The sequence below is a fragment of the Bos mutus genome, chromosome 18 (assembly GCF_027580195.1).
Source record: "Bos mutus isolate GX-2022 chromosome 18, NWIPB_WYAK_1.1, whole genome shotgun sequence".
In the NCBI taxonomy this organism is placed as follows: Eukaryota; Metazoa; Chordata; class Mammalia; order Artiodactyla; family Bovidae; genus Bos; species Bos mutus.
Window position 1 is genome coordinate 43423746 of NC_091634.1, and position 144179 is coordinate 43567924.

Below are 144179 nucleotides of genomic sequence, written 5' to 3' on the forward strand. Positions count from 1 at the left end.
TTTTCCTGTGGTCATGTATGGATGTGAGAGTTGGACTGTGAAGAAGGCTGAGCACCGAAGAATTGATGATTTTGAACTGTGGTGTTGGAGAAGACTCTTGAGAGTCCCTTGGACTGCAAGGAGATCCAACCAGTCCATTCTGAAGGAGATCAGCCCTGGGATTTCTTTGGAAGGACTGATGCTAAAGCTGAAACTCCAGTACTTTGGCCACCTCATTCGAAGAGTTGACTCATTGGAAAAGACTCTGATGCTGGGAGGGATTGGGTGCAGGAGGAGAAGGGGACGATAGAGGATGAGATGGCTGGATGGCATCACTGACTTGATGGACGTGAGTCTAAGTGAACTCCGGGAGTTGGTGATGGACAGGGAGGCCTGGCGTGCTGCGATTCATGGGGTTGCAAAGAGTTGGACATGACTGAGTGACTGATCTGATCTGATCTGATGGGACTGGATGCCATGATCTTAGTTTTCTGAATGTTGAGCTTTAAGCCAACTTTTTCACTCTCTTTCACTTTCATCAAGAGACTCTAGTTCTTCTTCACTTTCTGCCATAAGGGTGGTGTCATCTGCATATCTGAGGTTATTGATATTTATCCCGGCAATCTTGATTTCAGCTTGTGCTTCCTCCAGCCCAGCGTTTCTCATGATGTACTCTGCATATAAGTTAAATAAGCAGGGTGACAATATTGACGTATTCCTTTTCCTATTTGGAACCAGTCTGTTGTTCCATGTCCAGTTCTAATTGTTGCTTCTTGACCTAGACACAAATTTCTCAGGAGGCAGGTCAGGTGGTCTGGTACTCCCATTTCTTTAAGAATTTTCCACAGTTTGTTGTGATCTACACAGTAAAAGGCTTTGGTGTAGTCAATAAAGCAGAAGTAGATGTTTTTCTGGAACTCTCTCACTTTTTCGGAGATCCAACAGATGTTAGCAATTTGATATCTGGTTCCTCTGCCTTTTCTAAATCCAGCTTGAACATTTGGAAGTTCACAGTTCACATACTGTTGAAGTGTGGCTTGGAGAATTTTGAGCATTACTTTGCCAGCATGTGCTGCTGCTGCTGCTGCTGCTAAGTCGCTTCACTCATGTCCGACTCTGTGCGACCCCATAGACAGCAGCCCACCAGGTTTCTCCATCCATGGGATTTTCCAGGCAAGAGTACTGGAGTGGGGTGCCATTGCCTTCTCTGTGCTAGCGTGTGAGATGAGTGCAATTGTGTGGTAGTTTAAGCATTCTTTGGCATTGCCTTTCTTTGGGATTATAAAGTTATTATCCTCCAATTAAAAATTAGATTAAAACAAATGAAATATAGAGATTCCAATATCAATAACCCCATCAAGGCACACTCTATGGAGCAGCCTCGCCTATCTGTCTTCAAGTGTGTAGGACACGCGGCCAAGAAACCATACATCATGGCCAAGGCCTGGCCTCATTTATTCCACAGGCTGGGGAGACTGCCTGCCTCAAAAGGGACCTCCAAGGTTTGACCTCAGAGGTCACATTCAGTGTCTCACAAGTAGGGCAAGATGGCAGAGAGGAACTCAGGAGTCCTCCCTGGGGAAGTCAGTTTCCATCCAACTCTTAAAACCTGAGTTCAACCTCAAATTGCTTTGGAAAATGCAGTATTTGAAACAAACCTGAGTCCTATTTCTAAGGGAGTGGTTTGATGCATAGAATTAAGAGTTTTCATAAACTCCTAGGCAGGGGTAAAGCAGTTGGACCCACCCTGCAAATTTCAGTGGCGCTTTTGAGATGGAGGTCACTGCTGGGTGAATTATTCTATGTTTATGATGTCCAGTTCAATATTCACACACTGAATTACTTCAGTTTGATCTCAAACTACTTCCCCCTTCCAATAAAATCCATCCCTTCAAAAGTGGCAACTCACACAGACCTGACTGTCCACAGTGTGAAGGCAGTACCCACCCCACCCCCCCAAAATAAACTGAATCCAAGAACTCAGCCTCCTACCTAGTCAGACTGGCGGGTTTTCTTTTTTATGACATTTACACTTACAGACACCTTGGAATACTTCCTGAGCAGAACGGCATCTTCCTGATGCCTCTTGAAGGATATCTTCGTTCAAGCCCTCTTCAGGTACAGTGAGGTTCACCCTGTTTCCGAATCCTTTCTCTGGCCTCCAGAATACATCCCACGTAGAGTCCCAAGGCTCTTCCTCAACAGTCTAGGAGCTTTGGAACAGATTTCCTCCTTCCTCTTTGGAGCTTGTCCACATCCATAATCCCCTTTGTCAGAGCACAGGTTTCATCAGAGAATGACAAGTGGGTTATGTTTCCTCAGAAACCTCCACTGGCCCTGACAAGTGGCTGCAGATACCAGTGTTATGTTGGACTAATGTAAGGAGCTGTGAAAAAGACCATGTGCCTGGTGGTGGTGTCACTGAATAGGATCCTGTGGAAACTTCCTGGGACAGCCCCCTCCCCATATCCTCTGCTTTAGCTCCTCTATGAAGTACCCAGATAACAGTATCTGATGCATACTTTGAGTTTTTCAGATGCTAAAACCACTGCCAAGTGAAAAAAATTAACTGCTTGATGCTCATGAGCACATAGCCCCCAGACCTTCTGGTGCCTAAGGACTGATGATGTAATCCTCCCTGTTACCTCACTGTCACCCAATCAGAGAACTGTGCATGAGCTGATCGCACACCCTGTGACCTGCCCCTCCCTTACATGGCTTTTAAAACCGCTTTGCTGAAACACTTCCAGGAGTTTGGGGTTTTGTGGGGGCACAAGCCACCCATTCTCCTTGCATGGCCCTGCAATGAACTTTTTTCTGCTCCAAACTCCTGTGTTTCGGTTTGTTTGGCCTCACTGTGCATCAGGCACAGGAACTTGGGTTCGGGAGCACCATCTGCAGATCCCAGCGGCTTGGGTGGGCACATGCTTGAGGCATCTGAAAAGCCTCCATCCATGAATGAATCCAGTGTGCAGCCAGAACCGAGAACTGCTGCTGTAGGCCACGTATCCCTTCCTCAGGAAGATGAGGGACAACTGGCCTCAGCGAGTCAGGAAAGGAGCAGGGACCAGGCCCCAGGAGAAGAGGCCTGGAGAGGCAATGTTCCTCTGCCAGCCTGTCAGCCCGCCTCCAACAAGGTCTGGTCTTGAATGCCCACATCCACAGGTGGGCACAAGTATATGAACAATTACTGTTGCACTGACACACCCACAGACAATTAGAAAGGATAGGATCTATGAAAAAGCATGCCAACCCTTGAGTTTGAACAAAGGAAAATCAGAGTGATGTTCAAATGGCCAAGTTTCATTATCACCAATACGTCATTTGGCTGTGGGTTTCTAAGTAGGAAAGTTCTTGAATGTACTGTATTAATATAAATATTGTCAGCTCGGACCATTCTAGCTTTCCTACCTTGGCATAACAAGAGACTGAAACTCTACAAGCAATAATTCCTGAAGAAAACTTATTATTATCAGTTACCTAATATAGCATCATGTAATCATTTCTCTGGATTATACAGAAAAGTAGTGTTTTTAATTGTCTCCTTGGCAGCTGTGAGGGATCAAGACACACTATTCTATAGTCAACAGCTTTGGCCCAATTTAAGAGATGAACAACTCTTGGTTGGATTAGAGACTGGCAGAACTGAGCTTTAATTAGGATCAGAGCTTTGTGGTGCCAAGTTATTTCAAAAAACTACACAAAATCATGATGCCAGGAGGGAACCCAGAGACCACTGGCACACGTCCCAGGAAAAGTCTATGTTTTCTAAAACAAGCACAGAGATGATGATGACAGAGATTTGATGAAGACACAGGTGTGCCTGGTACCGCATTTTCCTAAAGCAATCTTCCTCAATTCCAGTCTTCCCATAACCCAAAACCCTTCCCCAAAGAAATCAAAGAAAAACAACCATAAAAATTTAATTTTAATGATACAGAAATAGTATATAGTACATTTCTTTCCACAGCAGCACTTCAATCATCTCTAAAAAATTTAACAAAATTAAGGCTAAATCAGAGCAATCTGATAATAAAGGGATATTTTATGTGGTTTTACTTTTAAAGAATGTCTTCATAAATATAGAATGTTCATCAGGCCAAAAAAAAAAAAATGTTGAACAAGATACCAAATATGGGAAATGCAATATAAAATGTGCTCCTTTATACCAACTTCCTAACCACCATGACTTCCCCGGGAAGTTGCAAATGGGATTTTTTTTTTTTTTTTTAATGAATGTTTATGACAGGATACTAAGACTTTCTGGAGTACTACAGGCCATTTTTTAAAATAAAAAGAACAGTTGAGTCTCCCACACAATCTCCTGAAAAAATAAAAAGTGGAAGTGGACAGGGCTTTAAAGTGCAAGAGAATTACATCTGAGTCTGTGGAGCTCCAAAGGAGGATGCCTCTGGACCTGGCCTTTCCCCGCAACCTGTGTTATAAGAAGACTTTCAAATACAGTAAACAAAAATGGCATCGCTGACAAGACAGTCAGGAAAGCAAATGTATTTCTTGAATGATCTGCTCCAAATACTGACATTTATTGTGAGCAGGAAGAAGGAATGTCTTTCTTTTCCCTCTTTTCATTATCCTTGGCCATATGCGCTGGTTAGCTTTTTACCACCACTTTCAAACTCAAGAGAGACCCTTCAGCTGTTTGAGGATTTAGACTAAGATGAAGAGTCTTTTTTTTCCCCTCTTTTTCCTCCAATAAAGCTTCTGAAAGGAAACTAGACAATGCAATGCTGACTTGCTGCAAAGAAGCCTGGCTCTCTGAAGTCCCAGTCTCTGAGCAGTGACACAGCCTGGGAGGTAGAGGAGAACCCACTTTTACAGCCCCCAGCGGGTACCACACCTGCTGTCAGGGTGGCCTTCCATCCTCCACCCTCTCTCTCTTGCATCTTAGTATGCATCTGAATATTTCCATCTTAATATGCTCTCCTCCTTCTCCACCCTCACTTGCCTTGGGGAATTCAAGTATTATTTTCATTGAAGAATTGTGGGTGTGTTAACATCACCAACCCCCTAGAAAAGGCAGTCTTATTCTTCACTATGAACCTACAGTCCCCCTACTTGAACAAGGACATTTTACTTTATGACAAAAAATCTTCCCATATTAGGGTTAAGATTTTCATCATAAAATAGCAGCTAGTCTACTTTTTTTTCTTTAACTTTGCATAACAATTTCATTTTTCCATTTCTTTGGTTTCCAGAGCCTCAATTTCCCCTACAGAAATTAAATGAAGGGTAAATGTCCAGGTAAATAACATCCTCTTCAGTCTCAAGAGGGTTCCTAAGATGGCTAAAACCTCTAGGAAACAGTGGACTGAGGCATAGATACTAAAATGCATTTCTTATATGAATTCACATGTAAAAACAGAGAAACAATGTGATAAATATACAATTACCCACATGTATGTGGGTAATTGACACAATAACATTCTATGACCACACAACCACATAAAGAAAAGATATTTTCGAGATCTTTCAGTTCAGTGTTTTTCAAATCTGGCTGATGATCACTCTCAGGGTCACCTGTGGCGGGGTGGGGTTGGGGGTGGATGGACATTTCGGGTCTAGGAAATGGGGTCTACCATTTGTGAAGTCAGATCCAGCAGGCATGGCCGAGGACCCAGAAATTTGTCTTTCTTTCCTGTAAGATTCAATAGTCCCACCCCCTTGCTATACAGAGGAAGACACTGAGGCCCAGAGAAGTGAAGACGTTGCCCAAGACTAATAAAACAAGAAACAGAGAAAGGGCGGGACCAGCTCTTGTCCCCTAGTCTACCACTTCTGTCACATCTCACTGCCTCCCAGAGCCCCCCAACCCAGCGCCCTCACACTTAGGCTAAGAAGCCTCTAGTAGACATTCTGTTGTTAGAAGTAGGTGGTAAGCTGCTCGAGGACAGGTGCTATGTCTCATGTTCCTTTTGACACAATCTTCGGTAACAAGTGTCTAAGAAATACTTGTTGGCAGGCAGTCCCTCAGCTAAGGCCTAATTCTGTCTTCTCTCACATCTCTGTCTACAATCATCAACACAGATGCAAGGTCATCTAGCTGGATATCGAGATCCATCAGAAGACAACAGTAACATCTCTGAATTTATGAAGGTGCCATGTTCACACAACAGGAATTTGAATGACAATGCAAGTTCCTTAAGATAATTACATCTTTCCCTTGTTCCTGAATTATGTGACTTGGGTGAAAAGAAAAAAAAAAAGTGAATCCATGGGATAGAAAGAAGCTATTTACCTACAACTTTTGGCAAATATGAATTACAAAAATCCTAAACGCTTCTAAGGAAATTATCCTTAGCAACTGTAACAATTTTATATGTTATTGAGTTTTGTTTCTATCTCTCTTGGTTTGCAACGTGTATTTCCAGTTTTACAAAACATTCTTTTGTGGGTAGAGTCAAACTCCTTTGTAAAGCTGATAGCAACGGGCTGAACACATTATGAAATGGTTGCCCCCCCCCATATATATAAATTTTCACACACAAACATACACGTGTGTATTCAATGGAGGTGGGGGAACATGACTTTTCTTATAAATAAGATGATTTTACTATATTGCCATCTTGATTGTACATATGATATAGAAGAAAAGATAACAGAACCATTTAAAAGACCAATAGAAAAATATGAAAGAAAATTTAAGGCTAGAAATTAAGTAAGTCAACAGGCACAGGGGTCACTGGTGCCACACAGCCCAGCCTGCCTGTGCCCACCTGACACAGGGCTCTGCGGGAGCAGCAACAAGAAAGGACTGCTGATGGGTGGGGCGGTGCTGGAGAGGGGACACCAGGGCCTGGAAGACCCTTACCGCTAGAGGAACCATCTAGTGGGCCCTGCATCCCTTTAGTGGGTGCTCCCTCCCCAGCTAATATTAAAAGAACAGGAAGCTCTTCTTGAAGAAACTGTCCTAGAAATGGTTTATGGAAGAGGTCCCTCCCACTAGAAAGCGCCTCCACACCCTACCCATGGGGAAATAAACGTACAACCCCACAAGTCCTCTTCAAATCTTCTGCCACGAGGAGCTGAGCAGGACTAACCTTCAACTTGTGTTTTAATTTTTACAGGAAAGGAACGGTCTTCTCTTTTTTAACTGTTAAATCCAATCTTACCTAGATATAGAGTCCTAATCATTTCTCTAGAGAGCCTTTTAAAATCACATTGATAAGCTCCTACATCCATGTATTCATCCAACACGTACTGATTAAGGGGTGACTGGACTTGTGGAAAGTCGGGGCTAGAGGGAACCTTAGGCATCTTGCTCCCCAGGCTCCTCATTAACCCCAGGGTGATGGGGTGGGGCTGGTCCCAATCTCTCTGGACCTAGTATCCAGATCACCAGTCACCCAGGTACTGAGCAAAACTTCATGCAAAAGTTATGTACTTTTTTCATTTCAAAAATGAAAAAATTATGACAAAATTTTCTGTAGATTATGATTCATAATAATGAATCCTAGCTAATAAATACCAGGAAAATGGAGTGACAAAACCAAAGGGTAAATGCGACTTTAAAAAGAAAAAATTGCAGGGTTTGCAAAGATTCTTTCCCTTCTTTTGGACATTCAGTATTTTATGAAGTTATATGCTAGACACACATGACAACCTCTGCCTTTCCATGCAGTTAGGAAGTCATTCCACAGAGACACCATCGCCACGCAACACGTCCCACAGCACTGACACGGACAACCTATGCTGCTAGTCTACAACAGACACACACTACAGGTATTAGCTAGGAAAACATCCATTTTCTACTTATTGAATCAGGAGGAAGGCAAAGCTGCTACTAACAGTTCAATAAAATATCTGGTTCGTAACTGTCATTATCTCAAGGGATATCAGACTGAACTTAATGCAGGAACTGATCTAAGTTCTAGACAGTCTTATCTAAGATAGTAGAGGTTGAGACAGCCAATACATCTCTTCAGGGAAATTTCAATGAGTGATTCTCTATGACCAATTCATTTTCCTATTAACCTTATATTTGTATAGGAATATATTTATCACCCCAACTCTTTAATAAAATTTATTGTGCCCCACTGCATAAGAGAGTCTTTAAAAAAGAAAAGAAAGCTGTTAGCTGACAGTTACTACTATGAATGGAGAGCTTCAATTGCTGTATATGTGAATCCCCCAGGAAAACTACATCAAAAATGGACATTTCATGACAAAAATCACTCATTTATCTTAAAACCAGAACAAATAGAAAACACCATTGAGGAAATTTAAATACTTTTGTGACCACTACCACAGAAACACAGAAACTCAGATTGCAGACATGCAGGAATCGGCACTAGAAAGGGAAGAATTAACAAATCAAACTCAAAACAACTTTAATCACTGGATTGAAAATAGACTCAATAAAACCAAAGTATATCCTCCTCAAGGCAACAATTAGCTACAAAGGAAAAATGATTTCATAACCTTGGTCCATAAAGAAGACACATTTATTTACATTCTCAATGGACTAAAAGAGGTTTTAAACTGTCACAATTAAAATTTTATGCTTCCAAAAATATCTTATGATCAATGCACTTAACTTAAAGCTTCAGGTATTAATAACTTCATTTAGACTTCTTAAAAAACCAACACAAACATACTCTCTAGAGTGCAAAATGCTTATTAAATACTTTAGTAACACAAAAGCAATTTGTTTTTAAACGCAGGAATCCTGCGTTGAAGGATCATCACCACAAAGACATCCATTGCCGGCAATGGACGCTGAACAGAACTGCCAGCTCAAGTGAGATGCAACACGAAAACTGTGTGTTTGATTTCTGCACCCGTCCAGATGATCCTGTTTATTTGTATAGACTCATGGTTGGACTCTGGTACATGCACATGTATGCATCACAGAGAAGTCTTCGTGCACAGCCTTGGATTCTTCTGGAGTCCAAGGAATGCAGATCATCGAGAGACATTTTCAAGTACTCTCCTACTTCTGGGCATGGGGTAACTTGAGGAATGTTGAAGCCATTCTGACCACCTATGGAGAAGAGAAAGAGGCGTATTGAGGGCAGTGAAGTTATAAACACTTTTGCTGCCCTGCCCCACCAAAGTAACTTTACAATTCCGTAATTTAGTTAACATTAATTTCCAGGATCAGAAAGACCTCATTTTACTTCTGATTTCTAGAAGTCCTCTGTTTAACTCTTGACAGTCTCACTTCTTGGTTTCTGAAAGGATTCTGGGACCAACAGTGAATATAATTGGTCAAAAGATATATATCCTGAGCAAAGTCCAAAATCTACTTCCCAGGTTTCTCGGTGCATTCAGTCAAGGAATAGTGTCACCTACACGTGTGCACACACGTTCAACTCTTCACATTCCCAAACCCCTTCCTGGACACAAGCACCCCTGTTTGCTTTACCATAAGCCTGGCCAGTTTAGAGCAGATCTAGTAGCTTAAAGTAGATCTAGTAAAATGAATACTATTTTATTCCCCTAAGTTTAAAAAACATATTTGTGTAACTCTAACAAGGTTCTGTTTTACATTTCATTAGACAGCATGAAGATATAAGGCATGGTCTTAGGGACCCCAGGAAAGGTTCTTCTGCTTTAGCCTCCCCATGGCTTTTCTAAAAATATCTGGAACCCCTGTGCTTTTGAATTTCATGCTTATATGCAAATTTTAACTGGGCTAGGGACATATTTACAGATGGAGCTGTGCTATATCAAATGTCTGAATACTAAGAAAATGTTGAGAACCCATGAGGCAGACCTTGGGCATCTGATCAAGAGTCTGCCACAAGGGGGTGTCCTAGGTCACTAGGGGACCACACCAGAAGACTTGGGTCCTGGAGTGTGAGAGAGTGGCTAAAGGAAAAACGGGGTATGGAGGAACTGGAGGGATATGGAAGTCATATTCCCACAACTGTGCCTAGGGCTGATCCTAATCTGTAAACTCTATACAGGCAGGAGTACAGCTGTTTCGACAACTGCTTCATTTTTGAAACCTACTAGAGCCCTGGGCACTTCACATGCACTCATTAGGTATTTGTTAAATAATGACTAAACATCCTAGAAAGCAGCCTAGAAGGTGCAGTATATTCCCCAGTTCAGGAAGAAAGACATTATACATAGAATAAGATATTTTTCCAAAGAAGACATTTACTTCTATTCTTAGCTTTGTCATTTAGAAGACACATGGTTTAGTATATAAAAGAACATAAGCACTGAATTTAGAAAGACTGAATTAAATACAAGCTCTGAGACCTTAGGCACCTTAAATCTCAGCTTTAGTAAGACAAAAATAGGAACCACTCCCATTTTGCAAGGATTTAGGTAAATGACCTAAAGTCCCTCCCAGAAAGCTTGGCACAGAAGTACTTAAGAAATGATGACTACAGTACAGAAAATGAGAGGAGCTCAAAAGTCAAGGACAACAAAGTAGAAATAAAAACTCTCAGCCTTAAAGGAAAAAAATCTGATTCCTTTTTTTTTTTTTAAAAAGACTCTATGCATGTCAAACTATCACAACAATACTATTCCTTAGTTTCATAGCAAGGTTGTTAAAGCATCACCAAGATAATCCTGAACAGCTTTTCCCAACACTGTTTTGTTACTCAGACCAGGCTAGCCCACTACAACTATCCCACTACAAACTCAACTATAGCCACATGTGGAAGAAAGGTCTGTAAAGTACCATCCCGATCAGCCATGCTGTCGAAGAAGAGCCAGGCAGAGTCGTCTTTCCCATACTTCACAAAAGCGACATAGTGGCTTGTTTCTATGCAGAGGACAGCAAATAACTCCATCTTCTGGCAGGGGATGCAGCCGTGTCTCCAGTCCCAGTCAGGCAGATCTTTGGGAAGTGACACTGGGTTGTATTTATGATTCAGCCTCTTAGGATGAAGGTGGACCTATAACAGAACATAAAAGAAAAAGCCATTAAGGAACCAAACTCAATGTTTGAAGGGAATGGACTCCACTTACTCTAATGGAATATGTCCCTATAAATAGTAACTGAGTACCCCATGGAAATCCATCAAATAAACAGAAGAAGCATATCCCTTAATTATGAATTTTTTAAGTTAATCATGATTTTGAAAACTTTTTAAAACCTGAAATCTGGTTCAACTACAAATGATTTACTATTTATTAAGAGAATATCCATTAAGTGAAGTCAAACTTACTTGAGCATTGCAGGTTTTACAAAACTGCTTGATTTTGCCAGCTGAGATGTCAGGGTCATCATAGCATTCTCTACACTCATACATTGCAAGCCCTCCACATATCCGGCACTGCCTGGGGGCTGAAAAGGGTGGGGTGTGGGGGAGGTAAAGGGTCTTTTACAATGCATTCTTTTATTTTAAAAGATTAAAAAGAAAAATTAAGTTTTAAAAAGGATAATGCTCATGGACTCAATAAAGTCTATCCCTCCCCACCCCTCATAAAGTTTAAATTGGATTTCCTTGGATTCAGAATATTTTTAAAGACATTTTCTCTGACCAAATGACTTTAAAAAAATAATACACTCAGAGTGTTCCTCCTGATTATAAAACTTCTACTGATGAATGTGCTAAGATACAAGAGAACATACAGAAGAAAACTGAAAGCATCTACAATTTCAGTTAGCAGGAGATAACCATTCTTGTAATTTCTCTTATAACTTTATATCTGCATACTTAACATAACTCTGTGTGTGTGTGTGTGTGTGTGTGTGTGTGTGTGTGCGTAGCTCCTCTTGTAGACAATATCAACATACCTTTTCACTTAACATTACATCATGACCACTTTCATATAACACTGGTCTTCAAAAACATGAATTTGAATAGCAGTACTTATGCTGTACAGATACACTGCAATTCACTTAACTACTCTCCTCTAGTTAACATATAGAGTGCTTCTAATTTCTTATTCATAAACCTATTTGCATATGAAATCTTGATTTACATGTCTGATTTTTTCAGAACAAATTTCTAGTGTAATATTTCCAAGCTCTTCAGACAGCAAATTGTCTTTAAGAAAACTTGTATCCTGTTAGACTCTTATTCACAATTAATGTGAATGACCTGATAGACTACTGCTGAAAAACAAACTAAAAAATCTTATACTTACTGTCTTCAAGTAAATCTGTTATATTTAGTTCCAGAGAAGGAAAAATTTTTTTAAAGAGTTTGAAGTCTTTTCCAAATCGAGGCATCTGAATAATCAGACATGATGGTGCCTTAAAAAAAAAGATACATAATTTTAGAATCAAAACACTGAAAAATTTCCCTGAAATTCCCCCAAAATAGTCATGGTTGTCAAACCAAGCAGTGGTTCCACTATAACATGGATGGCCTGTAAAATGGGATCTGCATGTGAACACAGAGTATGAAGGCAGAGCACCAAAGAGCCACAAGCCTCAAGTAGTCCAAGATGTATGGACACATGGACACACAGGTCAGGCAGTTCAACCACCTGGGATCTCAAAGAATATGATGACTTTACAGAGTAACATTCCACTTTGAGTTTATATTTTTCAAAAGGTTTCAGAAAAATTGTTTTTGCAAGTATAATTAAGAAATTCATCACTGAAGGACACTATTCCTTATATTTCAATTACCAATTTATTTCATTACCAATAAATAATGGTAGCTATTAAGGTTTTATCAGAACATCTCTTTAAAAATGGATACAATGAAAATGAGCCACAGCCCATGCTACTAAGATCATGAAGATACTCAGTAAAAGAAAAGTAAACTATATCACTTGTTCATTTACAATAAGTGAGTTTTGTCTTTCATTGAAGGAGGAAAAGTAAACATTCCTTTGGATGATATGCTTGAGCAAACTATTAAATTGGATAAAATGTGAAATTGGATGAAATGACAACAGAAACCTTCACAATCTTTTTTCCTCTAAGCTACTTAAATGTTTTCAAGTTACAAATCAGATTGATATTTTTTTGGCACCAAAAATCTAAAAAGTTCAATCTTAGTATTTTCTACTAAGTTCAATTTAAAGTATTTCCTACAAGGACAAAGCTGAAGCATGGCATAATTTTTAAATTTGTGTTAACAGTTTGTGTTTATAACTGTTCTCAGTGGGTTAAAATTAATAGTTATTGAAGTTATAGTTTTCTTAAGAAGCCTAAGGACTTGAATATAAAATACAGTAATTATCACGTACCTCAGCAAATTTCAGGTTACTGTTGATAAAAGAACATTCTAATAATTGCTGAATTGTAGGAACTCCAACTTTCTCATTTTTTTCCATAAAAATTTGATAGAAGTAACAATCTTGTACTTTTTGACCTGCTGATCTAAAAATATGCAGAAAAAGCCAGATAATTTACTTATGAAATGCATCAGAAAGTGAAGTGGTTCTAGGGGCATTTGAGAACACAAAAACTATTGAGAACAGAAATCTGCAACTCTGACAGTCAGAACAACAGGGACAAAGACAATCATTTAGATAAAATAATTAAATGTACTTGTGCATAAGAACTTACAAATTATTTATTTTAGTTTTCATACTGAAAGTTTCCTTAGTGATTAGGAGAAAAATAATGCAATAACATCTGCAATCAAAAAGCATTTGTGAATAATAATAACCAGAAGCTAATATCATTGGTTCAACTTTATTGTCCAAAGCTAGAAAACAGTAAACTGCATTTAATGCCTTTAACAGGAAAGTCAGTTCATACATGGCTGAATGGGACAAACCCTTAGAGACCTTCCAGATGGTCTAAAGACCTTCTGGACCTTTAGAAATTTTTAATTTCTAAAATGAAGGCCCTGCAGGGCAAAGGATCATCCTTCCCAGCAAGTCAAAAGCAGAGCCAGGTGTAAAACCCAGGTGTCCTCTAACAACTGTTCGCTATTCTCTGCACTCAAGAATGTTCTCTTTAGATGGTCACTCGTTTATTCAACAAGCACCCAGTTAGGACCCACTGTATGCAAATATCAGTATTACCCTTACATATTTTCCCTTCTAAATATTTTACTAGAATGCATGAAAATTCAAGACTAACTGTACCAAAAGAATCAATAATCTTTAAATCTACTACTTACCCTTTTTAGCAGAATTTCTGGGCATAGAATCAGGCAATTTATAATTAGATTTATAAGTAGATTTCAAGATTTTTAGGGAAAAATATTAATACAGACACTAACCTCAGAAACCCTCAGTTTCCCAAAGCAACTTAAACCCTGAAATAAAGACAACTTATGTGGTAACAAAGCAGAAATTCTTGAGAACCCATGACGAAAAAAAAAAAAAAGATAACCAAAAAATCTGAAGGTTATGCTGTACCGATATTTTAATCTATTATTGATGACAATAAAATGCCAGCATTTTTCTGTGAAAGTCAAAAAGCATTAAAAAGAATCAACAGGTAACAGAAAAAATAAGACTGGAAACAAAGAAAACAGAAGTAGTAGAGGTGAGCAAAACTCAGAAATATTAATAGTGATAGAGAGAGATGGTGGTTGGAGGGAGCACAGAGAGGCAAACATGAGATGGGAATCAAAAATGAGGATGTAATACCAACAGCTTTGTGATATTTGGACAGAAAACAAGAGGGGGAGGGGAGCAGCAACCACTCACACCTCATAACTGAAGTTCTAGAAGGTTAATAATATCCTAGGGTGATTAGCTCCTTTGCTTTTCGCTTCTCTTCTTTACACAGCTATTTGTAAGGCCTCCCCAGATAGCCATTTTGCTTTTTTGCATTTCTTTTCCACGGGGATGGTCTTGATCTCTGTCTCCTGTACAATGTCACACGAATCTCCAACCATAGTTCATCAGGCACTCTATCAATCAGATTTAGTCCCTTAAATCTATTTCTCACTTCCACTGTATAATCATAAGGGATTTGATTTAGGTCATACCTAAATGGTTTTCCCTACTTTCTTCAATTTAAGTCTGAATTTGGCAATAAGGAGTTCATAATCTGAGCCACAGTCAGCTCCTGGTCTTGTTTTTGTTGACTGTATAGAGCTTCTCCATCTTTGGCTGCAAAGAATATATTGATTAATCTGATTTTGGTGTTGACCATCTGGTGATGTTCATGTGTAGAGTCTTCTCTTGTGTTGTCGGAAGAGGGTGTTTGCTATGACTAGTGCATTTTCTTGGCAAAACTCTATTAGTCTTTGCCCTGCTTCATTCCGTATTCCAAGGCCAAATTTGCCTGTTACTCCAGGTGTTTCTTGACTTCCTACTTTTGCATTCCAGTCTCCTATAATGAAAAGGACATCTTTTTGGGGTGTTAGTTATAAAAGGTCTTGTAGGTCTTCATAGAACTGTTCAATTTCAGCTTCTTCAGCATTACTGGTTGGGGCATAGACTTGGATTACTGTGATACTGAATGGTTTGCCTTGGAAACGAACGGAGATCATTCTGTCGTTTGAGATTGCATCCAAGTACTGCATTTCGGACTCTTTTGTTGACCATGATGGCTACTCCATTTCTTCTAAGGTACTCCTGCCCGCAGTAGTAGATATAATGGTCATCTGAGTTAAATTCACCCATTCCAGTCCATTTTAGTTAGCTGATTTCTAGAATGTCAACGTTCACTCTTGCTATCTCCTGTTTGACCACTTCCAATTTGCCTTGATTCATGGACCTGACATTCCAGGTTCCTATGCAGTACTGCTCTTTACAGCATCGGACCTTGCTTCTATCACCAGTCACATCCAAAAGCAAAGAAGAAAAGGAAAGATATAAGCATCTGAATGCAGAGTTCCAAAGAATGGCAAGAAGAGATAAGAAAGCCTTCCTCAGCCATCAATGCAAAGAAATAGAGGAAAACAACAGAATGGGAAAGACTAGAGATCTCTTCAAGAAAATTAGAGATACCAATGGAACATTTCATGCAAAGATGGGCTCAATAAAGGACAGAAATGGTATGGACCTAACAGAAGCAGAAGATATTAAGAAGAGGTGGCAGGAATACACAGAAGAACTATACAAAAAAGATCTTCACAACCAAGATAATCATGATGGTGTGATCACTCACCTAGAGCCAGACATCCTGGAATGTGAAGTCAAGTGGGCCTTAGGAAGCATCACTACAAACAAAGCTAGTGGAGGTGATGGAATTCCAGTTGAGCTACTTCAAATCCTGAAAGATGATGCTGTCAAAGTGCTGCACTCAATATGCCAGCAAATTTGGAAAACTCAGCAGTGGCCACAGGACTAGAAAAGGTCAGTTTTCATTCCAATCCCAAAGAAAGGCAATGCCAAAGAATGCTCAAACTACCACACAATTGCACTCATCTCATACACTAGTAAAGTAATGCTCAAAATTCTCCAAGCCAGTCTTCAGCAATACATGAACCGTGAACTTCCAGATGTTCAAGCTGGTTTTAGAAAAGGCAGAGAAACCAGAGATCAAATTGCCAACACCCGCTGGATCATGGAGAAACCAAGAGAGTTCCAGAAAAACATCTATTTCTGCTTTATTGACTATGCCAAAGCCTTTGACTGTGTGGATCACAATAACTGTGGAAAATTCTCAAAGAGATGGGAATACCAGACCACCTGACCTGCCTCTGGAGAAACCTATATGCAGGTCAGGAAGCAACAGTTAGAACTGGACATGGAACAACAGACTGGTTCCAAATAGGAAAAGGAATACGTCAAGGCTATATATTGTCACCCTGCTTATTTAACTTATATGCAGAGTACATCATGAGAAACGCTGGGCCGGAAGAAGCACAAGCTGGAATCAAGATTGCCGGGAGAAATATCAATAACCTCAGATATGCAAATGACACCACCTTTATGGCAGAAAGTGAAGAAGAACTAAAAAGCCTCTTGATGAAAGTGGAAGTGGAGAGTGAAAAAGTTGGCTTAAAGCTCAACATTCAGAAAACGAAGATCATGGCATCTGGTCCCATCACTTCATGGGAAATAGATGAGGAAACAGTGGAAACAGTATCAGACTTTATTTTTGGGGGGCTCCAAAATCACTGCAGATGGTGACTGCAGCCATGAAATTAAAAGACACTTACTCCTTGGAAGAAAAGTTATGACCAACCTAGATAGCATATTGAAAAGCAAAGACATTACTTTGGCAACAAAGATCCGTCTAGTCAAGGCTATGGTTTTTCCTGTGGTCATGTATGGATGTGAGAGTTGGACTGTGAAGAAAGCTAAGCGCTGAAGAATTGATGCTTTTGAACTGTGGTGTTGGAGAAGACTCTTGAGAGTCCCTTGGACTGCAAGGAGATCCAACCAGTCCATTCTGAAGGAGATCAGCCCTGGGATTTCTTTGGAAGGAATGATGCTAAAGCTGAAACTCCAATACTTTGGCCACCTCATGTGAAGAGTTGACTCATTGGAAAAGACTCTGATGCTGGGAGGGATTGGGGGCAGGAGGAGAAGGGGACGACAGAGGATGAGATGGCTGGATGGCATCACTGACTCGATGGACATGAGTCTGAGTCAACTCCGGGAGTTGGTGATGGACAGGGAGGCCTGGCGTGCTGTGATTCATGGGGTCGAAAAGAGTCAGACACGGCTGAGCGACTGAACTGAATTGAACTGAGGGTGATTAGCTCATCACTGAGAAATACATATATAAGAATTAGAGCAAAATTGATGGTATTGTACAAAACCACACACCTTACATTTCTGTTTATCACTGCCCTCCCCCCCAAAAAAAACTAAGAGCAGAAGGATACAAATGTTGTATTAACTTTAAAAGAAAACAGATGTCTAGGGAGGAAATAAAAGTATTCATGGGTTTGTAGGTCTATCTTTGTAACACATAGTGGGTAGTTGACTAAAATTTTTTACAGATTCTGGATTATCTAGTAATATGGAATATAACATATCCATGTAATAAGAATTCCCAGTTCGGAAGTTGCTGTATAATACAGGGAGCTCAACCTGATGTTCTGTGATGACTGAGAGGGGTGGGTGGTGGTGGAAAGAGTGGGAGGGAGACTCAAGGAGGGGATATATGTATACATATAGCTGATTATATAGGACGATCCCCTGGAGGAGGGCATGTCAACCCACTCCAGTATCTTGCCTGGAGAATCCCATGGACAGAAGAGACTGGTGGGCTACAGCCAATAGGATCACAAAGAGTCAGACATGACTGAGTGACTTAGGACACACACACAGTTGATTCACGTTGTATGGCAGAAACCAACACAACACTGTAAAGCAATTATACTTCAATCAAACATTTAAAAAATAAAAGAAGAATCCCCAGTTCTATGGTTCTATAGTAAGAGGTACTCAATAGTACAACCTGAATATTCCCTTATATCTGCTTCCTGATACTGATTTTTTCCATTATTTTTCCTGGAGTGCTTCACCTCCATCCACTAGATTCTCCCCTTGGTGGCTATAACTTCAGTTTCATGCTAGCACCCCCAACACAATTAGTCATTGCTACTGTTTTTAAGTATGAAAGCTTGATATACCTACATTTACCAATTTCTTGCTTGACTTCCTTGTTTCTTGCATAACATTCCCTTATTCTAAATTTGGTTTTATGTAATAAGTCTCTGACTGGTAATTTAGTCCTGGTTCTTTCTGCTCAGGAATTTTGTGCATCTTTTTTCTTATAATTTAAGTTTGTCAGAAGTTCTGTAAAATCTTCAGTTATTATCTCTCAAACTATTGCTGCTTCCCTAATCTCTAGTGATTCCTGTGAGAACTACAATTGGAATTTGTCTGTCATGTCTCTTTTCTTCCTTGTTATCCTTTATTTTTTATAACTCTGTCCCTTTGGGCTACATTCTAGGTAATTTCTTCAGATCTACCTTGTAAATGAGCAATTCTCTCCTTAGTTGTGCATACTGCATTCAGTGAGGTATCCTCTCCCAGCCATATCTATATGGCTATACTCAAGTAGGAAATGGCAACCCACTCTAGTTTTCATGCCTGGAAAATTCCATGGATAAAGGAGTCTGGTGGGCTATAGTCCATGGAGTTGCAGAGTCAGACATGACTGAACACAAACACACACACATATGTATAAACCATACATATATAAACTACACACACACACATACATATACACACATATATAAACTATATAGTTTTTTTATTCTATTTATGATAATTTCATCTTTTTTTATTTTTCTTTGTTATTAAATCTATACTTGTCCTCCATAGGTATCTAATTCCTTCTTTATTCTCTTCACCATTTAAAAATATTTCATACTAAGAATATCATTTTAGAATAGTCTCTAAGGTACTCATCTGTTGCATCAGCTGACTCTCCCTCATTCAGAAAGATGGGTCTATGGAGGTGAAGAATGACACTCGGGAGAAAACTGCCAACCTTTAAAGTATCTTTTTTCATATTTTTATAATCTTAAGTGATTCTCAATATGAAGGGGCTGCTGAAGGGGGAGGAGAGGCAGAGCTTCCCAGGGCCCTCTTGAAACTCCACAATACCTTAGACACTGAGATATATTTCTATATGTACCTGACCCCTCCTCACCCACTCTGAGAATCACTGCAGTATTCATCCTGTGTTATTACCAGGAATGTATTACCTCCCCAATGGGCTATGGGGAAAAAAAAACAAAACAAAACTGTTTTAATCATCTGAACCTTAACTCTTCAAGATGAAAAACAAAAGTGATTTTTTTTCCTCCCAAATTGCCTGCTAAATTTCCTACATTATGTATTAAATATATTTCCTTCCTAATTTGTATTTGAAGGTTGACATACTGAAATACCACATACAGTTAATTCTACATCTGGGCTTTGTCTTCAGTTCTATCTATTCAGTTTCTAATTGTGTGCCAGTATCATACTGCTTTAATGTCTGTTGTGCTATCTTTATAGCTTATAATAGAATTGTTTTTTAAAAACACTACAATGTTTTCACATCTTGTAGAGATTTCTAAAATTGTTTTACAGCATTCCAAAGTGGGGGAAAAGTTAAGATCTTGATGATGTACAAATTATTTTGTAAAAATTAACATGTTAAACTTATTTAATCTTTATACTTAAATATAATCTTTCTCATTAATTAATCAAATCACTTTTTAGCTCTGGACAACTTTTTAAAAAATCTATCTCAATAAAGTTGATTTCTTAGAATTTTATACTTTCATGAAGCATGAAATTATCCTTTCTTCATATTTGCTACTGATAAACAAATACAATTGATTTCTCCATGATTTTATTCTACATGGCCAAATTACAAATTTTTGTATTAATACTACAGTTTCTAAACAATTCTCTAGGATTTTCTAGGTATACATATGTGCAGGTTAAGTCACTTCAGTCATGTCCTACTCTTGTGACCTTATGGACTCTAGTCTGCCAGGCTCCTCTGTCCATGGGATTCTCCAGGCAAGAATACTGGAGTGGGTTGCCATGCCCCCCTCCAGGGGATCTTCCCAAGCCAGGGGTCAAACCTGCATCTCTTATATATTCTGCATTGGCAGGCAGGTTCTTTACCACTAGCACCACCTGGGAAGCCCAGGTATACATATAGTTATCACCATATTTGAAGAGATGATAAATATATCCTGTCTTATTTCATTAGCCAGAACTTCCAAAACATTATCAAATTATAACTGCAGTATTGTCCATCAACCCTTCCTTCCTTTCTTTTTCTCATTAACTAAACATTGGCATCAAAGAAAATCACTTGAGACATTGAGATGAGTAAGAATCCTTGTCTGTGTTAGCTTTTAAGGAAGTGCAACCTCAAAAATGACAGAATGATCTCAGCTCATTTCCAAGGCAAACTATTTAACATCACAGTAATCCAAGTCTATGCCCCAAGCAGTAATGCCAAAGAGGCTGAAGTCGAACGGTTCAATGAAGACCTACAAGACAGAACTAACACCAAAAAAAGATGTCCTTTTCATCATAGGCAATTGTAATGCAAAAGGAGAAAGTCAAGAGACAGCTTAGAGTTAACAGGCAAGTTTGGCATTAGGGTACAAGATGAAGCAGGGCAAAGGCTAACAGAGTTTTGTCAAGGGAACACACTAGTTACAGCAAACACCCTTTTCCAACAACACAAGAGATGACTCTACACATGGACATCATCAGATGGTCAATACTGAAATCAGACTGATTAAATTCTTTGCAGCCAAAGATGGAGAAGCTCTATGCTGTCAGCAAAAACAAGACCTGGAGCTGACTATGGCTCTGATCACCAGCTCCTTATTGCAAAATTCAGGCTTAAACTGAAGAAAAGTAGGGAAAACCACTAGGTCATTCAAGTATGACCTAAGTCAAATCCATTATGATTATATAGTGGAGGTGACGATTTAAGGGATTAGATCTGGTAAACAGAATGCCTGAAGAACTATGGACGGAGTTTGTAACACTGTACACGAAGTGGTGACCAAAACCATCCCAAAGAAGAACTATACAAAAGGTCTTAATGACCTGGACAACCAAGATGGTGTGATCACTCCAGACATCTGGAGTGTGAAATCATGTGGATCTTAGATAGTGTTTGTACAATCAAAGCTAATAGAAGTGATGGATTCCAGCTGAGCTATTTCAAATCCCAAAAGATGATGCTGTTAAAGTGCTACACTCAATATGCCAGCAAATTTGGAAAATTCAGCAGTGGCCACAGGACTGGAAAAGGTCAGTTTTCATTCCAGTCCCAAAGAAAGGCAATGCCAAAGAATGTTCAAACTACTTATAATTGCACTCATTTCACATGCTGGTAAGGTTATGCTCAAAATCCTTCAAGCAGTTTCAACAGTATGTGAATCAAGAACTTCAACATGTACAAGCTGGATTTAGAAAAGGCAGAAGAACCAGAGATCAAAATGCCAACATTTGCTGGCCCATAGAGAAAGCAAGGGAATTCCAGAAAAACATTTATGTCTGCTTCATTGACCATGCTAAAACCTGTGACTGTGTGGATCACAACAAACTGTGAAAAATTCTCAAACAGATGGATATATCAGACCACTTTACCCCTCTCCTGAGAAACCTGTATGCAGGTCAAGAAGCAATAGTTAGAACTGAATATGGAACAACAGACTGGCTTAAATAGAGAAAGGAGTACAAGGCTGTATATTGTCCCCTACTTATTTAACTTATATGCAGAGTACATTATGCAAAATACTGAGCTAGTGAATCACAAGTTGGAATCAAGATTGTCAGAAGTATCAACAACCTCAGTTCAGTTCAGTCGCTCAGTAGTGTCCAATTCTGCAACCCCAGGGACTGTAGCATGCTAGGCCTCCCTGTCCATCACCAACTCCTGGAGCTTACTCAAATTCATATCCATTGAGTCGGTGATGCCATCCAACCATCTCATCCTCTGTTGCTCCCTTTTCCTCCTGCCTCCAATCTTTCCCAGCATCAGGGTCTTTTTAAATGAATCAGTTCTCTGCATCAGGTGGCCAAAGTATTGGAGTTTCAGCTTCAGCATCAGTCCTTCCAATGAATATTCAGGGCTGATTTCCTTTAGGATGGACTGGTTGGATCTCCTTGTAGTCCAAGGGACTCTCAAGAGTCTTCTCCAACAGTTCAAAAGCATCAATCAACAACCTCAGATATGCAGGTAATACCAATCTATTGATAGAAAGTAATGAGGGACTAAAGACTCTCTTGATGACGGTGAAACAGGAGAGCGAAAAAGCTGGCTTAAAACTCAATATTCAAAAAACTAAGATCATGGCATCCGATCCCATCACTTCATAGCAAACAGAGGGGAAAATGTGGAAGCTGTTACAGATTTTCTTTTCTTGGGCTCCAAAATCACTGAAGATAGTGACTGCAACCACGAAATTAAAAGATGCTTGTTCCCTGAAGGAAAGCTATGACAAACCTAGACAGTGTAATGAAAAGCAGAGACATCACTTTACTGACAGTGGTCCATACAGTCAAAGTTATGGTTTTTCCGGTAATCATGTACAGATGTGAAATCTGAACCACAAAGAAAGCTGAGCACTGAAGAATTGATGCTTTTGAGATGATCCTGAACTGTGGTGCTGAGAAGACTCCTGAAGAGTCCCCTGGACAGCAAGGAGATCAAAACAGTCAATTCTAAAGGAAATCAACCCTGAATATTCACTGGAAGGACTAATGCTGAAGCCGAAACTCCAATATTTTGACCACCTGATGAGAAGAGTCGACTCACTGGAAAAGTCCCTGAGGCTGGGAAAGGCTGAGGCAAAAGGAGAAGAGGGCAGCAGAGAGATGGTTAGATAGCACCACCAAACTCAATGGACATGAATTTGAGCATACTCCAGGAGACAGTGGGGGACAGGGAAGTCTGGTATGCTGCAGTTATGGGGTTCCAGAGTCAGACATGACTTAGCAACTGAAATAGCATATTAGCAAGATTCTTCAACAAAATAACCCAGACTAAAATGTCAAAAGGTCCAGCATTCAACCTGGAAAATTCATCCACTTAGAATATCTCATGAAGAACTTCACTGCATGAGATTCAAGACTTTCATTCAAGATGCCAGGGAAAAGACCAAGCTATAAAACTGGGAACAAAAGAGCTGATTTGAAGCTAAATTCATTGAGTGGTGTAGCCAGAAACAGTGCTCCCATCATGTTTGACTGAATTCAAATAAGATTCTCTTTAAAGGGTTCATTAATTTAAATTACAAATATATCTATATACAGTTTTATAAGAAAATGACTTATATTACTGGGGTTAAAATTAAAAGCATAAATTTATATTGGATTTGATCTTCCAGTTAAGTATGATACTATTGAGAAGACTGATTTAAATTAATTTGCAGTGTAGGAACCTAGCATATTAGGATCATTAAACAAATACAATATTAAGTAATCACTAAGAAAATCAATTTTACTGAATGATGGCAGTGGAAATGAGGATTGTTCTTTTTTTCCAATGCTTATGTAACAATTTAAAATTACCTGATTTTTAACAATGGTTCTACTCTTAAAATATGATGAAACAGGATATTCAGGAATTCTTCAGGATCTAGTAGAAGATAAAAAATCAAATAAATCACAGACAAAATTTTTAAACCATTCTATTTTTATTTAAAACAGTTATATTCCTATATAGAATTTCATAATCAATATTATTTCAATTAAAAGAATAGTTCTCAAGTTTTCCTAACAAAAAGAAATACAAAGGATATTTAAATGTTATGAGAAAGTATTATGTGCCAAGTTTGTTATAACTTTATTGCATTTTAAATAATAATTCATATATAGGGAAATAATTATAGGGGAACTTAAGTATGATCTTATTTTTTCTGTTATTTAAATAATTATCAAGACTGTAAATATTATAGTTGGTTACAATATACTGTTAACACATTCAAAGTCAGTAGTTGAACCTCTGAGGAAATTCATTAGCTAATGAAGAGATTAAACATTGTCTCTGACCATAATCTTAAATCCTAATCAGTCATTTGTAACTCACCTAATAATAAGGAAAGCTAAGTGGGAATTGTGGGTAATTCAGCACAACTCTTCACCAACGAAAAGAAAAAAACTCCGAGTATCACTGCTGGAAGGAAACTCTCTGTATGTATTCATAATATACTAAAACCAGTCAGCTTATTAAAGGGGTTCATTATTTCACATATCACTCATTTTAGAAGAGACAAAGTATTTATAAATAGGGAAGAAAATTGTATATCACAAAGAAAAAATTATATTTTAAAATAAAACCCCCAAAACGACACAGACATAACATTTCAGCCAATAATTTAGCATTTATGCCTTCAAGTTATTTTTAAAGCAAATCCTATAAATTAAAACAGTCACCTTTTTCTTCAGAGGTAAATCCTGATGCAGCCTCAACTTTTTCAAGTATCTTCCTCAGTTTCATAATCTTTGTTGCACATACATAACCATATCTGTTAGTAAAAAACTATTAATTCTAGCATACATATTAATATAACATTTTATTGAAGTATATTGTTGGTTTACAATGGACATAACACATTTTAATAATCATGTATTTCTTATATAAACTAGTGTCACAAATCAACATGCTTATAAGTATTTTTAAAAAATACAATTATAAGCTTCTTCTTGAGGTTTAAAAATTTTTGATATAACTATTATACAGTAATAAAAGAAAAAATAATTTTAATTTATGATGACTGTTTTCTCTATGTCCTTAAAGAATTAAAATATTTATTTTACAAAATAGAATATACAATTTTGAGAGAAGGTCCTTTTAATACTAAAGGATGAAACAGCTACCAGGGGAAATGGAAAAGGGCAATGATAAGAAACTGAAATTCTAAAATCTGCAGTCAAACCAATTATCATAATTACATTTTCTCTCATCTTTGTCTGAATACAGGAAACTCACTCATTAGCTCTTTGCAGCCAACACATATTGAGCACCTACCACTTACACAGTAATCTAACCTTTTGGTCACTAAGAATACAAAAATGAGTAAGATTTAAAAAAACAGGGTATCTGCCTGTGAGAAGCTTTAAATGGAGAAGGCACAGGTTCAGTCCCAAGTAAAACTAGTCAGCTATAACCTAGATTTGACTGCTGTAGACAAAAAGAATCTTGATCAAAACAGGGCATTTGACAAGTCTCTTGCTGTGGACAGGGTGACAAAGTTTAATTAACCATGATTCTTAACGAGTTGGACAACAATATTCGAAGAATGTTTATTAATGGACTTATGGTGTTTTAGAAGGAAATAAGGAAGTGGTCACATGCCTTAATTTTGGATTTAATCTGTCTTGTTCTAGTATCAATCACTGGGGAAAGGAATAGATAGTATTTTAAAAATTTGTATTTATACAAATATAATATAAAATGATGTAAAAATCAAGACTCATAATTATCTCAAGTGAAAACTACAGTTTTTTTATCATAATAGAATTTAAGGTAAACAAAAGATACAAGTGGAAAAACTATTCACCTATAAATATACCTTCCTAGTCATGTTATATAATAGGTCTTTCTGAATGCTCATTATATTTCAGTGTTCTGCATTTTGCAATCTTATATCAAGATATTTATTAATTTCCATTGTTAAGAAAAATATGTCACAAAATTTAAGTGTAGCTTAATATGGACTTTACATAGTTTTCTCTCTGTGTTCCTGAAAGAACAGATTTATTTTGTGATCTACAGCCCTGATTCTTCATAGTTTAAATTTTATAATGTGACATCATCTCACCTTCCTCCTACCGCTTTCAAAAGCTCTTACTAGACGTCTTGTACTTCTACCACTACAAATTGCTCTTGTGGCCAAAGAAAGACATATTTTTAATTCTTAAACTAGGAAACGATCAAAAACATCACCTTTTTAAGGGAGGTGGAGGGAGATCCAAATATCTTCCTTTAACCAAGAAATATGTCAGTAAAATATATCTATTTTACATACAAAACTATTAAATATTCACTACTGCATAAATAAAATATTTCCCTTGCTGCTATTCATTCAGATAAAATTAAGTTTAAGAAGCCAGATCATACCAAGTAGTCTAATAAGTATGACTGTGCTCAGTCACTCAGTCGTGTCTGACTCTGTGCAATTCCATGGACTATAGCCCACCAGGCTCCTCTGTCAATGGGGATTCTCCAGACAAGAATATTGGAGTGGGCTGCCATGCCCTTCTTCAGGGGATCTTCCCAACCCAGAGATCAAACCCACGTCTCCTGCATTGCAGGCAGATTCTTTACCATCTGAGCCACCAGGGAAGCCCATGAATACTGGAGTGGGAAGCCTATCCCTTCAGGGGATCTTCCCAACCCAGGAATTGAACCAGGGTCTCCTACATTGCAGATAGATTCTTCACCAGCTGAGCTATCAGGGAACTTTTTAGGAATTGTGTTGGAGAAGGTAAAAGTCCCAGGTGCCTTATAGCACCTTTACTGAGTGTATACTACCAAATGGTTTCAACATTTCATGGCATGCACTATGTGCCACACTTTGGTCAGATGTTAAAGAAGGGCCAAAAGTCTTTTTAAAAGTTAATACTTCATCAAGAGAAGTAATTCTCTCCCATTTATCATTAAATGAAGGCAGAGGATAAATTAATTACTGTACCAAGAAGCAGCCAATAAGACACCATCTAAAGGGAAAAATAACTACATATCTTCTACTTACATTCTCAGAGGATTAACGATTTCTGTCCTCAGGAGTTCTTGAGTTTCACTATAGTATTCTACGTCATTCTTTTCTTTAGGTCTAAGTAACACAGTATCCAGAACGGAACTAAAAGCAAATAAGCTGCAAAATAAAAAAGAATACTTTTCCTCATGCTGGAAGTATACTCGTTTTTGAGAAACACATACTAAAAAGAAAATGAAGAGAAAAATCACAAGAGAGAACACATAACATACAAATCAGTGTTTTTCATTAATACAGGCAACCAAAACTCCTGTCAGGTTTCCTATGGCTCACTCATTAGGGCCTAGAAATCCTCCCAGGATAAGGAGAATACTAATATCAAGAAGGTAAACTATAGTGCTTCCCTGGTCCAGTAGTTAAGAATCCACCTTGCAGTGCAGGGGATGCCGGTTTGATCCGTGGTCTAGGAGGATCCCATATGCGGTGGAATAACTAAGCCACTCTGCCACAACTCTTGAGCCTGTACTCTAGAGCTCTCAAGCCAACGCTACTGAGCACACACACTGCAGCTACAGAAACCTGTGCACCTAGAGTCTGTGCTCCACAACAAGAGAAGCCACCACAATGAGAAACCCATGCACTGCAATGAGCCCCTGCTTGTCACAACTAGAGAAAGCCTGCAAGCAGCAGCAAAGACCCACCACAGCCACAATATAAAATAAATAAATAAATCCTTAAGAAAGAAATACTGCTGCTTAGTTTAAAAAAAAAAGAGAGAGAGAGGGAAGAAGAAGGTAAACTACTGATTGGCAGTGTTAAAGGATAAAAATATACCTACTGGGAAAAAGTTCTTTGCAAAAACTGAAAGAAAGCCTACAAATCTGAGTTAACAAACAGACAACAGAGAAGAAAGTCTGGAAACTAACCTCCCAGGGTAAAAACATTGCCAATACGCAACCCATTCTAGATATTATACTTCTTTCTTGTCACACCCTTTTGCAGAGACCTAAATTACTTTAAATGTCAAAATCAATTGGGACTAACAGCAGTTATATGCTAACATCAAAGAAAAAAGAAAATTTGGCTAACACAGAGTTTTATCAGAAAATCTGAAGAATATTACATCAATTCTTGCTTTTGTCAACACTTCAATGAGACTGAAAATATTCTGCCCCCAAAATGGCCCTCCACTTTTATTCTTCTTCCTGCCTTTGAAATTTTAACATCTTATTAACTTCCTACTTCTTACAACATGGCTGTACCAAGCTGGCAGGTTATTCTCAATTTAACTAGCAGTGTACTTGGTTCAATCTTCAGAGCATAAAAATTTTTGCCATGTTAAATTGTTCAACTTTGAAATAAACTACATATACAAGGGCAACTGCTTCTACTGAAAATAATTCTTTAAAGCAGATTTATGATTGCCTCTACTTAGTAAAACAAACACGCAAATCAGTCAATGACTTATGGCAAGTCCTGTTATTTAATTTGTGCACAAAGATCCTGTACTTATTCTCTTCAGTCCTTTGCTTTCCCACATACACTCAGAATATCTGCTCCACCGGTAACACCACCATTTCCTCTTACCCATCATTCACTGCATGACTTCTTGTACTCATTTTTTGGATACAGGCACATAAGACAATACTCAGTAGTTTCCCAGGAGCATATAGTGAAATGCAAATCTCCCTTTCTGTCCTGAACCCCAGAGCCCCCAGTTTCTCCACTCAGAGCCAGCTGGCAGTTCCTCCGTTTCTCTCCCTCCTTCTACCTCCCTCTCTCACATACACACATACCCGTCCCCATGGCATTATATTCCTAGTGCATTAATTTTAAACTTACCAGAATAAGGTAGAGTCTAAGTAACAAGAATTGTAATGACCCTGGATACCTTTCTTCTTTCCAATCATTATCTCTAAACCTTCTTTTTCCATTTTTGGTGGAGTATTTTCTTCTACTACTTCACTTAAGTACCCTCCAAATGCTGCAAAGATAAAAATGAAAACAACTCTTTCAAGCTAATATAGTATATATTCCCATACATATTCCCTCACTTAAAAATATCTTTTTGTATTTTGACACACAATTTATTACCCAATTTAAAACTAAGCTAAAGGTAGGTTTTGGTTAATTATTATTCAGCCTGGCTTATAAAAAATGCTAACATTCATTTTCAACCTTACTTCTTCCACCATTTAAAAAACACTTTAGAGTATCAAGCAATGTAAAAAAGCATCTTTGCCAAGCAAAATATTTTGTTTCCCAAATATTTTGTCTGAAGATGTTTCATTTTTCAAGTTGGAAAAGAAAACAAAAAATTTTAAAGTATTATTTCTACTGTAAGAAAACATGTTTTCCATAAAAATAATTTTCCTATTTTTACCTGTTTAACCCTCAAGATGCTTCACCATGATGATACAAAACTGGAAAGGGTTAGTATCAGGAAACTGTCACCTACTATAAGTGATGAGAGGATCAGCCCTTCATCAAGCAATTAAAACTACTTTTTCTAATAATGCTGACTTCTTGATAAGATATGATTATTGAGGTACTTAGACAATACACTGAGAAGAAAGTCATTCTTGATAAGATATGCTGACTAATGTACTTGAACAATAAAGAGAGATGAAAATCAGTGCCATACAAAAGGCCACATTTCCATCTCTACCTCCTGAGCTGTTGAAAATTAAATGTCTGTAATAAACAGAAAGGGAAAAATAAATCCCACTATTTCTCAATTTTTAAGGTCTCAAGCACAGTTTCCTGGCTATTACTTTTTCTTAAATGGCCCCTCTTAGAATAAATGTAACTTTCTTATAGACCAAATAATCACTTTTTTTTTTTCTGATTTAAAAGCCTGATGAACACTGGCAAGAAACAAAGAAACACTGTTACTACTATCTACTGCAAAATGACATGAGATTAGAACTAGAGTCATTTCAGATTAGTAAATAAATGAAAGGCAGGCAAATACCTAAAGAGTTACAGCGTTCGATCTGATTGGAAACTGGCTGCAGGGACGCAAACCTCGAGTCGGGTCTGCAGCTCTTCAGTTTAACAAACAGTGCCTTCTTAAGGGCACAGGTGAAATAGCGAGTGCCCCTGAATGTTCCATCTGTACAACCCGCACATTCATCTTCCTGGAAAAAAAAAGAAGCTTAGACATGCATTATTCTGCATCTTGCAAAGACATATACAAAGAACTAAGACCTATTTACCTTAGGGTTAACTAAGTTAACGTTTCCTTAGAACTCCCTTGTCACACCTGTCCTGAGAACTTTATCACAAAAAGGGGGTTGACTAGTGTTTCAGCCCTTTCAATTTGAGAAATTAATGCCTTATTCCAGCATAAAATCCTCAATGTATTTCTCTTTTGAATACATGCTTAAACCTTCCCTGGTTCACTGACTTTCCTGCACCATTTCCAAAAGCATTAAAACTAGTAGGGAGAGAAGGGCAAAAGAAGCTATTTATTTTAACCACTCAAAAAGAAAAATTAGCATTCACTAGCCTGCAAACCAACAAATTAAAAAATAAATATTTTTAAATAAAACCTAAGTGTACTCAAATTCTCTTTCCTGATTATGAAATGTCAAGCAATATTCTAATTTCCAAAATCCTTCCCACAACCAAAGATTTCAAAATGTCACTAAAAATGGTGATTAATCTTAAAGTCAATGATATAAACATTGGAACTGATTGTATAAGGAAGGTTAAGAAAAAAAAGAAAAAGAAAAACTGATTAAAATTTGCTTTCCTTACCGTATTCTGTTTAATATAATGAGCCTAAACACATTAGCCTAAAAATCTATCTTCATTCCTTGAACATACATCAAACTAACATATGGAACAAGATGATCAGATGCTTAACAGGTGGCAAAGGAAGTCAGGCAATTCGTAATAAAATTTTTCTCTAGTGATGGCTTTTTGACAAATAAAATATTTCACACAAAAAAAATATAATAAGGAAAAATCTGTACAAAACCCCAGATGGAAAAGAAATATAATTTTTAGGTCAAATTAAATTACCAGTTCCAGTCCGGCTAGTACTTCATTGAGGCCTGGTGGCTGACCAATCCAGCGGATTACCCCGTAGAAAGGAGGATTCTCCTTGACCTCAGCCAACGAGCCCACTTCCAGGCCATGTGAGTTACCAGAAGATACGGCCAAGGGTGGACTCTCCTGCACAGGGGCATTGTTCAGCTCGCCCATCACAGATTGAACTGACAGAGAGAGTGGACTGTGGCTAATACTTCCGTTGGTGTTGGGCATCTTTGTCAGACTAAACGGTAAAGAATGAAATCTGTTCTCGCTGGAGAGTGAGTTCATGGAAGGAGGTTGCAGTGGTGGTGAAGCATGCCCAAAGTCTGGAGGAATCTCTGTAAGCGATTTTGCAGGGTCTTCAGCAACTATAAAAAATTATTCTTAATTAGATAAATGTATTCAAGAATACTAAATATGCCCTACATCTTTAAATGTACATACATAAGTCCAACTGCCCACCAGACCTCTTCTAGTATGATCCTCATAAGCATTGCAAACTTACTGTCTCTAAGACAGCGCTCTTGATTCTCCTTCCCCGCCTCCAAATTTTTCTGCCTCAGTGAATGGTTCCCAATTACTCAAACCAAAAAAATATATCATTGATTGGAACTGTATAAGTTACATTCTTTGTCCAAAATATAATCAAGTTACAAAAACTAATATAAAAGACAGCAAAAAATTTAAGAAAGATGCTTCTAACTAATGAATCAGAGAAGAAAGAATAAAGTAAGTTTTTAAAATAAAGGAAAAAAGGAAGAGAAAAAATGAACACTGGTGGAATACAACTAAAGTAATACTTATAAATGAAGTGTATAAACTTAGTTCATTTTAGCAAAAAGGTAAGGTAATTTTAATAAACTCAGCACAGAACCTAGGAAGTTAGATAAACAACAGAATAACCTCGCAAAAAGTAGTCAAGGAGAAAGAATAAACACAAAAACAGAAATCAATGAATTAAAAGACCAAAGTCAAAAGCTGCTTCATTAAAATCACTAACGTAATTGCCAAGCAGGCACTGCCAATCAGTGTTGAAAGAACAAACATCTTAATAAACAGTGCTGAGATTATCAATTATCCATATTTTTAAAAAAATTAAATTGAAACTCCTCTGTCATACTCTACACAAAAACCATTTCCAAATGGCTTAAAGACATCAAAGGCAAAACTACAAACTTTGGAAGAGAATAAAGAAGAATGTTCTTTGTGACTTTAGGGTAGAGAAAAATATCTTAACCGTGAGTATACAAAATCATAAAGGGAAAGACTGACAAGTATGACCACAATAATATTGAGAGCTACCTGTTCAATAAAAAGCACTGTAGCAAGAATAAAAATAAGAGCCACAAATAAGGAGAAAATATTTGTAATCCTTATTTCTGACAAAGAATTAGTACTTGAAAAGGGTCTATAAATCAATTTTTTTAAGAAAGACCAGAAAAAATTTCTCTTTCCAAGAAAGACTCGTAAAGGCAACTCATAGAAAAAGAAACTTAAATCACCAACAAATCAATGAAAAGATTTTTGTTATTAGGAAACACAATAAAAGAAAGTCAAAACCAACACAAGGTATCATTTCAAAAGGCAAAGATCTTAGAACATTAACTGTTGGTGAGAATGACAAGTAAATGATACCCTTACACAAAGCTGATGTGAGTGTGAATTGGCATAACTATGCTGGGAAACACTTTGGCATTATTTAGTAAAGGAAAGATGTGCATATTCCATGCACATATAGTAATTCCACTCCTAGGAACATACCCTAGACATGGATAAGAATGTTAATAGCAGAGTTGTTAATATAGCAAGAAAATAAAATCAATCCAAAAGTCCATCAATGGCTGAATAGATAATTACATTGTGGTATATTTAAATATTTCATAGCAATGAAATGGAATGGAATGATATACAGCAATGAAAATTAATAAATCTTAATCACATACTACAACTTGGAAGACAATAACATGATATCCATGCAGTCTGATTCCTTGCATATAAAACTCAAAACCATGCAGAACTAACAGTATGCTATTTAGATAGACAAACTCATAAAGAGATCATGAAAACCAAGAGAATGATAAACACTAAATTAAAGATGATGGTAGCTCAGAGGAGAGTGCAAGGGGTGACACTAGGAAGAGGTGCCAAGGGGATTTCAAAGGGAATGATACTGTGTTCTTTTTCTTAAAGTGAGTAGAGACCACGAGGGTGTTTACTATACTTAACACTTTAACTCATTTAAGATTCTTTACTCATGATATTTAATCTATTTTAAAGTTATTCTTTTCTTTTCCAAACTCTCAACCCTCCAAGCCCAACACTCAGTTCCATAAAGCAAAGTCTTGTTTCTGTCTCCAAAATATATCCCCAGTGTGTCCAACACTCTTACCCTCTACCACCATCTCCATAGTCGAGGCCACCATCATCTCTCACACTGCAGCCAGTGTTACCTGGTCTCTCGGCCCTCTACTTACCAATCTAATTACCACACAACAACTACTGAGATCTTTTTAAAATTTAAAGATCTTATGTGATCTTGTGTCATTCCCCTGTTTAAAACCTTCAATGGCTTTCCAGTATTCTTTTAATAAATACTAAGCCTCTCACCAATGCTTATTAGGTTCTAGATGATCTGGCTCCTACCTCCTCTCCAGATTCGTTTCATACACCTCTTCTCCTTGCTTACCCTGCCTGCCCCTACTTCCTGTGCCCCAAATATAAAAATGTCTCACTTCAGGTCCTTTGCTATTTCCTCTGCCTAGAATGCTCCTCTCAAGCTCTTTCTCTGGTAGGTTCATTCATACCATCCAGATCTCACGTAAATATCATTTCCTCAAAGAATCTTTTCCAAACCACCCTCTGGGAGCCGGCTTCCTACCAGCCACTATCACCTTGTGTGTCTCCTTCATGGCACATGTCACAGTTGATTATTATCTTATGTGTCTATACATTTATTGTCTATCATAACTAGAATATAAGCTGCCTATAACCAGGAACTTTGTTAGTCTTTTCCATGGCTGGATTCACAGCCACTAAGAAAATACTCAGTATTTGCTTTGTTTTTTTTTTTTTTTTTTAAATAAATGAATCAAATGTTGCAGAGAATAGCTTTTAAACTATATAAGTAAAACAATGATAGAAACAATGTTCTTTTACAACTAAATTATTTCTATTTTCTAATTTAAGGATGCACCATATGCTTTTATTATGCTCATCAAAATTGAAATTCTACATCTGTTTCTGGAACACAGAAAGCATTCAACAAATATTTGTTGAACAGATGCACAACAACAACAACAACAAAAGAATAAACCAGAAGAAAGTGATGTCCTGGAACCAAGGGAACGTAGGGTTTTTTAAAAGCAGTGTTTAAGAATATCAAGACAGCAAGAAGTCTTTAAACAATTCAATTGATTCTAGAGATCTTCTACCTTAAACAGATGAGTGAAGTGAAGAAAACACGCTGCTGATACATTTTCTAAATATTGCAATAACCTTAATAGCAGTGTCATTCAAACTGTGTACAGTATTTTAATTCAGCACTATCAATAAAGAAAGTTTTATGGTCTACTCATTTTGTTTCCAAAAACTACATATATTGGTGAAAAGCTATTTTTTATCTGGTAAGTTAAAAGGACAGAATCATTAAAAAAAAAACCAAACTAAAATTATAGATTACCTTCATCAATGTACCATGAATTTTTTGATTTGGATTGTGGTTGTGAGTCAACAGAAGACCCATTTAAGGTATAAAATAATTCAGATCTGTTTCTAGTTCCAGGGTCTGAGGTAGATCCTATGGAACAAGAAAAGTTTCTTTTAAAAATAAAGCCAATATGGTGTGAAAGTTTTTCCATAAGAGAAATTAATATGCATATGGTGTCACAATTATACAACCAACAAATGTATGCAAACACAATATATCTTATTAGTGTCTTCAGCTTTGAAAAAGTTGGTAACCATTTTTGCAACATCAAAAAGATTGTTCAGTGCAGGAGACAATATAAGAGTAGACAATATAAAAGAAAAGCCTACCTTTAAAAAAAAAATTACTTAAAAAAAAAAATCACCTCATGTACTATGGCTTTTTTCCAAATGTCAAAAATCATCATTCCCCAGTTTCATCTGACAAATCTCTTCATTCACAAATATAACCTCTTATTCTAAAACAGCTGCCCTCAAAAGTTCTTCAAATGTATATAAATCAATTGCACTTATTAAGTTTAAAGATTTAAGATTTAACTATTTTGGAATTGTTAGTCAACAAATCCCTTGCTGGGTTTCTTCATGTCTCTGGAAAAGTGAAGCAGTATTATTGCTTATGCATTAGACTTACTAAATGTAAGAAAACATTAGTACAGCTATGTTACAGACAAGGCAAGACATTCCCCTGTCCTAGTACTAAGAGGACATGCTATAGTTGAGAGCAGTGGTGTCTTTAGAACCCATATAAATCTGATTTCTTTTTCAATTTAAAGCAGATAACTCTATACTTCATTCCTATAACTAAAATCTGCTGCAACAAAAGTAGCACATGTGTCTTAAAATCTTTAGACTATTTACATTTAAGTGAGAGCAGCAAGTTGAACTACCTATCTAGATTCATAAGTTAACATAAAAAATACTACAGACTATGTATTTTATTTAATTCAAAGTCTCTCAGGGTCCAATGGCACATAAAATATTTCTTAGCATAAAATTTCTTTTTATTGAACTGAAACCAAGGAAAAAATAATCTTTTCCTAATCTATATCTGGGTTTAGAACAGTTCTTGCCACCTTTTAAATGAGCTGTTTGGCTTGTATAACTATCACCTAATAAATCTATGACCTATGTGGAAGCTAAACAAAAAACAACTAAGAACTCTACATGTAAAAAAAAAAAATTAAAAAAAAAAAAAGAACTCTACATGTACTGTGAGGGAGTTTCTGGGAGAAAGACAAAGACTTTTGCTTAGCAGTTTGGAATTTAACTTGTGCCAATTCTATTAGCAAAATCCACATAATCTCTAGTATACTTTATCCTACATAACATTACCCATAAAAGATTATTTTGTACAGTGAAACTATAAACTATATATAGGGGCTTCCCTGGTGGCTCAAATAGTAAAGAATCCACCTGCAATGCAGGAGACCGGGGTTTGATCCCTGGGTCAGAAAGATCCCATGGAGAACGGAAATGTATTCTTGCCTGAAGAATTCCATGCACGGAAAAGCCTGGAGGGCTACAGTCCATAAGGGTTGCAAAGAGTCAGACATGACTAAGTGACTGAGCCACACATAAGCTATATATACAAATGTTGCAAGTAGGGAATTCCAAAAATCAGCTTATATGAACCAGAAAAAGATACAGGTCCTCACAGGAAATTTTTCATTAATTAAAAAAGGTTGGGAAGTCTTGGCTTAAGCAACCATCTATAAACTTGTTTAGTAAACTACTAAAAATATCTGAAAGAAGAAAATATACATATACATTAAGAAGTAATACTTTTCAACATTTTTTAATCTATGCCAAATCAAAAATCATATAAATAACTAAGAACTGTATTTTATTAACCCATACCTGTAGCCTTTGGTTTATTATGACTGAATGAACCTTTGTCCCCAACACCTCTTGACATAAATGCAAGTTTGGGAGGCCTCCTTTCCTGTGTCACACTCTCTGAAACAGTAAACGTATTTTTAAAAAAAGATAAAAGGAAATTCTTATAAAAGAGAAACAATCAAGCAAATAATGACAGCAATAACAACAATCCCTTTCCAACAAAAAAGCAGCATTTTCACAGTAGTCTTACAAATTCATTAAGGCCATAGAAAGTAGAAAGCCTCTTGATGAAAGTGAAAGAGAAGAGTAAAAAGCTGGCTTAAAACTCAACATTCAAAAAACTAAGATCACGGCATCCGGTCCCATCACTTCATGGCAAATGGATGGGGAAACATGGAAACAGTGACAGAATTGATTTTGGGGGGGGCTCCAAAATCACTGCAGATGGTGACTGCAGTCATGAAATTAAAAGACACTTGCTCCTTGGAAGAAAAGTTATGATCAACCTAGACAGCATATTAAAAAGCAGAGACATTACTTTGCTGACAAAGGTCCATCCAGTCAAAGCTATGGTTTTTTCAACAGTCATGTATGGATGTGAGAGTGGGGCTATAAAGACACCTGAGCACCGAAGAACTGATGCTTTTGAACAGTGGTGTTAGAGAAGACTCTTGAGAGTCTCTTGGACAGCAAGGAGATCCAACCAGTCCATCCTAAAGGAAATCAGTCCTGAATATTCGTTGGAAGGACTGATGCTGAAGCTGAAACTCCAAAACTTTGGCCATCTAATAAGAACTGACTCATTTCAAAAGACCCCGATGCTGGGAAAGATTGAAGGCAGGAGGAGAAGGGGACGACAGAGGATGAGATGGTTGGATGGCATCACTGATTCAATGACATGAGTTTGAGTAAGCTCCGGGAGTTGGTGATGGACAGGGAAGCTTGGCATGCTGCAGTCCGTGGGGTCACAAAGAGTTGGACATGACTGAGCGACTGAACTGAACTGATGCATGGATGTGAGAGTTGGACTATAAAGAAAGCTGAGTGCCAAAGAATTGATGCTTTTGAACTATGGTATTGGAGAAAACTCTTGAGAGTCCCATGGTCTGAATGAGAACAAACCAGTCAATCCCAAAGGACATCAGTCCTGAATATTCATTGGTAGGACTGATGCTGAAGCTGAACTCCAATATTCTGGTCACTTGATGCAAAGAACTTACTCATTGGAAAAGACCCTGATGCTTAGAAAGACTGAAAGCAGGAGGAGAAGGGGTAACAGAGGATGAGATGGTTGATGGCATTACTGACTCAATTGACATGAGTTTGAGCAAGCTCCAGGAGTTGGTGATGGACAGGGTAGCCTGGCATGTTGCAGTCCATGGGGTTGCAAACAGTCAGACACAACCGAGCAACTGAACAGACAGAAAGTAGAAAGATCATACCAAAACCAAATTATTGTTATATTTCAAAATGTAATTTCTGCAAAATAATACACTCTCAAATACAGTCCCACTAAGTGCTTTAAATTCTTGAAAATTTAACCACTTTTAATCATATGTCAAGAAAACTTAGTACTGAGTTTTTTTGCAGGATTTCCCAGATTGGTATCCCCGGAACACCCCTGTGTGTGGGGAAGTGTCCTAGACTTATTTACTGCATCACCCCAGAATCTTTATATGCTAATATGCAATGTGATCTCTCAAAGAGAAATACAGTAAATTTACTTGATAACATCTTTTATGTCACTCTACTTAGCATCCCAGATCAATATATTTCATGGAACACATATTGGAAAAAGTCTGGTTAGGTATATGTATCAGTTTTTAAAAACATATATATGTTCATTTAACACATATATACAAAGAAAAAAAACAGAGAAAGCTATAGACAAATGAATGATGCAGAAAGCCAGAGATAAATAGCAATAATATTAGTGAAGCAAACACTTAAAACATTTTTGAAATATAAATGCAATAATCCTGGCATACTTGTTGATACAAAGACTACTTTAAATCTTACAGTCAGTGATTTTCATAAGATATTCACAGACAATGATCAAGCAAATGTAGAATAAAGTCAGTCTGGAAAGTGTTTTGATGGGAAGTTCAATGCATCCATGGAAGCCAACAAGACACTCAGGAGTCCTACCTGATAAAGCTATGTATTAGCAGAAGCAATGTGCCCAGAGTGGATTTTTTAGAAACCAAAGTAGAAAATAAGAAAAGTTTTACATTGTATGCACAAAGAAAGGGTCCTTTTTATTTTTTAAGAAAGAAGGAAATAATACTGAATTAATTACATATAAATGATGCTTTTTAACTTTTTTTCACAGTTGGAGAGGGAGAAGACTGCATTATAAAAACTATATCTTAACTGTCTCATAATGTGATCAAATGGAATATTTTAATTCAAAATTAAACTGAATAACCGTGTGTTTAACCAAGTCATATAGTAAAAGAAAGGCTATTTACTAGTATTTTTTATTATGTTGCCATTCAAATATCTCCAAATACCACATATGAGAGCTACTGTGAAAGGTAAAACTTCTTAGTCACTCGCAAAAGTTTCCAAACTACAACACACACATCGACTACAGAAAACTAATTCTAATATTACAGTTCAGTTCAGTCACTCAATTGTGTCCGACTCTTTGTGACCCCACAGACTGCAGCACGCCAGGCCTCCCTGTCCATCACCAACTCCTGCAGTTGACTCAAACTCATGTCCATCGAGTCGGTGATGCCATCCAACCATCTCATCCTCTGTCGTCCCCTTCTCCTGCCTTCAATCTTTCCCAGCATCTGGGTCTTTTCCAATGAGTCAGTTCTTTGCATCAAGTGGCCAAAGTATTGGAGTTTCAGCTTCAACATCAGTCCTTCCAATGAATATTCCGGACTGATTTCCTTTAGGATGGACTGGTTGGATCTCCTTGCTGTCCAAGGGACTCTCAAGAGTCTTCTCCAACACCACAGTTCAAAAGTATCAATTCTTTGGCACTCAGCCTTCTTTATAGTCCAAATCTCATACTCATACATGACTACTGGAAAAACCATAGCTTTGACTAGATGGACCTTTGTCGGTAAAGTAACATCTCTGCTTTTTAATGTGCTGTCTAGGTTGGTCATAGTTTTTCTTCCAAAGAACAAGTGTCTTTTGATTTCACGGCTGCAGTCACCATCTGTAGTGATTTTGGAACTCAAGAAAATAAAGCCTGCCTCTGTTTCATTGTTTCCCCATCCATTTGCCATGAAGTGATGGGACCAGATACCGTGATCTTAATTTTTTGAATGTTGAGTTTTAAGCCAGCTTTTTTTACTCTCCTCTTTCACTTTCATCAAGAGGCTCTTTAGTTCTTCTTTGCTTTCTACCATAAGGGTGGTGTCTTCTGCATATCTGAGGTTATTGATATTTCCCCCAGCAATCTTGATTCTAGCTTGTGGTTCATCCAGCCCGGCATTCTGCATGATGTACTTGCAAATAAATTAAATAAGCAGGGTGATAATATACAGCCTTAATGTACTCCTTTCCCAATTTGGAACCAGTCTCTGTTTCTGGTTTGGTTCTAACTGTTGCTTCTTGACCTGCATACAGATTTCTCAGCAGGTAGGTAAGGTGCTCTGGTATTCCCATCTCTTGAAGAATTTCCCACAGTTTATTGTGATCCACACAGTCAAAGGCTTTGGTGTAGTCAATAAAGAAGAAGTAAATGTTTTTCTGGAACTCTCTTGTTTTTTTGATGATCCAGCAGATGTTGGCAATTTGATCTCTGGTTCCTCTTTTTCTAAAACCAGCTTGAACATCCGAAAGTTCATGGTTCATATACTGTTGAAGTCTGGCTTGGAGAATTTTCAGCATTACTTTGCTAGTGTGTGAGATGAATACAATTGTGCAGTAGTTTGAACATTGTTTGGCATTGACTTTCTTTGGGATTGGAATGAAAACTGACCTTTTCCAGTCCTGTGGCCACTATGGAGTTTTCCAAATTTGCTAGCAGATTGAGTGTAGCACTTTCACAGCATCATCTTTTAGGATTTGAAAGAGCTCAGCTGGAATTCCTTCACCTCCTCTAGCTTTGTTCATAGTGATTCTCCTAAGGCCCACTTGATTTCACAATTCCAGGATGTCTGGCTCTAGGTGAGTGATCACACCATCATGGTTATCTGGGTCATGAAGATCTTTTTTGTATGGTTCTTCTGTGTATTCTTGCCACCTCCTCTTAATATCTTCTGCTTCTGTTAGGTCCATACCTTTTCTGTCCTTTATTATGCCCATCTTTGCATGAAATGTTCCCTTGTATCTCTAATTTTTTTGAATAGATCTCTAGTCTTTCCCATTCTATTCTTTTCCTCTATTTCTTTGCACTGATCACTGAGGAAGGGTTTTTTTAATCTCTCCTTGCTACTTTTTGGAACTCTGCATTCAAATGGGTACATCTTTCCTTTTCTCCTTTGCCTTTAGCTTCTCTTCTTTCCTCAGCTATATATAAAGATATATCCATATTAACTGTAATTATTAAATAATTGCATGCAAATTCATTTTAAAAGATATTCACGTGTATACCATTATCTATCTAATCTATATACAGTTAGCAGTGATAATAACAAAAACAGAAAATGGCCTTAACTAAGGCTGCCTGGCAGTACCGAAGGGCCAAACGGAAGAGCCGCTGTGACAACTCTGCTGGTGATGCTAGGAGAGGGCTCCAAAGATTAGGAATATGCAGGGCACTGGAATTGGAAATAATGGTTATCTTCTGTCAAAGACTTTGGGGGGAGGGAGTTCAAATATCAATTTTTAGGAATAGGACAACCCTATATAATTCTATGCAGATAAAGGATACATGCCATATTTAGCAACTGACCTCCAGCAATCACATACCAACTAACATCATGCGATATGCCAGGCTAGAATCAAGATTGCCAGGAGAATATCAATAACCTCAAATACACAGATGACACCACCCTTATGGCAGAAAGTGAAGAGGAACTAAAGAGCCTCTTGATGAAGGTAAAAGAAGAGAGTGAAAAAGCAGGCTTAAAACTCAACATTCAAAAAACTAAGATCATGGCATCCAGTCCCATCACTTCATGACAAACAGATGGGGAAACAATGGATACAGTGACAGACTTTATTTCCTAGGGCTCCAAAATCACTGCATATGGTGATTGAAGCCATGAAATTAAAAGACACTTGCTCCTTGGAAGAAAAGCTATGACAAACCTAGACAGTGTATTAAAAAGCAGAGACATCACTTTGCCAACAAAGGTCCATATGGTCAAAGCTATAGGTTCTTCTAGTCGTCATGTATGAATGTGAGAGTTTGACCATAAAGAAGGCTGAGTGCTGAAGAATTGATGCCTTCGAACTGTGGTGTTGGAGAGGACTCTTGAGAGTCTCTTGGACAGCAAGGAGATCAAACCAGTCAATCCTAAAGGAACTCAACCCTGAATATTCACTGGAATATTGGATGCTAAAGCTCCAATACTTTGGCCACCTGATGTGAGGAGCTGACTCACTGAAAAAGACTCTGATGCTGGAAAAGAGTGAAGACCAGAGGAGAAGGGGGCAACAAAAGGATGAGATGGCTGGATGGCATTACCAACTCAGTGGACATGAGTTTGAGCAAACTCTGAAGGATAGTGAAGCACAAGGAAGCCTGGCATGGTGCAGTCCATGGGGTCACAAAGTGTCAGACACAACTGAGCAAGTGAACAACAAACAACAAATTCTGATTTCTTTGTCACAATTATATTCATGATCCAAAATAAAAGCCATTTACCTTAAATAAATTTTAAGAGATTATCATCTCAGGAAAAGGTAAGTATGAAAAGGTGAATAAAGTGAGGAATAAATTTGGCACACAATTTTGAGAGATTAATATAATCTTGATTAAAAGATATTAAAAGAGATAGAACAATATGTTCACCAAATGGCACGTATAAAATGTTCATAGGAGCCTTATTCATAATAACCTAAAACTGGAACAATGCATTCTACAGAAGAGATAAACTAGTCTGTTCATACAGTGGAATATTACACAGCAATAAAAAAGAATACACAACAACATGGACATTGTGTTGAGCAAAGAAATGAAGCCAAAAGTACCCATTTTATATATGTATATATGTATGTATGTGTATATGTGTGTGTGTGTGTGTGTGTATATACATGCATGTATATACACATACACACAGCAGGAGTGCATTCAGAATGATAAAATTAGTAGCCTGCCTATCACTCTTGTTGATTTATCAGAAAAAGAAAAATCCCTTGGGGGAAACTTGGGTTGACAATCATAACAATCAACTAGTGAACAATAACAACCAAAGCACAAGAAATGTCTGTGAATTTGAATGACCCACTAAATTGAGAAAAACTGCTTAACTGACGTACTGCTTAACATCAGCAGCCACAAGAGCATAATTTAAACCCAAATGAGAATTTAATATAGACAGAAAAGTCTACTGAAGAAAATTTTAATTTACTTGGGTAGAATGAAGAATTATAAAACCCAATTACCAAACATATTAATACCATACACAAGAACTACACAAAAACTTCCTTAAGGTAAGATTACTTATCAAAATACTTCCCTTATACTTTAGATAATTTTTTACAAAAAACTGTTCTTGAAATCCTGGAAGGTATATAAGATAACATCAGAGTTGCATGCTATGATCTAGTTCTTCAAAATAACCTTTCAGGCTCTAATTGTCTCGTATGAGAGGAGTCCTGCCTGTGCAGACAATATTCAGGATGATTCAGACTGACAATCTCTACAGAAGGCCACTTAGCAATAACTATCAAATGTAAAGTACATATACCCTCAGATCCAGGCAAATTTACTTCCAGGAAGTTATCTTTTTTAAAGATTTTATGAATATTTTTATGTAAATCTAAATATAACATATGCCACTTAAATACTCAGATTATTGGCAGCACACAAGCACTACAGATTACATGATACTGAGAGACAAAACACGAAAGAACAGAATTAGTATCCGAAACGATATGAAAATGTTGGAAGACTGGATAGCTCTAATGACATGAAGTCAAACAGGGACAAATGTAAAGTCCTGCCATCTATCCCCCAAATTAAACAAACAAGTATAGAATCAGAAACTGAAGTAAATGTGAACAAAATTGGGGATTTAAGTCAAGCATGAGTTCAGGAATCATTAACTCATTAGTTTATAGTACATTCATTCAGTTAAGAAATACTACCAACTCCAGGCAAGGAAGGCACTATGGTTATGTTTGAAAATATAATTCAAACTATGACAGGGCTGTCCCCAAATCTTTCCTGCATAAGTCCTGTTCTATTGCAACAGTTAGTCCACATACAGATGATGGTATTTTGTTCGCCTCTAGCTGTCCAAGTGTGAGGGAGGGTATCTTCAATTTAGGCTGGAGAACAAAAGATGTAGGTGTCAAAGACATTCATCTTTGAATATCTGAGGGTTGTTATAAGGAGAGGGAGCTGGATTTGTCCTAACTTCATCCCCAGTTAGAACTAGAATTCACCAGGGAAATTGTAGGAAGACAGACGTAGCATGTATCATACAAAGGGTGACTTTTTCACACTTAGACCTGTCTAAAATGAAAAACTCTAATTCCCTCCAGGACAAAGTGACTTCTATCAAATGAACACATAGCTTCCTAAGATGATATGGATGATGAGTTATCTTATAGCTATAGTGGATACATGCAATCTGATACATAAATGTGATATACATAGGACATTATTCACTGAAGCACTATGTATATACGCAAAAGACTGAAAACAGCATTAATGCCCATCAGGAGGGGACTGGTTTAAAAATTATGATACATTTATAAAATGAAATATAATGCAATAATTTAAGCAAAATATTAAGCATGCAATTAATGTACTAATGTGAAATAATCCCTAAATTCTACTGTTAGCTTTTTTTTTTTAAGGTGCAATTTGCTCTTCTGGAAAGATAAGTAGATGGACTTTTTTCTATTTCTCCTGATAAGTACAACTAAAAATTCTGGATGTAACATATAAAACAAAACTGAGAAGACTCTGAAAGGTGAAGAAGAGAAGGCAGATCAGTTAGGCAGCACAGGACCTAAGAAATGACATAAGATTTCCCTGGGTTTTCTTATTGTCTCATACATCTCAGACTTAGAGCTGAAGAAGCCAGCAACCTGGAAATGCCAACAGGCACAGACAAAAAAAAAACAACCAGCAAAGATGTACTCCCTTTAGTCAAAGAATGAAAAAAGACAAATCCTAGTAAGACAGAAACTTACAGACAATAATCACTGCACTGCAGCCAAATACAGTGGCCCCACCCACTCCAACAAAGGCCAAGCGGGGAATCTGGACTTCTGCCTCTACCTGACTATAAGAAGAAGACACGTGTAAACTGAAGCAGCAAAAACAAAGATTAAATATGATCTAGGCACTCAGAATATAATACCCAACTGTCCAAGTTTCGAATAAAAATCATTCAATATACCAAGAACCAGGAAGATACAAAGAAGAATTTGAAAAGAGTGTAAATAAAACCCAACACTGAGATGACAGATGATCATCTGACAAAGATCTGTAAAGCAATCATGATATAAATGCTTCAATAAGAAATTACAAACACACTTGGGAAAAAAAATGAAAAACAGAAACCTCTTATTACCATACCACTAAGCAAAGTCATCAAACCACAAAGGAAGAGAGCAAGAGAAGAAAGGAACAGGGAAGAAATTAAAATAACAGCCAGAAACACCAGACTTCACAGAAATCAAAATATTTTTGCTTTGTGAAAGACTCTACTAAGAGGATGAAAAGATAAGCTACAGACTGGGGAAAAATATGCAAACCACATATCTAACAAAGAACTAGTATCTAGAATATATAAAGTAGTCTCAAAATTCAACAGTGAAAAAGCAAAAATCCAATGAAAACATGGACAAGAGATGAAAACACAATTCACTAAAGATACATAGATGGCAATTGATACAGGAAAGTAGATAATCAACGATCATAAGCCATTCAATTAAAACCACAGTGAGATATGATTAGACACATCTCAGAATCACTAAAATAAAAAATAATGACAACACCAGACACTCATGAAAAACTGGATAACTCATAGATTGTTGGGTGTGAAATGGTACAGGCACGCTAGAAAAAAAAAAAAAAAACATGTAAATACCACAGGACCAGTAGTTGCACACCTGGACATCATATAAGAGAAATGAAGACTTTATGTTTACTTGTGTTCCCTCTACACAAATATTCATAAGCATTATTTATAACTGCTAAAAACTGGAAACAAATCAGATGTTCTTCAACAGGAAAACTGTTAAACAAACAGTGGTATAACCATAACATGGAATATAACTCAGCAATAAAAAGGAATAAGTCAGTGATACACACAACATGGCTGAATCCCTAGAAAATTATATTGAGTGAAAAAAGCCAACCTCAAAAGGTTAATACTGTACAACTCTATTTATGTAATATTCTTGGAATTGACAGAACTGTAGAAATGAAGAACAAATTAGCAGATGCCAGAATTAAGGAGAGGGTGAAAACAAGGGAGACAGAGTGACAATAAAAAAGCAATATAAAGGATCCCTGTGGTAATGGGAATGTTCTGTATCTTGACTATATCAGTGTCAACACCCTGGTTGCGATCTCTAATTCTATAAAATGTTACCTTCGGGGAAAACTGTGTAAGGGGTACACAAGATCCTTCTGTATTATGTCTTAAAACTGCATGTAAATCTGTAGTAATCTGAAATGCAGATCTATAATAATCTGAAATATTTTCAAATCATGTATCTGACAAAGGGCTTATATTCTGATTTATAAGAATTCTCAAAGCCCCAAAATTAAATAAATGAGAAACTGGTCAAAGATTTGCACAGATATTCTACTAAGGAAGATAAATAAATGACAAACAAGCACATGAAAAGAAGTTCAACATCACTCGTCATCAGAAAAATGCAAATTGAAGCTACAATTAGTGCCACTACATACCTATTAGAATAGCTAAAATTTATATTACTGGCCATACCAAGTGCTGGCAAAGACATACCAAAGCTGGAGTTCTCATACACTGCTGCTGGGCATATAAAATAGTACAACCACTTCAGAAAGAAGGTTTGGCAGGTTCCTGTTGTTTCATTTTATTTTTAAAGTTAAACAATCACCTAGGATAATACCAGCCATTTCACATCTGGATATTTACCCAAGAAAAATGTATGCCTATATCCATACAAAGAACTTATATGTGAATTTTCATAGCAGCATTATTTACAACAGCCACAAAATATAAACAAGCCAAATATTCATCAACAAGTGAATGAAGACACAAATTGGTATATCCTTATGCTATTAGGGAAAACATATCATCTTTCCCTTTGCTCTCATTCTCACAATTTTGACACTTTTGGCCACCAAATGTGTGAGGAGTTTTCTCACACTAAGCTGTGACACCAGCTAGGTGTCCTACAATTCAATTTGGTTCTGACACGATCCACCTGGTGCTTACTCAGTTGTGTCCGACTCTTTGCGACCCTATGAACTGTAGCCAGCCAGGCTCCTCTGTCCATAGGGATCCTCCAGGCAAGAATACTGGAGTGGGTTGCTATGCCCTCCTCCAGCGTGTCTTCCCAATCCAAGGATTGAACCCAGGTCTCCCACATTGCAGGCAGATTCTTTACAGTAGTAGCAAATCCCACAAGTTAAGGACTCAATACCAGAAGACTGCCCCCAATTTAGACACAAATCGCAAGTAACACATTGTCCCCAGTAATGTTGACCCACCAGCTATAAATCAGGGTTCCCATAAGCCCTTCCTTGAGTTCAACAATTTGCTAGAATGGGTCACAGAACTCAGGAAAATACATTCACCAGTTTATTAAAAAGAATCTAATGAATGATATGGCTTCCCAGGTAGCTCAGCTGGTAAAGAATCCACCTGCAATACAGGAGACCCCAGTTCGATTCCTGAGTCAGGAAGATCCCCTGGAGAAGGGATAGGCTACCCACTCCAGTAATCTTGGGCTTCCCTGGTGGCTCAGTCAGTAAAGAATCCACCTACAATGTGGGAGACCTGTGTTCGATCCCTGGGTTGGGAAACACATTCATCAGTTTATTATAAAGGGTATAATAAATGATATAGGTGAACATCCAGATGAAGATACACACAGACAAAAAATAGGGAAAAGGCAGAAAGCTGCCATGCCCTCTTTAGGCATGCCACCCTCCCAGACCTCTATGGGTTCAGTAACCTACAAGCTCTCAAAACCCCATACTATGGGGATGCTTGTAGAGACTTCATCAGATAGGCATGCCTGATTATTTACTCAGTTTCCAGCTTATCTCCCCTCTCCAGAGGATGGGGTTCTAGCTGAAAGTTCTAAACACAGCTTCACCTCTGCAGTGACCAGTCCCCCGTCTAGAAACCTACCAAAAATCACTTCATAAGAATAAAAGACACTTCTATCACCCAGGAAATTCCAAAGGATTTTAGAAGCTCTGTGTCAGACACTCCTACCACTCAGGAAATTAAAGGAGCTTTAGGAGCTCTGTGTAAGGAACCTGGGTCAAAGACCAAACATTAGCAAGAATCAGGGGCCCAGAAAAAAATATATATCCTATTTTACATCACAGAATGGAATACTTCTCAGCATCAAGAAAGACATATGGATGAGTCAATAAATAATTGCACTGAATGAAATAAGTCAGACCAAAAAAAAAAAAAAAGAGAGAGAGAGTACATCCTGAATTCTCCATCTATATAAAATTCTAGGAAATGTGACAAATGCATACCGACAGAAAACAGATCCTATGATTACATGGATTTTGGAGGAGGGAACAGGCAGAGGAGGGAGGAAGCAAAGGGGCACCTTGGGGTGATGGACATGCTCACTATCTTGATTGTGGTAAAGGTATCACAGGTCTACATATAGAGAAAAACATATCAAACTATATACTTAAAGTATGTGCACTTTATTTTATGTCAATTAAAACTCATTAAAATTGTTAAGATAATAAAAACAAGGTACCCCAAAATGCATAAAATATGCAAATACTGAACAACAAAGAAACAAATTAACCAAGAAGCATATAGAAGAAAAATAGGTAGTTGGGGAGCAATGTTAAGAGGAAAAAGTTTTATACACTCTTTGAAACTTCAGTGCAAATGTGAATGTACTACATAATCTAAAAAATAAAATTAGCCTTACATTCCCAACCCCCAAAACTAAAAAAGACAACACAGACTGGACTAGAAAAAGCAGAAATTTAGGGGAGGCTCTAATTGATATTGATTAGCACTAACTGACTAATATTCTTAGAACCAGACATGGAAAAACAGACTGGTTCCAAATTGGGAAAGGAGTACATCAAGGCTGTACACTATCACCCTGCTTATTTAACTTATATGCAGAGTACATCATGCGAAATGCCGGACTGAATGAAGCACAAGCTGGAATCAAGATTGTCAAGGGAAATATTAATAACCTCAGATATGCAGATGACACCACCATTATGGCAGAAAGCAAAGAAGAACTAAAGAGCCTCTTGATGAAAGTAAAAGAGGAGAATGAAAAAGGTGTCTTAAAACTCAACATTCAAAAAACTAAGATCATGGCATCTGATCCCATCACTTCATGGAAAATGATGGGGAAACAATGGAAACAGTGACAGACTTCATTTTGGGGGGCTCCAAAATCATGCAGAGTACATCATGAGAAATGCTGGGCTGGAAGAAGCACAAGCTGGAATCAAGATTGCCGGGAGAAATATCAATAACCTCAGATATGCAGATAACACCACCTTTATGGCAGAAAGTGAAGAGGAACTAAAAAGCCTCTTGATGAAGGTGAAAGAGGAGAGTGAAGTTGGCTTAAAGCTCAACATTCAGAAAACTAGGATCATGGCATCCGGTCCCATCACTTCATGGGAAATACATGGGGGAACAGTGGAAACAGTGTCAGACTTTATTTTGGGGGGCTCCAAAATCACTGCAGATGGTGACTGTAGCCGTGAAATTAAAAGACACTTAGTCCTTGGAAGGAAAGTTATGACCAACCTAGACAGCATATTCAAAAGCAGAGATATTACTTTGCCAACAAAGGTCCATCTAGTCAAGGCTATGGTTTTTCCAGTGGTCATCTATGGATGTGAGAGTTGGATTGTGAAGAAAGCTGAGTGCCAAAGAAGTTGATGTTTTTGAACTGTGGCATTGGAGAAGACTCTTGAGAGTCCCTTGGACTGCAAGGAGATCCAACCAGTCCATCCTAAAGGAAATCAGTCCTGAATATTCACTGGAAGGACTGATGTTGAAGCTGAAACTCCAATACTTTGGCCACCTGATATGAAGAACTGACTCACTGAAAAAGACCCTGATGCTGGGAAAGATTGAAGGCAGGAAAAGAAAGGGGATAACAGAGGATGAGATGGTTGGATGGCAGCACCAACTCTATGGACATGAGTTTCAGCAAGCTCTGGGAGTTGGTGATGGACAGGGAAGCCTGGTGTGCTGCAGTCCATGGGGTCACAAAGAGTCAGACATGACTGAGCAGCTGGACTGAACTGAACTAATTGATATGCTTAATCACAACAGATTTAAGAACCTGAATACAAAATCAAATTAGATATGTTAGAGGTTTTCAACATTTAAAACAGTAACAGAGAGAGGAAAAACTCTACAAGTTGAAGACGCCTGCATTTTTAGTCGAAGATATTTTTCAGAAGCCTACTGTAACAAGCAATTGAATTGGATGAATTCTTTCCTAATCTCATCAACTGTTAAACTGCTTGCAAAAACTTTTTTTAAGGCTGAAAATAACTTTGTCCTACAAATGAAGGTAATTGGGCAAGAAAAAAATAAGGAACTAAATGAGACATTATGACTATTTTTTTCTCTCTAAAGAAATGGGTGTTAACGATGACATGAAATACAGATGAAGACCTATTTAAATAAATGAAACTAATTCTCATTTACCCAACTTTGCTTTTTAAAGTCTATTTGCAGGCTTTATTTTGTTGGCAAAAAAGTATAATTGGTGTATTATATAATAAAAGCTGGTATCATTCTCAATTATCTTCTATTCAGGGTTCATGAAAACCAAGCTTTAAAAGGGGAAAAAAGCATTATTTTTGCCTTGCTTGTCACTGCTCTGAGAGCCAGTAACAATGACAATGATAGCCACCGATCTGTAAGATTAGAGTTTGCCTAACAAGTGATTTCCAAGAGATTCATGTAAGCAATTTTGATTATTTTAATCCTACATCACTAATTAAATAAAATATAATTGTAAATGCTTTTGAAGATAAATACTACTAAAGATTAATTCCTTGTCAGCTTATACATAATTCCATCACATGAAAAATAGAAATGGTAGCTTTTTTTCTTTTCTTCTTAAGTACTACTATAGAACCCAAGTTCATTTACATTTCAAACCAAATCAAGATATGGAAAATGTATACAGAAAGAAATACAGCTCTAGAGTTTAAAAAAGGAGGGTAGGGGCATTTCAAATCTTTATTCCACAGCAAACAGAAAAACACAATCAATTATACATAAGCCAATGTCATATTTCAGGTACTTTTTCTTTCTTAAATTATAATACTAAACTAATGATTTCCCTAGCTTCCCAACTTACTTGATTTAATGGATTATATTTAGTTGTAAAATATAAAATTCAAAGAAATTCAATAAAGTAGGTAAAAAGGATGGTTATACTAATATGATTTTGAGCTCTCAAATGTAATCTTTGGAAATTAAAGAAAAAAAGGAAGAAAGAACAAGAAAACCTATGGAGATATTTGATTTGGTAAGATAAGTTTAAATTACATTTATCCATGTGGTTCTGGAAAAACAATATTAGCACAGAATTGGTTATCCCTGTAAGAATAAACAATGAAAGAAAACTGATTTTACAAGGGATTCCCCTTAGCTATTCAGCAAGCTAACATTATAAAATTAGCATCACTCAATGAATTTCTTTAGGACAGGGTTTCTCAACCTGAGCAAAGCTGACTTTTTGGACCAGACTTTTTTTGTGAGGATCAGAGGTGCTACTCTTTGCATCGTAGGATGTTTGGCAGCGTCTCTGTCTCTACCCTCTAGATTCAAGCAGTATTCCTACTTCAGATGTGACGACCATAAATGTCTCCAGACAGAGCAAAATGTCTTCTGGAGGTGAAGGCTTTGTACTAACTCTAAAAGTAAAACAAAAAGCTTTAAAAATTACTTAACATACCGGCGGGGCGGGGGCGGTGGGGGGGTGGGGTGGGAAGGAACCCATGACAGTCTCAAAAGAAAAAAACTGCAATGGATACCAATTCATAGATGATTCTGATGTTGGAACTGGCAGAAAAGAATTTTAAAGAGGCTATTAAAACCATGCCTATTGAAGTAAAGAAAAATATGCTTACAGTGAAGGAGAAGACAGGACTATCTCATCAGAGAACTAAAACAAGGAACTAGACAGAAGAGCCTTAAAATTCTTTTAAAAACTTAAAAATACAAGTGTCTCAATAAATAATGTATTGAATATGCTGGAAAACAATGGGGATAAACGAAGGGGAACTGAATAAAACTGAAGGTAGAACAACAGAACTGTCTAAAGAACAAAGGGACTAAGATTTGAAAAAAAAAATTAACAGAAACTCAAGCATAAGGGTCAGTATGAAAAATTATGACATATATCTAACTGAAGGTACAGAAAGGAAGAGGAGTAAAAGGAACAGAAAAAAAACATTTGAAGGAAAAATGGCTAGATGTTTCCTACTTTGTTAAAAAATATAAATTTACAAATCTAAGTTTAGCAAATGCCAACCAAAATAGAGATGAATAAAACCATGCTAGGTACATCACAGTTAAATACTGTAAGCCAAACATAAAGTCTTCAGAATACCCAGAGAAAAATAACATACTATACTACATACAGAGGCACAATGATTCAAGCTAGTGATGATTTTCACCAGAAACTGTGGAGGCTAGAAAATCAAATTTAAAGCAGAATTATATATATACCCAAAATATCTTTCAATATGAAGGCAAGATAAAGATATTCTCAGACAAAAGAAAATTAAGAAAAATTCATTTCTAGAAAACTTCACTTCAACAAACACCACAAGGAAGTTCTTCAGGATGAATGAAAATGACAAACAGATACACACATCTTTTAACTCTTTAAAATATAAGTGATTATTTCAACAAAAACTGTTTCCTGTGCATTTTTAAAATACATAGTTATGATGTACAAGATGATTAGTAACACAAAGAATAAGAGGTAACTAGATTTACATGGTTACAAGGTTTCTACATCTTGTATAAGTATATATATATACTTATATATAAAAGTGACACAATATTACCTGTAACTAGACTTAAACATTAAGAATGTATATTATAATCCTTGGAGAAACCACTAAAAGCAATATGACAATGAAGTATAGCTTAAAGGCCAAGATAATTAATCTTATAATTCTTAAAATTTTTCAAATAATCTACTAAAAAGGTAGAAAATTACTATAAGAAGAATGAAAAATAGAGGGACAAATAGAAAACAGATAATAAAATATTGGATTTGAAACCCATAACAACAATAGTTACTTTAAGTTTTAATAGATTAACCACAACAACGAAAAGATAGAGATCATCAGACTGGATTTTTTAAAAAACAACACGCATAAAAACCAACCAAGTGGGATAGAGTGAGAAAGTGAAGTAAAGCAGGTGGGGTGGGGGAAACATCTTGATCCAAAAACACATGTTAGGGGTAGGGCAGACAAAGTAGGACCAACACAAAACACACAAGGCAGCAGAAATAAATCCAACTGTCATGATGATAAATATTAATAGATTAAAATCTTCCATTAAAATATAAAAACTGTCAAACTATATTAAGGAATCAACTATATGTGGTTATAAGAGACATACCAAAAAAAGGAACATATCTGGAAAATACTCACCAAAAGAAAACCTATCCATATCACACAAAACAGAATTTAAGTCAAAAGAAAAAACTTACTAGAGATGGAAATGGTCACCACATAATAAGAAATAGCTCAAATTACCTGGAATGTGTAAAACTCCTAAATTCTAGGTACCTACAAATCCTCAACTTGTATGCAGCTAATAACAATTTCAAAGCTAAAGCAAACACTCAGAATTAAGAAGAAATTAACAAATCCATCATCATATTTAGAAGTTTTAACATGCCTTGTTCTGTAATTGTCAGACTTCACAATTTAAAACTCAGTAATGATACATAAAATTTGAATGGCATAATAAATTAGCTTGACCTAAGGGACACATAAAATATGCATGAAATACATGCAACTACAATTGAAGAAAACACATTCTTTTCAAGTACACAGAGAACATTTCTGAAACTTGGGATCATGTACCAGTCCATAAAGTCAGCCTCAACAAATGTTAAAGTATCGGTATCATATTCTCTTACCATATGCAATCAAATTGAAAATGAATAACAATGAAAACAAAAAGCAAGACATATGAAAATTTTTAAAGTACATTTTAAAAGAGTTCATGAATTACATTAAAAAATCATGAAGGAAATTACAAAATACTTCAAATTTAATGGTAACAAGATAACTACATATCAAATTTTATGGAATGTAGGTAGCTGGGTACAAAGAATCTATTGCCTTAGATGCTTTATACTAAAAATTAATAAGCTAAGCATTTGAATGTAATGCTTTAGAAAAATTGAATAAATCCACAAAAAGTCAAAGAAAAAATAATTTTTAAAACTACTAAAATGGAAAATCAACATATCTAGAAAGGATTGAAAGTGAAAGTGTCAGTCGCTCAGTCACGTCCAACTCTTTGTGACCCCATCCATGTACTGTGTAGCCCACCAGGCTCTTCTGCCCATGGAATTCTTTAGGCAAGAATACTGGAGTGGGTTGCCATTTTCTTCTCCAGAGGATCTTCTCAACCCAGGGATTGAACCCAGGTCTCTTGCATTTCTGGCAGAACATTTACCATGTGAGCCACCAGGGAAGCCCCAGGGAGCCGCACTTGGCCCCAGTGCAGGGTGGGGCCAAGGAGAGGAAGAGGGGGGTTCTGCCCACGTGCTGTGGCAGTTGCCACAGTGGCCACTTGGGAGTGGCAGCGGCTGGCGTGTCTAGCAAAACACGGCTTTTTGAGTAAATGCTAGTGAGAACCCTCCGTTAAGACTTTTTTCTCTGCCTTATTTCACTTAGCATAATACCCTCAACAGTCCATTCACATTGTCCTAAATGGCAGGATTTCCTTCCTTCTTCTGACCAAATAATATTCCACAACATCTTTTTCATCCATTTATCTGCTGATGAACATTTAGGTTGTTTCCAAATCTTGGCTACTGTGAATAATGTTGTAATGAATACAGAAGTGTAGTTATCTTTTTGAGATTCTGTTTCATTTCCTTCGGATATACCTCTAGAAGTGGGCTTGCTGGATTGTATGGTAATTCTATTTTTAACTTTTTGAAGAGAAAAGCAAATACTGTATGATTTCATTTATATATGGAATCTGAAAAGGACAAACTAAGAAAAACAGAGAGCAGAGCGGTAGTTACCACAGAGTGGGAGGGTGGAGTGACCAATCATTAAAAGTCAAATACTGTATGATTCCATTTAAATGAGGGGTACTTAGAGAAGTCCAAATCATAGAGACAGAAAGAAGAAAAGCAGCTGCCAGAAGCTAAGGGTAGGGGAGAGATGGGGGTCTATTGTTTAATGGGCATAGAGTTTTACAAGATGAAAAGTGTTAAGGAGACAGATGGTGATAAATGTTACACAAAATTATGAATGCATTTAATACCACTGAACTGTACAGGTAAAAATGGTTAAGATGGTAATTTTATCAAACAATTTTTTTTAATTTAAATGTGCATTTTAAATTTTTTTTTAATTTTACCCCAACACTTTCCAAGGAACAGGTCCTTCTTGGCAAAAGCCTATTCCATGGCACCATGTAAAAAAAGTTTTAAACATGCAATGCAAATATTTTAAAAATTTTAAAGCATGCAAAAATTAGCAAACTGGAAATTAGCTGATTAAAAGAAAAGAAACATAAGACTATCTCAATAGATAAAGAAAAAAGTTTGATAAAATTTAATATCCCCTCATGATAAAACTCTTGGGGAATCATGGGTAACTTCTATAACCTGATAAATGACAGTAACAACAATAAAATCCTATGATAAGCATCATACTTCACAGTGAAATGCTGGAAGCATTCACTTTAAGATCAAGAGCAAGGTGAAGATGCCATTCAATATTGTATTGAGAGGGATACTAGAATAACAAACCACATTTAAAAAATGAAAGATATAAGGATTAAAAGGAAGAGGTAAAACAGTATTTGCAGATGACTTACTACTAAAATATTAATCTACAGATAAATTGTGAAAAAAAGATCTTGATAACACTGTTTATAACAAAACTCTGCACACAAAAGTCATCTGAGATACTACTTTACAAGCAATGGGATGGCTAGAATCAAAAGGTCAAATAATAACAAAGACATGAAGAAATCAGAATCCTCCTGTGTGCTGTGCTTAGTCGCTCAGTTGTGTCTGACTCTTTGCGACCCTACAGACTGCAGCCCACCAGGCTCCTCTGTCCATGGGGATTCTCCAGGCAAGAATATTGGAGTGGGTTTCATGCCCTCCACCAGGGGATCTTCCCAACCCAGGGATCGAACCCAGGTCTCCCACACTGCAGGCAAATTCTTTAATGACTGAGCCACCAGGGAAGCCGTCATGCAAATCTTCATACAACACTATAAATTGTAAAATGATGTGGCCACTTTGGAAAACAGTCTGGCAATTACATACATGATTAAACATGAGCTACACATGCCCCAGCAATTCCATTCCTAGATATATACCCAGGAGAAATAAAAGCATACATCCACACAAAAACCTGTATAGGAATGTGTGTAGCAACATCATACCGATACATTATAGCCAAAAGATGGAGGGAACCCAAATGTCCATGACAGATGAATGGATAAACTGTGATATATCAATACAATGGAATATTACTCAGGCATTAAGAAGAATGAAATACTGATATATGCTATAACATGGATGAACCCTGAAAATATTATGCTAAGTGAACAAAGTCACATCTTATGTTAACATAAGAGCACATCTTAAGTTATTCTGTTTATATGAAATGTCTACAATAGGCAAACATACAAAGACAGAAAGCAGACTGGCAGCTGCTTAGGACAGAGGAGGATGGAGAGATAGGGAATTATAACTAAAATGTACAAGGTTTCTTTGTAAGCTGATGAAAACGTTCCCTTATTGATTGCTATGATAACTGCACACATCTGTAAATACACTAAAATACACTGAGTTGTATGGTTAAAACTAGTGAATTATATCTCAATACAACCGTTTTTATACCTAATTTCTACATATCATCAAAAAACTATTAGAAAGTATGTTTTACTTGATAATGTATCAGCATACATGCAAGAAATGGAGAAATTTTTTACTAAAAAGATTAAATAAATGAAAGGCTATACAGTGTTCATATATCAAGTTTCAATATAACAGAAATGTCGATTTTCCTCAAATTGTTCCACAGTTTAAGTGCAACTCCAATCAAAAACCCAACAGAACTCTCTTGTAATATTTGAGAAGCTGACTGTTAAATTTACATTGAAGACTCAAGGACCAAAAACAACCAAGACACTCATTAAGAAAAGGAACAAAAAGGGAAATGTACTCTTACTGCTATTGGATTTCTTCTAAAGCTATGACACAGAAAGATTCATATATACATGATAAACTTCATTTATACTCAGCAAGCACAGTAGAGAAAATTAGGAATACAAACCTCATATCCTATACAAGATCATATCTAAGTATATTATCAACTTAAATGTGAAAAGAAAAATTATTAAACTTTTAGAAGACAATCTAGAAAACTCAGAAGAGTAATGAAAATATAAAGAATCATTAAAACAATGTGGTGCTGAAGCAGTAACAGACAGAATAGAAAGTATAGCTCAGTGGTTAGACTGAGAAAAAGCTTCACAGCACTTTGCAAAGCCAAATTGCACCCAAAAAAGGTCAAGGTCAATGTTTGGTGGTCTGCTATGGGTCTGATCCACTACAGCTTTCTGAATCCCAGCAAAACAATTACATCTGAGAAGTAGGCTCAGCAAATCAATGAGATGCACAAAAAAATACAATGTCTGCAGCCAGCACTGGTCAACAGAAAGGGCCCAGTTCTTCTCCACAACACCTGACCGCATATCACACAACCAATGCTTCAAAAGTTGAACCAATTGGGCTACGAAGTTTTGCCTCATCTGCCATATACACCTGACTTCTCGCCAACTGACTACCACTTTTTCAATCATCTCGACAACATTTTGCAGGCAAAATGCTTCCACAACCAGCAAGAGACAGAAAATGCTTTCCAAGAATTCCTCAAATCCTGAAGCTCAGATTTTTATGCTACAGGAATAAACAAACTTACTTCTTGTTGGCAAAAATGTGTTGATTGTAAAGGTTCCTACTTTGATTAATAGAGATGTGTTTGAGGCTAGTTATAATGATTTGAAATTCACAGTCTGAAATCTCAATTACTTTTGTATCAACCTAACAAATCAGAAAGAAAAAGACACCTATGATATGGTATCACTTATACACAGAATCTAAAATATGACACAAATGAATTTACTTGCAAAACAGAAACAGACCCACAGACATAGAAAACAAACTTATGGTTACCAAAGGGGAAAGAGGGTGAGAAAGGGATAAATTAGGAGTTTGGGATTAACATATACATACTACTACATAAAACAGATAAAAAACAAGGTCCTACTGTAGAGCACAGAGAACTATATTCATTATCCTGTAATAATACATAATGAAAAGAATATGAGTGTGTACACACACACATATACACACACAAACATACGTAAAACTGAATCATTCTGCTGTACTCCAGAAATACAACGCTGTAAATCAACTATTCAGTAAAAAATAAATAAATAAAAAGCAAAATAAAAAATAAATCACTCTTACACTCTGCTGGCAGGAATACAAATTGTTATACCAACTACCAAAAGCAATTTAGCAGTATCTAGAACAATACAAATGCATGCAGCTTTTCATCAAACAAACCCACTTCTGGGAATTTATCCTACATATATATTTCTACATATAGAAAATATATATGTATGAGGTTAGTGCAGCATTGTGCATAATAGTAAAAATTTAGAAACAATACAAATATCTATTAGTAAGAATCAATAAATTAGGGAACCACAATAACAATGTTAAATATGTACTATAAATAATGAGAACCTCAGATACACAAAGACTTCCAAGATAAAAAAGAGAATAAAGCACATGCAGAATAAATATTATTCTTCATGGCTAAAAAGGGAAGAAAGAATATGCACCTATACTGTATGAAGAAACTCTAAAAAGATATACAAGAAACTAATAAAAATAGCTACTGGTGGGTGGCAAGGAGTGGAGTGAGGGGGCAACTAGAGCAGAGGAGATAGAATGGAAACAAGACATCCTACTATACTGTTTCATTATTTTGATTTGAGATATGCAAATGCATTTCTTATTAAAAATTATTTTAGTAACTTGATAGTTACTAAATTCAAGGGTTTTTGCATTGGTCAAAATTCCAAAGATACAATGTATATTTTATTACCATATGCTCTTTCATCTCAAAAGGAAAAACACCTTAAATACTTATCTCTAGTTAATTATATGCATAATGAAGTATTTAGGATGAAGTGTACTGAGGTCTGTAACTTATTTTGCAATGCATTACAAAAAAAAAAAGATGGAGATGTGCATGGATAGAGGGATGCATAATATGATAAAGCAAGTATTATACAAAAATGTTAATTGTAGAAACTAGGTGGTAGGAATAGGGATGTTCAGTATAAAATTCTTCCAACTTTTCTATGTTTGAAATTGCATAATAAAATGTTGAAAATATACTTTATTAAAATTTTAAAATAAAGAACTCACAAATCAATAAACAGACAAATCAACAGAAAACTGAGGAAAGACACAACCAGGTATTTATTAGAGGACATAAATTTTCCATAAACATATGAAAATTATTCAACCCTACTTGTGATGAGGGAACTACGATTAAAACCACCCTGAGATACCGTTTCTCAAAGGTATCAGATTGGCAAAAAATTTAATGGGTACCAAGCGTTGACGAGGATATGGAAATACTCAAAACCCAAACAACCACTGACATTAGAATGGGTTATTAAACCATGAAGTATTCACACAATGAAATATACTATGAAGCAGTAAAGGTAAACTAATACCATCATTCACCAGAAAGAATCTCAAAATATACTTTAAGTAAATAATGCAATCATTAGAGAATACAATCACTATGATTCTATTTATTATAAGTTTTAAAACAGGCTAAACTAAACAAGCTATTACACACCAATCCAATTCACGCCACCATCTTCTGTCTCTCATATGGATAACTGCAACAGTCCCCCTCCTGATTTCCCTGTTTCTGCCTTCTAACTTGCAGCCAGGGCCGTCATTTTTAAACGGAAGTTACATAAGTTGTCCTTTGTGCAAAATCCACATTAGCTCCCCAACTCCCTAGAGTAAAGCCAAGAATCCATACACCAGCCATTTGGCCCTGCATGGTCCAGCTTCACTACCTCTCCTATCACTGTCCCTCACTCAAGCTACAATGAACCCCTTGCTATTCCTCAAGCTGGCCAAGCCCTCAAATCACCTTCATGTTAAGAGCTCAAATGTCAACACATTAGAGAGGCTCACTGGGACTAACCTCAGTTCAGTTCAGTTGCTCAGTCGTGTCTGACTCTTTGTGACCCATGGACTAAAACACACCAGGCCTCTCGGTCCATTACCAACTCCTGGAGTTTACCCCAACTCATGTCCATTGAGTCGGTAATGCCATCCAACCATCTCACCCTCTGTCATCCCCTTCTCCTCCTGCCTTCAATCTTTCCCAGCATCAGGGTCTTTTCAAATGAGTTAGCTCTTCACATCAGGTGGCCAAAGTATTGGAGTGTCAGCTTCAACATCAGTCCCTCCAATGAACACCCAGGACTGATCTCCTTTAGGATGGACTGGTTGGATCTCCTTGCAGTCCAAGGCACTCTCAAGAGTCTTCTCCAACACCACAGTTAAGAAGCATCAATTCTTTGGTACTCACCTTTCTTTATAGTCCAACTCTCACATCCACACATGACCACTGGAAAAACCATAGCCTTGACTAGACGGACCTTTGTTGGCAAAGTAATGTCTCTGCTTTTTAATATGCTGTCTAGGTTGGTCGTAACTTTTCTTCCAAGGAGCAAACGTCTTTTAATTTCATGGCTGCAGTCACCATCTGCAGTGATTTTGGAGCCCCGAAAAATAAAGTCAGCCACTGTTTCCACTGTTTCCCCATCCATTTGCTATGAAGTGATGGGACCGGATGCCATGATCTTAGTTTTCTGAATGTTGAGCTTTAAGCAAGCTTTTTCGCTCTCCTCTTTCACTTTCATCAAGAGGCTCTTTAGTTCTTCACTTTCTGCCATAAGGGTGGTGTCATCTGCATATCTGAGGTTATTGATATTTCTCCCGGCAATCTTGATTCCAGCTTGTGCTTCTTCCAGTCCAGTGTTTCTCATGATGTACTCTGCATATAAGTTAAATAAGCAGGGTGACAATATACAGCCTTGACTCCTTTTCCTATTTGGAACCAGTCTGTTGTTCCATGTCCAGTTCTAACTGTTGCTTCCTGACCTGCATAAATATTTCTCAAGAGGCAGGCCAGGTGGTCTGGTATTCCCATCTCTTTCAGACTTTTCCACAGTTTATTGTGATCCACACAGTCAAAGGCTTTGGCATAGTTTTTCTGGAACTCTCTTGCTTTTTCCATGATTCAGTGGATGTTGGCAATTTGATCTCTGGTTCCTCTGCCTTTTCTAAAATGAGCTCGAACATCTGGAAGTTCACGGTTCACATATTGCTGAAGCCTGGCTTGAAGAATTTTGAGCATTACTTTGCTAGTATGTGAGATGAGTGCAATTGTGCGATAGTTTGAGCATTCTTTGGCACTGCCTTTCTTTGAGACTGGAATGAAAACTGACTGAGTTTTCCACTGCTGAGTTTTCCAAATTTGCTGGCATATTGAGTGCAGCACTTTCACAGCATCATCTTTTAGGATTTGAAATAGCTCAACTGGAATTCCATCACCTCCACTAGCTTTGTTTGTAGTAATGCTTCCTAAGGCCCACTTGACTTCACATTCCAGGACGTCTGGCTCTAGGTGAGTGATCACACCATTGTGATTATCTGGGTCGTGAAGATCTTTTTCATACAGTTCTTCTGTGTATTTTTGCCGCCTCTTCTTAATATCTTCTGCTTCTGCTAGGTCCATACCATTTCTGTCCTTTATTGAGCCCATCTTTGAATGAAATGTTCCTTTGGTATCTCTAATTTTCCTGAAGAGATCTCCAGTCTTTCCCATTCTATTATTCTCCTCTATTTCTTTGCACTGATCACTGAAGAAGGCTTTCTTATCTCTCCTTGCTTTTCTTTGGTCCAAGGTCAGGAGCGGAGGACATGAGGAGATATCCCATGTCCAAGGTAAGGAGCAGCGGCTGCCCTTTGCTGGAGCAGCCATGAAGAGATACCCCAAGCCAAGGGACTACTCTACATAAAGTAAAACCAAATCCCACCCTTCACACCCCAGCACACCCTTTCCCCTTACCTTGCTTACCACTCTCCACTCAATCAGCATCTAATTGACCACTGTGGTTATTTAGTCACTAAGTCGTGTCTGAAACTTTGTGACCCCATCGACTGTAGCCTACCAGGCTCCTCTACCATGGGATTTCCCAGGCAAGAATACTTCAGTGGGTTGCCATTTCCTTCTCCAGGGGATCTTCCTGACCCAGCCATGGAATCCACATCTCCAGCATCTCCTGCGTTTGCAGGTGGATTCTTTACCCCTGAGCCACCTGGGAAGCTCCTAATTGACCATATATCTCATTCATTATCTGTCTTCACTCTCTGGAATAAAAGCTCCATTTCTGAACTTTTATCTGTTTTGTTTCCTACTATATCCTCAACACCAAAAAAAAAACAAAAACCCTAAGTAAGAGTTTAATAACATCTGATGAAGGAACAAGCCTTAGGAAAACTGCTTTTTAGACAATAAACATTTATTGTAACATCAAAAGGTATTTCAAATTATATCACAAACTATGTTTTTCCATAAGCAGACATGAAAAGGTAAATTAAATATTACTAGATAAAATATCAAGCACATGTATGCTTCCCCTTGAATATAAAGCATTCATTTCCAAAGGGAAGCAAAGAAATAGCTAAGAACCCAATGTGTAAGAAATTAAAACCTGATTTTAAAGAAATCAAGGAAAATAAAGTATGTCAGACTTTTACAAAGCAAAATTGAAACAAATTTATCATTTGAATCTCATTTCTCCAACTAATTAATGTATTCTTGCTGCAAGGCTAAAAGCTAACGTAGAAAGCATTTCCTAAGTCAGCAAAACAAGCATTTATTACTTGCCAAGTCAACAGGGAATTAGGAATAGCAAAGAATACAGGCTAGAAGGAATCTTAAGAATCATCTAGTATTAATTAACCCTTTCATTTTTACAAAAAAGGAACTGAGGACTTGAAATGACCTGTGGGGTACTCAAAAGTGTCCTATGTCAAAATCAGCAATAACACTGATAGCAAAAAAAAACCAAGCCATTTTGTTCAGTTGCGATTCTTGATATAGCAAAAGTCAGCTTTTAGAGACTCAGAAACAAAATACATCCCCATAGAAACAATATTCCCAAGTATACATGTGAGGCTTCTATACAGGTCTTCATATCCCAAGTCAACACATAGGACTTGGGGTGAGGAGGTACCGAAAAGGGCAGAGCTTTATAATCAGACAAGCCTGGATTTGAATTCTGGCTCTACCAAAATCAAGTAGGATCTTAGTTGATCCTAGCAAATCTTATCCCTATCTAAGCCCCAGTTTTTTTTCATCAGCAAAATGGGGATAATTAAGACCTACCTTAGTGCTGGCTGGAGGAAGCACAAGCTGGAATCAAGATTGCTGGAAAAAATATCAATAACCTCAGATATGCAGATGACACCACCCTTATGGCAGAAAGTGAAGAGGAACTAAAGAGCCTCTTGATGAAGGTAAAAGAGGAGAGGGAAAAAGTTGGCTTAAAGCTCAACATTCAGAAAACTAAGATCATGGCATCTGGTCCCATCACTTCATGGCAAATAGATGGGGAACAGTGGCTGACTTTATTTTTTGGGGCTCCAAAATCACTGCAGATGGTGACTGCAGCCATGAAATTAAAAGACACTTACTCCTTGGAAGAAAAGTTATGACCAACCTAGATAGCATATTAAAAAGCAGAGACATTACTTGGCCAACAAGGGTCCATCTAGTCAGGGCTATGGTTTTTCCAGTGGTCATGTATGGATGTGAGAGTTGGACTATAAAGAAAGCTGAATGCCGAAGAATTTATGCTTCTGAACTGTGATATTGGAGAAGACTCTTGAGAGTCCTTTGGACTGCAAGGAGATCCAACCAGTCCATCCTAAAGGAGATCAGTCCTGGGTGTTCATTGGAGGGACTGATGTTGAAGCTGACACTCCAATACTTTGGCCACCTGATGTGGAGAGCTGACTCATTTGAAAAGACCCTGATGCTGGGAAAGATTGAAGGCAGGAGGAGAAGGGGATGACAGAGGACGAGATGGTTGGATGGCATCACCAACACAATGGACATGGGTTTGGGTGAACTCCGGGAGTTGGTGATGGACAGGGAGGCCTGGCGTGCTGCGGTTCATGGGGTCGCAAAGAGTCAGACACGACTGAGCGACTGAACTAAACTTAAGACCTACCTTATAACTTTGTCAAGAATGTAGAAGTCATCTAATTAAGAAATTCATAATTTGTGGCTATTGAATGCAGGCTTTCTGACAATTCATAGCTGCATAATGTTCAATGAGAATCGCCAAGTTTGATTGCCTCTGTATGTTTCATGATTAACATACTACCAGTAGACTAGCTTCTAACTGCAATTCTACTAAGAGCAGGGAGAAGGTGATGCTGATGCTGCTAACTATAAGAATTTATCAATTAGTTGACATCAGCCATTAGGTGCTACTTCTTTGAGGTAAAATAAAGGTTGCTTAAGATTATTTTTAAGATGTAAAAGTTGAATGATCTGTTTCTGATTACAGAGTCATGAAGTTAGATCAATTATACCACCTTAAAACTGGAAGAGATCTCATGAGGTATCCAGCAAGAATCCTCTCCACAATATATTAGATTATATTAAAATGACCAACTTTTACTAAAAGGCTTCTAGTTGAAACCAGGCTCTCACTCAAACAGGTAGCAGTTTATTATATTTTCTGACTCTTGCAATTATTAGAAAGGGTTAAAATAGACAAGTAATGAAAAAGTGAATGATAATAAAAGGTACCCCATACTCATATACTTCTAGAAATGAAAATCTTTAAGTATTTTTATTTGGGGGTAAGGAAAGATATCCTATTAATAACAATTCCATAATATAAAAATCAAGTTCCAAAAACGCATCTTGAAGCTTATATTTATATCCTCATAACTGAATATGTCTTAGAAGCTCTGCCTTAACAATATATAAAACACAAAGAAAACCTACCTGGGATGATGTCATTGATATGCAAGAGAATTGTACTTTCAACACTTGCAAAACTACAAAGCTGCACTCCATCAAATCTTCCATCCCAGTTGCCAATAGGATTATCCTAGAAATTAACAGAATAAACTTTAAAATCCTCCTCAATAAAACAAATATGAAAGCATATTTTCCACAAGAGGATCCTCTAAAAAATGATATCCAAGAATAATCAAGCCACAGAAACCCACCTGGGGAGCAAAGGATCAAAAGTGTTCATCATACTTGACTAGACAATAAATAGTCTATATAACATACATCTGCACTGGTAGATGCAGTAATCATACACCGTTTCACCCAGAAAGTGGCCCCTAATTAACCCTAGCTTGCTCTATTCACTCCTTCACATTCCCTGAGCACTTACATAAATGTTCAATTTGAATTCCCGTATAGATAGGAAATTTTTTCTATAGACAGAAAGTCTATTTTTTTCTTTTGTCATTGAATGTCACTGGGTATGCAAGAATTCTCTTCAAAATGGAGATCTTCATATTAATTACTTTATATTCCAGTCTAGCACCAACTTGTCCAGTGCTGTTCATGGAGCTAGATTAAGAAGACAGTCCAGTCAGACAACTGCCCTGAGCACCAATGTGGACAGCATTCTAAATAGCACTGGAAATAGAAGGAGATGAACACTATTGCATTAGCCAGAACTTTCCTTTCAAGGACTACACTAGAGGGGTTTGGAACGAATGCTTGCATAAGCCAACTGGAAGACAGAGGCGGGGGAGAAGCTGGTAGTGCAATGGCTCGGCAGACGCCCCAAGTAAACAAGATGCTACCTACACTGCCATCTAAGGAGAAGAAGGCCTAAATGGCTTTTGCCAAGTTTGAGGCCTAAATGACCTAAAGCAAAAGGAAACTAACTCCAATGACCTATGGCCCTCTTTCTCCAATGCTCCCCCTGCTCAGCCCACACTCTCTTTTCTAAATAAGTTCTGAATATTTAAAGAATAATGGTTTAAAATGTGTTTTTATTTCTAGCTATCCCGAGGGACCTACGTATTTAACTCTGGCTCTAACTTTTCACATGGTAAATGTTCAGTAAGTGTTTATCTAAACGACAGAGTGAGGTTTATCTAACTAATGGGTATCAAATAGAATTTCCTTGGATTTCCAAGCAAAGTGTAAGAGAAACTTACACTAGAGCATTCATATCCTACCCAAAGTATAACTGAATAGATAAAAATAATCACTAAAAACACCATGAGCACAAAAGTCTATTACTCACAACCTCTCCCAATTCTTGCTGGTGTTTAATAATTCCATATGAATTTTCTTCATTATACCTAACAAATTCTTGTTCATATTTTCAATCTATGATAAAAAATGTTCTCAAGCCTTTTTCTTCTCCTCCTCTTAATCCCACATGTACTGTCCAATTTGCCATATTGAGATGTATTCATTATTAACAATTATGACTGTAAGGTAACATTAACAATGAGTGACACAAATGAAAATACAAATACTGTATGATTCCACTTATATGAGGCACAGAGAATAAGCAAATACACAAAGACAGAAAGAATTCTGCTTGTCAGAAGAACACTGGCTGAGAGGAGTGAGTAATAGGGTGTTATTGTTTAATAAGTACAGAGTTTCATTTTGGGTTGAAGAAAATGTTCTGGAGATGAATAGCGGTGATGGGTGCACAACAATGTGAAAGTACTTAATGTCACTTTAAAATGGCTAAATTGGTAAATTTTATGTTTCATAAATTTTACCACAATAAAAAAAAAAAACTTTTTTGAGTGAAATACACGCTATGAAGGCACTGAATTGTCTTTCCTCTAAAGCAATGTGCTGTTCCTCTATTCAGGCATTTTCCGTAAGTGACTTTTACACTAAATCATTAAAATCAGAGCAGTCAGTAAAATTCAGCAAAATATTACAAAAAGAGAAACACAGATTACAAAAAAAAAAAAAAAAAAAGCCTTTTCAAAATAAAGAAAACTAAGACATAATGCAATATATTCTGGTGGGGGTTTTTTCTGTTTATTACACAGCAAATTTGGCAAAACTAATACAATTATGTAAAGTTTAAAAATAAAATAAAATAAAAATAATAATAAAAAAAAAAAAAAAAAATAAAATAGGAACTTCAAAAAAATAAAAAATAAAAATAAAAATGCTTTCTTAAAAAAAATAAATAAATAAAATAAAGACTGAAAACATTATTTCCGTTTATTCAGACTGGAAAAATGAATAACTATAATTCTACAACTAGACTCCTATCCCGTATCAACATTCCTTTACGAAAGATAAATTAGAACGAGGTCTTTAAATTACTCCAAAGTAGTCTATTTTAAGTATTCAAAGTGTTTAATCTGTACCTAAATTGGTTATAAAACTAACAGATATATACAACAAAGACAATATAATTCAAAATTTCTTACCATGTCCACACCAACAAAATATCCTAAGCTTTCTTTGCCTGGCAAAACATCACAGAATATAACCGTTCCAGATTCTATAGTTTCTCCAAGCTTCAAAGAAACTCTGGAGTTTATTTCCAGAGGGGGAAGTTCAACCTGCATTGTATCCACTGGACCTGCATAATCACTTTCCAATCCAGTGTCATCATCTTCTATGAGTTCTAGCTTGTCCAACGCAACAAATACTCCACAATCTTCATCACATTGAAAAAGCTGCTTCCCTTGATATACGCCATCAGTGAAACCTTGGCCACGACCTTCTTCCTAGTTTTTAAATGAGAGAAAAAAAAAAGTGAGTGACTAATAGAGAAAGATGATCCCTAAGAAAAAAGATGCATTCTTTGGACTTCAGAGAAATCACTGAACAAATTCTAAGTGACACATATAAGAAATATAATTATTAGCAGTTACCATTGAATATAGGGTGTTCAAAAAATAAGGAAGAAACTGTATCGGATGCTGAAATAAAATTACATGATAATTTTAAATGATAACTCTACTGTGAGAGAGCTTGGGCTGGATTTCACATTGTGGTTTTAACAAAAATTTTGTCATAAAAAGAAAAACTTACTTTAACAGTAGTGTTGTCTCCATTTATTGAGCACATACTATGTGCCAGTCACCATGTTAAATCCTGAATCAATATATCACAAAAACACTGCAAGTTGTGTATTAATATCACTATTTCACAGATGAGGATGCAGATTTAGAAAACAGTTTGGTTACTCAGCTAGTAAATGGCATAGCTGGGATTCAATTCTCCAATTGTTTTACAATTGCTGCTTAAAAAACTTAAAAAGCAAACGAGGCATGAAATTGTATTTGCAAGAATGTCAAAATGTAACTAACATTTAAATTCTTGAGAATGTTAATTTTGGAAACATTATCACAGAGTTCTTGGTTTTCTTTTCAGTGCAAACAAATGTCAACATGATTTTCACATATATTATCAGGGACAACTATAAGCTGGTTGAAATTGCTACAACTTATATATCCAAATTTTGTTACTTAATAGTATACTTTAAGAAAAGCAAAGAAACCTACCATGATAATGTCACAGGATAATTAACAATTTTAAGTAATTTGTTTACAATTGCTAAGAGTTCATTTTTAATATTCAAAGATAGGAAAGTCTTCAATAACTACATGATCTATTTGTGTATTTCCTACTATACGTAGTTTTTCAAAGTTTTCAAAGCATCATCTTTGTATCATCTTAATCTACCATTAGAAAGTAAATCCTCAGGATTACGAACATTAAAAAATATAGAATTCTGGGAAAACTTATTTTGTATTCAAAAAAGGAAAAAGAAAAACGTATGTGCACACAGACACAGACACACATAAATACACAGCCCACTAAAATGACTTATCAAACTTACCAGTAATTCTACTCCAAAGAATATTCCCGATACTGTCCTCTCTGCTAATAAAGGTCCTCTGAAGCGCACAACTCCAGGAAATTTTTCTTCCCCAGATCTCAGCTGGACTTTCACAGGGCAGCCCACATCTATTTGGAGGCCTTTACTTAGTCTGTTTCTGTTTTTAAACAAGCTGAACCTCTCTTCACAATTGGTAATTGCCAAAAGTAACTCTGTGAATTTCTCATTTATTTCTACAACATCCTTTTCATCAACAAACAGAACTGCATGTGGTTGCTCTAGAATTTTTAATCCAATCTGATTTTTCTTGCCTTTGGCAGAAGGAATCCTCGAAAGCCCCACAGAACGGTCTTGGATATTCTGTCCTATACTTCCCTTTGGTACTTTAAGGAGTTTTTGTGTTTGTTTGTCTGTAACACTGCATTCTTGAAGAAGCAAATAAAAAATCCGCTCTTCCCAGTAGGGTGAAGTAACTTTTTCTTGGCTCCATAAGCCCGAACTCATTGTGATATTAACTCCAAAATATTAACTCAAAAAAAAGGGAATTACTAAGTGTGTAGTAAAACCACAAGAGATAAATTCATTGGCAGTCCCAAAGCATGTTTTTAGCAATTTGGTGTCCATGCTGTAAAAAGACAGCAAATCAAAATGCCTGGAGGACAAGCAAAGAGAAACTTTACACTTCACTCTACATGAGCTAAAATTAAGGTCAAAGACTTTTTAAATTCTTCATTCAGCTAGTGAAAACACACACACATACACATAATGATATACTTTCAAAAATATCTGGAGAGGTTAAAAGACATACTATATTACTTATATCTACTGTAATACTGCATATTTAATAAAGGAGATTCAATTGTAAATTATCTCCAAAGACAATACAATAATGTTTGTTTCCAAGGCACTGAAATTTATGAACTCAGATTCTAGTAAAATATAATCTTATATAAATATTCTGACATTTTTAAAGTTTAAAAAGTAAAATTAATAGACTCTGCCTAACTTAAATGAATAAGCTGCTGTATTTGGGCAAAACACACAAATCAAAAAGGCTATTATTTCTATACAAGTAGTTTAAGTAAAAAGTTACCCATCACAATTATGTTGAACATTTTTATCAATAAAAATATCATCAAATCACATTCTAAAACTTCAACCACAATTCATTTATCTGTGTGCCATGTTTTGATAATGGAACATTTTATCTAACTCAGCTTCATTTTCTTATCTTACACATTTTATCCTTAATAAGCAAATGTTAATCATATTAATCATAGCTATCATTTAATCTCTCTCAATCATAAAGATCAGATATTATAAATCTGCTTTTATTAACAATGTCTTAAAAATCAATTTTGTAGCCATCAAAACTTGGACTACTACATAAGGAAGAAATATAACTGCAGTATAGTATCAAGCATAAAATGTTTTTATACCACAAGTTTAACTATGTAGACAAGGAAAAAAAGATTGTTTCTTTCTCACTTTCAAATTTTCATTTGAAATTTTTACAAGGATATTCATTTTTCACAATTAAAATAGCCTTCACAACCCTACTTGAATCACAGGTTTAAAACTATACAATTTCATCAATTCAAGTAGACTATAATTCATTATGTTAATTCATTATCTTACTGAAAACAATGGTTCTTAGGTATTCTCTGTCACATGCATGTGGCTATTTGGTTTCTAAATACAGTATTTATTCCATCCTCCTGTGAGGAGGTGATATTCATTTCCATTATTTGGGCTAACAGCAGCAGGTGACAGCAATATCATATTCATCTATTTTATTCTTGGAGTTAAAAAATAAATATTCCTAAAACTAAAGAACCAAATTTAAAGTTTAGCCATTTAACTTAATGATTAAATACATAACCTGGCAAATCTACACACAGAATAGTATTTCTTTTATAACACATCGGTAGTTGATGAGGTTTTCCTATAATGTAAAGTTTTTATTAATAAAAAGGCCCTCTACAAGCTAGAATGAGGCATGAAGACTGCCCGAGACAGGGTAAAGGGCTTTGCTGTTCTTCAAATCAACATCACTGAAATATATGCACAACATTTAGTGAGGGCGGGTAGCATAAAGCGGTTTTCTCTTTTTCTATAATGTGTTTGCCTTAATTCCACTTGAGGGCACTACTTCAGCAGAAACAGAATCAATTTACATTTGCCACTTATATAAGACACCTGTGGAAACCCTTGGCGCCATATAAACAAAACTCCTGCGGTGAGCTACCCAAACAGTGACCCAAACCTTAATTTGGCTCTATTCCTTAAAAGTTCCCAAATGCAGTATTTGTTATTGCAGACTAAAATTCTTTTTAAATGTCAGCATTTTTCAACAAGGAAATAGTCTCAATTTTATCTTGAGCACTGAGTTACCAACATAAATGTAAATCATTGTATGTGGCTGTCACTATGAAAAGATGTTTGTCTCTTTGCTAAGAGGTTTTATATTACGGTTTTTCTGAGTTCCTGCTTCTTCCTTCCTTAGATTTACACTCTACCATTTTCCCTTGCCATCAGCCATCTTCTGTGGTTTCCTGCAACATGCACTTGACTTCTTGTACAGCCTTCCAGCTTACTATTTCTAATCAGTTCTGAGAAGCCAGGTAATGAAATATGGTTGTGTGTTTAAAAAGATAAAACAGTAACAAAAAGAGGAATACATAAATTCTGAACAGGTCTTTAGCAGTAAAGCACATAGGCTTTATTTCACAGGCATTATTTCTGTTGCTCCAGGTAGGATGAGATGGTCAAAAAGCAACTCCTAAAAAAGTGAAGTTGCATTGTTCTTTTTCAAATATATTTAAATATTTTTGGTCAAAATTATTTTTAAAGTATGGCAATTCTGTTTTGAAAGGAATTTTTTTTAGTTCCAACAAATTATGCCTTCAAATATTAAAATTCTTTGAATCTTAATAATTAGTATATGCCAACAATTCTTGTTGGATTGATTCTCCAGCTTCATAATCCATGTCACAATTTAAAATAAAAACTACCAGTGCTAATGGAATATTCCAAGACAAAACTAAACTACTATATGGAAGGCATTAGGACACCCTATTTCAAATCAATTTGATTACAAAAGGTTTTTTGCAAATCATTTCAGAGACAGTACACAGTTAAACCAACTACTTTGGTTTATAAGAAGGTTGTGGGCAATTTAACAACAGTTATTATGAACCATATTTTAAAGTGAACTACACAAGGAGCAGTAACTTTTTTCTGACTTGCATTAGCATAAGTAAGAGTGAACAAACTCATTAATAGTAGTTGTCATGTTAGACAACCAGACCAGCCAAAGTGAAAGTTATAAAATATTTACAAAGCATTATCCAAAAACCACATTATCCCAAAATGTGGTTTTTCCTCTTTTAAAGAATACATGAAGAAAGAATAGGTTTGGAACTATCATATTAAAAACTAATTCTGATTGTAACTGATAAAGTTAAACGGAAAATTTTATGGCTCTACTAGAGGTATATAAGACAAATTTAATGATCATTAATATCTCAGTAAACTGGCATTACTGGAGAAGGAAATGGCAACCCACTCCAGAATTCTTTCCTGGGAAATCCCATGGACAGAGGAGTCTGGCAGACTGCGGTCTACGGGATATCACAGAGAGTCAGACACAACTGAGCAGGAGCGTGATACTGGCCTTACAGCAGAATATGCTAATAGAGACTGTTCTCCCACTGAAGGAATGAACACGATGCCCACATTCTTCTTTCACTGGGACAAGCACGACACTGAACCCCAAGCAGTAAAAACTGACTCAAGACGGCATAAGATTTAAATCACATTGTCAGTGAGTTCTTTATCAATCAAGGTTTGTTAGCTTAGTATTTTTATGCACTCAGCACAGCGGTCGAAACTGAAAAATACAGAAGATTCAAGATATGACGGCTGCCCTCATTTTTGTTCTTATTACTTTTCAGGCCTAACTGTTTAAAAATTACCTCTAACAATATACCGTACTTCACTTTGAAACAATTCATCTTAATACCATTGTACTTATTTCAGGCTGGAAAACTGAGTAATACTATAAGTGCTGAATGAACATTCTCAAAGAGTTGTAATACAGTAATATTTTTAACCCTGAAGCCATACTGAATAGGACTTTCTTTTGACATTTCAGAAGAGGTTCAGGTCACACAGATTTGAAAATATACATGGTTACCTAAGCTTGTTGATGGGCCTGGATCCTGAGCAGAGGAAAATTTAATTGTATTACAATAAAGTCATTAAACCAAGACAATGGTGGAAAGGCACAAATATCAGCTTCCTATCAAGTGCAACGAAAAGATGATCAAGAAATAAGTTTTACATGAATATACTAAAGGTCCAAATTAGTTCTAAAAGATAATATACAGCACAGATGAACAACAATAACTACATAAAACTGACAACAGCTAATTTATCTAGAAGAAACAATGTCATTTTGAGTCTGAAGTTATCAGGTTACTGTTCAAAGAACTCCACTAAAGAAAACAAAAACATACAATTCAATAACATTCTGCATCTCCTGAGATATCTGGACTTGTTTTAAAAACAAGGGGCTATATAAATCAGAATAAAAATTACAATACCAAAAGCTGCCCATAATTATAAATGGCAAAGAAGCATGGAGGTTAGTGTGAATACCCTCCAAAAAAGAAGATATACAGGACTTTTTCCAAATTCTTCTAGATAACTAGAATAATTATCATTTTAAAAGAGAATATTTCTCACTGAAAGACCAAGTTTATACATTCCTAAACAGCAGAGATTGCAGAAAAGTGACCAGGCCAAAGAAGAGTCAGTTTTCCTCAGAGTTTAACTTGTGATCCAAGAACACACATATTCAGTCCCTAAAACAAGTGGGATTTATGAGGTTTAAAACAAAGTCTGCCTCCCACATCTACATATTCATATCAAAAGAACCAGGGACACTCTGGTCTCACCAGAGTTAAACCTGGCCACTGCACTTCCAAACTGTGAATTCCCAAAGTCCTTCATCTTTATATTTCCACTGCCCAAACAAGGGCCTGACAGTATGTTAGACATTCAGTACAAGAGAAATGAATGAATGATTTGGTTAACTCAGGTGATAATAGTGAAAGCCAAATTTCCATTTCCTCATCCTAATCATTTAAGTGATAAAAAGCTTCTTTAAAAAGAAGACTCAGGAGTTGAGTATTTAACAGTTTTTACCTAATCTCCTAAATAAATAATAATTCTAATTCTCTGACTCTTTATGCCACTTCATTGTTATACACTTAAGTGGAAATAAATAAGGAAAATTTCACAAACAGAACTTGTTTTGAGGTTCATTTGAAACTGGGTTCCTAGATCCTCACACCATGTCGGATGTCTACGTGTGGTTGTACAATTCTGTAAAACCAAAGACGATACCCTGACAAATTTAAGATTACCTAGTGAAAACAAGGAACAAAATACTGAAAGTTTGATGAATAGAATAATTACTCCTGTCTTCTTATGTAGACTTCCTTAAACAAAATCACAATTCAAGCAGTCCAGATCAAACAAGCGCCCTGATCTTACCAGCTCTTCACAAAAGTTACCCTCCAAAGAAAGGCTTCTTCCAAAGAGTACTGTACAATTTTTTGTAGCCGAACATTAGAGAATGTTCTGGGTATTATCAACATTCACAGTATATGAATTTCCACAAGAATTTTCAGCAAATCATTTTCACCTAATATTGTGCTAGTTCAAATCCACCCACTACCCAGTAGGGAACTGGCAAGCTAAATTCTTAAACCATTCAGTCTCCTCGGGGCGTGAGGGGGTGTGCAGAAAACCAACGCTTGAATGAACACCCTCTCTCAAGGCCTGGATTTTTCTCCAGGAGCCAATGACTGCAAAAGGAACAATCTTATTAAGATCCCTATTAGCTCTAAATCAAAAGCAAAGCAGGCAATGCTCCTTAGTTAAGCTAGCCATATAACTTTCCAGGGAGCATGGGGAGAGGATGGGGGCAGGCGGGATGGGGGTTGAGAGATTGAAAGGCTTGGTGGCTGGAAGACGACAATCATCCTAAAACATGCAAATGCCACGGGGCGGAATAGAAAAGATGCCAAGTACATGAATAACTGGGCAGCTGACCCGGCTGAGAACCAAACCCAGGAACACCATCGTCCGTCAGGACTTCACGATTTCCCCAGAGATCGTTAAAATGACAATAAGGCGGGGGGGGGGGGGGGGGGGGCGGTGGGCGGTTGGGGAGGAGGAGGAAAAGAATGAATACCTTGCTTCAACAGAGCGCACCTTTCAACTAAAGAACTCCAGGTTGTTGTGTAAAAGCATTCTCACCCTGGAAAGGGGGAAACTGAAAGAAAAAGCATAACACGCCATTAACGAGGCCAGAACCCCGACTGCTCTTCCTGGACAGGAGCCACATACTCCAAAACCGATCAACCGATACACCCCCAAGGCACCGATGGTAAGATTACAACCCCGCGCTCTCAATGCCAACCCGGGCCGTCGGATGCCTCAGTTTCCCGATCTGTAAATGGGGGGCTCAAAAAGATAGATTTCTGCGTTGCTCCCACACCAAGTCCTCGCTTCTCGAGAGGTCCCGGCGGCGGTGACCACGCTCCCACGACTCAGGAGCCCTTTCAGGAAGGCCTGGGGAGGTGGGGAAGCCCAGGCTGACGTCAGCTGGCTCAGCACCCCGCGGGCCTGGCCGGCTAGGGGCCGGGGCAGGTAACGGGTCGGCGACCAGGGCCCGACGGCCGCGGTGGCAGCTCGAGGCGCCCAGAGGCCGGAGAAGGACGCCCGAGGGGCAGGGTCACCCGTCGCTCGGCCGCTCGCTCACTCACTCACCTCGCGGGGCGGGGCGTCGCCCCTTCCCCAGTCTCTCTAGCCCGCTTCCCCGGCTGGCCCTGCCGTCCCACACCCACCGCCCTAGTATTTACCTCAGACGCGAGGGCCCCCGCGCAGCCAAACCTGCTACCTGGGCCCGCCCCCACTTGCCCCGCCTCTGAACCGCCCAGGGAGGGAGGGAGTGAGCGGGGGCGGAGGGGCAACAGCCGCCCCAACCAATCGCAGCCCGGGCTGCATTCCGGCGCACGCCCTGATTGGGCCGCCCTATGGTAGACCTTCCTCCAATGGCTGCCGGCCCGGGGCGGACTGAAGGGACTTTCCGCTCCGTCAAGCTCGGTCGAGCCAAAGGGAAAGTGGAGGGGCGGGGAAGAGAAGAGAGGGGATGGGGGCGGGGACCTCTGACTGATTGGACGAAAGACTGCTGGGGCCGCAGCACCATTGGCTGGCACTGGAGCCGGGGCGGGGTGCTGGGCATCTCTCTGCTCCACCTCCCAGGTCTGGGTCTTGGCTTTGGCTTAGCTGTCAAAACTCCTATAGCTTGAGTTTGTAGCTGGAGTGGGAAGCAGCACAGAAGCGAGCTAGGAATAGGATTTCAAGATTCCATGAAAAAGCAAAGCTTTAGAATGAGACCTAAGTTTGAATCCTTTGCGCTTTCAGTTAGTAGCCGCTTGATTTGGGGAACTCATAACCACTCTGAGCCTCAATTTCCCCATCTGTAAAATGGAGACAATCGGATTGCCTGTCTTACAGGATGGTTGTGAAAAATCGTATGTAAAGTTCCTGACACAGCAGGAACTCAGTAATGTTAAACCTTTTCCTCTCAGATTCTGCCTGCGGCCCCTGCTGTTTCTGAACCTCCGTTGCCACCTATCCTAGTATGGAGGGAGGTCTCCCTGAGGTGATGGAGAAAGAATTTCCACACGCGGCCTCCTGTGGCTCTGCACCCCTGGCCACCAGCCAGGACTTGGGGTGTAGTTAAAGATCCTTCAATTAGAAGGGAGGTTTCTGAATCCCAAAAGTGCTCAAAATATTTAAGGAAGTGCTTTTTATAATCAGTCCCAGAGCTTTGCAGCATGCCTTGCTGTACTGGATACTCCTGTTAATTAATTTCTTCTCCTTTGACATTTTAAGTACCAATTATAGGAGAAGGTGATTAATACTGAGGAAGGAAGACATGTGGGGTGTGTGTTTGTGTGTGTGTGTATGTGTGTGTGTGTGTGTGTGTGTGTGTATTTAATCATGAGAGGGAAAACTTCCTCAGTGGAAAGTGACATTTCTGAAGATCTGGGGAATTTAAACCAGTTAGTCCCTAAAATAAGTCACATGAGTGACTTATTATTAACAGTCCTGGCAAACAGGCCACCCATCTCTCTTGCCATAAGCACCCAGAATGAAATGGACATCTTTTGAAAACCTCAATCCACTCTTGTCCCTCCTTGGTCCATCCTTATTTGTCCACATGATCACAAAGAAGGAGAAAGCAATAAAATGGAAATCTAGAGGTTTAACTCTTAAGTGTGGCTTCAGGCAACACTGTTCCCTAGATCGAGATTCTCAAAAAAAAAAAAAAAAAAGTCAATAGGGCTCAGAAATCACAGTCTGGCTGTCTGGAAGAAAAGTACAGCCTGAGGGCTGTTTTTGCTTTATCCATACAGTGAGGAGGAGGCAGTGGAGTGGGGGGAAAAGACTTAACCCTTTTAGACAGGACAAGCACTGGCACTTCTCCAGTTTGCCACACTCCTCACCACTCCCTATTTGATCCTCCTGGCACTTACATTGTCTGCCAGCTCCTAAAGGCATTTGGATTTGCTGCTGTTGACCTAGAACGTTTTTGTGTCCTTCCAGCAAAGCAAGGAAGACAGACCTTAAAGGAATAATTACACAATCACTTAATTAGGGAGACTAGAAGAAACCTCAGAAGGAGAACTGCTCTAAGCACACGTCAAAGGTGACTGGGCATTCAGGGAAAACCTGTTTGAGGAAGTCATTTTTAAGACGAGGTGGGGGACTTTCCTGGTGGTGCAGTGGGTAAGACTCCGCCTGCCAATGCAGCAGACACGGATTCGATCCCTGGTCCAGGAAGATTCTGCAGACAGCAGAGTAACTAAACCCGTGTGCCACACTACTGAGCCCACATTCTAGAGCCCGAGAGCTGCAACTACCGAAGCCCTCAGGCCTAAAGCCTGTGCTCTGCAACAAGAGAAGCCCCCACAGTGAGAAGCTCCCACATCGCAACAAAGACCAGTGCAGCCAAAAATAAAAATAAACAATTCTAAAAAGACAAAGTAGGAATGGTGACTGGTAGTCAAGGTGAGGGGAGCGCCCCAAGCAAAGGAACCATGTACATGACATATTAGAGGAACTGGGGGAAGGGGAGGCAGAGCACAGAAAGTGTGGACAAGAAAGAGCCAGTCAGGCAGGACCTAGTGAGCCATGACCAAGAGGTAGCTAGTCTTTAACTCAAGAGCACTGGGAGCCCTCTGAAGGGTGTTAAACAGGGTGGTAACTGTAATTGGAAAAGACCCTGATGCTGTGAAAGATTGAAGGCAGGAAAAGGGGACGACAAAATGAGATAGTTGGATGGCATCACCGATTCAATGGACATGAGTTTGAGCAAGCTCCGAGAGATAGTGAAGGACAGGGAAGTCTGGCGTGCTGTTGTTTATGGGGTCACAAAGAGTCAACATGACTTAGCAACTGAACAACAACAACTGTAATTCTACACTGTCTTGCACACTTCTCTATTGTGCACAGCAGGACCCAACAATAAACCCCTGAATTGAATGGAGCTCTCTCCCCCAGGAGCTGGGACCCTCCTGGTCACCGGGTAGGGACCTATGACTAAGAGTAACACCCAGTCAGGACTCAACAAAACCTTCTCACAGCACTGGTCATGGTGATTCATGAGCCCTGCCCCAAACTGCTGCCCACAGGCTACCCTCTACTTCCAGCCTCACCAAGTTCAGTGTAAACTTTACAGTCTATTTGCACAACCCAAGGCGAACTCTTGATATTCCACACTGCCACGGTAATCCTTCCATCTCCCCCATCTCAGTAAATGGAAACTTCCAGTTTTTTGTCCAGCCTCCCATGGGTCCAGTCATTTCCCCACTACTCCTGTGAACATGTGCAAGAGACATCACTTTGCCAACAAAGGTCCATATAGTCAAAGCTATGGTTTTTCCAGTAGTCATGTATAGATGTAAGAGTTGGACGATAAAGAAAGCTGAACACTGAAGAATTGATGCTTTTGAACTGTGGTGTTGGAAAAGACTCTTAAGAGTCCCTTGGACTGCAAGGAGATCAAAGCAGTCAATCCTAAAGGAAATCAACCCTGAGTATTCATTGGAAGGATTGATGCTGAAGCTGACACTCCAATACTTTGGCCACCTGATGCAAAGAGCCAACTCATTGGAATAGATCCTGATGCTGGGAAAGGTTGAGGGCAAGAGAAGAAGTGGGCAACAGAGGATGAGATGGTTGGATGGCATCACCGACTCAATGGACATGAGTTTGAGAAAACCTCAGAAGATACTGAAGGACAGAAAAGCCTGGCGTGCTGCAGTCCACGGGGTCACAAAGAGTCGGACAAGACTGACAGAACAGCGACAGCAACAAACCATGAGGCTAAGCGGGACAAGGTGTCCCCACAGGCAAAGACACCCTACCAGTGCTTTTTCCTTGATAAACCAGCATGGTGTTGCAATCATGGCTGAGTCAAGAGCCCTCCATCTCAGGGATGTGCTTCTCTCTTAGTGAGGGCAGACTCTAGACATAACTGAGTAGGGGTCCCCAACCCAAGTACGGGCCTGTGGCCTGTTAGGAACTGGGCCGCACAGCAGGAGATGAGTGGTGGGAGAGCAAGCAAAGCTTCATCTGAACATAAGCAACACACTTAGGGTGTCACTGTCTCCCATCACTCCCAGGTGGGACCGTCTAGTTGCAGGAAAACCAAGCCCAGGGTTCCCACTGATTCTGCGGTATTGTGAGGTATGTCATTATTTCATTATATATCACAGTGTAGTAATAATAATAAAAATAAAGTACACAATAAATGTAATGCCCTTGAATCATCCTGAAACCAGCCCCCACCATTCCTGCTGCTGCTGCTAAGTCACTTCAGTCGTGTCCTACTTTGTGCAACCCCACAGACGGCAGCCCACCAGGCTCCGCTGTCCCTGGGATTCTCCAGGCAAGAACACTGGAGTGGGTTGCCATTTCCTTCTCCAATGCATGAAAGTGAAAAGTGAAAGTGAAGTCTCAGTCATGTCCGACTCTTAGCGACCCCATGGACTACAGCCCACCAGGCTTCTCCATCCGTGGGATTTTCCAGGCAAGAGTACTGGAGTGGGGTGCCATTGCCTTCTCCACCCCACCACTCCAGTCTGTGGAAGTATCGTCTCCCACAAAACCAGTCCCTGGTGCCAAAAAAGGTTGGGGTCCGCTGCAACTGAACATTCTTTCTGGGGGCTTTTACTCCCATTACCTAAAAGCTCTCTCATAAAATAAAAGGGATTAAAATGCTTTAATCATCTTTAAACGAATCCAACTGAACTATAAATCCATGCTTCCCATCAGAGTTATTTGCTGTTATTGATAACAAATGAGTTCTGTGTGATTTAGAAAGCACACAGAGAGTGAAAGGGTTTCATGCTCTCCACTGAGATCTTTGTGCTGCATCTGGAGTCTCATTTTGAGCAGCAGACACATCAGGAATAATTCCAGGTCCCAGGCAGCCTTCCTCTCCTCAGGAAAAAGATACTAGAAGTGTCGGGGGAAAAAGTGACTCATTATGATGATCTACCTTTTATTTCTGCTTCTTTTCAGCAAATGAATTCTCCCCTCATTCAACAAATATTTGAGGACTTCCCTGGTGGCTGAGTGGTAAAGAATCACCTGCCAATGCAGGAGACATAGGTTCCATCCCTGGGCCAGAAAGATCCCCACATGCCACAGAAGAGCTAAGCCCATGTGCTACAACTATTGAGCCCATGCCCTAGAGCCCAAGAGTCGCAACTACTGAACCCACATGCCAAGCTACTGAAGCCTGAGTGCCCTAGAACCGGTGCTCCACAACAAGAGAAGCCACCGCAGTGAGAAACCCTCACGCTGCAACTGGAGAGTAGCCCACACTCGCTGCAACTAGAGAAAGCCCGAACACAGCAACGAAGACCCGGCACAACTGGAAATAAACGAAGTATCTGAGCACCTACAATGTGCTAGCCATCATTCTGGATTCTGTGGACGCTGCAGTGAGCATGGCCTGAGTTCTCAAAGAGCTGACATCCTAGAGGAAGGAAGAAACCACAGTGATGAGCTAGTCATGCTAAGAAGACAGGGTTAAGCAGAACAGGGGAGAAGAGGGGGTCGGGGACTGCTATTTTAGGTAGATTGTTCAGGGAACAGCTCCCTTGATGAGGTGGCATGTGAACAAAGACAAGAAGTAAATGAGGAAGCCAGCCATGCTGCTGTCTAGGGAAGAATGTTCCCATAGTGGGGAACAGGCAAGCGTGAAGGTCTGGGAGCCGCAGTGCACTTGGCATTGTCAGGGAACAGTTGAGAGGCCATTGTGGTTGGAGTGCAGAGAATAGGGGTGTGAGTGACGGGGGTGAGGCCAGAGAAAGCTCAGGGGTGGTCCGGGCCATCAGAAGACCTTGACTTTCACCCAGCACTCAGTGGGAAGCCCTGAGGAGTTTAGATGAGAGCCCTGGCTCCCCTAACTTATGTTTTAATGGCTCACTCCAAGGGACAAGGGTCAAAGCAGAGAGACCAGTGAGTGATCAGGCAAAGGTGGGCCCCGAAGAAGCCCCTTGCTGCCTAGGGGTGGGGAGAGCAGGTGGGGAGGAGGAAGATGAAGAACTAATGGTGTCAAGAAAGAAGATCCAGATAAAGAAGAAGTGAAGTGAAGTCGCTCAGTCGTGTCCGACTCTTCACAACCCCATGGACTGTAGCCTATCAGGCTCTTCAGTCCATGGGATTTTCCAGACAAGAGTACTGGAGTGGGGTGCCATTTCCTTCTCCAGGGATCTTCCCCACTCAGGGATCGAAGCCGGGTCTCCTGTGTTGTAGGCAGACGCTTTTACCGTCTGAGTCTCCAAAGAAGAGATGCAGGGAATTCCCTTTCAGTCCAGTGGTCAGGACTCTGCACTTCTACTGCCAGGGGGCGGATTGCAACCGTCCAGAGAGGAAGGATTTTCAGATAATTGACAGGGGGACAGGCAGCACTTAGGGGTTGGATCTGTGGATTGTTCTGGACGTGATGATAAGTAGGATTAAATTTAGGGAGAAACAGAGGGAAATCTTGGGGACTCCAAAGAGCTTGGATTGCCAGCATGGCCAACTGTAGTCTCCTGCCATGTAATTCTTGGAGGGCAACTGCTCAGGTCAGTCCCTGTCTTGTTAACGACCTTGCTGCTTGCTGCCACCCAGGGCCCGAGGCCCCGAGTCCTCTCTGGTGCAGGCTGTACCCAGATATGTGCCCGACCGCCATGTGCCTCACACACTGGGCTGCACCAATCTCCCAAGCAGGAAAGGAGGCGTGAAGATGTTGGTGCAATAATGACGCTGTATGTAATCTCAACTCAGCCCTCTTGGAATGGGATTCCGCCTCCCACATTTCTGTGGGGTGTATTCATTTCAGCATCTGGTTTTGGCACTATAGATTTTGGGGGGGGGGAAAAACACTCAGATTGACATTTTTTTTTTTCTTCTAAGTTGATAGTGAATCTAATTAAAGTCTCAAGCTCTTTAAAAAATTCTGTTGCTCTGGTACCTTTTTTTTCTGCATGGAAGAATTATATATTCTGAGCTATAAATCTGGAATCTGTCTGCTCAAGGATAAGCCAATGGCCACAAGCACACATCTTTCAGGTAACCTCCCTGTTGGAGAATTTTGAGTCCTACTTTGCAAGTTGTCTGGCCTAGAATGCTTTGGATGGATCTACTGGCCTTTTGTAAGTTAGGAAACATCAACTCTGAGCTTTGATAGTAGTCACATGTCAAGATTTCAGTACCACCCTTACCTGGCTTTCTTGATCTCTTCTCTTCCCATAATCCCTCCCTGGGTTATGTCATCCGAGCCCAGTGAGCCGTGTTCATCTGTTGATGTTGAGGCCCCCCATGCTGTTATATCTGGTGGTGATCACTCCCACAGGCTCCAGACCTATGCTCTAACTTGGCGTCTCCATTTGACTTCTCCACCTAGATTCCTCACACTGGAAAATTCAAAACATAAGTCTCTCTTGCTTCCAAACTCGTTTCCTACCTGTCTTCCCCAGGTCCCTAGTTACTCAAGTCAGAAATCTAGGAGTCTTGACAGAGTGGCACTGACGTATATACATGTGACATATACACACTGCCTTGTGTAACACAGGGAGCTGGTGGGTACCTATTGTAAAGAACAGGGGACTCAGCTCGGAGCTCTGTGATGACCTAGAGAGGTGGGATGGGGGAGGGGAGGGAGGCACAAGAGGGAAGGGATATATGATATACATAGCTGATTCATATTATTGTACAGCAGAAATTAACACAGCATTGTAAACCAATTATACTCCAATAAAAGAATCATTGGGATGCTGGGAAAGATTGAGGGCAGGAGGAGAAGGGGACATCAGAGGATGAAACGGTTGGATGGTATCATCAACTCAACGGATATGAGTTTGAGCAAACTCCAACATGAGTTTGAGCAAACTTTCCTCAGACTTTGCTCCCTTCACACCAGGGAAACCTGGTGTGCTGCAGTCCATGGAGTCGCAAAAAGTCAGACCCGGCTGAGCAACTGAACAACGTGCAACAACAACAAAGGAACCTAGGCACCATCCTTCAGTCCTCCCTTTCCCTCAGCCCTCTCCTCCATTCCATCTGTAAACGTCTCTGGAATCCATTGTCTCTCCACCTCCACTGATGCCCCCGGTGGCTGCCCAGTGTTCCCTCCCCTGCAATAGCTCCTGGATGGTCTCTCTACTTCCTCTTCCCCTCACCCCTACCCCTGTGCATTCCAGTCCCTTCTCCACTCAGAAACAAGAGAGACATTCTTTAAATGGGTCACTTAGAACTCCTTAGAACTCTCTAATAGCCCACCATAATTCTTGCCCATGGTCAACTAGGCCCTTCATGAATTGGCCCTACCTATCTCTGCAGACCCACATGGTGGACTCTCTCCTTAGCTTGCCTCAAACACACTGTATTAGTGTCCTGTGGCTGCTGTAACAAATGATCCCAAACTTGGTGGCTTCAAAATGACAAAAACTGGACTTCCCTCAGTCCAGACGGCTTCCCTGGTGGCTCAGACAGTAAAGAATCTGCCTGTAGTACAGAAGATTGGAGTTCAATCCTTGGGTTGGGAAGATTCCCTGGAGAAGGGAATGGCAACCCACTTCAGCATTCTTGCCTGAAGAATTCCATGGACAGAGGAACCTGGCGAACTATAGTCCATAGGGCTGCAAAGAGGCAGACACGACTGAGTGACTAACACACACGTGGTCCAGTGGTTAAGAATTTGCTTTCCAATGCAGGGACACAAGTTCAAACCCTGGTGGAGAATCCCACATGCCACAGGGCAACTAAGCCTGCATACCAGTACTGAGCCTGTGCTCCCTAGAGCCCGTGCTCTGCAACAAGAGAGACCACCACAATGAGAAGCCCACACACTAAAACAGAGAGTAACCCCTGCTCGCCACAACTAGAGAAAGCCCATGTCCCGCAATGAAGACCCAGTACAGGCAAAAAAAAATATCAGTCTTTAAAAAGAAGACACAAATTAACTCTGTTTAATCCTGGAGGTCACATAGCTCAGTTGGTAAATCATCTGCCTGCAATGCAGGAGACCTGGGTTCAATTCCTGGGTCAGGAAGATGCCCTGGAGAAGGAAATGGCAACCCACTCCAGTATTCTTGCCTGGAGAATCCCATGGACAGAGGAGCCTGGCAGGCTACAGTCCACAAGATCACAAGCGGCGGACAAGACTTAGCGACTAAACCACCACCACCAATCCTGGAGGTCAGAAGTTCAAAATGGGGCTAGAACCAAGGTGGCTGCACGACCACACTCCCTTCAGAGGTTCTGGGGGGAAATGTGTGTCCTTGTCTTTTCCTAGGAGCTTCCCTGGTGGCTCAGATGGTAAAGAATCTGCCTGCAAAGCAGGAGACCAGGGTTCGATCCCTGGGTCAGGAAGATCCCCTGGAGAAGGGAATGGCTACCCACTCCAGTATTCTTGCCTGGAGAATTCCATGGACAGAGGAGCCTGGCGGGCTACCGTTCATGGGGTCACAAAGAGTTGGACATGACTGAATGACTAACACTTTCACTTACTCACTCTTGTCTTTTCCAGCTTCTTGAGCTGCAATCCTTGGCCCATGAGGCCCTTTCCTCCATCTTCAAAGCCAGCAGTATAGCATCTTCCTTCAGTGGTCACCTTGCCTTCTTCTGGGTCAAGTCTGCCTTTGCGTGTCATATGAAGACACTTGCGGATGCATCTAGGGCCTAGCCAGATAATCCAGGATAATCACTCTATCTCAAGATCTGTAACTTAATGACATTTTTAAAGTCCCTTTGCCACATAAAGCAACATTTTCAGGTTCTGGGGATTAGGACCTGGCTATTGGGGGAGGCGGAGAAGGCAATGGCACCCCACTCCAGTACTCTTGCCTGGCAAATCCCATGGACAGAGGAGCCTGGTAGGCTGCAGTCCATGGGGTCACTCAGAGTCAGACACAACTGAGCGACTTCACTTTCACTTTTCACTTTCATGCACTGGAGAAGGAAATGGCAACCCACTCCAGTGTTCTTGCCTGGAGAATCCCAGGGACGGGGGAGCCTGGTGGGCTGCCATCTATGGGGTCACACAGAGTCGGACACGACTGAGGCGACTTAGCAGCAGCAGCAGCAGCAGCATTGGGGGAGGGGCATTATTCAGCCTACCACACTACAAGCTGTCTCCCATGACAGGGTCTTTGTACGGCTTGTTCCCTGTGACTGGAATGCTCCCCCTGACCCCTTCCCTCTTTGCATAGCCAGTTTCTTCTTATATGGGGGCCTGTCACCTTACCTGTCACCTCCTCACAGGGCCTGTCTCTGACCAAACCCCCAATCTGAAGGGTTCCCTGTATCCTGAACCTCTTCCCTCACACTTGCCACAGTAAACCTTCTTTTACATATTTTCCAGCTTATTTGTTTTCCGCCTGCCTCTCCCTTTCCCCTCCCCATCAGTACCTAGAGGATAGGCATGGTGTCTGTCTGTTTTGTTCAGATGAATCTGTAATCCAAGATGGTGACATGCAAACAGGCTGCTCTGTCTAATCCTCTGAGAAAGCAGACTCCCTCCATCTTCCTCCTGACCTTCTCTATTCGAAAGAATGGTCTGGGCAAAACCTGATGCCACCAACGAAGAGAACCCACCTCTATGTTCACAGCAGCACTGTGAACAATAGTCAAGATGAGGGAACAACCTCAGTGTCCATTGACAGATGAATGGATAAAGAAAATGTGATATATATACACAGTGGAATATTAGCCATAACAAAGAATGAAATAAATGCCATTTGCAGCAACATGGATGGATCTAGAAATTATCATAGTAAGTCAGAAAGACAAATACCATATGATATCACTTATTAATGGAATCTAGAATGTAACACAAAGGAACATATCTACAAAACATAAACAGACAAAGGACACAGAGACCAGACTTGTGGTTGGCAAGTGGGCAGAGGGTGGGGCAGGGATGGAGTAAGAGATTGAGGCTAGCAAATGTATTATGAGGTTAGCAAATGTATTATATATTGATGGATACATAAAAAAGTCCTAATGTATAGCACAAGGAACTATGAGTAGTTTATCCTGTGAAAAAGCATAATGGAAAAAGAGTATGTACACATATGTATAACAGAATCATTCAGCTGTATAGAAATTAACACAACGCTGTAAATCAACCATACCTCAATAAAATAAATTCAAACAAATGAAGAGAACCCACACACATGCCCTTACTGGGGAGGCGCCCAGGGAGATGCCACAGTATTTAACCAACCAGACACACAGGAAACCATTCAAGGAAGCCGATTCCACCTTGATGAGCAGCCACCTGAGTCCTTGCTAATTAAATTCAGCTAAGAATTATTTCACCAAGGCCTACCCACGAGGCTGCTTGCAGAGGAGAACTGTTCCCCAGTCTTCTCCATCCTTCTCCCCTGGAGACACTTGGAGAGAATGGAGGGAGGCCCAGGGGCCTGCTTGCGTCTCTCTCATGTGTTTCTGCCGGGACACTGAGGTTCCTCTATAACTTACAACTCCACGCTGGGCTAGACTTCTTTAAACTGAAGCCAAATGTGTTTTGATTGCGAGGCTATTTCTAAACACTGCTTGTGCCTTAAGCAATCAATTATCTGGTTGAAACATCATGTCTCCTCCCTTCAAGGAGAATATTGTGCTTTAATATGTGATAATGTTCAGAGTATTTTTAAATACTTCATTGTGTTTGGTCACAATGAAGATAGTTCTGGTGACTCAATAGTTTTATCTTCTGTGATTATTTACAGCATAACATTCATGGTCATTTTTTTTTTTTTTATAAAATCATGAACTAGGGAGAATAAAACAAAGTGGTTTATAAACATTAACCAGTTTTTCACAAATAACAGTGTTGAAATAATAACACTTGCACAGTACCTGACAGTTTACAGAAGCTTCTGAAAAATTCAGAGAAAAACATTTGTTTTGTAAGGAAGGGCCTTTGATTTTGCCCTGTAAACTTTTGATCTATAACTTTATATCCTAAAGTGGCCTGGCACAAACAAAACCAAACCATCTCTTATGAATATATTTTGGAAGTCTGCTGCCAGAGTTCAGTTCACAGGCTTCAGAGACCTGGTGGGGCTGTTCAAAATTCTGGCCTAGGTTAGTTTTAAAAGTTGCATTTGGATATGGAGTTGTTCCCAAAGGTTTAACTGAAGAGTAATTGATTTCACTGGAAATAAAAGTCCAGTTGCTGGGCAGTCATATTTTTCTTGAAACTCTAGAATGTCTTGAGGAACACATGTATGTCACCTGTCCCCTTTCAATACTGTCCTAAGTACCAGAAGGAGAGCAGGGTGAGTTGTAGCCCCTCCCACCCTGGATGGGGGGAGGGCTGAGGCGGATGGGAGGGTGGGAGCAGGGCCAGGGTACAAGGGAAAGATCAAAGGTGAGAATGCCTACATTCCGAATCTCAACCACAGAGGAAGTGCCATGTGTAGGGTCCAGGATGAGTGGACGAACCACTCAACCTGATGGATGACCATGAGCTAAGACAAAGCAAACAGTTACTTCCCGAGCATCCCTCCTCGTGGGGAGCTCTCCACACCCATAAGTACTCAGTGGCATCCATGGGCCTCCCTGACGCATGTCAGCTTGACTTGAGACCAGCCCCATCCTGTACAGGCAGGCTGCCCCTCTTCAACATCCCAGGATTGAATCTTGGCAAGAAGTTGATGGCAAAGTTGGGATTCAGTGAAGTCTACTCCACAGGGCACTGATGTGCTTTCCTGTGCCAGAACAAAGGTGACCTATTGGGTTGGCCCTGGGCAGATCCAGGTTCCATCTGAGTGGGCTGTGCTCAGATGTCGTCCCATCCTGGGATCCAAACCAATGGCCTCCTCCCAAACACACTGAGCTGAACACTGGCCTGGAAACATCAGAGCAAGAGTCTGGTATCCTGGTGGCTGAGTTTCTCAATTTCCTCCGGAGAGAAAGTGTTTCCTCGGAGCCTGAAGGGGATAAAGCAAAGAGAGATTTGAGTGAGGACTGGACCAGAGCTGTGCTTTAGATCAGGAAGATGCTGCTTTGTAAACCTGTGCCTGGATGGCCTGCCCCTCCCCACCCCCACCCCCACCACCTCCCAGCTGCAGCTCTCCTGGGAGAGCTGTCTGTGCAGGTTTTACCCTCTGTCAGCCAGGGCAGCTCATGAATCACCGTGCATGATTTAACAAGCCTCCATGACTCTGCAGAGTCCACACTGGGCCCAGCCAGCCCTGACTCTTCAAGGCCGGCCATTCTTTTTAAGGCAACAGCAGAAGCTGTCAAGAATGCAATGAGCAAGTCCCAATGTCCTCCCAAGCTCTGCCAGTAACATCAGAACCCTTAAAATACCAACCTGATGTCGGTTTGCTCCCCCTGGACACAGAATGTGACATTTCTCAGAATTGTGCAATGGTTTAAAAAAAAAAAAAAAATCCACTCTCTACCCAAGATCGAGGCCCTCACAGCCTAGAGGGATTACACAATTGCATAGAAAAGAAAATCTCTCTATCGCAGGACAGATTTTTAGAAGCCTTTATTTTTAACTTCATCATTTGATAGCTACAGTTGCTACTGCCTTGATCTGCTTTTTCAGAGAGGGACAAATCTGCATATTTAAAGCAGGGTTCAGGAGCTCTCAGGGATGAGGCATGTACTATACAGCAGCCAAAGGGGACTGGCCTGAGACAATCAACTCAATGGGGTTGGGGTGAGCCTGAGAAGGTCTACCTGGCTGAATGGGGTCAGCTTGTCTCTACTCTGCTTAATTACTGCCATTCTAAATCAGGGCCCAGGGTTGCCAGCTTTTTTGAGAAACCTCTGAAAGACTGTAGGGAAATGTCTTCATTTTTAAATATTGATTTCTAGCTCAGTGCCTGAAACATATATAGCGACATTCACTCATAAAATGTTAAATCAGGGGAAATCTTTCTATTATCTGAGCGATAAATAGATCCCTGGGAAGAAGAAGGAGAAATCTTTGAAGTTGTGATGCAATACCTTTTTCAAATACATGAAGGAACATGGCTTTTTGTTACAAACAAAAGGCTTGGAAACACTGTGTAACATCCACCTAAAACTGCAGAGAGTCTCATACAGCTGCCCTGACCCATGAAGTCAGATGTAATGGCCGGTGGGGGGCAGGAACGGAGTTCCTTTCTGTTTCCCTTTTTAACCACACTGCCAATCCCACACGATTGCCAAGAACAGAGATGTTTCTGAACAAACACAATTTAAAAACGAGACAGTTGGTCCCTGCTTAAAAACAACAAGACATTTTTCCCAGGGAACCAGATTCATCCCATGCAGAACAGGACTAGAGGTCTGAGCCATAAGGGATCTTAGAAATTCTAAAGTTCCTCTCTCCCTTCACCTCAAGTTATACGTTGGAAAACTGAGGCTCAGAGAGGTTAAAGAGGCCTGCCCAGGATCTTACCAGACTTCCAGAATGGTGTCATTCTTTTCAAGGGCCCGCAGGAGGGCCTCTGCCCCTAGGGAGCTGATGTGGTTGTTAGACAACCTAGAGAGGAAGATAGAATGGTGAACTTTGAGGATGCTTGGTTTTGGGCTAGTCTATTCAATTAAAGGAGACTTTGGGAGCTGGACTCCTGAAGCCCACCTGCCCTTTCAGCATGTCCCTTTCCTGTCTGAGATTCCCAATGAATTCATCCACAAAGTGAAATGTACCCCTCTCTCCTCCATTCACCAGATGGGTATTAAGTAGTTGCTCTCTTAGGAAGGAGCTAACACAGGAATAAAAATACATGCATTTTAGTGCCAGGGCTCAAATCCACCTTACACTACTACTTTTTTTCATTTCAAGCAGATAAGTCCCAATTTCCTCACCTGTAGAAGGGACCTAAAAGAGTACCCACCTCACGAAGTATAAGAATTAAACAGATGGCTAAGTGGGAAGCTGGTATATAGCACAGGGAGCTTAGCTCAGGGCTCTGTGATGACCTAGAGGGGTGGGATTGGGGAGCGGAGGGAGGCTCAAGGGGAGGGGAACTATATGTATACATAGGCTATGCTGTGGAGCCCCTGGTGGCTCAGTTGGTAAAAAGCCTACCTGCAGTTCGGGAGACCTGGGTTCAATCCCTGTGTTGGAAAGTTTCCCCTGGAGTACAAAATGGCAACCCACTCCAGTATTCTTGCCTGGAGAATCCCGTGGACGGAGGAGCCTAGCAGGCTACAGTCCCTGGGGTCGCAAAGAGGTGGACACGACTGAGCAGCTTCACATGCTGTGCTGGGCTTAGTTGTTCAGTCATGTCTGACTCTTTGTGACCCCATGGACTGCAGCCCACCAGGCTCCTCTGTCCAGGGGGATTCTCCAGGCAAGAACACAGGAGTGGGTTGCCATGCCCTCCTCCAGGGGATCTTCCCAACCCAGGGATCAAACCCAGGTCTCCTGCATTGCAGGTAGATTCTTTACCAGCTGAGCTACCAGGGAAGCCCTGTATACAAACAGCTGACTCACACTGTTGTACAGCAGAGACTTACACAGCATTGTTAAAGCAACTATGGAGTACAAGAACTAAACAGACAGCTAGCAGGACGCTGCTGTATCGCACAGAGAGCTCAAGGGTCCCTGCCCCGTCTTCTTGCTCATAGCTGTTCTTCCAGATAATCTGCACTACCTGGCTTCCCCCTCGACTTCTGAGGGGGAGGGCACTTCCGAGACACTGACCTAAGGCAGGGCTAATAATAACATCAGCCAATATCTGTTGAGCTCTTACTATGCACCGCTCATAACCTACATCACCTCTGTGCATGCTCGGAACCCTGTGAGGAGGGTTCAATTATTACCCTGTCTACACTTGAGGCAACTGAGTTACCAGTCCAAGTAGGAACAGTTGGTAATGGTGGAGCTGGGGCCAAACCTCAGCCATTAGGTTCCAGAACCTGTGCTCTTAACCAACGCTTGGCAGAGATTATGCCTAGAAGAAGAAGGATGTAGGCTTTGCTTTTCTTTTTTTAAGATCAGTGAGAAGCTCAATTTTTATGGGGAAACAGTGGAGGAGGATACAGTTTAGCGTTGCTGAATTATAAGACTCCCACCGAGGCAGCGTGGGGCCTGGCGGCTGCCATTGCCTGCCACCTGTGGGGGTCAAGCGGGGTAAGCCTGTGACAGTGACGGAGGACAAGTTTGCCTCATCTGCACCTGGTCAATCATCAACCAGGTATCGCCAAGGGCCCCTCACCGTGTGCAAAGCCTGGCATCCAGCTCAGATAAACCCAGGTTTCACCTGGGCCCCCCGAGCCCCAGCGTCACCCACGTGATGAGTGGAAGTGTTTTCCCCAAACATTTGGCAATTTCCTAGCCCCTGTGGAACAACACAAACAAGAGCTGCCAGAGTGGATGGCAGGCTGGCAGCGAAGCAGCCGCCCTCCCAGAGGCAGCTGTCTGCCTGTCTCGGGAGGCGAGTGTTTCCCCCGGGCCATGTCTGCCAGGGCAGGGGCCATTCTCCTCTAGAGAAAGGAGCCATCTGTTGGTGCCCTGATGTCCCTGGGAAATGAGAGCTTTGGCAGCATGGCTGGTGTGGTGTCCCATGAGCCTGTGGTGACCACTGGCCGGGCTCCTGCTCACATCTGCCATCCCTCTCCCTGTGCCATGCGTCTCTGCCCACCGAGTTCACCACCAGTGGTCCTGCCACCACTCCCCCGGTCCCCCAAGGGAGCTTCCCAAGCTCCTGTGCCCTGCTTCCCTCCCTCACCCTGACCCAGGCTCCATCTCTGGCCTGGAAGACTGCAGGGGTCTCCGGGCTGATCTCCCTGCTTCCATCTTACCTTCCCTGCACCTGTTCTGCACAAAGCAACAAGCATGATCTTTGGATGATATGAATCAGATTACATGACTGCCCTCATTAAAACCCCCCGAAGGCTCCTCAACACCCTCAGAATAAACTCTGAGCTCTTTCCCAGGGCTCTAAGGCTGCTGTGGCCGGCTCCTCCCATCTCTGCCTCACTCCACCATCCACTATAGTCCAACCTCACAGGTCCTCCTTCCGTTCTCAAAACCACCAAGCCTGTTTCTGCCACAGGGCCTTTGCACTTGCTGTTCTGCCCACCTAGAATGCATATCCCTAAGATCTCAGCATGGCAGGCCCCTTCTTATTATTCAGGTTTCAAGTCCTATGTCACCTTCTCAGAGGCCCTGCCCAGCAGCAGCTACCTTGTTCTCTCCTGTCATCTCTCTCTTGAATTCTCTTGAGAGAGCATATTACTAAGAGAAATGTATTTGTTTACTTGCTCATTATCTGTGTCTCCTATTCAAATTTAAGAGCTGTGTGAGCAGGGCCTTTTTATCCCTCTATCCTCAGCGCCTCAAACAGAGCTTGGCACAGAGTGGGTGTTCCAGAAATATTTCTTGGATCAATATATAAATGGATGCATGCGCATATGAGTAAAAGCAAAAAATGCCTGTCTATATATTAATCACACACCAAGAGGAACCACTGGAGATGACCATCAGAAATCTCCTGTCTGAGTAAGGGAAGACCCCTGGAGAGGCAAAAGGGCATGTCCTATAAGCCACAGAGCAGATGCTGTGGGCAGCCCACCCATATTCCCTCAGCTCTCACCTCTAACTCTGAGGGCTGCTTGCTGGGGAGACTGCCACCCTCTGTAGGAGATCTTTCTGTGGACCCCCGGAGCATGCTTAACCATGGTCAGGGCAAGCCAGAAGCACCGGAAAACAAATATCCTCACAAGTATGCCTCAATACATGAAGGAGAGACAGTTGGTAGATAAATACCCCTGTTGCCTCGTGCCCATAGGATTGCACCCCAGTGGTCCCCAGTGATCACCAGCTTGATGACACACTTTTCTGGTTACTCTCCCTCCCTAGCTTCACTTCACTACCCCCTGCCTGCATTTGGGAGGACCCCAAAAGATTGTTTTCTAGGGGGCCACCTTGTGTGAATTAGCCAGGCTGGGAAACCACCCAGATTTCTTACTCAGAAACATCCCCTCTCAAGGCCAATCATTACTGTCTAGCTCTTGCTTACAGATTCCTTACTTCAGGACTTTCAGACTTGAGTTTCTTGCAAGTCCTTTGGCGAGGAAACACACACCTTCATCCTGGACGTGGTTCTCCTCCAGGCTGGCAAGAATAAAGGAGAAAACCCAGTTGACTGGCAACATTTATTATATAAGATGATGCCAATAAAGATGAACCCATGTGCCCCACCCCTGCCAATTAAGAATATCCAACATCTGAAAACCAATAAAGTAAAAACAGGTCAAGCAAAGTGTAAGGGTCCTCAATTTCTGGGACATCTCTGGGAGAGAATTTGCCCCAGGGCTCCTCCACAGAAGTTCCCTTATGTCATAGTGACTCAAGATCCATTTTCTGCTTCTTTCTTCTTAATGGAAGCTTAATTTCATTTGGAGCAGCCATGTGCTTGGTGAAAGAACTACACTTCCCACTCTCCACCACAGCCAGAGTTGGCTAAGGGACATCCACATGGCCGTCAACACATAAGGACAGGTTGACAGATGGGGACTCTGAATGCTTTTTAAAGTGGAGAGACCCAGGCTGTTGCCCTTCCTAGATACAGAGGCTGAAACTGAAATACAGGAGTGCTGCAGGTGCTGCAGCAGCCACCTTGTAACCACGAGGCAACCAACCATGAGAACAAAGCCACATGCTGAGGATGTAACAGATCAAAATGAGAGAGTCCAGATTCCCGCTGGCCATATGTAGCTGCCGTAACAGCCGTATGCTGCCTACGTTCAAACTGCATGTACATTTTTTTAAAAAGTCAATTCTTTACTGATTTAAGTCACTTTAGATGGAGGTTTTCCATCTCATACAACCTAATGTAGTCATAACCAATACATTCGCAGTGAGGCAATTCTCTAACAAGGATTTCCAAGCTAATCAGGATATACTCAATGGTACATTGGCCAAGCTAGTGAGCCCTACTGACAGTCAAGGACCATCAGCAATATCCATTTTGTGGCAGTGCTCAATAGGTTTCAGTACCTTTATGCTTCCTGGAAAAAAAATCAAACATTCAGCATTTTATCTCCTTGATACAATTTGGAACTGCCCAGAATATGTCATAAGAAGCCTAGACTAGTGGCATCTAAAGGATAGAAAGCTTGGAATCAGGATAAATATGATTTATGGCTCATCTTTTAACCTCCCCCAAACTACTCCGCCTTGCCCATGACCCTGACTCTCATATCCAGCGTTCTTAGGCACTCACATTCACATTGAAACAACAAAACACTAGTAGCAGCAGCAGCAGCAATCATTGTAGCAGTAGCAGCAAGAGTAGTAGAAATATCTGCTGTTGATCAGTTGCTAAGTCGGGTCTGACTCTCTACGACCCCATGGACTGCAGCATGCCAGGCTTCCCTGTCCTTCACTATCTCCTGGAGTTTGCTCAAGTTCATGTCCGTTGAGACACTATCCTATTACAATTTCATATTTATGGAGCGCTTCCACATATGCCAGACACTGTACGAAGCTACTTACAGGTGTTATCTCATTAAATTCTTACAGAAGTATTTAATAGTTGAAAGCATCCATACTCTCATTTTACAGGTAAGAAGCCTGAGATTCAGAGCCTGTTACTTAACTTGCTTAAGATCACAGCAGGACTTGAAGCTCAGCCTGCTGGATTCCAGACTCTGTGCTCTGAACCATTATAAGCCATGGAGGAAGCACACAAACCAACAAACCAATCATATTGGCTTGAAAAATTCAATGAAAAGAATTAGCCAGGCTCTATCAGCTTCATGCCACTTAGGACAAAGACAAACACAATCACCCAATCACGCAGTCATCCATCTTGGTCTTACACACACATCAGCTACCACAGATGAGGCCAGAGAATGAAAAAAGGCTAGTGTCTGCCTCCCTAGAGAGATGAATCCCCTAAACTCACCAGAGTTCTTCCAGGGCCATATTCTTTTCCAACATCAATGCTAAGGCTTGAGCACCCACGCTGCCAATGTTGTTCCCCACCAGGCTGGATGTCGTCAAAAAACAAAAATATGTCAGAGCAGTGAGGGACTTCAAAGATAACTCAAGAAGGGCAAAATGCATGGCACACATTGCCACAAGTCCTGGCCTGCTCCATTTCAGACTAATCGTTTACAGGGCTCTTTTTCATTAAGTCCAGAAGCAGTTTTTTAGAATAAGCAGCTCCCACTATCAGACTGGAATTGACTCTGGAGATAAAGTGTAGCTGATCCAGGGCTTCCCTGGTGGCTCAGTGCTAAAGACTCCACCAGCCAATGCAGGAGACACGGGTTCAATGCCTGGTCTAGGGAGATCCCATATGCCCTTGTGCCGCTACTGAGGTTGCGCTCTAGAGCCCGGGAGCCACAACCACTGAGCCCACGTGCAGCAACTGCTGAAGCCCATGTGCCCTAGAGCCCGTGCTCCACGACAAGAGAAGCCACCGCAACGAGAAGCCCACGCACTGCAACTAGAGAGCAGCACCCGCTCTTTACACTAGAGAAAAGCAACAAAGATCCAGGACAGTCTAAATTAAAAAATGATCTTTAAAAAGTGTATCTGATTCAGGGCTTCCCCAATGGCTCCGTGGATAAAGAATCCGCCTGCAATGCAGGAGACACAGGAGGTGTGGGAGAACCAGGTTCAATTCCTGGGTTGGGAAGATCCCCTGGAGGAGGAAATGGCAACCCATTCCAGTATTCTTGCCTGGAGAATCCCATGGTCAGAGGAGCCTGGCGGACTACAGTCCACGGGATCAAAAACAGTAGGAGACAACTGAGCAACTAAACTATCCTATCTAGCCCAAGATCTTCTGAGTACAGACTGGAAACAAGACCCCTGAGAGGAAAAGGGATCCAAAGACACCCAGAAAGACTCAGGTGTCCTGACTTCAACTCCAGTGCTCTTTCCTTCTCATCCCATTGTCTAACACAGCGGGTGAAAATAAAGTTCACAGACCTTCATAACTGGCCCAAGCTCCTCCCTCCTCACACTGGCTTCCCCCACCAACTGCGGGACGAACTCTGAGGCTTACCTGAGCCACCTCAAGCTCTGGTGATCACCCAAGGCTGCAGCCAAGGCCTGGGCCCCCTCGTCACCCACCTGGTTGCCCCAGAACCTGAAAGTTTCAACAGAGTAAACAGTGTCAGTGAGAACCTGCTTTGTGTTCGAGACACATGCCCCTCCTCTCTGCAGCCCCAGGCAGAGGGGCAGGACTCCCCAGTCCCAGAAAGGCCTCAGGGGGACTCAGGTCCCAGCAAAGTGAGCCTGCCTCCATCTTTTTGGAGGGATGGCCAAACTTCAATTAGACTTTTTAGTTTCTTTAAATCAGACTTTCAAAATAGTTAAGAGGTCCACCCAGTGCATAGTCTCAGGGACGGGGAACTCATTCTCAATGCCAATTCACAGTTGTGACATTTTCCCTGGCATTGGGTTAGACCTGCTTCTGCTCACTGCCACCCACGAGTCCCTAGCCACCTCTAGGACCACCCAGAACAAGGCGAACTCTTCTTCCACACACCGGTTCTTCATCTCTTGCTCCTTTGTCACATCCCCATTCCTTCGCAGCCTCCAGCCCCCTTCACCTTCTGGCTCCTCCCCCTCAGACCCACCCTAATTGGGAAACACCCCCTTCCAAGATGGAGCCCAGCTCATACTTTGGCACCTGGCTATTTCCCATGTGGGAAGTTACGAAGGACCTGGAGGTGCCCACATGGGCAGAGAGGGCTGGGATGCTCGCTGCACTTTCACTCATAAGGTGAACACTTAATGAGCTCTGGCCCCATGCCAGCACCACTCTGCACTCCAGGGTGCGACACTGTAATAGCAAAAACCCTGCCCACAACCTAAAGTGTGCATGAAACCAACTAAACACTTCACGACATCAAACCACTGGAATACTAAGCAGTTATTCTTTTTAAAAGTGAGGTCATGTGATATGAACAAAATATGTGTAAAAATACAATGTTAAGAAAAAAAAAAAAGCAAGTTACATAATAGTTTGTATCACGTGAGAGTGCTTGGGGGTTTTAGCACAAGACCAAGCCCAGACAGGTACCTTCATCAATAGGTGTTGAAAGCTAAACACCCCAGATGTGATCTCAAGAAGGAAGGAGCTCAGTGGGGCCGAGGCCACCCTCTCCTAGACTCTGTGATGCTACTGATACATTTTGGACACGGTCTTATCTCTCCAGCAACACAGTCCCACTCGGGGCTCAAACAGAGCCGGTGGGCAACTTGCCTGCCTGTAAAATGGGTTGGAACACCCAGGTCCTAAAGTCATTCTTCCTACAGTCTTGGGTTCTAAAATCCCCATTTTTTTGTTTGTTTGTTTGTTTTGTTTTCAAATAGACCCTGGTTTACACCAGGGCAAAACAGGACAGGAAAGAGCCTCCAGGGGACTAGACAGGTACAACCCTGTCTGCCCAGCAAACAGAGAAAACCCCACTCGGGGGCTCTGAGGTCTGCGGACTGCCCTTCCCTCCTGTGTCTGACCCCTCTCCCCTGCCTGGCATGACCCCACAGGAAGCCAGGGCTCTGTAGGACCTGGTGCAGCCTCCTCCCATCCAAGGTCCAGGGTCCAAACTTCCTTACTTCCTGCTCTTTCCTTGGCTCTCACCCCAAGCTGCACATCATCTGGGGAGCTTTTTTACATTACTGATTCCAGACCTTGCATGTAGATAATTCATTTAATTAGCCTGGGGCAGAGAGTGGCCTTCTTCAGGAGCTCCCCAGTGGTTCCCACATATAGACCAAGGTAAGAAACACAGCTCCAGCACTCTGGAGGACCAGAGGGCTTCCTGCCACTGCTCGTGGGCTCTGCCCTCCCCCAACCCTGACATCCTGAGCTTCCTGTTTATTGAGCAAAAAGCAAGGCAGAGGCAACAAGGGCCGCCCACGCTCTCCCTCCCCATTGCAGCCTGGGCCGGGGGTGGAGGCGGGGGCTGGGGGGTTGTCTCAGAGATCTTGGGGCTGAAGAATTGGTTTCACCCGCTCCTAAATCCTCGCAAGCCCCCAACCCCTGCATGCTGCCCCTCTGCCCCAGAATCCCACCTACCCCAAAAACTGCAAGGAGTTGTTAGTTCTGAGCCCCTGGGCAAGCACCTCGGCTCCCGCAGCCGTGATGTGGTTGTTTCCTAGCCTGGAAGGGAAGAGAGAGGAGAGACTGAGACAGAGGGCAGGGCAGGAGGACCCTTACTGCTCCCCCAGACCTGGGTCTGGGGAGTGGGGTGCACAGGGAGTGTGGCCCGTACGGAGAAACAGGGACCAGTCCTCCAATTCCAGCTGGAGACGCGGTGTGTGCTGGTGCAGCTCAGGGGGCTCACTGAATGCTCCTGCGACTTCATTTTCCACCAGCAAAGGGAGAGGCATGGAAGGGCCTGTTTTGCAAAGCGGTGTGACAGGTAGGAGCAGGAACCACAACAGTCCAGGGAGGCGGCTTTCCCAGGGAGGGAGTGACTCACTCTTCCACCGGCTCCTCAGACTGTGGGCGGGCGCTGGACCCTGCTTTCCTCCCGCAGCCTGCCCCATCCATGGTGGCTGCAGGTGGCATCTACCTGTTTTGAAAGTGCCTGAGGGGTAGGGGGGCTCTGGTGGCTAAAAGAAAGAAAAGGATCCTGCTAAGCCTTCGGGCAGGGGTGGAGGAGGGGGTTTCAGCAAAATTTGGGCACCTCAGAGAGTTTCAGGGAGGTCCCCGGAACTCTCACCCACAGCTCCAGGCTTCCTGGAATAATACTGCCAGTTTCATCTTTCAGAGAAGTTTCATTCACTTTAAGCTGACAGACCTCTGCCCTTCCTGGGTAACCAAAGGCCCCAGTTGCTGTGCTGGCAAGTCCAGTGCCCCCTCTGCCCCAAGGCCTGCTTCCCACGGGCTGCTGCCAGCCAAGGACTGGGAGACCTGAGCCTCCTCTGTCGGGCACACTGGCTGGAGGACTCCCCAGCAGCCTCTGTCTTCTCCCCAAGCTGCACTGGGGTCTATGATGCTTCCTCCTAACAACCCTTCCTTTCCTCTCTCCCTCCCTCAGGGTCAAACCTGCGGCTCTCCCAGCCTCCCCCTCCAGCTCCCTTCCCCAATTTCCCCCCATAGGCATTTCCCCTAGCAAATTTGTTGAGTATCTAATCCCTCCTTGGAGGACTGGACAAACAGGATCAACATGCTGAGAACTTATGTGATTTATCCACCATCTCTCGGGCACTAAGTTCACTATGGAAAGAACCTGAGATACTGTGCCAGCTTTCTATGTATATTAACTTGCTTAATCATCATAGGGCTTCCCTGGTAGCTCAGCTGGTAAAGAATCTGCCTACAGTGCAGGAGACTCTGGTTCGATTCCTGGGTTGGGAAGATCCCCTGGAGAAGGAATAGGCTACCCACTCCAGTATTCTTGGGCTTCCCTGATAGCTCAGCTGTTAAAGAATTCGCCTACAATGCAGGAGAGCCTGGTTCGATCCCTGGGTTGGGAAGATCCCCTGGAGAAAGGAAAGGCTACCCACTCCAGTATTCTGGCCTGGAGAAGTCCATGACCTACAGTCCATGGCATCAGAAAGAGCTGGGCATGACTGAGCAACTTTCACTTTCTAATCATCACAACTACCTATGAGCTATGAGCTATAATTACTTTCTCCATTTTATAGAAGGGAAAACAGAGACACAGAAAACAGAAGTGACTGTGTGACCCAAGGTCACACAGCTAATGAGGATTCAAGTCTCAGGGATGCTGGATCCAAACCTTGGTCAGTCTGGCTCCAGAGTCCTGTGTTCTCACTGAGATGCTATATTAACCCAAAACACAGATCTTTCAAGTTCTGGGAGCAGCACCTTTTGTTACCCTACAGCCCTCCCTGGAGGTTGCACCAGCCCAGCTCTGGCCACAGCCGCTCTTGGCTTCCTGAGCTGAGGGTAGCAGGTGGTGGAGGCAGAAGAGAGTCCTCAGTACAGAATGGTGCCTCTGGTGTTGGCCTCAGTGGCCTGCCTGAGTCTGAGTCAACAATTTTAAAATGGCAGCTCATCCCCAAATGCATGGAAGCAATTCTTCACTTTGAAGCTGAAACTCCAATACTTTGGCCACTTGATGTGAAGAGCTGACTCACTGGAAAAGACCCTGATGCTGGGAAAGATTGAGGGCGGGAGGAAAAGGGGGTGACAGAGGATGAGATGGTTGGATGGCATCACAGACTCAATGGACATGAGTTTGAGCAAACTCCAAGAGATGGTGAAGGACAGGGAAGCCTGGCGTGCTGCAGTCCATGGGGTCACAAAGAATTGGACACAGCTTAGCAAATGAACAACAACAACCCTGCCTCATAAACCCAGGAGGCAAGAACATCTCAAAGGGAAAAAGAAGCCAGGCCAACCCATGGACCAGCTGGGGGGATGATGCAATGGTGTCAGATGGGAAAGAGATTCCACTTGAGGCTGAGAGGGTGGGGAGCAGCAGAAACTCAGCCTTTCCAGGCTAGAAAGTGAAAGTGTTAGTTGCTCAGTCCTGTCCAACTCTTTGCGATCCCACAGACTGTAGCAGACTCCTCTGTCCACGGAATTTTCCAGGCAAGAATTCTGGAGTAGACAGCCATTTCCTACTCCAGGAGACATTTCCAACACAGGGACTGGAGCCATGTCTCCTGCATTGCAGGCATATTCTTTACTGTGTCAGCCACCAGGGAAGCTCAGCACTGGACCCACCAATAAAGGGACTTTCTGAGAGCTTTTTGGCAACCGTCTGCCTCTGTGGTGGCAAGTGACTGCTGCATTCCTACCCCGACCCAACGCATGCTCAGTGTACCAATCAGGGAATGGATCGCCCCAGAGAGCCAGTGATACTCTGAGACACAAGGAAGAAAAAAGGTCCTGGAAACCCTCTTCAGTCCTGGGAGCTAAAGGTCAAAGGGCAGGAAGCCTCAGCAGCATTGGTCCAGAGTTTGCTGGGGAGGTCACAGCATCAGTGAAGCCCTGTTCAGAATGAGACACTGTCCTTGTTTTCAGCGAGGTGAGGTCATACGCGCATTATGGGGCGAGACCAGACCAAACTGACTCAGTTGTGGGGACGAAAGTCTCCAGGAGTAGGGAAGCCCCAGGCTCACCTCAAAGCCAAGAAGTTCTGCTTGCACGCAAGGAGCCTGGCCATGGAGTGTGCACAGCCATCGGTCAACTTGTTGTTGAAAAGACTGGAAAGTTCCGAGAGAGAAGAGACATGGAGATAAAGCATAGTGGACAGTGACCACCCCAACCCTGGGTCACTGGCTCCCTCAGGAGTCCCCTGTGCCCTCTGGCCATGCAAACATCCCAGCCCATCACTCGCTCACAATTGCTGCCCAGGCGGCATGGCTTGGGCTGAGTCTGGGGACATGGGGCCCAATGTCCACAGCCTGACTTACGCTAACTTCTGCAGCTGCTCACAGCGAAGAGCATGTTCAACCAACTTGCAGATGCCTCGGTCTGAGATGTTGTTATCTCGCAAGCTAAACAAAGACAAAATAAAGAAATTTGAACACAGAGCCAATGAGAGAGGGGAAAAAAATGGACAAAACCCCCACAGAGACTTTTGCTTAACCCCGAAGTGCCAGCCTCTAAGCTTCTGAGAAATGCCACAAGGACAGAGCACCCCAGAAAAGTGGACACCCTCCCTGTGCCTGGCCAGGGTACTAATGTCATGCGCTCGGTGGGGTGGAGGGCTTTGGAATTGGGGACCCAGAGTCTCTACTAAAGAACACTGGAATCCTTAGGAAGGCCCTACCTAATCGCTGGCACTGTTTCCAGCTCTGTAAAAGAGAAAGGAGCATCGCGAAAGTTCCGAGGTGAGAAGGAACATGGGGAAAGCACGGGGAACTAGACAGGCCACCGCTGGGGGTTATGGTGGTTACCACCATCCAGGCGACCAGATGGAAATTCAGACAAGAATGGCTAAGACTTTGGAAGTGAGCACACACCCTATGTCAATACTCCTGCAAGCCAGCCTCTGCCTGGCAGGTCCCTTCCAACATTTCTCTTTGGGAACGGTGTTCCCCAAAGCTCACCTGGTCACAAGATCAGTCATATAGTGCTCCTAAAATAGACTCTCTGGCCCCTTCCCCAGAGCTGGTGAGTCTGCAAGTGTGAGGCGGGGCTCAGGGATCCGTGTATTTTATTCACTGTACCCGTGATTCTGCATCTTTTGGTCAGCTTGGGGCCTGACTTAAAGGTTAACACCTCAGGCTCTCTGGAGTCCTTCAAAGAAAGTTCTGATCCTGGACAGTCAGGAAGGTAAAGCAGCCTCACTGGGCTCTGGTGGGGATTTAAAGAGACAGTGCACATAAAGCCCTGGGAGCACCCGGCACAGAGTGAAAGCTACCTGTAATCTGATCGCTCATCCGTATGGAGCACTGCCCAATAGTACTGATGTTTAATCGTCTTTAATCTGATGAAGTAGGTACTATTATGATGCTCATGAGAGAGAAGAAAACTTGCTGAGGCCCAGCAAGCGAAGTGACTTCACCAAGGTTGCACAGGGGCTAAAAGATTGGAGCCTAGGTGTTCCAGCTCCGTGTGTGTGTGTGTGTGTGTGTGTGTGTGTGTGTGTGTTGTGTTCAGTCGCTCTGGCTCCACAGTCTCCTGTAAACCACAACGTCACGTGGCCTCTCCCTTACAGCCTGCTCAGGGCTCTCAGGTCAGGTTCATGCATGGGTGGGTCATGAAATCAACTCTGAAGGTCTGGAGCAGCCTTCTTAAACTGGAAACAGAACAGGAAGGAAAAAGAGAGCAAAGTGTGCCAGGGTTAGTAAGAGAAAGTCATTTTGTGAAATTTCAGTTTGACATGTCTGGGTGCTCGCTTACACTCTCCTTCACCGTGGGGTCGTGGTCCGAAAACTTTGAAAGCCATGGCCCCAGAGTCAGAACTGGTTCTCAAGAAATCTGCACGCACGGGGCACCTTGTGTAGGGGCTTCTTGGAGCCTGAGGGTTTCGGTTGGCATGGAAACAACTTGGAGTGGGAGAGACACAGTTTGGCGCCGTGGGAGAGAAACCTCCCTCTCTCATCCTTTCTCTCTCTTCCCCACTTCCTTCCCTCCTGTCTCTGTCTCTTTTTCCCTCTCTGCCCGCCTCCCTCACTCCCTCTCTGTCTCTGTCTGTCCCTCTACACACAGGAAATGCCCACTCAGCAGGCTCACGGTTGCTACCCGCCTCTCCCCCATGACGATGGCGGTTTCAGTACTTAAGTGTGTGCAGGGCAAAGTGTGGTGGAACTTGCTCAGGGACTTTCACTGCTAATGGAAATTCAAGCTGGTTCCCACAGACCTGCAGTCTTCATAGTATGGCCTTGAAGCTCTTGTAGCAGAATCACTTTGTTAAAAACTTAAACTCCAGGGCCCCACCTCAGACCTACAGAATGAGAATTCTGGGAACAGGCCCAAGAACTTGCATTGCCACAAGCCCCCTTTGCACACTCTGGTCTGAACACTAGAACCAGCCCACCCTCACATTTCTCTGAAAATAGAGGCAGGCGCCCCATCTCTACCCAACCCTTCCAGGCCATGTGGGAGTCACATTTCCCAGCCAAGGAGAAGGGGTCCATTCATCCTAGGGATCCATCTACTGTGGATCATCCAGACCAGAGGTTCTTGACCTCTTGGGGGTCCAAGGACCCCTTCAAGAACTATGGGTCCACTATCCAAATGCTCATTCATATTTCTATCAGGAAAACAGCTCCCACAGACAGGTCTCAAAATTCCTGAGTGAAAAAAAAATTATGATTCCTCCTTCCTGAGGAACTAGAGAATTGTGCTGTCATGATCCATCTACACAGCCAGACCCACTCTCCCTTTCTCCACCTGGCTGTTAGTCCTGGGGGGCTGATTCCTATAGACACCCTGACTGGGGGTTCCCTGTGGGTTAAAGCAAGAGTGAGGAGGAGAGGAAGGGCCAGGGTTTACCTGCAGCCCTCACCGTTCCAGGCTGCTGCAGCCTCCATCCTTCCAGGCAGCCCTCTCCACACCCACCTCTCAGCCAATAACCACTCACCCACCCCCACCCCTTCAGGCCTTGTTGCTGGTGTTCAGTCGCTCAGTTGTGTCCGACTCTTTGCAACTCCATGGACTGCAGCACGCCAGGCTTCCCTGTTCATCACCAACTCCCGGAGCTTGCTCAAACTCATGTCCATCAAATTGGAGATGCCATCCAACCATCTCATCCTCTGTTGTCCCCTTCTCCTCCTGCCCTCAATCTTTCCCAGCATCAGGGTCTTTTCTAATGAGTTGGCTCTTCACATTCAGGCCTAAGGAGGCTAACAGCCCTATCCCAACCCCACCCCCAGCCCCAGGAGCCTGCATCATCCCTCTCTGCTCTTCCTAACTCCTGCCCAAGCTTTTGTAAGCTTCCCTTTATTAAACTCTCCTCAAATCACCCAACAGCTTCCTCCCTATATATTCATATTTATCACATATGTTAACTGTATCACATACATATTAGGGGCTTCCCAGGTGGCGCTAGTGATTAAAAAAAAAAAAAAAAAAAACCTGCTTGCCCAATGAAGGAGACTTAAGAGACATGGCTTCAATCCCTGGGTTGGGAAGATCCCCTGGAAGAGGGCATGACAACCCATTTCAGTATTTCTGCCTGGAGAATCTCATGGACAGAGGAGGCTGGTGGGCTACAGAGAGCCAAAAAGAGTCAGACACGGCTGAACAGACTGAGAACCGCACAGCACATACACATATCAACTCTCTGTGGTATGTTATATGCTACATTATTATTATATTTAGAAATATGTCCTGATAACAAAAGCCACCACACAGTTTCTAATACATATCTAGGTACTTGCTCCACAGAGAAAAAAGTCTCCCTGCTTTAGTCCAGGGAAAGGTATGCCACCGTAATATAGTCAAGGAGAGGATTGTTCCTTGCTCAAGGTAAATATAAGGTACCCCACAGTAGACATAAAGCCCTGGAGAGGCTGCGAGTCGATTTTAAGTTTAAGCTACAACTTCTGCTTTCTCAGAGGTTTAAAACAGGGAGCAGAAATCCCCTTTCAGGGCTGGAAGGGAAGTTGGGAGCCTGCAGCATGCTGGCCACCTGACCTGGGCACCTCTCTGCCCTCGTCTGGCCCGTGGATGGAGAGAGGCCCACGGGGGCGGGGCACAGACGTTCCTAAGCGGGAAAGCTCACAACTTCAGACGGGGGCTGAGAGCAGCAGGGCCAGGTTAGAATGTCTCCACTACATAAAGAAGTAAAAAGCTGGTGGAACTCTGTGGCCACTGTCTATCTCTTGGGTCTCCAAATTTCCATCTCACTGGGACTTGGAAGACTCTCAAAGGAGTATGGGATTAACAGGTGTGCTGCGCTGGGTGCTGTGCTTAGTCGCTCAGTCGTGCCCAGCTCTTTGCAACTCCATGGACGGTAGCCCACCAGGCTCCTCTGTCCATGGGATTCTCCAGGCAGGAAAACTAAAGTCGGTTGCCATGCCTTCCTCCAGGGAATCTTCCCAAGCCAGGGATTGAACCTGGGTTTCCTGCATTCTGGGTGGATTCTTTATCATCTGAGCCACCAGGGAAGTACCCTACCAAATATAAAATAAACAATAAGGATTTACTGTATACCACAGAGAACTATATTCAATATCTTATAACAAACTAGAAAAAAATAGGAAAATATATAGACATATATATATGTGTGTGTGTATATAACTAATTACTTTGCTGTATACCTAAAACAAATACAATATTGTAAATCAACTATACTTCAATTAAGAATAAATTAATAAATAACTTTTTAAAAATCAAAATGCAATCTCTCATGGGGTGTAGTCACCTCTGATTTGAGGGTAGTTCCTAATACAGACACATATTACACCAAACTTTGCCTGTGACTTCAAGGCTGCCATGGCGCCCCTGAAGCCCATCCATAACACAGGTTGCTTGTGGGGAGCAGAGACTGGTAACGAGAAAGCTATCAGTTGTGAATCTCAGTTCTGCCATTTCCTGTGTGATCTTGGACAAGTTACCTTGCTTCTCAGAGCCTCAAATCAAGGACACTGGGGATAATAAGGGCTTCCCAGGTGGCATCAGTGCCAATGCAGGAGACATAAGACGTGGGTTCAACCCCTGGGTCGGGAAGATCCCCTGGAGGAGGGCATGGCAACCCACTCCAGTATTCCTGCCTGGAGAATCCCATGGACAGAGGAGTCTGGCCCGCTACAGTTCATGGGTCACAGAATCAGACACAGCTGAACCAACTAAGGATGCATAGCACGGGGATAATACCATCCCTTCCTAGAGCCCAGGGTGGCTGTGGGGATTAAAAGGTAATTCTGGAACTTCCCTGGCGGTCCCATGGTTAAGACCCTGTGCTTTTTATGCAGGTGATGTGGGTTCGATCCCTGATCAGGGAACTAAGATCCCACTTGCCTCACAGAGCAAAAAATATTTTAAAATAAATTAAAGGAGGCAATTCTGGGGAAAGTGTAGTACAGTGCCTGGCACACGGGCCATTCCATGAATTTCAACTATCCTTATCATAAGTTGAATCTAAGGTGCAGACTGATGAGGGATCTCCGCTAGGTCTTTGCAGAAAAGGGGCTGGGCCTGGACTCCTGGCTCCCAGCATAAAGGGGGCTCCCCTACCTGCACCAGGATGGCAGCATTCCCACAGTGCCCAGCCAGCATCACCCAGCATCACTCACTAAAGAGCTTTGCAGACGCCCAGGCAAGGCAGCAGCTGCTCCACGCCGATGTCGCCCACAGAGTTGTGGTCCAGCTGCAGGGCCACAGGCCGCCGGAGGTGGCGCAGCACGAAGGCCAGGGCAGCACACTCGGCCGGGCCCACACCGCAGAAGGTCAGCTTGAGGTGCCCAACGTTCAGCCTGCGAACGGCCTCCCACGCCAGTCGCTCCTCCTGCATCTCATACAGGCTCCGGATGAGCCAGAGGAAGCCAGGCAGGGCGTGCATGCTCTTGGCCTCACCCGGCAAGGCGGGTGGGATGGAGCGGAAATGCTCGCGGAGGCTGCGGGTCAGACACCGCCGGACACAATCCCAGCGCCGGAGCAGGGCCGTCTCAGAGGCCTGGCACTCCGCCAGCAAGCTCCGGTGCTCCTGTGACAACAGCCCCGCCAGGAAGGCCCCTGTGATCTGGAGGTTGTGCAGCTCGGCCCCCTGCAGCAAAGCAGCCACGCTGCCCTCTCTGCATCGGGAGCCCCGCAGGAACAATTTGGGCAGCACCCTGGCCAGTGGCGAGCTTTCAGGCCTGTGATCTTGGAAGAGATGTCTGAGCGAGGATGGCGGGGTGTCGGCACTGAGGGCGAGGTAGAATGCAGCAAAGAAGCACTGAAAAGTGATATGCAAAAATTCCAGGGGGGCTGTACTCCCAGGTACAACCCTCTTGGCAAGCACCAGGAAGCCAAGAGAAAGGTCCTCACTGTCGACATGTGCCGCCTGCAGCTGTTTGGCTGAGAACACGTAGCAGCATGTGCCCAGGCCCCAGAGAGCCAGGCGGCCGAGATGCAGGAGTGTGGGGAGCCTGCCCTGAATCAGGCTGGGTCCCAGGCCATGGGTGGCTAAGGGTAGCGGGGAGGCGTGCAGCAGAAAGTGCCGCAGGATCAGCAGGTACATATCCGTGGTGGTCTTTGGGGACCCCCGGCCCTGCAGCAACAGCTCCTCGTGGCACTTGGACACCATCCAGGAGAAGACAGGCAGGTGGCACAGACCGTGCAGGGCCGAGGTGGCTCTGAGCAGGCAGAGGAGGCGGTCGGCCACCCCAGGCTCGCGATGCCGCTTCCTCAGGTACAGTTCGATGCCCTCTTCCGAGAAGCCCTTGAGGCTGAGTTCCGTGCGCACGTGCTTTCGGAGGCTCGCCGATACCGCGCTGGGGCGGCTGGTCAACACCTTGCGGGCATTCTTTAGCAGGTTGCCCTGCAGAAGGTTGAAGAGCAGACTCTGGACTGACGTGGGGGCGGTCGGACAGCAGTGACGCTCCTGATCCGTGAACCTGAACCTGAACTCATCAAAGCCATCGAAGGTTAAGAGGATGCGCTCAGGGTGGTCAAGGAGGACCTGGAAGACGTCCTGGGGGCCAAGGTCGGGCCAACAGCAGTGTTCGAAGAGCAGCGTCCGCATGGACAGCGGTTTCACCAGGCACTGCAGCTGCCGGCAGCTAAATGGGAAGACGAAGAGAAATTCCTGGAAGGCCCGCCCGGAAGCCCAGAGCAGGTGCAGCTGCTGCAAGAGCGTGCTCTTGCCGCTGCCCGCCTCGCCCACCACCAGCACAGTGTCTGCCTCTTTGTTGAAATGGTCACAGGTGCTGAAGAGCTCCTCCAGGCCTAGGGTGGTAGGGCTCTGCTGCGAAGGTCCAGCCATGCCCACCTCCATCTGGATTTCCAGAACATTCTCTGTATATACTTCTTCCAGGCAAAGATTCTCTGCTCCATCGTAGGTGCTCAGGAAACGAGACTGAGCTGATATAACGGTCCTCAGCTTGGACACGTACTTCTTACAGGCGGCATCTGGAAGACAGAAGAAGAAACAGAGGAGCTGGGACCATGGTGAAAATGGGACCTGATGAGGGGTGGGCTGCCTCGAGGAAATGAGATGTGACGCATGGGCAGTGCCTGTCCTAGCTCTCCACTAACAAGCCATGGACTTGCGACTTAGCAGCAGCAGCAGCAGCAGCAGCATGTAACCTTCCTGAGACTCAGTTTTCTCCTCTATGGGACAGGAGAAGTGGTGGTCCCTACGTTTTGCGGGTAGGAACCCATGTAAAAACTTGCGGATCAATGAAGATAATGTTCTTTGTTCAGTGTCCAACACAAAGTGCTCAAAAGACATTGCCTAGCACCATTATCGTTACTGACATTGCAAAGAGCTCTGGAGAAGATCAGGAGCACTGTGCTGGGATCAGAAGACCTGCATTTTGATGTCTCTCCCACCATGATGGTTCAGTAGACTTAGATAAGTCCCCTCACCACTCAGCCTCAGCTGTTCTTTCTAAAGGGAAACAGAAGCCTTGAGGACACAGAAGCTCAGTTTCTGAAGTCAGATACACCTGAGTTTGAAATCTGGGTCTACCATCAACTTGGGCAAGCGTCTCATCCTTTCTGGCTTTAGCATTCTTATCTTTAAAACTGGGAGCAAACCACACCTTGAAGGATTGTTTTAGGAAGAAATGAGAAAAAGAAGAGTTTGGAAGAATGGTGACATACAGTTCACCCTCACAGAATGCTGTTTATTATCATTATGATTACTGGAAGCAGCAGGCACATCAGTGGCCCCTCTAAGGCACCCACATTCTAACTCACAGCATGTGTGAATATGTTAACTTACTTGCAAAAGGGATTAGACAGATGTGATTAAACTAAAGACCTTGAGATGGGAAGCTTATCCTAGTTTATGTGAGTGGAGCCAGCGGTGGATGGTACCTGGGCCACTGGGGCGCCCAGATCAAGGACCTGGACAATATTCCCTAATCAAGACCTACTTCCCCATCTTCTTCATACAACCGTCTGCAATACAAGTTCTCATGTCTAGGATGTGTCCACAGGGGTGCTGTTTTTCCTTTTGTTGTTGTTGTTCAGCCACTAAGTTATATCCGTCTTTTGGGGACCCCATGCAGTCAACACGCCAGGCTTCCCTGTCCTTCACTATCTCCCAGAGTTTGCTCATAGTCATGTCCACTGTGTTGGTGATGCATTTCACCTTCTGCTGGCCTCTTCGCCTTTTGCCTTCATCGTCCTCATATTATACCAACATGAGCAAACCACTCCCAGGGTCAGGGGTTAGTTCTTTTTATAGGAAATTGAGAAGTGATGGTCCAGAGCCCCAGGCGGTAGGACCACAGAGTATCACAGACTCACTGCCCCCAACCAGGTACTGACCCATTTGTTCTCAACTCAAAGCCTAAAAGGTAATTCTCACAGAGCGCTCTGAGCACACTGAAGCTGTATTTATGGTCATTCAAAGGACAGGCCCTGTGATTGTTGTTTCCTCTTCTGTTCCCAAAGCTGATGACTGTCTTTGCCCTTAATGCCACCTGGATAAACTAGGAGCATTGAATAGAGACTGCAAAATATATATATTTTCCTAATACTTTGATTTTGCATGCAGGATTTCCAGCTGCCAACAATCATATCAAAATTCTCTAGGGGAAAAAATGTTCTCCTTTTAAAAACAAACACATATCAATTGTCACCTTTGGAATTGTCACCTTTGGGAATCTTGCACCATGGCACAGCGTTAACCATGCGTGAACAGCCAGCTGAGGTTGATGATACCAATAGCAAATATTAACCAAGGGCTAAGCAGGGTACCACGTTCGGAGCTATGCATCCCCTGGTGTGTACTGATGCCTGCGCTCTGTTCTTAGGTGAGAGGGTGCAGACCCAGATGCCAAGCACAGGCTTCCAGGCATCCTTCCTTCAGGGGGCAGAGCCCGAGGTGGTAAATCCATCTGTCAGCATCATGCACAAGTCAGGGGGCCTTGATGGTAACGAGCTTTCCTGACGGTGATACAGGATTAAGACACACGAGGCTTGCATCCTCTCTTTACAACCAATGAGCTCTTCTCCCAAGAAAAGAGGAAGTATGGGTGCAGATGGTCTAAAACCAGATCCATCCTCCCCTATCTTGTTACTCAACCTCCCTGCCCCAGTTTCCATATCTGCAAAGTGGAGGAAATAATACCTGCTTCTCAGGGTTGTTGCCAAGGACAGACATCATAAATAAAGCACTTGGCAGGATGCCTGGGATGTTCGAGCTGTGCTATCCGAGCCTCTCCCATTCCTGAGTTGGGTCGGTGACCATGTGAGATGAGAGATATCACATTATCTAAATCCATTTGGCTCCTAAGTTTCTGATGAGTAGCTAAACTGCAGAGATCAAGAGATACCAGCCATCAAAAAGTGTTTCTGTATCTTTCCAATACATGTAAAGAGAGAAGGGCCAGTAAGAAAGACCAGTATTAGCCCTCAAGACAAAGTTGCTCCAGTGATCACTCTGCAGGGTAAAAAGAAGTAAAAGCAAACCCTAATAGTACACACATTAATTCTCCCAACATCCCAATGAGACAGTGTTGGTATTGTTATTGTTGTTTAGTCACTAAGTCATGTCTAACTCTTTTGCAACCCCACAGACTGTAGCCTACCAGGCTCTTCTGTCCGTGGGATCGCCCAGGCAAGAATACTAGAGTGGGTAGCCATTTCCTTCAGGAGATCTTCCCATACCAGGGATCAAACCTCCATCTCCTGCATTGGCAGGTGGATTATTTACCACCGGGCCACCAAGGAAGCCCCAAAACAGTAGTGATATTACCCTTAAAATGAGACGCTGAGTTTTACGGAGGTTTGCACAGCCAGTAAGTGAGATTCTACCTGACAAGTCTCATGCTGATGTTTTTGCTCTTCACCATGAATCTGAAAGTCTTCCTTTCCTTTTCTGATAACTGAAAAGAACACATATATACCTTCAAAAGGCAGGGCCAATGGGACCGGTAATTCCTGAATACACTGTAGAAGAAAGGCAGCCAACCCATTTGCCTTCACTGTGGCGAGATCAAGGAGCCTTCTTGCCTGTGGGGAAAGCAAAAGTCATTATTTATCCAGAAAGGCAAATGGAGAGGTGTGAGAAGGTCTCTACCAACTATGGCAATGCCATGAGCCTCTCTCTTCCACCACAATAAAAGGCCAGAAAAACATCTGCATGGTAAGATGCATTTAAATAAATCAATGCAGTATCAGGTGGTGAAATGAACACTTGAACACACATCCAATGTGGTTCCCTCTTAAGACTCATTGAAAGAGTGAACAACTTAAAAAAAGAAAAAGACATAACTCTATAAACCTGCAAGAATGGGAAAAATAATTCTTGGAAGATGGAAATCACTTGAGTGAGTAGTGATTTCTTCGAGTCTCTGAAATCCCCACAGGGACTACAGCACAAGGCGCAGCGGCAGGTTTCAGGCACTCTAGTGATGGAGGACCACAATGCAGCTGTTCTAAGACACTCGAACACAGATACTATGAACACTTTAAAGCAGCCTTGAGCAGGCTTTACCTAAACTCACCTGGACACCAAACACATACTTCAGAAACAGACAAAAATCAAAACTAGAAAGTCCCCTTGACATTTTGAGACCATACACATTCCTTTACTTAGAGCAGTCTTATGGCTCCTCCATCATCTGAAACATTGCTCAAACATCATCAATGATTTTGCTCTTCAAAGATGCTATCAATAAATTACACATGAGAGCTTCCCAAAAGAAGCAAAAATTGATGTGAAATAATTTTTCAAGCAAATGTTTAAAATTCAAATGAGAAAGCAGACAGCACTGTGAATGAACTATACTCCAATAAATCTTTTAAAATAACATTATTACAAAATAAAAAATGAAATAAACATCCTAACACTGCAATGTATTCCAGTGCATTCATTAATAATTCATTATTTCATCAACAAATATTTCTTGAGTGCCTACTATGTACAAGGTTCTCAGCACAATAAGCTTTAAGACAGAAACTGGTACATAGTAGGCATCAAAATAGATTCATATGGTTCTAATCAATTAATTAATTAAATTCTAATTAATTCAATTAATTAGTCAAAGCCCTGGGTTTAGCACTGGCCTTCTCATTAACTACTGTGAGCTTTTTCTCACTTTTCTGAGACTCAATTTCCCAATCCATAAAGTGGGCTGTTAATGACTGTTCCATCTGCATTACAGGAGACCTGAGGTCCACTCTTTGGGAGAAGACAAAACAAAGAGCTTCAGAAGTACCCCAAAGACATTTTTCTGTTCTTGTGGAATGGCATCTTCAGAGGCAGTTATCATAACCCTGAATGTTTATGAGCGAATGCAATTTCATATAGAAGTCCTATGTGGGCATTTAAACTACATAAGTACATCGTGTTTTGTATTAATTATTAAACACAGATTTAACTTAATAAATTTTTGTGATCTGTTGAGCTGTTAATTTACAGCGGACGGCACTAAAAGCTAACAAGCACAGAGCATCACCAGTTACCCAACTGATAGTAACAAACAGTGAGCTGGTGAGCGCTTGCTGGTGGTTTAGTCGCTAAGTCATGTCCGACTCTGTGACCCCATGGCCTGTAGCCCGCCAGGATGCTCTGTCCATGGGATTTCCCAGGCAAGAATACCGGAGTGGGTTGCCATTTCCTTCTCCACAATGAGTGCTTACTGTGTGCTGGGTACTGTTCTAAGAGTTATATAGCTCACCTCATTGAATTCTCCCAAGACCTTACTAATGTTTCCCAGATGAGGAATCTGAGACAGGAGAGATGAAGTAATGAGAGCTTCCACAGAGAAATCTGAAGTCACAGGCCTTGAGCCTGCATCATCCTGACTTCAGAATCCAAGATGCTCACCACCACAGAACAGCATCTCGCATCAGAAGTGGCATGGCACCAAAAAGCCACAGCAACTTTCACCTTCCCAGACACCTTCATTTATTTATTTTTATTGATTAATTTTTGCCACAACATGTGGGATCTTGGTTCTCTGACCAGGGATCAAATTCTTGTGCCCGGCAGTGGAAACGTGGAGTCTTAACCGCTGGACGGCCAGGAAAGACTGCTGGCTCCCAGGTGACACAGCGGTAAAGAATCCCTATGTTAGTGCAGGAGACAAAGGAGACTTGGGTTCGATTCCTGGGTTGGAAAGATCCCCTAGAGAAGGAAATGGCAACCCGCTCCAGTATTCCTGCCTGAAAAATCCCACAGACAGAAAAGCCTGGTGGGCTACAGTCCATGGGGTCACAAAGAGTCTGACAAGACTGAGCACGCACACACACACACGCATGCACACACCCACGCACCTTTAAAGGAGGAGGACTATGACCCACATCTCCCCACAGGCCTGATTTCATGAACTAGTCTCAGTAACTAAGCACACTTTTCCTCTGAAATATGACAAGCCAAGAGGGAAGTGCTTACCCGCTGGGATGAAGTGAAGATGGGCCGCCTGATTTCATCAGTTTCGTACTGGCTGATGAAACCCCGCTGCTGTGTCAGGTCCAGCACACCCTCCACGTGGCCGTAGAGTCTCCTGACGATGGCTGGTCGGTGACTCTGCAGGTCACGGGCTGGGTGGGGTGAGTGGGGGTCCCAGGAGCTGGGAAGCTCAGGGGGCTGGCTGTCGGCCTGGGCCTCCCGCACAGCTGCAGTCAGTTGTTCACAGCCCCAAGCACCCTTATTCCAGATGGTGTCCAGGAGGCGCCTGGCCAAGTGGGAGATGGGCTGCCCCACGAGGCTAAGCCCCTCATAGTCCTCCCAGGAGAGGACTTCCCGGGAAAGCAGCCGGTCCAGAATACTCTCAAAGCCCTCCAGGGACCCCGAGACCAGCAACTCCACCAGTTGGCTTCTCTGTGTCTGAAAAGCATCTTGTGCGCACATTTCACAATCTGGGAGGAGAATGAGGTCAGGGCAGGGCTTCTCAGAAAGCAGGCGGAGGGTAGTGGAGAGGGCAAGTCTGCCCCACCCTGAGACCAAGCCAGCCACGGCTATACCCTCAGACACCACCAAGGCAAGCTCCCCATTGTACAGATGTTCAAACTGAGGCCCAGAGAAGGCAAACTGGCTTGTGGTCTCACAGAGGGTCTGAAGCAGCCAGGAGTTAAATTAAGGCCCCTGGCTCCCACATCTATGCGTCATGCCTGGTTTAACAGGTTTATGACTTCCTTGGTGGTTCAGTGGTTAAGAATCTGCCTGCCAATGCAAGGGACACAGTTTGATCCCTGTTGCGGGAAGATTCCAAATGCTGCAGGGCAACTAAGCCTGTGTGCCACAGTTACTGAGCCCGCACCAAAGAGCCTGCATGCTGCAACTATTGAAGACCGTATGCCCTGAATAAAGCCTGTGCTCTGCAACAAGAGAAGCCACTGCACTGAGAAGCCCACATGCCACCACTACAAAATAGCCCCCTCTCACTACAACCAGAGAAACCCCATGGGCAGTAGTGAAGAACTTTTGGTGCTCTGTCAAAAATAAATACAAAGTTTTTTTTTAATTTAAAAAGGATTCTGTTAATGTTAGGAGCAATGTCTCCCAAGGAATCAGGGAATCATTTCTCAACGAGAGGTCCCTTCTATGTTGGTTGGATTCACGCTACCATAGCTCTCTCTTCAATAATGGCTAATGTTTATTAACTGACCACATATAATGTGTCAGGCACCATCCTAAGTGCTTTCAATTAACCCCGCCAACCACTCTGAATTTGGTACTAGGATCAGCCCCACTTTACAGATGAAGAAACTGAGTCACAGAGACGCTTGGTGACTTGTGCAAGCGTTGAAAGCTAGACGAGGCAGAGCTAGGATCTGAACCCCAGCAGAGCAACTCCAGACGGCATACCTTATTGGGGTTCCCTACAGAGGCTCGAGCCCAGACCTCTGTACATAACCCACGGCGACCCCCAGAGGCAGACCCAGAACACTGCTGTGAAGATGCCAACCCAGGTGAAGTGAAACTCGTGGTGCATTTCAAAGCCTATGGATGCACTGACTCCCATCTACTGCTCCCCTCCCCAAATGCCCAGGCCCTCCCCCCACCACCACACACCGTGTGCTGTCACCTCTGCCAATGGCTTACCCTGGGCTCAGCCCTCAGACTCTGGGTCCTGGGAGTCCGTGGGAAGCGATCTCACAGAGCTCCAAGCCCTGGCAGGGTCCCCACGCAGCAGAGGAAATCTCTCAGCAGGTTCCCTCCTGTGATGGTCACGGAGTCCAGAGACGTGGGCTGGTGCAGTGCCCACAGAAAGCGAAAGTAAAAGGACGTAGGCATGGGAACTGAAGAGGAACTCCAGCGTCTGTCTACAAAACAGGGACATTCCAGGAGACTGAAGGGAGCAGACGCCAAGGGGCTTGGAAAGTCTGCCTTTTCCCTATTGGTTCTTTATGTGCCTAACTCCCTTCTTGGCCCGAGTGGAAGCCTGGGTTTTACTCATCCTGGCATCTCTAAGCCTGGCATGGAGCTGGGCCATGGGGAAGTACAGTGAGAATGTTCATGAATCAAAAATCCACTGAGGGAAGGGGTGGGGCTGGAACATTCTGTACCCGTCTTCATATGCCAGCCAAAGGAAGGGAAAGGAGAGATCGCAGCTCAGAATGCTGCCAACATGTAGGCTGGAATTCCTGTGCTGGCCAGATGAGGAAACTGAGGCAGCCAGGTAGCCCACGAGTCTGGCAGCTTTGGGGGCTCTGAATCCCCAATGCGGAGGCCACTGTAAACCAGAAAGGAACACAGTTCTCTCTGGCCAAGCAGGCCTCCTTCCTGTGCCCAGTGCCAAGCAGAGGAGTCCAGAGGATAGAAGTGGGGAGAGGGGAGAAGAGAGAACAAGACGGGGTAGCACAGGCTCTGGGCTTGACACTGGAGTGGTTCTCGGCTATGAAAACAGCAGGTCCATCACCACGCCTGCCCAGGTCCTCCACAAACAGCCCAGAAATGGGGTCTGCACTTCACCTCGAACCCAATGCCCAGAAGACCCATGTGCAGCCAGGAATTAAAGAAGCTGAAGAGTTCAGATGAGATAGGACATTGCCTGCCCCTCTCAACCAGAGGAGGCCTAAGGACAAACAGTGGCCCTCTCCTCTGCATCAGGAGAATCTGGATCACTCAACCCCCGATCCGCAAAGATCATTAGGTTTAGAGTGCATGCTCAGTCGCTTCAGTCGTGTCCCACTCTTTACGACCCTACAGACTGCAGCCCTCCAGGCTCCTCAGTCTATGGCTTAGAGTAGGCATGGCCAAGTCACCTGCAGGCAGGACTTACGTGGCACAGGACTGGCAGGTCTCGATTTGCCCACAGACTCCACGTCTTTCCTGGGGAAACCCCCTACAGGATGGGCAGAGGCCAGAGCTGGCCAAGCAGATGTGAAGAATTACGTAATTCTCAGCAGTTCTGGCACAAAGCTTTTGGCCTCCACCATGACTGGCACAGAGAGACCCCACCAAGCCTAATGATCTTTGACACACCTACAAATACGTTCACCCACAAGGGGACGAGCTACAGCTAAGCCAGGACCCTCTGCAAGCCTGCCAAGTCTGGGTCAGTCGACAGATGCTTGAGGCATGCCTATCAGACTTGTGATGTCAGGGTACCCAGAGAAGGAGGCAAGCCCTAGCCAGAAGATTTGGCAGTCTATCCTCCCACCAAGAGCTGGAAAGTCCCATCTCTGTCCTAGCCTTCTTCCAGAAACCTCAGAGCTGGGAGAATCTCCAAGTATCAATCTTGCCAGCACTCTGTGTCTAAGAAGGCATTGTCCTTTCTCATCCTAAACATTCAGGGCAAAAGACCTGGCCCGTTGCTGCCCTCACTAACCAGTACAGGAAGTTCCTTATCATGTCTAACCAAAGTTTTCCCTGCTTCAGTTTAAATTGCGAACGATAGAAAACAGATGTCCACTCAACACCTATTTCATAAAAACTGTCCCTAAAATCCTACCTCTTGCCCCTTTATTCCCTGCCCAGACTTCCCCTCGTCAGACTAAACCAATCAGCCTCTCTCCATTACCTTTTCTTCTCCACTTTAATTACTGCAACTTTGAGGTCATTATAGTCTTTTCTCGAGGAGGGTACGGTCTATGCAAAGAAAGGGGCACTTCCTTACTGAAACAGAGGGTCAAATGGAAGGGGCAACCCACACGGGGCCCCCGCTTATCCCCAAGCCTAGGGCAAGCCCTGATCCCTCCTTCCTTCCTGAGACACAGCCGGTCTGGTTTTTCTGGAGCCCTGAGCCATTTGATTTGCCTAAGTGCTGAAATCTCAGCCTGCTGGACAGCTGCAGATAGGAAAGAGAGGGAGGCCCCAGAAGTTCACCTTCTGAGCTGTCCAGCTCTTGTCAGGGGCCACGCCTCCCCTGGGGCACTGGACCTATCGCCCCCTCACTTACTGCAGCATGCTCCATTCTTGCCCCCTTCACCAAGCTTCTCACCGGGAGAGCTGTTCTCAGCAGCACAGACACATAATGTAATTTCTCCACCTAACCCCATTTCTCTGCTCCCTTCACAGCAGGACTCCCGAGCTGTCGTCTGTACTGCTCTCCTCAAGCTCTCCCCTCCTGTCCCCTCTGGCCTCCAGCTGCTTTTGTCATGGCCCCTGCTGACCTCCAGGTTGCTGGATTCTCAACGCTCACTTGTTGGCTCTGCCAAAGGCATTCGTCATCATCACTCCCTTTCTTCTCCCTGAAGCATCTTCTGTGTTCCCTCCAGAACACCCCCACTCTCTGATTTCTCCTCCCATCTCACTGGCTGTTCTTTTGTCTCCTTGGCTAATTCCTAATGCTACGAGCTACAGAACTCCCTGGTGGGACCTCTTTTCTCTGAATGACTCTCGCCCTAAGTGAGCTTGTGGCTTTAAATACCAGCTATCTGGTGATGATGCTCTAAATTTTATTTCCAGCCCCAATGTCCCCACTAAGCTTTTCCAACTGCCTAATGGGATGCCCAATGGGCATCTCAAACTTCACAAGCGTAAAACCAAACTCCAGATCTTCCCCCTAAACAGGTCCCATTTCAGTCACTCAGTCATGTCTGACTGACTCTTTGCGATCCCATGGACTATAGCCTACCAGCTCCCCTGTCCATGGGATTCTCCAGACAAGAATACTGGAGTGGGTTGCCGTGCCCTCCTCCAGGGGATCTTCCCAGAGACCCACGTCTCATGCGTTGGCAGGCGAGTTCTTTACCTCTAGCGCCACCTGGCCCCATACCTCATCCCTCTTGCCTGCTTTCTTTCTCTCTATAGCACTTATTACTACCTGACATGTCGTGTATTTACTTATTGACAGCTGTCCAACTCCTTTCCAGAAAACGAACCCCACGAGGGCAGGGAATTTTATCTGATGTTTTCTTTGCTGTACCCTCAGTGTCTCATCCAGTGAACTGATCGAGACTGTATGAACGAATTAAAAAATGGATTTCCTCTGCATGGTTCTAGGAGCCAGAAGTGGAGCCAAGGGGTGGAATCTGCAAGCCACAGACTTTTGACTAAATGAAGCCAGAGCTACAGGACGCTGAACAGTGTTTCTTAAGTAATGAGCTCCCCAACACTGAGCAAAGGTAGTTGAGGGATCGTGTACCGGGTGGGAGGTTAGCAGGCTAGATGGGGTCCCTTCCAGCCTCAGATCTCAGAATGCTGATTGGTGAAGGGGATCTGAGTAATCAGTCAATTTAGGAGCAGAGTGATTAGGAGAGTGAAGGAATGTCACTCTGGTCTTCACCAATGGGGTCTTCTCTCTATGGAACAGGACCCTGTGCCCAGAGAACAGCCTGTGGGGAGATGGAGCCCACCACTGGGAGAAGCCCAAGAGCTCAAAAAAGAAGGAGAGAAGCAAGAACAGACTGGGAGCCAAGGGTTCAGCTGGGGGAGCCCTCCTGGAGGAGATGGAGGAGGCGTTTGAGTTTGTTGCAAAGCAAGGAGGACCAGATGGCTGTTCCTCAACAGGAGGAGAAAACGCGAGGATGAACGGCACAAAAGATGCGGCGCTGGCAGGCCCTGGTGTGTGTGGGTCTGGGCAAAGATAGGATTGGGGATGGGCAGGGGTCTCCACACCCACCAGTGAGGAGGTGGAGGCAGGAAACTCCCAGGACAGTTACCAGGCAGGGTTAGAGAGCATCCGGGCACTCTCATTTATACCCATCCACTCACAAGCAAGGCGAAACTGGGTAAACTGAGGGAGAGAGGAGGAGGCTGGACAGAAAGTAGCTCCCGCTCAGAAATCTGAAGCCTGGCCGGCCGGCGCCTCACAACTTCATCGTGGACTTTCTCCCTACACACAACCTCGACCCCCAAATCACACCTCTCTATAGAACTCAGAGGCTCGAGGGACGAAAGTTCTGCCCACGCCGCTCCCCCTCTAGCCTCTTCACAGACCGCCAGGAGGCTCCCCAACCTCCAGACGGCCCCTTTCCTTCTAGACTCCGGGACTCCCGAAGGGGAAACCGAGGCAGCTTCATCGAGAGCCTGGCGGCCTGGACGGCAGTCAGGTGTCCCAATCCCAGGAGCGGGACCCTCGGCGCCCGCTGTCCCTCGCGCTGGGCTCAGGAGCACTCACCCCTGGCAACCGGGCTCCTCAGTGCAGCTTGAGTCTCCACTAGCCTGCTCGGCACCGGCGAGACTAGGCGGCGCTGGTGTTCCGCCCCGCCCCCATCCCGCCTCCGCCCCGCCCCCACCCCGCACACACCCCTTCCCGGCCACGCGCCCAACTTGCCCCGCCCCCTCTGCCCGGCAGCCCCAGCGCTCCCGGCCCCGCCCCCCACCTCCTGGGAGTCGAGAGCCAGAGGGACCCAGGCGGCCTGAGCACACAGGGCACACACATACACACGCAGAGATATACTTTGAATTGAAAAGCTAGGTAAGCTGTTGGGGTCAGTATTGCCTGTCTCCGCTTTGAGGGTCAGTAAGTCAATAGTCGTCTTGTTGTTGTTTTTGTTCAGTCGCTCAGTGGTGTCTGACTTTGCCACCCCTTGGACTGCAGCACGCCAGGCTTCCCTGTCTTTCACCATCTCCCGAATCTTGATCAGACTCATGTCCATCAAGTTAGTGATGCCATCCAACCATCTCATCCTCTGTCGTCCCCTTCTCCTCCCGCCTTCAATCTTTCCCAGCATTAGAGTCTTTCCCAATGAGTCCAGTCTTCGCATCAGGTGGCCAAAGTATTGGAGTTTCAGCTTCAGCATCAGTCCTTCCAATGAATATTCAGGTCTGATTTCCTTTAGGATGGACTGGTTGGATCTCCTTGCAGTCCAAGAGACTCTCAAGAGCCTTCTCCAACACCACACTTCAAAAGCATCAATACTTCAGCTCAGCCTTCTTTATGGTCCAATTCTCACATCCATACATGACTACTGGAAAAACCATAGCTTTGACTACAGGGACCTTTATTGGCAAAGTAATGTCTCTGCTTTTTAATATGCTGTCTAGGTTTGTCATAGCTTTTCTTGCAAGGAGTAAGCATCTTTTAATTTTATGGCTGCAGTCACTGTCCACAGTGATTTGGGAGCCCAGGAGAATAAAGTCTGTCTTTGTTTCCATTGTTTCCCCATCTGTTGGGGATGGGGAAGTGATGGGACTGGATGCCATGATCTTAGTTTTCTGAATGTTGAGTTTTAAGCCAGCTTTTTCACTCTTTCACCTTCATCAAGAGGCTCCTTAGTTCCTCTTTGCTTTCTGCACTAAGGGTGGAGTCATCTGCCTATCTGAGATTTAGTCATCTAAAGCCTTCCTATTGCGAAGTCCCAGGACAGAGTTCTCCCAAGTATGATGGTTACATGTTAGGTAACAGTGGACAGGGCATTTAAACTTCTTCTTTTTACATTTTTCTTTCAATTCTTCCAAGTTGAGGCACACCATCTCAGTTTAGTAATAACAGGGCTTGAACACCTCTCTAACACTGCCTAGTCCGGTTGGCTCTGTGACATTACCTAACTAGAGTTTACCAGAATTCTTTTTTACATTAAATTTATTTTATTTTATGATTTCTTATTTCTGGGAAGTGATTGCTACTTTTTCATTGAACGTATCGCTTCACCCTGGTGGCTCAATGGCAAAGAACTTGCCTGGCAGTGAAGGAGATATGGGTTCGATCCCTGGGTCAGAAAGATCCCTTAGAGAAGGAAATGGCAACCCACTCCAGTATTCTTGCCAGAGAAATCCCATGGACAGAGTAGCCTGGCCGGCTACAGTCCATGGGGTCAGAAAGGAACTGGACACGACTTAGAGACTAAACAACAACAACAATTAGTATAAACAATCCCTTTAAAACATTTGTACTTGGAAATTTTTAAATGTGAAGTCAATTTCAAGGGAAAATAAACTGACACTGACGTAGTGCTTTATAGACATGGAGTTAATCCTACCTACAGGATATTTGCTCAGTTCAGTTCAGTCGCTCCTGTCCAGCTCTTTGTGACTCCATGAACTGCAGCACGTCAGGCTTTCCTGTCCATCACCAACTCCAGAGTTTACTCAAATTCATGTCCATCGAGTTGGTGATGCCACCCAACCATCTCATCCTCTGTCGTCCCCTTTCCTCTTGCCCCCAATCCCTCCTAGCATAAGGGTCTTTTCCAATGAGTTGGGTCTTCGCATCAGGTGGCCAAAGTATTGGAGTTTCAGCTTCAACATCAGTCCTTCCAATGAATATTCAGGGCTGATTTCTTTTAGGATGGACTTCTTGTATCTCCTTGCAGTCCAAGAGACTCTCAAGAGTCTTCTCCAACAGTACACTTCAAAAGCATCAATTCTTTGGCGCTCAGCTTTCTTTATAGTCCAACTCTCACATCCATACATGACTACTGGAAAAACCATAGCCTTGACTAGATGGACTTTTGTTGGTAAAGTAATGTCTCTGCTTTTTAATATGCTGTCTAGGTTTTTCATAGCTTTTCTTCCAAGGAGCAAGTGTCTTTTTAATTTCACGGCTGCAGTCACTATCTGCAGTGATTTTGGAGCCCAAGAAAATAAAGTTTGTCTCTGTTTCCATTGTTTCCCCATCTATTTGCCATGAAGCAATAGGACTGGATGCCATGATCTTAATTTTCTGAATGTTGAGTTTTAAGCCAACATTTTTACTCTCCTCTTTCACATTCATCAAGAGGCTCTTTAGTTCTTCTTCACTTTCTGCCATAAGCGTGGTGTCATCTGCATATCTGAGGTTACTGATATTTCTTCCAGCAATCTTGATCCCAGCTTGTGCTTCATCCAGCCCGGCATTTTGCATGACATAGGATATTGGCCATCATTACTCTGATCTATAGAGGAAGAAACTGAGGCACAGAAGTGTTGATCAATCGATCCAAGTCCTGACAGCAGAGCCCAGATTTGCTCCCAAATGTCTGATATCAAAGTTCATGCTCAAACCACCACCCCACTCTGCTTCCAGGTAAATGCCTGCACAGGTGGTGCACAGTTGGCTGAGTTAGAAGGACTGAATCTACCCCCAGGAAAATCCTTCCAGATGGTGTACAGATCCATCTACAAGGATGTTCATACCTGTGCTCAGTAGCTCAGTTGTGTCTGACTCTGCAACCCCTTGGACTGTAGCCCACCAGAGTCCTCTGTCCGTGGGATTTTCCAGACAAGAATACTGGAGTAGGTTGCCATTTCCTCCTCCAGAGGATCTTCCTGACCCATGGATTAAACATAAGTCTCCCGTGTCTCTTGCATTGGCAGGTGGATTCTTTTCCACTGTGTCCCCTGGAAAACCCTACAAGGATGTTCGCCACCATCTTATCTGTAACAGTCAAAAACCAGAAGCCTCCTAAATGCCCAGTTATAAAGAAAAGTGACAGAGCAACCGAACCTGGAAAACTTACCTGATTTATCTTATCTCATATCCCATACCCATCCTGGGATCAAATTTGTCAACTTGACCTTCAAAACATATTCAGAATGCAGCCACTTCTTACCACATCCACCATGATTGCTGCTAAGTCGTTTCAGTCGTGTCCGACTCTGTGTGACCCCATAGACGGCAGCCCACCAGGCTCCCCTGTCCCTGGGATTCTCCAGGTAAGAACGCTGGATCACTTGAGTCCAGATCACTGTCATTCTCACCTGGGTTATGGCAAGAGCGCCCAGCCATTCCCCACGATTCCAACTAGTCTCTCTTCCATCCCAGCCTCACACTGAACCCCCGTCTCCATTTCAGTCTGCTGTTCCAAGCAGCCCGCCCATCTGCCAGTGTCCAAACTTTTCTAATCAGGCCCAAATGAGGCACCAATGTCCTTACATTAATAGTTTGGTCCTCACACCCAAGCTTTGCTCACTCTCTGCCCATGGGAGGCAACAGGTTGAACAGCATAGACGCTGGACTCAAGCGAACCTGGCTTTGGATCCCAACTCTATGCCCTTTGATCAGTTATTTAACCTTGGCCTTGGTTTCCCTTACAACTAAGTGGTGCCCACACCCCAGCCCCGCCATGCTATGTCTCAGGATAACCATAGTGGTGCCCCCACAGCCCACTCTGTCTGTGGCCTTAATTTTAAAACCCTTCAATATTAAGAACTTTTGAGATTTTGTAAAGGCTAGTGCATGTATACCTAGCTATGAAAAAAAAAAAAAAAACAAGATTGACATGACCAGGTTTTCATCACCTATGAACAAACACCTCACCATTTGGGTTTTCATTGCCAAACACGTGAAGTTATGGGTCAATTCCTATTGAATTTCTCAAAAGTGGTGTTGAGGCAGGAGATAGATGGGCTCCTGGCTAGACATTAAAACTAGCCTCCTGTTTACGTTTCCTGAGGAAGGAGGCATGTGGGCTCTAGGCTAGATATTTACAACCAGTCTCCTATTTGTACTTCGAGATGGAAATAGCAACAGGAACACGGTAAATGGCTGGACTTTGTCTCCTACAGACACTTTAAGATAACAGTTATGGCAGGGAGAAAGAGGGGCTAAACCCTGTTTGATTAAAAGATCAAGGGGTCACATATTTCCCATCCCTGGGGCAAAGGAGACACTGCACATGTGCACAAAGGCTCTTTGGGAGTCAAACAGGAGAGGGCACCAGGCTGTAATAGGTGACGTTGCTGCTAAGTCACTAAAGCCTGTCTCACTCTTTTGCAACCCCATGGATTGTAACTTGCCAGGCTCCTTTGTCCATGGAAAGTATTTCCCAGGCAAGCATACTGGAGTGGTTTTCCATTTCCTTCTCCAGGGGATCTTCCCAACTCAGGGGTCTAACCTGTGCCTCCTGTGTCTCCTGTATAGGCAGGCAGATTCATTACCACTGAGCCACCAGGGAAGCCCTTTTAATTGGTGATGCTGCTGCTGCTGCTAAGTCACTTCAGTCGTGTCCGACTCTGTGCGACCCCACAGACGGCAGCCCACCAGGCTCCCCCGTCCCTGGGATTCTCCAGGCAAGAACACTGGAGTGGGTTGCCATTTCCTTCTCCAATGCATGCATGCGTGCTAAGTCGTTTCAGTCATGTCCAACTCTGTGTGACCCCCATGGACAGCAGCCCACCAGGCTCCTCCATCCACGGGATTCTCCAGGCAGGAATACTAGAGTGGGTTGCCAGTTCCTTCTCCATTAATAGGTGATACTCCAACCCTAATCCCCGTAGGCCTCTGGGCTGGAATCCATTTTGGAAAAATGTTGCACACACATGTTGGAAAGGGTCCTAGGGCAGGGCAGGTGTGGAAAAAGAAACCAGATAATTGGCCAGAGATAAGCCAGGACCTGGAAGAACTGCCTTATATAAATGGCTTAACAGTCTGTTCGCTGCACTCTTCCTCATTTCGGGGAACGCCCACACCCTTTCTCTCTGGGGGTACGTATTTCTGCCTTGCTTGTATCTTAACAAATTGTTTCTCTGTGTGCTCTGTCACTTGTTGTGCTTGCCGCTAATAATAAACTTTGCACCTGTTTTTACAGTTTTTGCTTCCTTGAAATATTCTTGCTTTCAAATGGAGGCAACAGCCAGGGAAAATTTGCTTCCAGCCTCTAGCACTTGCTGGGCTGGTGGCTAGGATTCCTGGTTCTCATCCAGGCTCAGTTCAGTTCAGTCGCTCAGTTGTGTCCGACTCTTTTCGACCCCATGAACCGCAGCACGCCACGTCTCCCTGTCCATCACCAACTCCCTGAGTCCACCCAAACCCATGTCTATTGAGTCAGTGATGCCATCCAACCATCTCATCCTCTGTCGTCCCCTTCTCCTCCTGCCCTCAATCTTTCCCAGCATCACGGTCTTTTCAAATGAGTCAGCTCTTCGCATCAGGTGGCCAAAGTATTGGAGTGTCAGCTTCAACATAAGTCCTTCCAATGAACACCCAGGACTGATCTCCTTCAGGGTGGACTGGTTGGATCTCCTTGCAGTCCAAGGCACTCTCAAGAGTCTTCTCCAACACCACACTTCAAAACCATCAATTCTTTGGCACTCAGCTTTCTTTATAGTGCAACTCTCACATCCATACATGACCACTGGAAAAACCATAGCCTTGACTAGACGGACCTTTATTGACAAAGTAATGTCTCTGCTTTTTAATATGCTGTCTAGGTTGGTCATAACTTTTCTTCCAAGGAGTAAGTGTCTTTTAATTTCATGGCTGCAGTCACCATCTGCAGTGATTTTGGAGCCCAAAAAATAAAGTCAGCCACTGTTTCCACTGTTTCCCTATCTATTTGCCATGAAGTGAGGGGACCAGATGCCATGATCTTAGTTTTCTGAATGTTGAGCTTTAAGCCAACTTTTTCACTCTCCTCTTTCACTTTCATCAAGAGGCTCTTTAGTTCCTCTTCACTTTCTGCCATAAGGGTGGTGTCATCTGCATATCTGAGGTTATTGATATTTCTCCCGGCAATCTTGATTCCAGCTTGTGCTTCCTCCAGCCCAACGTTTCTCATGATGTACTCTGCATATAAGTTAAATAAGCAGGGTGACAATATACAGCCTTGACGTACTCCTTTTCCTATTTGGAACCAGTCTGTTGTTCCATGTCCAGTTCTAACTGTTGCTTCCTGACCTGCATACAGGTTTCTCAAGAGGCAGGTCGGGTGGTCTGGTATTACCATCTCTTTCAGAATTTTCCACAGTTTATTGTGAGCCACACAGTCAGAGGCTTTGGCATAGTCAATAAAGCAGAAATAGATGTTTTTCTGGAACTCTCTAGCTTTTTTGATGATCCAGCGGGTGTTGGCAATTTGATCTCTGGTTCCTCTGCCTTTTCTAAGACCAGCTTGAACATCTGGAAGTTCACAGTTCACATATTGCTGAAGCCTGGCTTGGAGAATTTTGAGCATTACTGTACTAATGTGTGAGATGAGTGCAATTGTGTTGTAGTTTGAGCATTCTTTGGCATTGCTGACAGAATGTGGTCCACTGGAGAAGGGAATGGCAAACCACTTCAGTATTCTTGCCTTGAGAACCCCATTAACAGTATGAAAAGGCAAAAAGATAGGATGCTGAAACATGAACTCCCCAGGTCGGTAGGTGCCCAATATGCTACTGGAGATCAGTGGAGCAATAACTCCAGAAAGAATGAAGGGTTGGAGCCAAAGCAAAAACAACACCCATTTGTGGATGGGACTGGTGACAGAAGCAAGGTTCAATGCTGTAAAGAGCAATATTGCATAGGAACCTGGAATGTTAAGTCCATGAATCAAGGCAAATTGGAAGTGGTCAAATAGGAGATGGTAAGAGTGAATGTCGACATTCTAGGAATCAGCGAACTAAGATGGACTGGAATGCGTGAATTTAACTCAGATGACCATTATATCTACTACTGTGGGCAGGAATCCCTTAGAAGAAATGGAGTAGCCACCATAGTCCACAAAAGAGTCCGAAATGCAGTACTCGGATGCGATCTCAAAAACGACAGAATGAACTCTGTTCGTTTCCAAGGCAAACCATTCAATATCACGGTAATCCAAGTCTATGCCCCGACCAGTAATGCTGAAGAAGCTGAAGTTGAACAGTTCTATGAATACCTACAAGACCTTCTAGAACTAACATGCAAAAAAGATGTCCTTTTCATTATAGGGGACTGGAATGCAAAAGTAGGAAGTCAAGAAACACCTGGAGTAACAGGCAAATTTGGCCTTGGAGTGCAGAAAGAAGCAGGGCAAAGGCTAATGGAGTTCTGCCAAGAGAGCACACTGGTCATAGCAAACACCCTCTTCCAACAACACAAGAGAAGACTCTACATATGGACATCACCAGATGGTCAACACCGAAATCAGATTGATTCTGTTCTTTGCAGCCAAAGATGGAGAAGCTCTATACAGTTAGCAAAAACAAGACCGAGAGCTGACTGTGGCTCAGATCATGAACTCCTTATTGCCAAATTCAGACTGAAATTGAAGAAAGTAGGGAAAACCACTAGACCATTCAGGTATGACCTAAATCAAATCCCTCATCCAGGCTCCTCGGGTTCAATTCCCGGTCAAGGAACTAAGATTTTGCTCAGGCCACAGCTCATTACTGCCTCTCTGAGATCAGTGTTTCAGTGTTGGAGTTCCAAGCTTGTCACACACCCAGAGCAGCAGTGAGTAGTAAGTTACAGTATTCAATTATTTGCCTAATGTGGAATGCTTTGGTGCTGAGAGACCGTTAATTTAATCTCACGTTGCAGTTACAGCAACTGACATTCAGAGAGGTCGGTGGCCTGCCCAGGTTTCACAATGAGTCAGGAGTCACAGGCCAATCTCTGCCCACTCATTAATTCATTCACACAATTACTGAGCACCCATTAAGCGACAGACGCTGCAGTGGATACTGGGGACAGAATGCTGACACAGACCAAGTCACTGCAATCAAAGCATTCAAGATGGGCACTAAACAAGTAAGCAAAGCAATGATGGGTCCAGACAGAGGAGTCAAGGAGGGCCGCACAAAGGAGAGACAATGGAGCTGCCCCTGGAGATGAAAAAGAGAAGAGCCCATCATGGAAGGGACCGAGAGCAGGGCATTGCTGGCTAAAGGAATTGCAAGGACAGAGGCTGTGCTGCACGCTTGAGGAACAGAAAGCAGGCCGGGTAGCTGTGTGGGAAGTGATGCTGGGGGCGGGGTTGTGAATGAGGTCAAGAAGTGAGCAGCCAGCAGATCACAGAGGGTCCTGGTTTAGGGGGTATGTGGTGGGAGCCCAGTGAAAGGTCCAAGCAGTGTGAATTCTGGGAGAGACACCTAGACTCTGAGATACCAGTGCTTCCCTTCCTGAGTCCCCAGGGCCTCTTGGTGTTCCCTCTTCACTATCTGGTTGCAGAACTGCAGTGGGGGGGTGCCCATTCCTGTCACCACTCCCACCCCCATGACAGTGGGATCTTGTCCGTCTTTGTAGACACACAGATGTCCTCTACCTTGTGGAGCCCTGTCCTTCAGAGAAAAGCCAACCCCTGGCAGATGGCCAGGCATGGCCTTTCTTGGTCACTCTGGTCCAGTTAGGTCCTTCCTATGCAAGTCAGACACCCCTGCATGGCTGGTGGTTTCCAAAGAGCATCCCCCACCCCAGAAGAGGAAGCAGTGATGGCTTCTACACACTCATTCCCCACAATTGCTGGTTGCTGTGTGAGAGGCTCACAGTGCTGCAGAGAAGGGCTCAGAATCTACCCTGGCATTTCAAAGATCCCAGGCCTAGGACTGGACTCAGAGAGGAGAAGAGATGGAGTTCCAGCCTCGTTCTGTACAGAGCCTGCGTCACCATGACACACCAGGCATTCTCTGCAGCAGTGCGAGGTGCAGGTGAGGGGGATACGGCCCCGCACCCAAGGGGCTCGCCAGCTAGCAGGCCAGAGGCACACTACTGATGACCCAACTCCTGAGACCCTGCCACATGTGGATACTCTTTGTATAACAGCGATGGCCCTGCAGAGCAGTTTATTTCAATAAACAAGGCCCGTAGGTGAACATGAGGGGGAAAAAAACACAATGGACCTCCTACCTCACACCACACACACAAAATCTACTTGCTCTGAGGGTATTAAACAGCACTAAATGCGAAAGGCGAACTAGAAATGTTTGTAGAATAACAAAAATTGCTCGTGTTTGTATATTACTTGCTAGGTACCAGCAATGTCCTAAGTGCTTTGTGCATCTTAAGTCATCTTAAGCTTCATAGTTGTTGCAGAAATAACCATAAAGAACAATAAAGGAGCAATGTCCATGGTCTGTTCAAGTCCGTTGCTTGAACAATATCCAAGATATGGCATTGAAAGAAAAGATTGATATGGTTGAATGCTTTAAAGTTGACAACTTCTATTTCTCAAGGGACCTCATTATAGAGAGTACAAACGCAAACCATAGGATGGGAAAGGATACCGAGACGCACATGTACCTAATCATCACATAAAAAATATCAGGGACCATGAGGAAAATAATCCAATCAAAAAAATGAGCAACGGACTTGAACAGGCCTTTCACCAAAGACAATAGAAAGATGGCAAATTAGCCAATGAAAAGATGCTCACGCTCACCAGTCATTAAGGGAAATGCAACTTAAAACCATGATGAGATACCACTGCAAACCCACTGGAATGACTGGAAAAAAAAACCCAAAAAACTGACCATACTAAGTGTACGTGAGGATGTGAAACTTCTAGAACATTCCTACACTGCTGGTGTGACTGCAGAATGACACAACCACTCAGGAAAAAGGTTTGGTATAACTGAGTACAGTTGAAGCCATTTATACTCTGAGACCCAGTAACTTCAATTTAGATAAACCTGCACTTGGATGAATGTGCAAGGATATTCCCAGTGGCCCTGATCATGATGGCCCAAACCAGCAACCACCCAAATGTGCATCTATAGAAAAAAAAAAAAAAAAGGATAAATACTGAGGTATTCAAATAATGTAGCAATATAGCAGGGAAAATGAAAAAAAAAATCTTTAGCTAAACACACACAGACTGATGAATCTTATCCATAGAAATCCTGAATGAAAGAAACAAGGCCTATGAACAGTATAAACCAAAGCCTATAAACAGTATGTGTGGTTCAGTTTTTAACTCAAAAAATTAGTAAAAGTTGTCTGAGCTTCTCTGTTGGCTCGGTGATAAAGAATCCGCTGCCAATGCAGGGGATACAGGTTTGATCCTTAGCCTGGGAAGATCCCACACGCTGCAGAGCAACAAAGCCTGTGCGCCACAAATGTTGAGCCTGTGCTCTAGAGCCTGGAAACCACAGCTACTGAAGCCTGTGCACCCTAGAGCCGGTGCTCTGCAGCAGAGAAACCACGGCAGTGAGAAGCCCGAGCAGCAGTGAAAACCAAGCACAGTTAATAAATAAATAAAGTGAGTAAAATGAAACTTTATTATTTGGGGATCTGTTAGTAGGTGATAAATTACAAAGAAAGCAAGGAACTTACCCCCATCAGAATCAGGACTGGGGAGGGGGAGGAAGAGACACATGGTGGACTTAGAGGGTGCGGGAGGTGCTGGGAAGCCTTTATTTTTTTTGTCTGGCCCCAGCCCCCTGCCCTCTGGCCACAGCACTGTGGCTATAAATCACACCACTGCCCAGAGGTTTGGCCTCCCTGGTACTTTCCATCGGACATGTGGGATGCATCATCTGCCAGAGACAGGCACTCTGAATCTAACCCCCCACGCCCTTCATCTGGCCCTGCTCCGCATCCCACCAGCTCTCTGCTCCAAACCTCAGCTTCCCTATCTGTCCATGAAGCAGGATGGCCCCCACCATGCCTAGCTCACTAGGGTAGGATGTGCTGTGCTAAGTCGCTTCAGTTGTGTCCAACTCTGTGGGGCAACCCCATGGAGTGCAACCCGCCAGGTTCCTCTGTCCATGGGACTGTCCAGGCAAGAATACTGGAGTGGCTTGCCATTTCCTTCTCCACTAGGGTAGGATAATGAACATTAAAGAGCTTTTGTCCAAATGCTAGAGGTTGTTGAGGACCCTGAGGGTCTGCCAAGCTGCTGCAAGCCTGTGGGAACTGAGATGCAGGCCCACCGCTCCCTCCCAGATCCTGCCCACAGGGGCAGCTCAGTCTATCAGCCGAGTTCATTACCTACCGTCTCTTATCAGCCAATCAGCTAGGGCGACCGGGAGCGGGTCACACAGCCTATTTCCTGTTTTCATACGGGGAACTTAGCAGAGCGGCAGCCACTGACCTGCTCAGCCCGAGTTTGGAATGGAGAGCTGAAGGGGGCCGTGTGACACCTCTCCAGGACCCCTGGACACGCACAGGACCAGAAGCCTCAGGTCAGTGTCTGATCCCAAGCTCAGCGGGCCTCTGCCCACTTGTGACCTGAGCCCCTTCCCCCTGTGACCAGCCCTCGGTACCTCTTGGGGGAAGGGTGGGAGGGAGTAGGGCTGGTGACAGATACACAGGGCTCCCCTCAGATATGAGGGACTCCCCTTAGCATACTGGAGCAACTCCTCGACCCTCCATCGCCTCAATTCCTTTTGAAGTGCCAGGCGCCTCTGCACCCCTTCTTGAGCCTGGGGAATATGCCACCACACCTGTGTTTCTCAAAACAGTGGTGCCAGGGGAACTGGCTCTTTGTCTCAGTACAGCCCTCGGATCTGGATCAAAATTCAGAATCCAGGGCGCACCCCAGAACCTATAGATGGGACTCTCTGACGTTGGGAACAGGAAGTCTGCTTTTTTACAAGCGTTTGACACCTCCACCCCCATCCCCACCCCCGAGGAAGTTGTGATTGTGATGGACGCTCACATTCATGAGTGTGCCCGTCCAAGGTCCAGGATCTGCTGCTTCCTGGGTCAGACCACGGTGCTTTGCTCTGCTGGCCTCTCACCCCTGACGGAAGACCTGCAGGCCCTCAGAGAGGTAGCGTGGACTTTGAAGGGGGCCCTGTGTGCCCATCAGCATCAGAAGACCCTGCCTGGAGGGCAGTCCTTGGAGGGAGAAGCAGGCTCAGGGTACATGGGAGGGAAGGAGCAGGGAGACCGCTCCTGGAAGCTGCATGGTAGAGGGGCTGGGACTCTGCTGTCCGCTGGGCCACAGACAGGCCCCCAAGCCAAGAGCACCAACACTTGTCATATTTTATTGTAAAGTCTAGACATCTTTGCTCTGTGGGGTGGGGAGACGGGAGGGAAGGGCCCACAGAACCCCACGTACAGCTGTCCCCCAAAGAGCTTCTGGAGTGACAGGACTGCTTTCCCCACCTTGCAGATGAGGAGACTGAGGGCTAGAGCCTCCGTGGATGCAGCCCTTGCCACTTTCCGGTCTCAGCCCATCCCATAAAAGGAAACATCCAGGAGTTGGCTTTGGCTGCTGAATTTGATTTTTACTCTAAGCCCTGTGTTCATGCTCAGCTTTCCCAGGTCTTTTGTGGAATGCCCCACGAAGGTCATCATTCCTGGGGTCTCACAGGGTCTGTGGGCAAACAGAGCTTCTGACCTGGCACCAGCTGCCTGATCAAGACAACAGAGCTAGATCAGGGACCACTGAGGCCAGTTCTCTTCGCCATCACCCATTTTACAGATGAGCTAACTGAAGCAGGTGCATAGGAGTGCCCACAGGAATCACTGAGCCCCTCAGAGTCCTGGCTACCAAAAGTCCCTTAGACAAGAGAGCATGTGGACCATCTGCTATCTTGCCTGGGCACCTACCAGACTGTAGAGAACCTGTTCCTTGCCATCTATCATCTTGTCAGCAAGACAGGGTTGGTAGTCACAGCTCTCAGATGGGGAAACTGAGACTTGCAGTTAAATAACTTGCCTACGGATCCACAGTTGGTCAAGACTCCTTAAGGGGAAAAAACTATAAGGTACTTGAGCACGTGCAGCCCTGGGTCAACCATGTGCTGCTCTGTGCTCCAGTTTCCTGTCTGTTTAGGGTGAGGCTGGATGGAGGGTTCTAGAGAGCTACCCACTGGACACAAGCACAGACCTCCCTGGAGAACGCCCGAGGGTTAAGGGACATCGAGCACGTTAAGGGATCCAAGCGTGTTAAGAAGGAGATGAAGCCATCTGCACCCTTCTGTTTGGAATTTCTGTGCCTAAGTGGTACCCCAGCTACTCCATCTGAGCCGATGTTTTAACTGTCCCCTTTTCTAATTCGTCTCAAACATTTTAAATTCTATTCCAACTTACACGTTAAATCAGAGTCATTTATTTCTCAAATATTTCCCAGAGCATCTATCACATGTCAGACACTAAGAGAGCCCATTATATGGTGCCTGGGACCTGCACAGCCCTGAGCTAAAGCTTTGCATGGTATGCCCGACTTAGCCCTCACACCAGCCTCATGAAGATTATTATGCCCCTTTCATAGGTGGCTGAGGCCCAGAAAAGTTAAATAGCTTCCAGGCACCAGCTCATCTTGCTCACTTACCTGGGTCCCAGACAAGAGTCATGCATAAACTAAACCCAAGGTCTCCCGCTGCCCACCCTCCCCTGAGTACCAGGGAGAGGATTCTGACGGCAGACCCGCCTGCGTTGGTGTCCTGCCCACCATTTACCAGCTCTTGATCCTGGCAACTCTTAAGTCTCAGTTCCTTAATCATAGCATGGAGATGAGAAACTCCTGCTATGCACAGATTCAGATGAAGTGAGAGAGTGGGTACTGAATGCAGGGTGTGACGCCTGCATGTTACAAGCATGAGGCTTTGCTGGTTGGGCACACTTACTAACTACATGACCTCAGACCAAACCTCAGTTTCCTCATCTGTTACTGAAGTCATGACAAGATTATTTTGTGTTGCGTTAGTTGCTCAGTCGTGTCCGACTCTTTGCGACCCTATAGACTGTAGCCCACCAGGCTCCTCTGTCCATGGGATTCTCCAGGCAAGAATATTGGAGTAGGTAGTCATTCCCTTTGGAGAAGGCAATGGCACTCCACTCCAATACTCTTGCCTGGAAAATCCCATGGATGGAGGAGGCCTGGTAGGCTGCAGTCCATGGGGTCGCTAAGAGTCAGATATGACTGGGTGACTTCACTTTCATTTTCACTTTCATGCATTGGAAAAGGAAATGGCAACCCACTCCAGTGTTCTTGCCTGGAGAATCCCAGGGACGGCGGAGCCTGGTGGGCTGCCATCTATGGGGTCGCACAGAGTCGGACATGACTGAAGCAACTTAGCCGCAGTCGTTCCCTTCTCCAGGGGATCTTCCCAGGGATCGAACCTGGGTCTCCTGCATTACAGGCAGATTCTTTACCGTCAGAGCCACTAGGGAAGCCCTGTGACAGATTAGTGTGGGTATTAAACCACATAGTGGATGTGAAGAGCCTGCGTGTATATGAAGTAGGTATAACAAGTTGTTAGTAAATGTTTGCTTAAAGATAGAGAGAGAGAGAAGGGAAGGATATATGCCAGTCTCCCTGTTTTGGACACAGATTTCATTTGAACATGTAACATAATATGATATTGGCACATTTTTCTGGACAAGCCAGTGTCTTTCTCCTGATTTGTCATCAAAGCCATTACCTTTGCTTGAAATCACGTCATTTAAAATTCAGAGTAACTTGATAGTATAAGGACCCTAAAAATAAGAGAAGGTTCTGCTCAGCCTTGAACTGATCAGTCCAGGAAAGGGCCTGACCTAGGTTTAGCACCTGTCAGGTGGTCAGAGGGCTAGGTGGGCAGTGGAGGGCTCAGAAGTGGCACCCCAATACCCACAAGTATCCACAACAGGAGCAGGCACTCACTGTTCTCTCTTGTTTTCCTGGCAGCCTTGGAGCATGGCAAGTCACAGGCATCCTGGGAGCCCTGGGTGGACAGGACCCATATGCCAGGACATGGCAGGTACCACGCCGAAAGCATCAGCTCCCCGCCCAGACCTCCCACGTCCAGGACCTGAGGACCACTTAGGTGAGCTTGAAGCTTGGGGCTTGGTGGAGGGCATAGACATTTGAAGACATTTGAAATTCAAATGTGGGTACTTCAGTGGAGGCTACAAGAAACAGGGAAGCTCACATAACTTGGGTTATCACAAAGTACACACTGAGACAAGGATTTGGTGCAAGTGGTTTATCCAGGAGGTTGGCAGGGGAGTGGGGAGGTGAGGAAGGGAATAGGAAACCAGTACATGGTGTGGATGAAAAGATGACCACTGTGGGTGACTCCCAACGGGGGTCATCTGGGAGACCATATGGAGCACACCTCAGAGCTGTCCCACCCAGAGGCAAGGAGGCCAGGCTGCTGTCCACTGGCCCCATCCTTCATCCCCAAGGGATGCTCCACAACACACTGCAATGGCCGGAGGAAGCCCTCAGGGGGACGTCCTAAGTGCTTCCAATAGCCCATGCAGTGTTCCTGACTAGTGAGTACCAAGGGGGCGTGGCCGGGCACTGACAGTGTCTGCTATAGCGCCACCTCCTGGAGGAAACGTCTGCCATATTCATGCAACCCTTCAGGACATGCCCAGTGAACGCCCGCTCTATTCCTGGCCTTGTGCAGGCATGGGGAAATAGGATCAGTCAAAAACCTCGCTGGCCTTCAAGTTTAGTAAGGAAACAGATCTGTAGAAAACAATTTAAGATGCCCCGGAAAAGGCTACATGGACAAGGTGGGAGGCTCTTATTCTAACAGCAAAGGGCCACTGAAGACAGCAAAGGGCCACTGAAGCAATATGTGGGCTGGGTCTTGAAAGACAGAGTTTGGAAAAGGGCTCCTGGGACACATGCCCCTTAAAATAAAATGCACAGTGACCTGTGCTTTTAGTGGGGAGGAAGGATCCCGGTCTTTCCCAAGAGTCTCAGGATGGCTGAGATCTAAGTGAGATCTAAGACACACTGTTATTTCCCAGGCAGGGGAAGAGGATGGCATTTGCGGCAGAAGAATTGGCATGTGCAAGAAAAAGCAGGGAGTGTGGGAAATGAGATGAGAGAGGAGGGAGGGGTCAGCTAAGCGGAGCCTGGAGCCAGGCAGCCTCGCAGCTCCCCGCGCCATCTGCTGGGGTGCGTTCAGCAGGCTGGCGGGGACCACGGCGTCAGCCAGGGCTGTGGGGAGGACAGAAACCAACCAGTCACATCCCTGCTGGATTTGGAGCATGGGGTCTCGTGATGGCTAGAAGTGGACGATAGACCACAAACACACTGCATTTCCCAGCAAGAAGCCACCTGGGAGGATGGGCCATTTCAGGTTGTCCGTGGTAGGGTGAATTCAGGCGGATTGGGTGCAGGAGGCTGGCTGATGCCAGACTTGGGATGAGGGAGGGGGATATTCACAGCGCTTCTGGACTCCCTCTGCTCATCCCAGACAGACCCGGTCTCCTCCCCCAGTCCTTGCCCCTAAAGCGCATCAAGCTGTACTAGTCCTTAAGTGCTTGTGCTTCCAGAGGCCCAGGGCAGCCCGAGCTCCAACTCCAGCATGACCACGCGGGAGCTGCAGGAGTACTGGCGGGCCCAGAAATGTTGCTGGAAGCACGTCAAACTGCTCTTCGAGATCGCCTCCGCCCGCATCGAGGAGAGGAAAGTCTCCAAGTTTGTGGTAAGCAGAGATCAGAGAGCCATGGCTCACCTTCACGGCCTCCTTCCTGGCATTGGGCAAGGCTGGTGGGGCCTTAGTCTCCCAGTCCATGAAATGGATCCACACACTTTAACTCACAAAGCTCTTTGGGCAAAAACCAGTCCAACAGTGAGATTTCCCACTCAGCACTGTGAGGATAGGAGGAGTTATAGTCCCTTATTCTAACAAGCAAATGGCCCAGTTTAAATCCTGTGTTACCTGCTATTATTGTCTGTGTCCCTTCTTCATTGTTTTTGAGATCCTTGTATAATTTTTATTATTATGTACCTAATTTTTTTTTTCTGTAAAGTGGATCACTTTCTAAAATGAACAGATTTATTTCCAAGGGAGATACCTTACATGGAAAACCAGCATAAGAAAAGGTCAATATTAAAGTAAATAGAAAGAAAGCTCAGGGCTGTCATTAAATTTTAGCTGGTTACCATGGTTAGTGGAAAGCTAGGCTTGAGGCTGATTTCTTTGTTAAAGGGCTTTCCTGGTGGCTCAGATGGTAAAGAATCCACTTGTAAGATGGGACACCTGGGTTTGATCCCTGGGTTGAGAAGATCCCCTGGAGGAGAGCATGGCAACCCACTCCAGTATTCCGGCCTGGAGAGTTCCATGGATAGAGGTGCCCTGTGGACTACACTCATGGGGTCACAAAGAATCAGACACGACTGAGTGACTAAATAACTTTTTACTTTCTCTGTTAAAATGGAATCTCAGCCTATGTCAGACAAGAAGTTAATGACAATGGGAGAGCCACACAAACCTTTCTTTGCCCCACCCTCCCCACTCCTTGCAAGGGGCTGGAGTAATAATAATAGCTGAAGCAGTGCTGACTGCACGCATGGCTTCAGTGCATCAACTCATTTAATCCTCGCCCAGTGAGGCAGGCCAGGTCACTATCCTATTTCATGGATGAGAAAACTGAGGCTCAGAGAGGTTCAAGTGCCCACCTGAAACCACACAGCTAGCCTGTGGTGGGCTGGAATCATTACCCAAACAGTCTGTGCCTTCATTGGCATCCTCTTGAAAGAGAAGAGAAAAGAATAGTTTCCTTACTATATAATATCACTGCCTACGATCACCCATTTCCAGGTTGATCCATATAATATCACTGCCAGTATATTACCTAAAACCATCTCCGAGGAGTTCCACACTTGGAAAACACCGATGGTATTCATCCAAGCTTCCCAGTTCAGTTTTGACCCTGTAACACCAAAGAGCCTCGCTGCGCCGGCAAGTTCTTTTGTGGACTTTCAACCCCGGGATGCCTTCCCCACCTCATCCCCCTCCGTCGCTTTGTTATTCTCCGGTTGACTTCTTGTCATTCATGATTCGCTTTTACTGGCTCAGCCAATTTAAAACAGAATCTCAGATAACGATCACCCATTTCCAGGGCAGGCTTTCAGGGCATCATCATTATTTCATTTCCTGGGCTCTGGGGCTCTCCTCGGCCATTGCAAACCCGCGGTGAGGCTGTTGTCAAAGGCGTGCTCCCTCCCTCTCTCCGCAGATGTACCAGATCGTGGTCATCCAGACCGGGAGCTTTGACAGCAATAAAGCCGTCCTGGAAAGGCGTTATTCCGACTTCGAGACGCTCCAGAAGAAACTCCTAAAGACTTTCCGGGAAGAGATCGAAGACGTGGTCTTCCCCAAGAAGCACCTGATAGGGAACTTCACCGAGGAGATGATCTCGGAACGAAAGCTGGCCCTCAAGGAGTACCTCAGCGTGCTCTACGCCATCCGCTGCGTGCGCCGCTCGCGCGAGTTCATCGATTTCCTCACGCGGCCCGAGCTCAAGGAGGCCTTCGGCTGTCTGCGCGCCGGCCAGTACACCAAGGCCCTGGACATCCTGATGCGCGTGGTGCCGCTGCAGGAGAAGCTCACAGCGCACTGCCCCGCGCTGCTGGTGCCCGCCCTGTGCGCCATGCTGGTGTGCCACCGCGACTTGGACAGGCCCGCCGAGGCCTTCGCGGTCGGGGAGCGGGCCCTGCAGTGCCTGCAGGCCCGCGAGGGCCACCGCTACTACGCCCCGCTGCTGGACGCCATGGCCCGCCTGGCCTACCTGCTGGGCAAGGACTTCGTGTCCCTGCAGAAGAGGCTGGAGGAGAGCCAGCTCCGGAAGCCCGCCCTCCGGGGCTTCACCCTGAAGGAACTGACGGTCCAGGAGTACCTGTCCTGAGCCGCCTGCTGGGGAAGCTGGAGAAGGGGGCTCGCCATTGCTCAGGGGCTCACTGGGGTTGGTTTTGAGCGGGTCGAGCCACTTGGGGCTCTAGCTTGTGGCCGTGACTTTAACAGGCCCCTCTTCTGCTCCTGTGTTGCCCCCCACCCCCAGTCTGCTGTGTTGAACCGAGATGCTCCCGGGTGTCCTTGAAAGCCTCTGCGTGTGTCCGTGTCCTCTTGATGCCAGGTCCATCTGGCCCATCTGGCCCCATCCAGATCCATCTCAAAACCACAAACCCAGCTGCAGAAACACTGGAGAGTCATATCTGCCTTGCTGGGGGGTTTCTGTAGGCCACTGGAGGACAGGTTTAGGCTGCCCATCACAGACAAAGCTTAATCCGTTTCCTCACAGACCTCTCTCCTTAGGTGTCCAGAGTATCTTCTCTTTGCTCCTCCCTCCTTGACCTGGCTTGCAAATATTCCCACTGACTATCCTAAGTGTTCTAGCTCTTCTGTCTTAGGTTTCAGCCCAATTCAGCAAAACAAAAGATCAGCTACTGCTCCTCAAGGCTTTGTCCCCAGGATGGGCTGTATGTCAACAATTGGAAGGCTGGAGGGTCCTGATCTAGAACCAGCAATCACCACCTTGGGGTGGGTTTTTCATTTGTAAGGCAGCTGTCCTTTGAATGGCCTTTCTGGATTATGTAGAAATAGCCCTGCAGGGAGGCAGGACTCTGGGTAGAAGAGATTGAATGCTCAACACCTCCCCATTTGAGGGACAATGGATTGGGGTCCCCAGATGAAGTGGATTCCAGACCAATAACTGGGTTCAGCACAGGTCCAGGAGTTAGTGATACAAGCTGGTTTGGATCTTGTATGTCCATCAGATTAGTAGTCCCTGAAGACCTAAACCATGTAACTGAGTTTATCAGGGTATACTAAAGAGGCTGTAATTTGGGAATCTTAGTGTGGGGCACCACTGGCCTGAGCCAGGATCTGGCTCAGCCAAGAACAACGGACAAGCATTCACTGAACTGCACTGAAGGTATTCAACAGCGACACCATGTGGCGGCAGCTGGAGTGGCCCCACCAGGCTCCTTCCTGGAGGTTAGATACAGACTGACACAGATAAAGCCTTCAAGTATCTCAATTTACTCCAGGAGAAAGATGTTTTAAGTGGAAGAGATTGGATGTCTTGGAAATCTTGACATGTGGAAAATTAAAGTATAAATGGAAAAATAAAAAGAGCTGCAATTCTTTTGTAATGGTAAAAAAGATTATACAGATTTTACAAGTTCTTCATCAAATATAAAAAGCTATCAACTGTTAGACGTAACAAATATTCACTAAGAAAGAAAAAAAATGCCCAATATGGGGAGTTTATTAGGAGTTTCCAACAAAAAGCTGGGAGAGCAAAGAGTTAGCTCTCAATGTAACGGTCCACGTGGAATAAACCTGCTTCCTAGAAAGGAACATTGAGGAAAGGCGTGAGTCAAATATTGCATTGAGAGACAGTGGGGCATCTAGGATTTGAACAGCAAGCTGGTACTCACCCAGTTGTGGAATCTAAATACACACAACGTGGTCCAAAATCCTCAAGCAAGGAAGTCATGGTAAAGAGCTTCTCAGCAGATTTTTCGGGTACCTTGCACCACAGATGTAAAGTCTCTCTGTAGGAAGTCAACTTAGATCCAGGCCAATAGAGAAGAAGACGCCACTGACTTCAGAGGTGCTAAAAAGTAAGGGGAGGGACTGTGCCTCTCAAAATCACATGTACATGGTGTTCATGTGTGTGATATGGAAACAGAGGAAAAAATCTTAGGCGAGGTAGAAGGGACCTAAGAAACGATATGGGAGATCCCATCAGTATCCTGAAAGAAGGGCTGGGTACCCTTCTTTCAGGTAAGGAAAAGACTCACTCTGGCTTCTGAAAATGGCCCACCCACATGTTACAGCTTCAGGGCTCCCACGTTGTCTCCTCCTGGTAAAGCTGGAAGCTTCCCGCCCAGTTCTTCTGATGACTTTGGCCTGTGGGTCCACTGATGTTTCTTCTTGCCACACGCACTGTGTCTTCATCGACTCCAGGTGTCTAATGGCCTGGGGTGACCCAAAATGGCCATCTCCTCCTGACATCTGTCTTAGCTGCAGAAGTCTGAGACCCACTCACTTCTTGAGTGCCTGGATCAAGTCTTTGAATTCCTCAAGCCGCCTCCTCCAGGGGCCTCTCTTTGTGGCCCACTGAGACCCCACCAGGTATGCCACGCTTCTGTTCACCTGGGCCCCCTCCCACCCCATGGTATGGTTTCGTTTTTCTTTCCAGGGGACTCTGGTGGCAGCTGACCCTCTTCTCCTGACTCTTCTCAAAAGTTGAGCCCACAGCACAGTACTGTGGGGGACATCTGCCCCCCAGTACTCAGGTGGGCCCCGGACCAGGTGCATGAGTGCCCCCTGGGCCTTATGAGACAGGCAGAATTTCAGGCTCCAGCCTAGGCCTTCTGAACCAGAATCTGCCTGTTAACAAGACTCCCTCGCCCCTTCCCCTTCCTGCCCCTCGAAGGTGATTCCTTTGGATGCAGGTTAAAGTTTGAGAAGGCCTCTGTTGAACTGACTTGAAGGTGCCTTGATGCGAATCATCCACAGAGCCTGGGCAGTCTGCTGTCCGGGTTCCTGGCTGCCCCATCTCCTCCCAGCCCAAGCCCTCATGGGTACACATGCTCCAGTCCAGGGCCCCAGGAGCTCTTGGTGGAAGTAGCATACCAGTCACTCCCCTATCCAGAACCTGTTCTGAGCATTTGTCCCCAGAGCCTGCAGGGGACCCATTCACAGCAGCCTCTCCCTCCTGCTGCCTGGTGACACAAGGGCCCCGTGGTCTCCCTTTGGACGGGATTCATCATCCTTATGAGACCCCATGCCTGGGGAGGCCGGCAGGTCCTTACCCGCAAGCCGGGATAGGGAAACCATGGCTCCCCAGCATGTTTAGAGCCCTACTGTGTGTCTAGGGCTTCCCTGCTTACTGCCAGTCCAATGATGCCCAGGAGATGTCCTTATCCCATACAACAGATGAGGACACAGATACCAAGAGCTTAAGTGACTTACCCAAGATGACACAGCCAACAACGGGGAAAGCAGGAAATTAAGCCGAGGCCTGTGTGACCTCCAGCCTGCGCTTTCCTCCCTGAGCCCCACATTGGAGGACTGGGAGGAGAGGGTTTGCCGATATGTCCCTGGGGAGAGGTCCCTTAAAGGTCATCATCACACTCTTCTCTGTTTATAGGTAGGGAAACTGAGGCCTGGAGAGGGGACTCACTCAAGGTCATGCAATGAGACAGGGCAGCTCCAGGACTGGGCCGGGGGTGTCCACATCAAAAGGATACGGTCAGACTAATCCGGGGCTGGGATTCCAAGAGGTTTTTGAGGGGTCACCCAGCTGGGCCCGGGGGCACAGGGTCAGTATTGAGGCCTGAGCTGGGGTGGCTATCCTATCAGGCAGAAAGCTCTGTTCAGGGTGGGCTCTGGACCTATTGCCTACATGCCCTTAGCTCGGTGACGGCCTCTTCCAGTTCCACCTGCTGGGGGCAGGGGTCTCCCACCATGTCCCCAGCCAGACTCTCCAGGCGCCTCCGGAGCATCCGGTCCTCCTGCGCTGCCTTTCCAGAACCCTCCTTGGGGGCCCAACAGCGCTGCCATCTGTTCTAGCATCCACTAGCCGTTTTCCTTCTGGCGATCTCCTTTTACTTATGTCCATTGGAAAAGAAACTTCCTCATATGACCCTCCATGGACAATCAGAATCACTTGCTATAATGAGGAGGTGGCTATAAAAATAAATACAATGAAACTGCTTGTGGTTTTTACACCTCCATGGCCTTTGTCTGAGATAGGCCTTGAGTCTGAGGCCGCCGATGTCCTCTGTTAACAAAGAGACAAGAGACAAGCCTTAGAGACCTGTAATCACCACATTGAGACTGCTCTTGGATTTACTCGGAAGAAATGAAAACTACTGCAAAGGGAAATAAGCTGCTGACCACATGACCTGGATCATCCAGTATTCTCTGTGCATTGTAAAGGCCTCAGTCCAGCTGGGGCCTTGCTCCCATGGCCCTGACCCCCATCCCTTTCCCATGCTCCGTATCAGCCCTGCTCTCTGTCCGGTTCCTTGATCGTGGGCCTGGTTTCATCTTTGACATCCTTGGCTTCTTCACCCCAGTTGGGAAGTGGTACCCGGGCTCCAATTTTGGGCTTCACAGACTGACATCAGCTAAGATCCCCTAAATGCAGGGAGAGTTCTGATTCATTCAAAGCCAGAAACTTCCCCTGGGAAGAGCCAATGCCCTTCCCTGCAAGAGGCCCTGCACAAGCCCCGCACAAGCCCCACCCACCCAGTCAGCAGAATAGAGCCCCTCACTAGCCTTACCTGTCTGCCTGCTTCTCATCTCTCAGTAAATAATGATGAATGATGCTCCTACTCTATGCCAGACTCTGGCAAGA

The 144179-nt window shown here is 43.0% G+C and overlaps 3 protein-coding genes across 11 annotated transcripts; 1 reads left to right on the plus strand and 2 right to left on the minus strand.

Moving 5' to 3' along the window:
- Positions 1 to 3889: 3889 nt before the first annotated feature.
- On the minus strand, positions 3890 to 76099 carry CYLD (CYLD lysine 63 deubiquitinase). Of its 7 annotated transcripts, none has more exons than XM_070388437.1 (17): positions 76030 to 76099; positions 69095 to 69746; positions 67674 to 67976; positions 65239 to 65344; positions 36531 to 36629; positions 34648 to 34764; positions 30957 to 31336; positions 29902 to 30067; positions 28770 to 28911; positions 26964 to 27086; positions 24643 to 24734; positions 23779 to 23845; positions 13111 to 13243; positions 12055 to 12163; positions 11130 to 11248; positions 10640 to 10856; positions 3890 to 8980 (listed from the first exon to the last, which is right to left on the minus strand). In XM_070388437.1, exons 2-17 carry the CDS (start codon positions 69596 to 69598, stop codon positions 8796 to 8798), a joined length of 2862 nt encoding a protein of 953 aa, XP_070244538.1. In that variant the 5' UTR covers positions 69599 to 69746; positions 76030 to 76099; the 3' UTR covers positions 3890 to 8795. The 7 variants fall into 7 exon arrangements, with proteins under 7 accessions (XP_070244538.1, XP_014335901.2, XP_070244540.1 ...); XM_014480415.2 differs by having other exon boundaries at positions 75938 to 76086; XM_070388439.1 differs by lacking the exon at positions 76030 to 76099 and adding an exon at positions 75360 to 75491.
- An 8498-nt stretch (positions 76100 to 84597) lies between these two features.
- On the minus strand, positions 84598 to 120750 carry NOD2 (nucleotide binding oligomerization domain containing 2). Of its 3 annotated transcripts, none has more exons than XM_070388444.1 (13): positions 120702 to 120750; positions 116240 to 116460; positions 114587 to 115053; positions 112095 to 112200; positions 107328 to 109143; positions 102054 to 102137; positions 101760 to 101843; positions 98737 to 98820; positions 96715 to 96798; positions 95605 to 95688; positions 93726 to 93809; positions 90144 to 90227; positions 84598 to 88677 (listed from the first exon to the last, which is right to left on the minus strand). In XM_070388444.1, exons 3-13 carry the CDS (start codon positions 115043 to 115045, stop codon positions 88605 to 88607), a joined length of 3042 nt encoding a protein of 1013 aa, XP_070244545.1. In that variant the 5' UTR covers positions 115046 to 115053; positions 116240 to 116460; positions 120702 to 120750; the 3' UTR covers positions 84598 to 88604. The 3 variants fall into 3 exon arrangements, 2 of the variants coding, with proteins under 2 accessions (XP_070244545.1, XP_005902696.2); XR_011467720.1 differs by having other exon boundaries at positions 88657 to 88677; positions 93715 to 93809; XM_005902634.2 differs by lacking the exon at positions 120702 to 120750 and having other exon boundaries at positions 116240 to 116883.
- An 11424-nt stretch (positions 120751 to 132174) lies between these two features.
- On the plus strand, positions 132175 to 144032 carry SNX20 (sorting nexin 20). The gene is made up of 4 exons (XM_005902635.3): positions 132175 to 132310; positions 135748 to 135886; positions 137355 to 137506; positions 139044 to 144032. Exons 2-4 carry the CDS (start codon positions 135757 to 135759, stop codon positions 139710 to 139712), a joined length of 951 nt encoding a protein of 316 aa, XP_005902697.1. The 5' UTR covers positions 132175 to 132310; positions 135748 to 135756; the 3' UTR covers positions 139713 to 144032.
- Positions 144033 to 144179: the final 147 nt, after the last annotated feature.

Coding starts and splice junctions, on each gene's coding strand:
- CYLD (XM_070388437.1), bottom strand. CDS start 69,598: ATGAGTTCGGGCTTATGGAGCCAAGAAAAAGTTACTTCACCCTACTGG. Junction 67,977..69,094: donor TCTTTGGAGTAGAATTACTG/GTAAGTTTGATA, acceptor TTTAAAAACTAG/GAAGAAGGTCGTGGCCAAGG. Junction 28,912..29,901: donor CGAACGCTGTAACTCTTTAG/GTATTTGCCTGC, acceptor TTATCTTTGCAG/CATTTGGAGGGTACTTAAGT.
- SNX20 (XM_005902635.3), top strand. CDS start 135,757: ATGGCAAGTCACAGGCATCCTGGGAGCCCTGGGTGGACAGGACCCATA. Junction 135,887..137,354: donor AGGACCTGAGGACCACTTAG/GTGAGCTTGAAG, acceptor TTGTGCTTCCAG/AGGCCCAGGGCAGCCCGAGC. Junction 137,507..139,043: donor GGAAAGTCTCCAAGTTTGTG/GTAAGCAGAGAT, acceptor CTCTCTCCGCAG/ATGTACCAGATCGTGGTCAT.
- NOD2 (XM_070388444.1), bottom strand. CDS start 115,045: ATGTGCGCACAAGATGCTTTTCAGACACAGAGAAGCCAACTGGTGGAG. Junction 112,201..114,586: donor TCTTCACTTCATCCCAGCGG/GTAAGCACTTCC, acceptor CTTTCCCCACAG/GCAAGAAGGCTCCTTGATCT. Junction 96,799..98,736: donor AACTCCTTGCAGTTTTTGGG/GTAGGTGGGATT, acceptor TGAAACTTTCAG/GTTCTGGGGCAACCAGGTGG.